The sequence below is a fragment of the Pteropus medius genome, unplaced genomic scaffold (genome assembly GCF_902729225.1).
Source record: "Pteropus medius unplaced genomic scaffold, Ma_sr-lr_union100, whole genome shotgun sequence".
Taxonomy (NCBI): Eukaryota; Metazoa; Chordata; class Mammalia; order Chiroptera; family Pteropodidae; genus Pteropus; species Pteropus medius.
This window is the reverse complement of record NW_024348533.1, coordinates 6177576-6321754: the sequence shown is the minus strand read 5'-3', so window position 1 is coordinate 6321754 and position 144179 is coordinate 6177576. Positions and strand designations below refer to the sequence as shown.

The window sequence follows — 144179 nt, the reverse complement described above, 5'->3', positions numbered from 1 at the left end:
TAGATTAATTTTGAGAGTACAACCATCTGTTATTGGCTGAATTGTGTCCACCTAACAGATATGTTGAAGTCCTAATGCTAGTACCCAGATCTTATTTGGAAATAGTGTCATTGCAGATATAATTAAGGTTAAGATGAGGTCAAACTGGAATAGTGTGGGCCCTTAATACGGTATAACTGGTGTCTTTATAAGAAGAGGATAGAGAGGCATATGGGAAGAAGATGGCCTTGTGATGACAGAAAGGCACACAGAAAAAGCGATGCAAAGATGAAGGTAGAAATTGGAGTGATATATGTTCAAGCAAAGGAATACCAAGGATTGCTGGTTATAACCAGAAACTAAGAAAGAGACATGGAGCAGATATTTCCTCAGAGCCCTCAGAAGGAACCAACCATGCTGACACCTTGATTTCAGACTCTGGCCTCCTAAACTGTGAGAGAATCAATTCCTGTTGTTTCAAGCCACCAAGTGTGTGGTACTTTGTTATGGGAGTCCTAGGAAACTATTACAGATTTTAGTAGCAGGAGTGGGGTCTGGCAAGTCCAAAGTAGCCTGGAAACTCTGACAAGAGTTGAAGTTACAGTCTTGATTCCGAAATCTACAGGGGAGGTTGGCATGCTGGGAGCTCAGACAGTATTGCTATGTTAGTCTTGAGGCTTCTTCTTTCTTCTCCAGGAAATCTTAGTTTTTCCTCTTGAGGCCTTCAACTGACTGGATGAAGCCCACTCACATATCAAGGGTAATCTTTACTTACAGTCAGCTGATTGTAAGTGTTAATCACTTCTACAAAATACCTTCACAACATTTAAACAACATCTGAACAAACAATTGGGCATCATGGCTTAGGCAAGTCAATAGATAAAAATTAACCATGACAGTCCTCCTTTGTCAAGTTGGCACCCACATGCATCTCCTAATACATACTTAATCTCCAAATAAAGACAGTAACAAAGTCATTCTTCTGTCTAACATGATACGGCCATCCTGAACAACCAGAAATACTCTGACCCTTCTCTCGGGAGAAGAAGCAAAGTCCTTGGGTGATGCACACTCTTCTCCTTCACATCCTATAATACACATATGCACATGCACACATATATATTCATAATAAAATGAGGGGAAAATATAACAATTACAGTCCTAGTTTCTTCAAATGGTCACATGGTCCTACCTGGGATTTAAAACTTCCCTCTTCCACTACTCATTCCATATTCCCTTTGTCCTCAGCAAGCACCTCAGCTGGTTGTGGTTTTTTCTCTGTGGGGTGATTCAAACCTTCATTCCTGAAGGATCTGGGCCATTAGCAGTCCTGCCTGCATTGGGTTGTTACAGTTTTCCATTGATTTTAGTCACAGGATGTGGCGACACTAAGAGACTGCAAAAGATCTCCTGTGTTTCTGACTGCCATTGTGGAGCAGCACCAATTTCCCCTTGGTAATTAGGATCTGTCACCCAGACCATACAGGTCCTCTCTTTTTCACCTGCTGATTCAGAAACATAAGGAGCCAAAACTAGCTGTGTGGCAGTCTGAACTTCCTGTTTAATGGCATCATTGTTGTGCCTCCTTGTGGAAGCTTCCTCCCTGTGAGCTAAGATCTCTAGACCAGGATTAGGAAACTAATACACAATCTTAACAATATTAAGTCTGATCCATGAAGACAGATGTCTCCCCATTTATATAGATCTTTAATTTATTTCTTATATAGCTCTTTAATTTCTTCCAGATTTCTTACAAATCTTGCATTTCTTTTGTTAAATTAATCCTAAGTATTTTATTCTTTTTATACTATTGTAAATTGTGTAATTTCCTAATTTCATTTTGGATTATTGCTGCTAGTATACAGAAATACAGTTGATTCCTGTATATTGATCTTATGTCCTACAACTATTATTATCCTTTACTGGATTCCTTAGGATTTTTCTATATACAAGATCACCTGCAAGTATAGATCATTTTACTTATACCTTTCTAATTTTGATGAATATTTTAATTTTCTTTCATTTCTTTTTCTCGCTTAACTTGGACAGAAGTGGCAAAAACAGGTATCCTTTTCTTGTTCCTGATCTTCGCAGGGGAGCTTCCATTATTTCATCATTAACTGTGAGGTGAGCTGTGGGTTTTTCCTAGAAGCCCTTTAGCAGGCTGAGGAAGTTTCCTGATATTCATAATTTGTTGAAGTTTTTTTTAATCATGAAAGGGTGTTGGATTTTGTCAAATGCTTTTTCTGCATCTTTGAGATAATCATGTGGCATTTTCTTTGCCTTTATTCTATTACTATAGTTAATTATGTCAGGTAATTTTTAGATGTTAACCCAAACTTGCATTCCTGGGACAAATCCCCACTTGGTCATGGTGTATAATACTTTAATATGTTACTGGATTCAGCTTGCTAGCATTTTGTTGAGGATTTTTGTGTCTGTATTGTAAGAGATAATGGTCTGTAGTTTTCTTGTGATGTCTTTTTCTGGTTTTGGTATCAGGAAAATACTAGCCTTAAAGAATGAGTTGAGAAATAGTCCCTTCTATTCTTTGGAAGAATCTGTGAAGTGTTGGTGTTAATTTTTAATACTTATTTAAATATCTGGTAGAATTTACCATCAAAGGCATCTGGGATTAGGCATTTAATAGTGAGAAGTTTCTAAATTACTAATTCAATCTCTTTACTTGTTGTGGGTCTGTTCATATTTTGTATTTCTTCTTGAGTCAATTTTAAGAATTTNTTACTGCTGAACTATATATTTAAAGTATCAACAAGAGACCATTCTAAATTATTCTTTTCCAGTTCCTTGGGTTATTTTCTCCTGTCTGATGTTGGGCTAATATTTTCAATACTGGGTGATAAAGAGGCTTGGTTGCTTCCTGAGGAACGAATCTGGGACTTTCCCTTAGGAAATGTGATGATTTAGAGGCAGAGCATATATATTCATCATGCATATTATGCATCCATAAATTCCTATTTTAAGTGTTTTAATGAGAAATGCATTGTGCATTTAATGCTGTGTCTTCATTATCCTTATTTCTCTAGTGATGTACTTTTGCTTAGTATTTATTTTTTCACCCTTTTAGTGGGAGAGAAAATACATTCCTGGTTTCTCCTTTTAAGTTGTGAAGGGAGCCAGCACCACCATTATGACACCCTGTGGCATCATTTAGAAGGTTTGTTACACAGAGCCCTCTCTTTACATCACACTGCATTGCTCAGTTCTCACGTGGCTCCTATGGCTCCATTCATGGGTACAGAGCACCATGCAGTCCTATTGGTACAGGTCAAATACAGAGATCCTAAGGTATCTCATTTCATAAACTTTTAAAGACTCTATTAGTGTCTCAGAGGTAATCACCATCCAGTAAGACTGTTCTCTTTTGCACACAATCCCTGAATATTTTGCATCCCACCAGCGGACTTCAGGACCACTGCCTTTCAAGGCTTGTCAGACCCATGTTTTACTTTTAGGGGGTATGAAACCCTGAACTCTCTCCCTGAACCCTCCTCAGACCCCCAAACTGGAGCACACATGCCTGTGGATGGCTCTGACCACCACAGACGGGTCATGTAATTGGAAGAATGCAAAGAGCATTTGGTGAAGAAAGACACCCTATTTGAAAACGCGTGGACATGAGGGGGTGGGGAAGCGGCTTGGGAAGGAGGGTCTTGAGGAAGCTGGGGGAGCATCTCATGTCATGGTAAAGAAATGTGCACAGGCACCAGGGGCTGATCTTGCCCTCTGTGCCGAGGCCTGTGTTCCCTTTGGGTTGGATGCAGGAGGTGGGCAGGGCAACAACGCTTGCAGTCATACTGACCCATCTGTGTGGTTGGCGACATGGATGAAACATACAGATATAGCATGTTTCCATTTATCCCCGTGCAGTTTGGGGCACATCGTTATTCTAATTCGTAGCTGTTATTTTTTCAAGTGCAGCACCCTGGGATGAAGGAAGGAGTTTGCTTTGAGCAGAAGAGAGGAGTTTGCTTTGAGCAGAAGAGTGGGTTTGCTTTGAGCAGAAGAGTGGGTTTGCCTGTTTGCCTGTGGACTGCACCCACAGTCCAGTCCCCAGGATTTCATTGCCAAGTGCCCAGCATGGCTATGCTGGGATCTGGCTAGGCCATGCAGGTGTCACTCTCCGGATGGTTTGCTCCTAGGGACATGCCTCCCACACCTCACATAATGCTCAGAGTCCAGGAGCAATGATGCTCCTCTGCTTGCAGACCTGGGCCCCCAGGACAAAGGGGAGCTGATGAGAAGAGGGCACTTGGAAGCCTTTCTGCCACAGCCCAGCAGACGGGGGTGCCCACGCTGTAGTTCCTTCTTCCTTTAGGCCATCATGATCTAACGAACCTTGTAGCCCTGGGTAGGGCTTCATTAGTGCTGGGGCCTCAGGACTCTGCGAGCCCCTGGCTGGAGTGAGGGGCTTTTATTCTGCCTGCCCTTCTTTGCCCCAAGTGATTCCCTGTGGATGCCTTCTCACATCCAGACCAGAGGGTGGAGTGCTGTTCCGGGAGCCAGTGCCTATTGCTTCACACTTAGACTGAAATGCAAGCTCTTATTTGGCCAGAGCATTCCTTTAAAAGCTAAGGCACTTGAAAATCACTAGCTTTCATCTCTCGTTTCTGCCACAATCGCCCACACTGGTGGCACGCACTTCGCAGGAAAACTTTTTTCTTCCATCTTGGCACGTAACGGGTCATCTTGGACTTTTCCTAGATGGAGACCAAACACTGATAAAAGAGCACCAGGATACGTAAGCATTTCAATCTCCTGGGAAACTCTGAATTTATGCCTGTTGGAGGAAGAGCTAGCAAATTAGAGGAATGCTTCCTATTATTTCTTCAAGCCCCACTGGAAACCGTGATCAGTAATGGACAAAACATAAAAAAGTAGCATTGACAGGGAATGGATGTAAAGCATGCTATGGCCACATTCATTGTGCACCTGTGATTCATGACGAAGACACAGGTGCTGCAATTCCCACTTTTTAAACATGAAAGCATTAGCAAGCATAGGGAAAGGCAAAACCGAGGCAGATCGTTGCCCAGACAGAGCAGGGAAGGAACTGCAAATGATGTCAAATAGATGGTGATTAGCCAGCACCATTCCTAGTCCCAACTTCAAAGTGATGCTCCAGGTTTCTCCCCAGTGTCAAATAGAACAGCGATAACACCCTTTCTGGTTCCCAATTTAGAGTGATGCTCTGAGCTTTTTCTGATGTCAAAGAGAACGTACCCTTTTCTGTTCCTGATTTAGAGTGACGCTCTCAGTTTACCCAACTTGGAATGATTTTGCTGCAGGCTCTGTTGTTTTTGCTTTGGATACTCCCTGTCAAGTTAGGGAATCACCCTTCTTTTTCCAGTTTACTAAGATTTTAAAATCATATACTTATGATCATCATTATTAAATACCTTCCTATTGTAATGAAGTGAGATTGTCTCTCTTATTTTATTAGTGTGAATTATATGTACATATTTTATACTATGATTCCACCGTTATATTTTTGTGATGAAGAAACTAAAAAGAATCAAAAGAAAAGAAGTGGAAGAGAGAAAGTAAGTATGTCTTATGTAGAGGACCTATTTTTTTAAGTTAAAAATCCAGAAGAAGCTAATGACAAATTATACTAGTAGTAGGAGAATTTCGTAAATTGGCTGAATGTGAGATAAGATATAAACATTCATATGTGTATACATAAGCAACAAACATCCAGGACACAAACTTAAAAATATGACAGCATTTATCATACAACAAAAATATTCCTGAATTTGGATTACCTAATGTACAATGAGAAAAATTATGAAACTTTATTGAGATGTTGAAGACAAATGAACGGAGAGATAGTCAATGTTTTGGATATGAAGGCTTAATATCATAAATGTAATTGTGTCCAAATCAATGAATCAATTCTTTGCAATTCCAATAAAAATCCTGACATACTTTTTGTTTAAATCAATCTTTCCCTGAGAATGTTAAGAGCCTCAAAGTCACTCTATATCTCAATTTTCATTGTTTAGAATAGAAACTGAATAAGATGTAAGAGCTAAGCCTGTATACTAAGTCTGGAATACTCCTCTACCACTCATTGGCCCTTAACATGTGCTGCTAAAGTATCTTTGTTTTTTAGCTGTGATCAGAGAGTACTATTTTTATTTTTTATTTTTTAAAAATCTTTACATAGTTTTTAAATGTACACTAAAAAATAAAAAAAAGGAACCACCTCATTTTAAAAGTTATAATTCTTAAGGAAAACTAAGGCCCAAGGAGAATAACAGCAGATAAATTTTCCCTTCAAGATACCAAATCTTGACTTCCAGTCAGTATGATAGAGCAGATAAATGTTGTGCTCACCTCCCATGACCACATCAAAATTACAACTAAACTATAGAACAACCATCATTGAGAATCACCTGAAGTCTAGTTGAACAGAAGTCCTATAACTAAAGACACACAGAAGAAGCCAGTACGAGATTAGGAGGGGCAGAGACACAGAACGGGCTGGCCCCACACCCAAGTGTGGTGATTGAGAATCAGAAGGTATCCCCTGAGGAGCATAGGGTCCCATCCCCACACTGGGCTCCCCAGTCCAGGTCTCCAGTGTCAGGAAGAGAAGTCCCCACAACTTCTGTCTGTGAAAATCAGAGAAGACTGAGGCTGAGAGAACTGTGGGAGTCACAGCTGTTCTTAACAGGCCCATATAGGGATTTACTCACTGTTGGACTCACTCACCCTGAGCTCCAGCGCTGGGGCAGCAGCTCAAGAAGTGCCAGGGACATATGGGGAAGAATTGAATTGTCTGGCGACAGGGCGAGGTTTGGAGAGGCAGCTTTCTCCCAGAAGAGCTGGCAGAACCCATTGTTCCTTTATTGAGCCCTCCCCACACCCAGTGTGCAGCAATTGATGGGTGACATATCTGAGTCTCCATCAACCTGGCTTACACAGGTCACCCCACCCTGGTAGTTCCCTGAGACTCATACCCCACCCAACTTATGGGCCCATCCAAGCCACTTGCAGTGGATTTTCCACACAAATGGCCTGTCTTGGCTCTTGCTACAGACTTTCCTAAAATCTCTCAATGGTTCACAAAACCCTAACAAGCGGCATCTGGCCTCAGCATGCCCTGCACCTCTTGTTGAGCAGCCCACATCCTGGCACTAGTGGCAGCCAGTGCTCTGTTCACCTCCAATCCCAGCACAAGTGGCAACTTTCTGAAGATCATTTTGTAGCTCACACCGGGTGTCCTTGGGCTGGTCACAGGCAGCAGTTGAACTTGGCCTGCACCAGAGCCCCTCCCAAGAGGCCCCAGAAACAACACACCCAGTGGCTAGCTTCAGACCACACCAGAGAACCACCCAAACACCTCCACAAATGACACACCCAACGGGCGGACTCAGCAGGCACCAAAGCCCCACTAAAGTGAATCCTCCTCTGTAAGGTCAGTCCCTGCACAACTGTTTCTCCACTGTTGTCATGGCCAGTCCTCACAACCAGTCAGCCTGAGGGTCAATGCCTTTCTTGATGTGCCAACAGCCAACAAGGCTCAACTACAATAAGAGGGTACACACAACTCACACAAGGGACACACCTGGAGCACCCAGCTCACATGACCAAAGAGACTGTGCCACTGGGCCCCACAGGACACCTACTACATAAGGCCACTCTACCAAGACCAGGAGATATAGCAGCCCTCCCTAATACATAGAAACAAACACAGGTAGACAGCCAAAATTAGGAGACAAAAGAACATGTCCTAAACAAAAGAACAGAACAAAACTCCAGAAAAAGAACTAAACAAAATGGAGGCAAGCAATCTACCAGATGCAGAGTTCAAAACACTGGTTATGAGCATGCTCAACGATCTCAGTGAGAACTTCAACAAAGTGATAGGAAACATAAAAATGGAGATAAGAAATATATATATATATATATATATATATATATATATATATATATATATATATATATATATAACCAGTCAGAAATGAAGAATACAGACCTGAGGTGGAATGAGAGCTCATGAACAGGAGACCCCTATTTTGACAAATAGTCCTTGGAAAAGTGGTTACCCTGGGGAAAATGAAAGAACTCCATGTCACACTTTTATACAAAAATAAAGGTAAATGACGAAGACAACACTTAAAACTTTTAGTTTAAATGATGGACAGGTTTTTAATAATGGTAAACATTGCAATTAGGGCCTTCAATGGAAACGACTGAAAATTCATTAAAACCATTTCCATAGAAGCTGGAAATGTCTAAAACATGGTGATGAATCACAAGACCCAGAGGAGAAAGGATATCCAGAGGCCAGTCAGTCGCCTAAGGCTGTCTCTGACCTTTCAGAAATGGCAGCTAATTGGCTTTGTGTCACTTTTGGCACTCTTTTCAGGTTAGGGAAACAAAGGTAGGAGGCCAGGATCCACCAGGGGTGTGGACCACGGCAAACCACACCTGCTTTAGGCTGAAACAAGAAGGGATGCGCCCAAGGGATGAGTCAGCAGTCAGCCAGCCCTTTTGTGGGCTGCAGCCCAGCCTTGAATCACATGGATGGCTCTAAAAATCTCAACCTGAACTCAGTGTAATGTAACTCTAGATCACTGGTACACCCTGCCTCTTATGATAATGGTAATATCACCCTTAGCATTAAATTATGTCTAAAAATAAAAGGAAGTAGGTAATAAAAATTAAGATAAATCAATTAAATACAAAATAGAAAATAAAAGAGAAAATCAACAAAACCGAAAGTTCTTTGAAACCATCAACATAATTGAGAAGGCTTTAGCTAGACTAACGATGAAAAAGAGAAAGACTCAAATTAATAAAATCAGGACAACTTTTGAAGTTGCTTTCTGGAGAAATGGATTTGAGGGGAGGGATAATTCTAAAAGGACAGCATTAGAGCTCCTTTGTGGTGATGGAACAGTTCTCCACCCTGATGGTGGTGGTTACCTGAACCTATTCTTTGGCTCCAATTGCATAGAACTGCACGCACACACATACATGCACATGCACATACACATATGCACACACGCACATGCACACACACGAATGTAGGCTTTAGAAAAGCGAAAATTGATTAAGGTTGCAGTCTAGTTCTGTGTATTGTACCAATATCAATTTTCTGGTTTTGACATCACACTACACTTATATAAGATGTCACTCTTGGATGAAAGGTACCTGGGATTCTTTATAACTTTGTGCTTTTTAGCTTCCTGCAAATCTATAATCATTTGAAAATTAAAAAATATTTTTAATTCCTTTAAAAAAAAAACACTTTTTAAAATACCCGTCATCAGAAAACAAAGTAAAAAGTAAACAAAAAGAAATTTTTAAAATTTCCAAAATTTTAAATTTCATGAAGTGGCATTGGTTAAAGCTCACAGTATTCATAGGATTACAGTAGAATTTGGTTTGGAGTAAAACCTGATGTGCCATGCCATCATTCAATCCTGCCTGTGACTGCGTGTGTGTGTAAATCCATCAAATGAACAGTTTTGGCTTTGGTTTTTTTTCGTGTGCATCATAAACATATAGGCTAATTGTTATGGGGGAAAATATTAACCTGAATTGTGTAAAAAAGTGTATTTAACTTCAAGAATGAAATTAATTTCATCAAATTAGAAAAAATCTTATTAGGAATGAGGTGTCAATAATAACAAGTCCTGAATGTTGGGATCTAAAAAGCGCACAGCCGTAAACACCATCAGAGCAAGCCACCTTCCGGTTTTCCTTCCTCCTCTTTAATCTCGAGATGCCATTGCATCTGTTTCACAGTTTATTAATAAATGTTTATTTTTTAATATTTCACTACTACAGATAATGTCTTATTGAATTTTATTGTCATATGTCTTATGGTAAAGTATACATTGTGGTAAAATACACATTACATAAAATTTACCATTTTAACCATTTTTTAAGTTACAATTCAGTGGCATTAAGTACATTCACAATACTGTGCAGCCATCATCAACCATCCCTCTCTGGTTTTCCATCATATCAAGTAGAAATTGCATGTCCATTATTAACTTCTGTCACCCCTCCCCCAGCCGCTGGCAACTTCTATTCTATTTTCTGTCTCTGACTTTCCTTATTTTAGAAACCTCATGTAAGTGGGATGATACAATATTTGTCCTTGAGTGTCTGGCTTCTTCTATTTACCATAATATTTTCAAGGTTTGTCTATGCTGCAGCACGTATCAGAATTTCTCTCCTTTTTAAGGCTAAGATTCCATCGTGTGGTGGACCACATTTTGCTTATCCATTCATGTGTCATGGTACTTGGTTTGCTCCCTTGTTTTGTATTATAATAATGCTGCCATGAACATGGGTGTATGAATATCTGTTTGTTTCCCTGCTTTCAATTCTTCTGAATATATACCTCAAAATAGAATCGCTGGATCATATGATAATTCTAAGTTGAACTTTTTGAGGGACTACCAAACTGTTTTCCACAGCAGGGGCACCATTTTACATTCCAAGCAGCAATGTACAAGGGTTCCAATTTTCCACATCCTTACCAGCACTTACTGTTTTCTGGTGGTGGTGGTGGTTGTTGTTGTTGTTGTTATTGTTTTGTTTTAAAAAGCCATCCTAATGGGTACGAGGTGCTATCTCACTTTGGTTTTGATTTGCATTTCCCTAATATGAGTGACACTGAGCATCTTTTCATGCGCTTTCGTCCATTCATATATCTTCTTTGGAGAAATGTCTACTTAAGTGCTTCACCCATTTTTGAAATGGGTTGTTTGTTTGTTTGTTTGTTTTTGCTGTTGTTGAGTTTTAGGAGTTCTCAATATACCCTGGAAATTAATCCCTAATCGGATATGTGATTTATAAATATTTTCTCCCATTTTGCAGGTTGTCTTTTCACTCTTTTGACAGTGTCCTTGATGTACAATCTTTAAAATTTTTGATGAAGTCCAACAAATGATGTTCTGTAAACTTCCAGTTTCATCCTTCAGCCTCATCCCACCCTCTGGAGTCTGGCCTCCATCTGCAATCCACACACGGGCCTGACAATCCTTGTCCCTGCTGTTTCACCTCCCAACTCTTCCATCCTCGCCTGGCCTGATTCACATCTGCTCCAGACAATACCTGTACTACCTCAGCCCCCAGTCTTGCCCCCACCTCTCTGTCCCACCTGGCCTGACTCGTGTTCTCCTCAGCCTCTCTCCCCTGCCCACATCTGGTCTATGCCATATTTGAGGGACTCTGAGCAGACCTCTCAGCTACTGGCCCCCCTGGTCTCACCTCAGCATCTCGGACCCCAGCTCTGCTCCCGGGGGGCACACAGCTTCCCTCTCCCAGCTATGCCCTGGTTCCCCTGGTCCTGGGTCTGAGCTCACACTTTCTCTCCTGCAGCTTCATCAGTCTGCTGGGTACCTCATCACTTGACAGAATGCTTCACTAAGAATAGGTGCTCTGCAGGACCCCACTCTGTGCCCTACTGTGCTCAGAGCACAGCCCCACATAGCACAACCAGCCTTTTTGATGAAATGGGGAGGCAGGCAGCAGCCAGGTACAAAGAGGGCCAACCTATCATGACACCCCATTCTGACCAAGGTCACATCACCTCCAAAGTCTTCTAGAAAGTTAGGTGCTTGCAACCTGCTTTGTCTGTAACTTCTGGAGAATCTGCAGCAGTTTCCCAGTCTGACTTGGGAATATCAGTCAGCTGCACCTGCAGTACCTGCCACAGGCAGTCTGCTCTCACCAGAGAGCCACCCCACATGGATCCCGCGCTAGCCCTGCACAGCATCAGCACAGAGCCTTGAGATCGCAGAGATTGGCGACTCAGTCACAGATTCTGGGGCTCGAGTTCAGCTCTGACTCTTAGAATCTAGGCATCTGAAGAATCACACAGCTTGGGATTCAAAGTGAATCCTCAGCCCCTACCACCAGTAGGAAAGCCAACCAGGTGTCTACTGGGTGGGTCATTAGCAACCCAGAGTATCTTCCAGGGCTCACCACCATCAGAGCAGGACCCTGCTGTCACCTTGTGTCCGCCCCCATGGAGACCAGTGAATTCAGTGGGACCTTGTCCCTCACCACTAACACAGGGCAGAGAACACTACATAGCCAGATGGCCTGGCCCCCATCAGGGGGTTCTAGACAGGTCTGGGAAGGCAGGGTTTCTGGAGTAGGCCTGTGGGGAGGGAGCAAGAGAACCACCGAGGTGGCAGCTGGAGCCTCTGTGTGAATGCCAAGCCCCTCCCCTGCCAGGCCAGCCCATTGGGAGCAGTGGGGGCAGACAGGCCCACACCAGCCAACTTTAGAGTGAAAGGAAGAGGAAAGGGAAATGCAGATCACTCAAGCCCGCAGTCCGCGGGTCCTTGTACACAGTACATGGGCCACTTGATTAAAGACCTGTATGGGGGGCATTGGGTGGACAGGACTGTGAAGCCTGATCTCTGACCCCTAGGTTAGTTAGCACAGACTTTGCGGGAGGAACTGCTGAGAAGCTCTGGGAGCCCCTGGAGACCTCGGGCTGGAGTGTAGGGCCGGAGCCGGGTGTGTATAGAACCCTGTGTCCTGACGGCCAGCTGAGCCGGACCCCTCCCCCAACCCAGCTCAGCTCCTAAGTCGAACGTGCTGCCGTGCCCCCTGAGAGCGACCAGTTCGCAGAGGGTGCCCCAGGGGAGGGCAGAGCAGAACAGTGGACAGCGTAGAGCTGAGCCCCTCGCCTCCCAGGACAGCACAGGGACAAGCGAGGACAAACACACCCACTCCAGACGTCTGCCATTGAACTTGGGAAATCGGGAGGCAGATTCCTGCAGTCGAAAAAGTGTCTGCCGGTGGGATCGCGGGGGCCGGCGGCCGGCCGCGTTGACCTCCCGGTGCCGCGTTCACCCTCCTCGCCCAGGACGCCTGCCTGGCTTCAGGGGCGTCGGAACTACTGTCCCCGGGGGGCACACAGCTTCCCTCCCCCAGTCCCTGAAGGTGGCATGGGCGGTGACTCCCCCTTCCCCGACGACCGGGCGAGTGGTGAGAACGGTCCCGGCCTGGTCTGGCCGGGTGCGCGCTGAGGGGAGCTGCGCGCCGCTCTCCGCCGAGGAGCAAGGTCAGCCCGAGTTCGCGACGCTGCGCCGGCGGACGGTTCCCAGCCTCGCCCAGGAGGGCCTGACGATGGCGTCCGCTGATGCTCTCCTAACGTGACCTCGCCCCAACCAGGGCGGCCCCAGCTCAGCCCCGCGCCCAGCCCCCGGTGGGCCCACTCCCCTCTGCGCCATCCCCACTGCCGGCCGGGCAGCCAAGACCGTCCTGGCTCCTTCTGGACCAGTGGGTGTGTGATCGGCGCGAGGCCCGCCTTACGCCCACCGCTGGGGGGCTTAAGCGTAGACGCAGGTGGAGATGGGTGAGAACCCACTCAACAACACAGAGGGAACACTGCTAATGACGCACACATCCTTTTCACAGACGTCATCTCAACAACCCTAATAAAATCACCACTTTTCCCCTCTTACAAATAACGCCACATTATGCACACCAATACATATTCCTGTGGGACGCAGTTTTTAAATACAGTGGCTGGTGGGAGTGTCAGCATAGTTAAAGGCTGGTGGACAGAGTCCTCTAAAAAGGCTGTACTAGATTAAACTTCCACCAACACAATGCCACCAACATAATTTCTAGCAGAATCTGAACTGCTTTACAGCACTTACTAGCAATGCACAAAGTGTGCCCAGTATTACATATTAGTGTTTTTTACATTATTTTTAAAAGCTTCACCAGTCTAGCTTGAGAGTCCGCTAATTCATATTTACCCCTGTTTTGAAAGTACTGTGAGCTAAGAAAAATTTTTATATTTATAAATGGTTGAAAAAAAATGAATACTTTCTGACATGCAAAATTATATAAAACTCAAATATCAGTGAGACTGAGTCAAGTTTTGCCATGACTCAGTCATGCTCAATTGTTTACAGATCGCCCTGGCTGCTTTTCTGCGATGTCATAGCGGTGATGTGACCATATGGCCTGGGCCCCTTCAGACAAAAACTTCACCGACCCCAGAGCAGGGTTTTTCACTGTGGTTGAGAAGGTGGGTCCGGAGTGAGCCTGCTCCTTCCACCCCCATGTCCTCTTCCTGTACCCCAACTTTCCTAAGACCTGCTTCTTCTACCCCTGTGTCCTCCCGTAAGCCAAATGTCCCCCAAAGACCTGCTCCATCACGTCATGTTCCAGCCTTCAAAATTCCCTACTATCCCCACAAGCCTTTGATTCTTTTCCACCCCAATATCCTTTATGGTCCCCCAACTGTTCCTTTGGGTGACCAGCTTTTTTCCACCCCTAATGTGCCCTCCTGAACCCTTCAACTATCCCTACTGCTTCTTCCACAGCATGTTCCTCCTGTAAATTCTCACTGTCCCCATAGGCCTGCGCTTTCAACCCTCATTTCCCTCCTCTACCCCAAATGTCCCCACAGGCATACTCCTTAACCTCATAACCCTCCTGTACCCCACATGACCACAAATTGCCTACTGCTTCTACCCACATGTCCGTTCCTGTACCCCAACTCTCCCACTCTGGCCTGCCCTTCCACCACCATGTCCCCTGCTGTACCCAACTGTTCCAAACACTTCTCCTTCCCCTTCAATGTTCCCTCCGGTGCCCAACTGTCCCTCACTGGTCTACTCCTTCCGCCTCACCTCCCCTCTGCACGCCCCCTCTCACTCTGCCATGGGGTCCTGCCCGACCACTTTAGCCATTTCCCCATGAGCTCCATGCCGGACAGGGCCAGGCCATACCTGGGAGGCCAGGAGGGAGGAGGCCTGTGCCGTGACAGGCCATGGTTCCTGGGTATAGGCGTCAGCCCCAGGTGTGGTCATCACTGCCCCCAGGCCTAACTATGGGATCCATGCCCCTCCCTCAAAGCCTGGACGCAGAGGCCGAGCAGAGCACATCTAGTGCTGAACTAGTTTGAAGGGTTAGATCAGGCAGCTAAGGTGAGCCTGGATTCTGCCTCATAGGTGGCAGGATGTTGTCACACTCCCCACACAGGCTCCTATAGTTCTTCCCAGATGCACCCCTCAGCTCATCGGCTTGAGAATTACAGACAAGATACAAAGCCCATGTCCCTGGGAACGGCTCCCCTCTCCTGGGTGCCCTGGCCTGAGAGAGTTGTGACTGTACCCAGGCCTCACTGGGCACAGGGAGCAGATGACGGCTTCTGTGCTGGCAAAGCCAGATGAAGGAATAGTTTACCTGGGCCTGAGGACAGGCCTCTGGGCAGTGACCCAGGGATTCCTAGCTACAGTCTAACTGAAGGAGCCCTGGACACAGTTGACTGGAGGCCTCAGTTTCCCCACCTATAAGGCTGCCCATGTCTTCCCTGGTTGTTGTTGTGGGCAGGGAGATGTGGCCCGTTCCCTTCCAGGCCGCCTTCCCTCCCACAACTGGTCCCCTTTAGAGCAGGGCTCAGCCTCTGGTAAGTGAGCTCGTCAGGCGAATGAGGAAATCTGATTATATCTTTCCCCACATTCGGCCCTCTTCTGGGGTGGAGCAGCCCTCTTGCACCCCTCAGCTAGCCCTCTGGGACCCTCACTCTCCTCTGGCTCCAGAGGGCAAGGGCTCCAGGAGGAGGAGCGGGAAGTGGCTCACTCATCAGGAGAGCTGTTTGGAGGCCCCTGAGTAGGTGGGCTGCTGGTCCCCTCCCAGGGCCAGACAGCAGCCTGTGCTCTGATGCTGGCACGGTGGGCAGGGCACTGAGGGCCAGAGGATACGCTCCCATCCCCTTGCCCTTCTAGGCCTCACCAGTGAGAAGTTTGGCAGAAACTGCCCGGGTACCCCAGCAGCCTGTCTTGCCATGCCCGTGAGAGATAACCTGAGCACTGCTGCTGGCCCATGTCTCCAGCTTTCCTGGCCCGCCTCTCTTCCCACTCGCCAGCCTGGCCGTGTCTGCCCTCTGCCTGACAGAGCCCTGTCTGAGGCTGATTCTTCTGTCCCGGAGGCCCCAGCTGGAATGACCAGGACCCAGTGTCCTTGCTTGCTATAGGGCTCCCGGTCTGGGGGTGCCCGCATGCCCCCCACACCACCCTAGGGGCTCCTCGACATTGTACAAAGGTTAAAGGGACAGTGAATGACTGACCCCCAGGTAAGCTGGTCCTTGGGACATGATAGGAGCGTGGTCATCCTGTGCATATGTATGAGCCATGTGTGGGTGCCACATGTGGGTGCCATGCACATGTATGTATGAGCCGTACACATGCGTGGGGGTTGTACCCTGTGTGCTTTCCTTGGAGACACCATGAAGGGGTCAGGACGCCTTTGCCTGGTTGTCAGCCCTGGCCTGGCCCTGGAGAGGACAGGCTAACAGGGGCATGGCCCTCTGGAGAGCAGGGGCCTCAGCTCACCTCCCCAGAGCTGTAAGGGGAGCTGCCCTGACTCTTCACTCTCTAGAACAGGAAGTGGTGTTTGCACCTGGCCTGCGTGCTGCCCCTCCTCAGGACCCAGGCCCGCACCTGACCCTGTGGCCTCGGCAGCGGGGGCGGGGCGGTGCTGCTGTGAGAAGGCTTGTGGGTGCAGGGGCACTGAGCTCCTGCTCCAGGACCCCCTCCTCACTCTCCTCACACCCTGGGGAGCACCCCTGGGCTCCCTCACCTCCCTGCAGGTGGCGCGGGTCTAGCTGAAGAGGAAGCTGGAGAGGGATCCAGGTCTTAGGAAGCCTCCATCTTCAGGTCCTGGGACTCGCTGTTGGAGGAAAGGGCCCAACAGCACAGGTGGGATGGCTAGTGGCCTGGATAGTCCCAGTCATGGGCTGAGGGGCCTGGGGCCAAGTGTCAGCCAGGCTGTGCTAGAGGAGTAGTTTAACCCCAGGGGAGAACAACAGGTACTTGGGAGGTGGCCCTAGCCTCGGCCCCTCTGCTTTACACTCTGGGAGTCAGCTAGGACCCTTCCCCAGTGGGACTCTCAGGATCCAAGTTTTGCCTGGCCCTGGGTTCTGTGACTCCAGAATACCTGGAGCCTGGAAGGACAGGGTCTCTTGCTCCCAAGTCCTGAAACCTCTCAACCCTCAGCTAAGGGTCACCAAAGCCCAGGATTCTGCCCAAACACCCACCTCTCCTCAGGTGCCCACCTCTCTGGTCCATCTCTGCTCTGGGCTTGTCCTCCTTACTGCCTGGACCATGGCCCTCCATCCACCCCTGCTCCCCAGTACCTGGCATCAGGGGCCTGTCTGCAGCGTTCCATCACAGTTATGCTCCATGCCCTGGCAGGTAACACTGCAGCTACAGAGAGGCCACTTTGAGGGTGTTGCCAGACCCCTGCCCTCTGTCGACCACCCAGGGCGTGGGTCCATACCAGACACACAGGCAGGCACGCAGGACCACACACACACACTCATACATATGCACACACATGCACACTTGCACTTGTGCTTATTCACTCACACACACACCCTTGCACACATGTGCAGACACATACTCTCACACGCACATATGTGTGCACGCTTGCATACTTATGCATACATTTGCACATGTACTGGAATACTTACACACATGCTACATAGATGTAGATGTGAACATACTCCATCTCTGTGTCCTAGATTTCATTTCATTTTTTAAGTTTTATGCTGTGACCTTGGACCCACCTCACTGTCCTTAGCACACATATCAAACCCTTCTAGTTGACAATTATGTGTTCCTTAAAATGTAGACATAAATATTTTTTGTTAGCAACAGCCAAACGGCATGATAGCTGAGATAAATATCAAACTGGTCATAGTATTGATTATAAACAATCTATCACAAGGCCACCAGGAGGTATGGCCTCTGGAACTGCTATAGTAATATTCTTTGTCCCTTTGTCTTGACAGTACCCAAGTTATACTGTAAAAAGAGGTACTGTAGCAAGGGTCTGTGAGCAGAGAATAATTGTGCAGAATTGTAGGGTCATCATCATCTGTCGCTCCAACCCAATCTTCGCATAAGTAAATTACCCTACAATAAATTCGGTTATATTCTATGGAGTTGCCTGCTTCATCTGTCGGTCTTAAGATACCTTCTCGTTACAGTGGCCATTACATCTTTGCCCCACCATCAATCACATGAGATCACTCACACAAACATTTGCACACTTGCACTCACACACGTGCCTGCATGTAAACACCTCTGCACATGCGCTAGCACACTTGCACACTTCCAATGACACTCCCAGCACTCATGTGTGCATGTGCTCTGGCCGTATCGGCTGTCCCCATTTTCACCCTCTTTCCTTCTCTGGACTTTTGAGTTTCGGCTGTCCCTAACCCTTCTGTCCCCCAATCTGGTCAGCTCATGGTTGACCTTCAGGGGCCAGCTCACATGAGTTTCTTCTGTGTAGAGCCCAACCCTCCAAGTGAACTCTCCCCTCAGCAGTGGTCATCTGTCCCTGTATGCTTCTTGAAGGCAGGACTCTTCCAGACACATCACACACACCCTGTCCTCAGCAAATGTGTGCCCATTTGAGTGGGCAGTGACATCATGACTGCAGTCATCCCAAGGGCTCCAGGGGCCCAGACCCAGGTGGGAGCAGTAAAGATGGGCTTGGCCTCTCAAGGTACTAAGTCACCCTCCACTACAAGGACAGGTGGCCAGCTTAGGGTCAGGCCACAGAAGCAATCAAGCTGGGATCTGAGCCCAGGGTGTGGGCGTGGGAGCTGGGCCTTCACATCTGCACACATGGGCTCAGCACCAAGTGCCACATGTGGGGAACTGGGGCTGTCCCACGGCCCCAGGGCTTTGATGGGGCCACACTCCTGGCCAGAACACTCCTGGATGAGGGATGCTGGACCAACACTTTGGATTGTGAGCATGGGACAGGGGCCCATGCCCAGCGCTCTCAGGAAAGGGCCATCTGGGTTTTGCATGGAGGCAGAAGGAGGTCAGCTCCAGGATGGACACAAGTGACACTGTGGCCGAGAGGAACCAGTGTGGACACCTGCAACTCAGGAAAGCCCATACAGCAAGCCAAAGCCAGACTGCCCTGGACAGTCTTTGGCCATACCACCCTGAACATGCCTGATCTCGTCAGACTGCCCTGGACAGACCGCATCCCGGGGCCCAGGACACCCAGCAACCCAAGGCAGGGCTGCTTGCTGGCCCTTGGCCCTCCTGTGAGTGACCCCTGGTGGCCCCCATGGTCCTACCCCCACTCCAACGGGCGGGGACAAGACCGTGGCTCCGCCCTTCCTGGGAGCAGCAGGCTCCTCTAGCTCTGGTGAGGCCATAAAGTTTCTAAGTTATGTTTTGGGGTTCATCAATGAGTCAGAGCAGGCAAGGAAGGACAGGCTGGGAGCTGCCTCTGTCCCTCCTGCCTGGAGCCCCCGGCCTGACATCCTACCCTGGCAGCCCAGCCCCACAGGGCCCACAGCGCCCCTCAGTGGCTGGGACCCTCAGCCTAGATTTCACTGAGAGAACCAGAGTTCAGAGCAGCCTTCTGGACCCCGGGACTGGCCTCCCTGCCACTTCTGCCCAGGGAGGCTCCATCGTGTTCTCTGGAACCAAGGCCCCTCCGGCATCCCCTGCAACTCCTTCGTGTCCCAGCCCCATGCTCCATGGGCATTGGGCGTGGCTCCCTCTCAGATGGTTGCCCCCTCTCATGCAGCTGCTCCCTCTCACCAGGCTGCCAAATGAGGCCCTCTGTGCACCTGCGGTGGATCCTTCAGCTCACTCACGATACTTTTGGGTAAAGTCCCGAAGCTAATGGGTTTTACATTCCATTTGCTGGGTGGGGACAGACAAGGATTTACACAAGCAGACGGGAACCTTGGGCGATGTCCGTTCTGTGATTGAAGGATCCCAATCACACACCTGCCCCCTGTCCTGGACACTGGGTGAGATTCCACCTCAGTGTTTGCTTCTCTTGCACTCTAGCTTTTCCAGGGATCCCAATCACACACCTGCCCCCTGTCCTGGACACTGGGTGAGATTCCACCTCAGTGTTTGCTTCTCTTGCACTCTAGCTTTTCCAGGCTGCTCAGTGGCAACTGTCAGTGGAGCATTTGCACTGCAGAGCGCAGTGCAGTGGCCTCAAGAGGGACACCTGTTGTCACCCAGAGGCACCAATGTGTGCTGTGCATGCCCAGTACTGGTCATCAACATGGCTCAGAGCGGTTCTCGCTGGAAGGTTCCAGTCTGAGGTCCCAGCTGTGGGTCCCCTGCCCGCTGTGTGAGTGCAGAGGCTGCCTGACCAGAATGCCCCCTTACAAGGGCCCAGGAAGCAGCAGGCTTCCCTCATGGACCAGACAGCCAAGCTGGAGAGGTCCTGAGGAGGGACGGAAATGTCTGGGACTACATGGCTGCATAATTGGAACCATCTCTTGGCTTCCTACCTTCCTCTATCCCAACAAAGGGCAGAGATGGTGACACCAGGGGGTGTCTAAACATGAGCCCCCTGCCCCTCCTCAAAGTACCCTCTCTGAGTCCCAATTTTTGGCCCTGAGAAGACAGTCCCCAATGGCCCAGTGATGGTCCTTGTCACTGCCAAAGCCGCAGCACTCGTCAGGGCATGAGGGACGCTGACACAGCTGTGGGAGCAGAAAGCAGTGCAGTGGCCTCAAGAGGGACACCTGTTGTCACCCAGAGGCACCAACGTGTGCTGTGCATGCCCAGTACTGGTCATCAACATGGCTCAGAGTGGTTCTCGCTGGAAGGTGCTGTGCTTCACGTGGTGACACCATCAAAAGATGCAGAACCAGCTCCCACGCCTGTGGCTCCTCACCTGTGCCATGTGGAATAATCTGGTCCAGCAGCCCAGGCACACGGAGATAGACGCAGGAGCTCTGGCTATCACCACATTGTCATCATCATCTTTCATTTGTTTATATTCCCGCTCCATCGGATGTCACTGTCCTTTCTCTCATTTTCTTTCTTGTAACTAGCCTATTTTCAGAGAAATTTTAAGCGTCCTTAATAAGCTGTTCTAAAATCTTTTGGAACAAGATGCTTTGAGTATACGCTGCTTGTGTGTGTCTGACTGCACATCTGCTAGTTTCCATGTGTCTGCAGGTCCCCTCATGTTTGTGTGTCTCATGTGTTGCATGTGCCTGAGACCATCCGTCTGAATGTATGTGTCTATGGGTGTGCATGCCTCTGTGGGCACACACATGCCCACGTGCTCGAATAAACAACTGCATCATTATGTCTGAGTTGGTGGGGGATGGGAAGTCCCAGGCGACTCTACGTCATTGGTTTGAGTTGGTCAATGCACACCCCAGGAGCCATGTGATGGCAGGTTTGCATCCACGAAGTGGCCACCAAAGATGATTGTGACACGGCTTCCTCCGCTTGGGCTCAGTTCCACGGGAAAGAAGTTTGTGTGGTAAACACTGAGTATATGGAAATGTTGCACAATATGATAAATGAACCCGCCATCACAAGAGGGCGTGAAACTGACCAGCAGTCCAGGCAAGTTTTGCTCCCAGGCCAGCATGGCCTGAAACCTCTTCCAGTGGCTTTCGGAGTGTGGCCTTCCGGCCTCACATACTCTCTCCCTGTCTACAAGTCATGGTGTTTCTGAAAACGACCTGCCTTTCCTTCTGTAGATTTAAAATAACTAGAAAAGTACTTTCCAGCTTTAATTAGAAAGTGCTTTCCAGCAATAACTAGAAAGAAAAGTACTTTCCAGCATTAATTGTCCTTTCTTTTCTCCCATAGAGTGTCTACTAACATAGTTTTGGGATTGTCTGTCACCCCAGACGTCCGCTCTGGAGGGGCCCCTGTGAGGACATATCTGCACAGTTACTACTGAAAATGGTTCTTCAGGACCAGCTGTTCCTGATAGAAATCTACGGCATTTGTCAACCCATCCACAAGATAAAGATTGCAGGTAAAGAATAGCCCCAGGACAGAGCTCTGGATTTCAAACCAAGTTTCAAACCAGTCTGTTGATACACTCACTCCTGTGTGTTCACACTTTCCTGCTTCAGAATCGGTCTCAGCGGTAGTGCATCTTGTCGGTCATACATCGAGTTCACCAGTATGTTTTTAAGGTTGCCTTGCAATATCAAGACACGTTTTAATGAAGCTGACCCAGAAGCTCAGAAGGAAAAGTAAAACTTGTGTCACAAAGCTTAACTCAAAGCTGCTTGCATTTTTATCTATGCATAATCTAAGTCAGCAAGAAGCACTTAATCTAAATCAGCAAGAAGCACTCTGTGCTTGCAAGGACTCTGGAGCCCTCTCTAATCTATGCAGATACTTAGTTCCAACCTTTGTGGGTCATAGAAGCACCAGGCTGGTCCCAGGACAGCAGCCCGCGGGACACCTGCCCTGTGCCCACCTCAAAGATTGGCCCAGGCAGCTCGTGGAGCAGAGGTGCCTGGAAAGAGCCTGTTTCTTGGAGCACTGGACACTTGCTATATCCCTCTAGGGACATCGCATGCCTGCTGTGTGGCCCTGACCTGGGGACTTGGTTGAGAGCCTCCCGCGGTATCTCTGCCCACTTTCTTGGTCTGTCTCCTCCACAAGATGGTGAGAGCTCCCAAACCAGTTTTAAGTGTTCTGCGGAAATGTTTAATTTTTAAGCCAGCTGATCCTGTTTGAGAGAAAGGGAACATAAACCATTAGTTGATGGTATATTCATTAATTATGATGGATCCTCATTATTCACAGATTCTGTATTTGTGACTCTGCCTCCCCGAAATTTTGATTTTCTGAAACTTTTTGAAACTTGCTTAGCCTCTTTCAGTGAAGACCTGGAAACATAGGACTGGAGCTGGGGAAAAAGGACCTCTCTCCTGAGCATGGGTGGAGTGGAGCGCAGTGGTCTGGGCTAGGGGCTGGGTCTCAGTTTCCCTCTTGTCCATACCCGATGGATTAAACCAGAGGTTCTCCTCATCCTAAACCCTCCTGGCAGGGCAGACTGCAGCCTCCCTGTCCTGAGTGGAAGCTGGCCCAGAGCCTTCCCATAGCATGACAGAGCTATGTGCCCTGGTGTGGGGAGTGGGGTGCATAGCACCCAGGAAGGAGTGCTGTTGCCCATTGTGGCTGGGGTGGTGCAGGCCACTTATGGAAGTGCAGGCCACCATCCAGTCTGGAGCCTAGGCCTGAGTGAGCTGGTGTGCTCACCCCATCCACCTCCTTCCTCCCCATCTCCACACTGGGCCAGCTCCAGCGGCACCCCTACTTCATGGGTTCTCAGAGAGAAAGCCCTGGGGGTGATGAAGCACATGAGTTCACATTCCTTTCCTTCCAAGAGAAACTCTTTGGAGGGTACAGGAAGGGGTCTGGGTCACTGGGCAAGTTAGAGTTTGAGTTTCAGGTCTGACTCTGCCTCCCTGGCTCCCTCATCCAGATCTCCCCCGAGTTACCCTGGGTGTCCTCAAAGCCACCATTCTTGGAGAGAGAGCACGTGCTGGGACGGGGCTGGGACAGCATAGGAACTGGTACCAGAACATCTCCCCCGCCGAGGTCACGGGTGCCTTCATTTATCTGGGAAGCAGAGGTGGCAGGTCTGGGCCTCCATGGAAGCTGCATCTTCTCTGGTGGGGCCATGTGGACTCGCACTCACCAGGGTTCCTCAGGTCCAAGATCTGAAGTGCCATCCAGGTTTTCCTGCTGGAGTCTGGCAACCTGGGACGCTCCTCTGGGCGTAGGAGGCCAGGTGCCCAGTAACATATGCTGGAGACAAGGAGAAAAGTGAAAGTCTGTGTGGTGACCCCAAACTGTGGGCACCGCATTCCAGTGTCCAGTGCACACAGCACCAATTGCTGGCCTCCCACCGTTACTGCCCACCCAGCCTGGCCTCAAGCTGGCAGCCACTCCGATGGCGTGACAATGCACTGTAGATTCACTGTCGCGCTCTGTGCAGTGGTCACTCAGAGGATGAAACAGCTTGATGACATCAGTGCCCCTGGGCATCATCAATGTGAAGGCTTCAACTCAAGGAAAAGGCTGCACTTGGATGGGGACCCAAGGCCCAGACAAAGCGCTGGCATCACGTGCTGGACCTGCAGTGGGTGGGGAGAAGGCTGGCCTCACACACGCACATCCCGCTCAAGTCCCACTGAGACGCACACTTCTGCCCTCACAGGTCCCCACTCCCTAAGAGATGCCAGTGTGCTGGGAGAACAGTACGCTAATGGCTCAGGCACAATGTCACCAGACCAGCACCCTTCCCTGACTGTCCCCACTAAGAACTCTCACATTTCCTGATTCAGATCTTACAGCTAATGTTCTGTGGGCAGTGAGAGGGCCATTTAGAGCAGATGGCCTCAGAGCTGCCCATTGAGGGCCTTCTGGGGAGATGCTGCCAGACAACACAGCAGGACACACCAGCCTCGGCCACCAGAGCACACCTAGGCACCCCACCCACCTTCCCATATGCCCCCTGCCACTCACACACTGGGGTCGGCTGATGCCCGCCCGCCCAGGCTGTGGGAGGCCTGTGTGCAGACATGCCTGTACCACTGTGTCTCCTCAGTTGCTGTTTCCAGATCATTCATCAGGGTTCTGCCCTGTGTCTGCTGAGGCCTGGTCCCTGGAGTTTGTGCATCCTTTGCCCTCCCCACCCTGATGCTTGCCAAAATCCCCTGGTAAAGAAAGATGGCTCAGCCCCCACCCCTCCCGCCTTCCGCACACCTGGTTCTGTTCCGGCTGCAGTGACAAGCCACCCAAGCTCTGTACTGGCCCCACATTGCCCCTCCGTTCTCTGTCCCCTGCTCCTGGATGCCCTCCTTCGGCCCAGGTCCATGCCGCCCCATCCCTCTGCCCCATAGTGGCCATCAGCTGGCTCTCACCTCCCGGGGGTCAGGAGGGCAGGGCCAGGCGAGTGCGCTCAGCAAAATAGTGAGTAAAATACTTCCTCCTGCACAGAATTTATCTCGATCCTTTTCAGTGCCATGTGGGTACAAGGCCTCGGTCTGTACCTCATTTCTATCAGACCCTGAACATAAGGAAAGAATTAAGCTTGAAGGACGTATCATTTCCAATCTAAGCAGATTTTTGTTTGGGAACCTTCTCCTTTGAAAATCACAGAAAGCCAATACTGACAGGAATGCTTTCTTCTGCAATTGCAGTGTAATTTATTTATTTATTCAGGCCATGCGCTGGCCGGGGTGGCATCTGGAAAGAAATATCTGCTTTTGATGAGAGTCTGCCAGTTAGTCATGCCCGGCACACTGCATCTTTAGCCACACGAATGTTGAGTGCCCAGCCCCGTTTCTAAATTAAGACTGGTCAGAGGTGGAATGGCAGACTACGTGATGAGGAATGTCCCTTCCTCTCCCCAGGACCCTGCTCCAGGCCCTCTGCTTTCTGCCTCTGCCTCCCCTCCCACCCCTGAGACACACCCAGGCATAGGCTCCAAGGTTTAAGGCAATAAAACAACTCCCTTCTCCACCCCTTCCCAGGGCCCTCCTCTGTGCCACCATCAGCTGGGCCTCAAGCAGTCGCATCCCTAATGGGGTTAAGTGCCAGCTGGGTGCCTAACATCATGCCTTACAAGTACGAATGGTGCCCACTTGATGCCCTGTAGGCTCAACTGGAAGGGTAGAGGAGCCTGGTCACATGTGGGTCTCACCAATGCATCCAGACCCTAATGGTGCTCCAGTGTCACCTCTGGGCCTGCTTGGGGCTCACCCTGGACGAGGAGCACTGCAGCCATCTGTCCATCCCTGCCCCCCACATACACTCTTTCCCTTGCCCAGCCAAGAGCTGGGGGCACACACTGAGCCGCGTCTGTGCCCCTCCACCAGGTGCCCTCCTGCGTGGGGGTCCTTTCCCACGCAGTTCTCGTAGCCTTGATACAAGGAGGAGAGAGAAGACCAGAGACCTGGGGGCCCGACACCTTGAGCACCTCCATCTGTGTCTCCCAGAGACTCAGTGGCCATTTCCAGAAGGACACCCAGGCACTGGACAGGTTGGCTTCGCTCCATGCAAACCCTCCCTCGATCCATCATGGTATCTGTCAGTAGCACTTCCTCCTTGTCACACTGCAGAACTTCAGACGCTCTGGCTTGTTCTCTCTGCTGCTTCCGTGCCCTGGGTGCCTTCTAAGGAGCCCTGCCCCGCTCTGAGTCTCGCCCTTCTCTCTATGGACATTGAGCCCCTCCAGGGCTGAAGTGTGTTTGTTGAACAAAACGATAGCCTCAGGGCCAGCCGGAAGGGCCAGACTTATCCAGGGCCTAAACTTGAGCAATTTGTCAGGGGCCCTCCTATCACAAGCATTTAGGAAGACGGACTTCGAACAATAGCATCGCAAGGACCTAAGAGGTCCCATTGGCCATCTCTCTGCAAATGCCAGGCCATCTCTCGCACAGTCAATGTTTGCAAGCACCCTGATTTCTGGAACACCTCCAGTGATGGGGAGCTCACCACCGGTGCTGGATGGCTGTCAGAAATGCTTGCTGTGCACCGCGCTGAAATGCTGTGGGAAAGAACCAAACACGGGGAACCGGCTTCCAAACACAAGACACAGACCCAGGAGGCCAGTATGCTGGATTTGCTCTCCACGCAGGCAGCCTAGCTCCCCATCAGAACACATGCCTGCCTGTCTCGCCCGCACGTGTGCAGTGAGTAGAGGGCCGAGGGTGCCCATGTGGAGCAGAGTGAGCCCCGTAGAGGCCCAGTCCCCCGAGCCATCTTTTCCCACTGTCTCCAGTCTCTGCACTGCTGCATCTGGGAACAGTGGCAAACTGTGATATCCTCTCTTGGACCGCCCCCTCATCCCCCACCCACTGACGGGCAGCATCTATATGCTGCTTGGGAATCTCAATCTCACATTACCTGGTCTGTCCTGACTTCACTGCTGTAAACGCCATGCACCATGATAGAAACCATTAAACAAAAACATGCAAAGCATATGGGACCAATTGGGACATTTCCTGGCTGGGGCTGGTGTCCACCCGGCCATACCTCCCTAGCCCACTGCAGATTCTGGCCCGGCTGCAATCGGCTTGCCCGGAATGATAACAACAGGTTCCTGCTGAGACGACAGAGGTACCCAGTCACCTTGTGTGCCAGACCAAGAGGCCTGGGTAGTCTCGTCCCCATGGCCGCGGCCCTCACGGTGGACTTCATCCACTTCCATCTCTTCAAACACACGAAGCAGAGGAAGGGGCCTCTTGCAGGGCCACAGAACTATGGGGCTCCCAGAACAGGGGCAGCTTCAATGTCTCCCGGCTCCCAAGGCCACCGTAGAATGCGGATGACAAGTAAAGAGGCAGTAGCAGCCTAGGCCGGGGGCTCTGAGTGGTTGTGACATCGACGCTTCAGGGTCCCCATGTTATAGATCAGAGAGGGATGTTCAGAGGTGGGAAGTGACTTTCTGAGGCTGCACAGACCGTGAGGAGAGCCAGCACCAAGGGCCGATGCATCCATGCTCTGTGTCCCTGTGGGTAAGTGGGGAATGAGGGCCGGATTGGCTTCCCCAGCTAGCGGATTGGCTTCCCCAGCTAGCGGAACAGATAGGGACAGAACCTAAGGTGCCCCCAACACTCCTGCCCGGTGCAACGTAGCTTTTCCCAGTCATTCAATCACATCCTTTCAGGTGCTGCTACCAACAGGTTCTACAGGTGCCGCAGGGCCCAGATCAGCGGCGCTGAATATGGTGCCTGGTGGGCCTCACTTGATTGTATGAGGCCCTTTAAAAACAAAGTCTTCTCCAGCTGGTCGTGGAATGGGAGTCTGAGAGTCATGGCATGAGAAGGATTTGACTGCTGCTGCTGGTGTGAAGTTGGAGGAGCCACGTGGCATGGAATGCGAGTGACCTCTGGGAGCTCAGAACAGTCCAATTGACAGCCAGGGAGGAAGCGTGGCTCTCCAACCTATTGCCATTGGAGCCAAATTCTGCTAGCACCTTGGATGAGTTTGGGAGAGCCCCAGATGAAGCCAGATGAGGATGCAGCCCAGCCAACATCTTGATTTCAGAATTCTAACCTCTAAAACTGTGAGAGAATACATTTCTGTTGTGTCAAGCCACCCAGCTTGTCGAACTTTGTTACGGCCACCCAGTGAAACAAATACAGGTCCTGTTACCTGGACACAGGTACCACTGCAACAAGTACCCGAAACTTTGGTGGTGGCTTTAGATTAAATAATGGCTTGAAATTTTGAGACGCAGTATAAGAAAAGCCTTGAATAGACTGTTGGTAGAAATACAGATGTTAAAGGCTCTGCCAGGGAGTGCTCAGAAGGGAGTGAGTGACATGTTACCGGAAACTGGAGGAAACTTGTCATAAAGCAGCAGAGAACTCGGCTGAATTGGTTGAGAAGCAGAACCTGTCAATGATGAAGCCGAGAGGATTTCTAAGCAAACTGTGGTTTCTCCTTGCTGTGTATAGTAAAATGTGAGAGGAAGGAGGTAAATTGAGGAAGGAACTGTTGAGCGAAAATGAACCAGAACCTGATGATTTGGGAAATTCTCAGCCTAGCCAGATTGCAAAAGATGCTAAAATTAGGAGATTTGTGTACGGGAAAGTGTGCACTGGAGAGGAAGCCAGTGATGTGGCAGAAGAGATAAAGTGTGTGACTCGAGGTCACACTCAACCGTCTCAGCCGGAAGTAGGCAGGTGGAGCAACTGAGCTGCAGGAATGTTCTAGCCCTCAAGAAAAAGGATGAGCCCAAGAGCGCAGTCTTGGGTGCAGAGGGCAAAGCCTGGAATCGCCGGGGATTCTCCTCAGGCCTTGAAACCTAATGGAATTCGCCATGCCGCGTTTTGATATGGCTTGGGTCCTGAGACTTCTTTCTTTCCTTCCTTTACCTCCTCTTCTCGCTCCCCGCCACCGTTTGTTGTTGTTGTTGTTGTTGTTGTTGTTTAGAGCAGTTTTAGGTTCACAGCAAAATTGAGTGGAAGGTACAGAGCTCTCCCGTATGCTCCCTGTCCCCACATGACACAGCGTCTACCACTACTGACATCCCACACTACACGGGTTCATTTGTTACCAAAATGAGCCCACGCTGATGCAACATTATCACCCAAAGTCCGGTGTTCACGTCAGGTTCACTCTTGGTGTTGCACCTCCTGCGACTTTTGACAAATGGATCACCTTTATAGTAATATCACACAGGGAAGTCTCAGCGCCCTAAACACCCTCTATGCTCCGCCAACCCATTCCTCTCTTCCCCCAACCCCTGGCAATCACTGATTCTTTTACTATCCCCATAGTTTTGCCTTTTCCAGAATGTCATATTGAAATCATACAGTATGTGGCTTTTTTAGATTGGCTCCTTTCACTTAGTAAAATGCATTTAAGGTTCCTCTGTGTCTTTTCATGGTTCAAAAGCTTATTTTTAGAGCAGAATAATCTTCCACTGTCTATATGAACCACAGTTTATTTATTCATTCAGTCCTTTGGGTAATAGTCCTTTAGCTGATGTCTTTTGCAAATATTTTCTCCCAGACTATGGCTTATCTTCTCATTCTCTCTACAGTGTCTTTCACAGAGCAGAAATTTTAAATTTAATGAAGTCTAGCTTATCAATTCTTTCTTTCATGGCTTGTACCTTTAGTGTTGTATCTAAAATGTCATCATACCCAAGGTCCTCTAGGTTTTCTCCTATGTTATCTTCTGAGAGTTTTATGGTTTTGTGTTTTACATTTAGGCCTATATTCCATTTATATATTTGTGAAGGACGTAAGGTCTGTGTCTGGTTCTTTTTTTTTTTTTTTTTGCACATGGATGTCCAGTTATTCCAGCACCATTTGTTGAAAAGACTATCTTCACTCCATTGTATTGCTTTTGCTCCTTTGTCGAAGATCAGTTGACTATATTTATGTGGGTTTATTTCTGGGCTCTCTGTTCTATTTTGTTAATCTATTTGTTCTTTCACTAACCCCACGCTGTCTTGATTACTACAGGTTTACGGTAGTCTTGAGGTAAGGCAGCGCTTCAACTGTCCTTCTCATTCAATATTGAGTTGTCTGTTCTAGGTCTTTTGCCTCTTCACATAAATTTTAGAATCAGTTTGTTAATATTGACAGGCTAATTTGCTGGGGTTTTGATCGGGATGGGATTGACTATAGATCAAGTTGGGAAGAACCGATATCTGGCAATATGAGTCTTCCCACCCATGAATATAGAATATTTATTTCTTTCATCAGAGTTTTGTAGTTTTTCTCATATAGCTCTTGTACATGTTTTGTTAGATTTCTGCCTAAGTATTTCATTTTGGGGGTGCTAATGTAAATGATATTGTGTTTTTAATTTCAAATTCCACATTTTCACCGACTGTATAGGAAAGTTGTTGACTTTTGTTTATTAACATTGCACCCTACAAACCTGCTATAATCATTTGTTAGTTCTAGTATCTTTTTATTGATTTTTTTAAATTTTATACATAGACAATCATGTCATCTACAAGCAAAGACAGTTTTATTGTTTCCTTCCCAATCGGGGTACTCTTTTTTTTCTTTTCTTATTTCTTTGCATTAGCTAGGACTTCCGGTATGATTTTGAAAGAAATGGTGAGAGGGAACACACATTTCTTATTCCCGATCTTGGTGGAAAAGCTTCCAGTTTCTCTCCATTAAGTATGATGTTTTATGTAGATGTTTTATAGATGTTCTTTACAAAGGAAGTTCTTCTCTGTTCCTAGTTTGCTGGGAGTTTTTATCATGAAGAGATGTTGAATTTTGTCAAATGCCTGTTTTGCATCTATTGATGTGATCATGTTATTTTTATTCTTTAGTCTGCTGATGTGAAGGGTTATGTTGATTGATTTTTGAATGTTGAACTAGCCTTGCATAACTGGGATAAATTCCACTTGGTCCTGTATGTAATTATTTTATGCATTGTTGGATTTGATTTGCTAATATTTTGTTGAGGATTTTTGCATCTATGGTCATGAGAGATACTGGTCTGTAGTTTTCCTTTCTTTTAATGACTTTGTCTGGTTTGGTATTAGGTTAATGTCGGCCTCATAGAACAAGTTGAAAAGCGTTCCCTCTGCTTCTATCTTCTGTAAGAGACTGGAGAGAACTGATGTGAGTTCTTCCTCATATGTTTGGTAAAATTCACCAGTGAACCCACCTAGGCCTGGTGCTTTCTATCTGGGGAAATTATTAATTATTAATTCAATTTTTAAATAGCCATAGGCCTATTCAGATTGCCTGTTTCTTCTAATGTGAATTTTGGCAGATTGCGTATTTCAAGGAGTTGGACAATTTCTTCTAGGTTATCAAATTTGTGATAGATAGAGTTGTTCATAATATTCCTTTATTATCATTTTAATGTTTATGGGATCTGCTTGTCTATAGGTAAAGTGATTTTTTTTCCTTTGATTTCTTACAAGATTTTTCTTTATCTTTGATTTTCTGAGGTTTGAATATAATATGCCTAGGTATAATTTTTTGGTTTTGGTTTTGTTTTGGCATTTATCCTGTTTGGTGTACTCTGAGGTTCCTGGATCTATGACTTGGCATCTGACATTAATTTGGGGGAAATTCTCAGTCATTATTGCTTCAGAGTCCTTCTGGTCCTTTCTGTCTCGCCTACTCTGGTCTTCCCATTACACGTATGTGTCACCTTTTGTAGTCGTCCACAGTGCTTGGATATTGTTCTGTTTTTTTATTTTTATTTTCAGGCTTGTTTCTCTTTGCTTTTCCATTTTGGAAGTTTCTGTTGACATAGCTTCAGACTCACTGATTGTCCCCTCAGGCGTTCCAGCCTACTAATGAGCCCATCAAAAGCATTCTTCATTTTTGTTACAATGGTTTGGAACTCTGATGTTTCTTTTTGATTCTTAGAATTTCTGTCTCTCCCTGCGGACGTTGTGCATCTGTTCTTGCATGCCATCTACTTTATCCATCAGAGCCCTTAGCATATTAATCACAGTTGTTTTAAGTTCTGGCCTGATAATTCCAGCATCCCTGCATGTCTGGTTCTGATGCTTGCCCTGTCTCTCCAAACTCTGTTTTTTGTCTTTTTGTACATCTTGTAATTTTTTCTTGATAGTCAGATGTGTGTTGGGTAAAAGGAACTGCAGTAAATAGACCTTTAGTGATGTGCTGGTGAAGTGTGGGGTTGGGAAGCATTTTATAGTCCCATGACTAGGATTCAGTATTTGTGGGCACATGCCCTGGGTTGTAACCTTCACACATGCTCTTCAGCCCCCTTGTGTGGGACAAGAAAGGTAAAGGGGCTGGATGGATATTCTCCCTCCCCGGGTTGGTCAGGCTCTGGTGGAATCATTTCTCTGTTAAGGAGAACAGATGCTCTGGGGCAGCAGTTCCCAGGCTTTCTGGGACCAGGGACCGGTGCTCCTATGAGAATCTAACGCCTGAGGATCTGAGGTGGAGTTGAGGTGGTGATGCTAGCACTGGGGAGAGGCTGCAAATACAGATGAAGCTTTGTTCACCTGCCTGCCACTCACCTCCTGCGATGCGACCTGGTTCCTAACCGGTACCGGTCTGTGGCCCGGGAGTTGGGGCCCCCTGCTCTGGGGTACTCACAATGGCTACTTCCGCCCACAGCCCACCCGAAGCAAAAGGAGATTTTTCTCCCATCTTCAGTGTGAGAACCTAGTGTGGTTCCTGGATGTAAAACTCACAAAAGTGTGCCCTCCACCCCGGAGTTTTTAACTCTCAGTCTTGTCCATGCTGAGCCTCCAGCATTTGTCAGTCACAGTTCAGGTCTTCCTGCCCCAGCAAGGTTTCCCAAGGATGTTTCTGCTCATGGGTTTCTGCTCTAGTACGTTGTGATTCTCTAGGTTCATCTCTGTCTCTCCAATTTGGAGGGTCTGCCCTGTGAAGGACCCCACTTCTCTGAAGGACCAAAAAAGAGTTTTTGATTTTCAGTTTGTTCAGCTTGTAACTTATTAGGATGGAGTGCCACTTCCCAGATCCTCACATGGCAGAAGACAGCGAGAGCCCTGTGCCCTTTCTAACTTCCATATTTCTCTTTGAAGTAGGAACAGGCTGTCGCTGTCATCGGATGCCTGTACCAATGCTGTATTTTGAGAGCAGCTAATTTGTTTCCTGGTTTCACAGCTGGAGGCAGAGAGGAACCTACCCCGAGAGGGACTATACATGCACCCATTCGGGATTTAGAGATTGGAGCTGATGACACCGAGATGAGACTTTTGGACAAAGCTCTCATGTGTAATGGTTGAGACTTTTGGAGGTGTTGGGATGGAGAAATATATTTAAAATGAGGGATGGATGTGAATTTGGCAGGAATAGAGGGCAGACAATCATAGGTGGAATTGTTGCCCCCCTCAAAAGATATGTCCAAGTCCCTAATTCCAGAAACCAGAAATTGTGACCTTGCTTGGAAAAACTGTCTCTTTTCTGCAGATGCAATAAGGTTCTTGAGAAGAACAGACCATGAAGGATTAGCAGTGGGCAGGAAGCATCTGAGGACACTGTAGAATGAAGGTGGTGGTGACAGAGACCCCCCCTATGCCAGGAGGTCTGTGCACAGTGAGGGGCTGTATGACAGGAAGACCACATCCATGGTGATGTTTGTGCTAGGCAGTGTGACAAGGCAGAGTGAGCAAGGAGGAGTGGGTGGGGCTATAGGCAGCCTCAGGCTGGCCTGAGATGCCAGGAGGCATTCTACCGCGCAGGATCCGGAGGCCAGAGCTTGCAACGGTGTCCTTCCTCATCACCCGTACTCTCCGCCAATGCACAGGTGCTGATGCTTCTCTGGTTTGTTTTGTGCTGGAGAGATCAGGCCACCGTGTGCTGCACAGGGCATCTCCATCCGCACCTAATTTGTGCTCCACCCCTCATCAGGGCGATAGCCCCAGTCAACAAGCCCACTGGGGAAAAAAGGTGTTTTGAGTTTGGTAGGAAGCTCTTGCCTCCAAGAGGAAACCCATTATTGTGAGATGGCCCGTGAATGACTGGCTTCACTTCTGTAGACTCAGGCTCTGAAATCTGCACCCTGAGCACTGTGGCCTGTCCTGGCCACACCCCACGAACTGGGACGCTTCTTCCCCTTCTCCCCACACTGCCCTCCCTGCAGGCTGGCATTCCCGGACAGTCAGGAGCTTGTGCGTGGACCCTGGGCGGGTGCAAGTGCCTGTCCCCTTACCCGTAGGAGGGGCGAATAAGCTTTTTGGGAGGCCCCTGGGAGCAGTGGAGCGGACGGGAGCGTCTGATTCTTCGATGAAGTGCTTACTGGGCGTTAGGAGTGCACGCTGGCCTTGCCCTCTTACCAGCCCCCAACGTTGTCTTCACTCCCATGAGGAGCATCTCAACGCTGCCACTGTTCCACAGTTAGAACCAAACAGCCCTCCAGAGCGTCACTTCCATTGGAAAACACAGGCCAAAGCCCAGGCTGCTGTGGCCCAGGGACCACGAGAAACTGGTTTCTCTGCTTGTCCCGCCCCCTCACAGTGTAGAAACCCTGCTGATGGCTACTCCCCCTTTCCAGGGCATCTGCCCCAGTGCCTCTGAACAAGGGTCAGGCTCCCTAACCTGTCACCAGTTGCAAGTGCCCAGTCTGGGAACAGAACAGCTGTTCTGAGGAGGGGACCCAGGGGCCGCAGCCTTGGGCCGTCTGTGCATCCTGGGACCCCTGCCAGGCCCTGACCCTCCTTTATATCCAGCTGGTTGTCTGCATCCATGAGATGGACACCAGCCCATCACTCACCTGGGAAACACGGCCTTCTCTAATGCACAGGCCTGCTTGAACAAAAGTGACAGTTGGGGAAAGTGAGTCACCCGTCCCTCCCCAGGATGAGAAGGGGACAAAAGGTGGTGAATAAAACCCAAAGGGCCCTGAGGAGCAGGTGCTGCTTCAGACCTGGTAGGAAAAGGTGCTGGAGGGTCGTGTGGTGCGGGTAACAGGGGACAACAGCTGTGAGTGATGGGATGGCCACCACGGCTTCCTGATGTTTATCCATAGCTGCGGGAGCCCTGGACACATGGTCAGGCCCACAGAACACAGCCTCAACCTGGTCCTGCTTGGAGATCCCTGCCCTGCAGCTCAAGTCTCTCTGCCCTGCCACAACGGCCTTCACGCCGGACACTGCACATAGCCCTGCATGGCTCTCCAGGTGGTAGGTGGAGAGCAGCTCCTGGAGTCTGCAAATGGATGGATGCCTTCCCTACGCTGCCCCTGCTGGCCTGCTTTTTGCTAGGGAAGCTGAGGGATGAATGAGACCGAGTGGCTCTTCTGGGGAGCAGGACCACCTTGCCTTCGGAGAGCTGGAGCTGGAGGACCAGCCCTGTGGCTTTTCACTTTCAAAATGAATCAGGGAAAATTGCCTCCTTGACAAGCCCACCGCTGTTCCAAGTTCCCACATGGGCGCCAAATGCCGGAAATACTGTGGATGTGGAAATCAGTTGCAAATGTGAAAACTGACTACAGTTTGCATTGTTTTCCAAGTTTTACTCAAATCCATAGCTAATAATTAAACCGGCAGCAGTGAGAGGGGAGGGGGCTCCTCAAAGGTGAGGCAGAGGTGCCCCCTTGGTCTCATGGTCTCATGCCAGGGTTGATGCTTCAAGTGATACAGCTGCCTCCAGGAGGGCATTCCATCAAACCCCAAACCCAAGCAAAGCCCCCACCCCAACTGACTGCATATAGTCAAGTTTTTTGTGGTGTTTGAAAATGTCTCCAGGACTGATGGATTTTTGTGTTTTCCTCTCTTAAATCTCTGTGCACGCTGATTTTGGGTGTCCAAGGAAAATCACTTGTGGAAAACAGCACTGGCCTTTCCCCACGTCGCTTCCTGCCTTCCCTACCCTCCTCACTACTCTGCCCCTCCCCCAAGTTCTACCTTTAAGAGGAACAGGACTGCGAAGCTCTAGACAACTGCGCACGTCCAGGAAAAAAGGGGCCGGGGTTTCCTGGCTGAAACCCTGGACTGGCTTTGGCACCAGCCACAGTGTTGTGCTGATGGCTTAGGCCACTCGAGTATGGGGTCAAGGAGGGCAGTGAGTTGCCCTCCAGGACAAACAGTGCTGGACAACTGCGGCTGCAGCCACTGGGTGGGTGGGCGCAGCAGCCACTGCCAAGTCCTGCCACCTGCTCGCTAAGGACCTATTTGAATAAAGAAAATCAAAACAAGAAAATCAAAATCAAAACAAGAAAATCAAAATAAGAAAACAAAATACATGAAATTGATTTCACAGGTAGTTTTATTGAAGCACTAGACACCCATTAGCTCACAAGTCCAGGTTGCCTTCATGCAAACAGCACACCTGAGATGTTGCGACGGACACCACATGGGCTTAAAGATGAAGCAGTTACTACCTGCACTCCCAGAAAGTCTGCTGATGCTTTCTTTAAACAAAAGAATCAGCCCTTTTTGATGAAATGTCAAAGCAGTTTCATTTCAGCTCAATGTGGGCTTCACAGGTACATTAGCTATGGGCCTTGCACTGTGTCCACCTTTGTATGTAGTGTAAACCAAGCTCACAGCATTGTGTCTTAGGACCTATGGGGTGACAAACTGACAAAATCCGTTCCCATGAGTCATACATAAGTTAAAGGGCAGAGAGACTGTGGTACAGGAATAGAGCACATGGACAGCTTGACCCAACGCACAGGTCAAACATCAGCATCAGGACAAACGCCACATCAGGAGAGAAAAATGCAAAACCGGGGACACATTCAAATGCCCAGCTGGTGACAATGACACAGGCTCACTGCGGTCCTCATACCAGTCTCCAGAGGGTCACGCACCTGATGTGATGCATGTGGTGAGAGCCACCACGGCACTTACTATCAGGATGCTGAGGATGGCAAGAGATCAGCAGCCTGCCAGCACTCTCCTGAGGCCCAGCATCTGAGCATCAGAATGTCCATCCCCCTCGCGTCTTCCCCCAGGGTCCGAAATGTAAGGCCAAGAGAGTGCACCCGGAGTGGGGCAGACAGTGAGAGGTGAAGTCAGACAGCCGGGGTGGGGATGCGAGGCGGGTAAAGTTACATCACTGTGGGCAGCTGATCTGAGTTAGAACTTGTGCTCCTGTGTGTGGGAGGGGTGTTGTAGGAGTGGAGTTATTGTACATGCGATGTGGGAGCAGAGGGAGGAATTAGTGTACCTGGGAAGGAGCAATGGGAGGTGGAGGTGAGTATTTGGGTGGGAAGTGGGTAGGCTGGGGAGTTCTCCGTTTCATCAGGGGCTGGGCATTTTCCCCTAGCTGGGGACTACCAACCAGCTGGTTTAAACAGGTAGGTGTCTGTGCTTTGCCTTCCAGTCACCAACTCAGTTTGGCAGGTAGATTTTCTGCTACTGGAAGGCTTTAAAGTATAAAAAGTTAAATGGGGGGCCAAGGTAAAAAATAGCACATGATCCTTAATTACTGGCAGGAGAGAAAAGGTAGGAGAATAAGCCTCTAGTGAATGGTACATATTTTGGGTCCCACACACCTTCATGCCCAGTATCAGGTATATGCATGCCCAGGTGACTGAAGAGGAGAGTGAGCCGGAGAGCTCAGGGCTCGCTCACAGAGCTCAGGGCTCGCTCACAGAGGGATCACTAGCAGAGTCCTGGTCCCCACTTCCAGAGGCCTGTCAGCATCTGAGGTGTGTGCAGTCCGGAGCCCTGTGGGCGCTGGGTGGTGCCTGCCTTCAGTACAAGCAGGTATCAGACAGCTGCTTGCGGCTGAGTGGGGCCAGGCACAGTGCCCTGCTGGGCGGGGCAGGCTGTTTTCAATCCCCTGTTCAGAGCTCTGCAGAGCTGGATGTAGAGGAGCAGGTGCGATAGCGTAAGTCACTTGGCCTATGGCTTCCACCTGCCTGCTCATTAGAAACATGTGGGGACATGTATACCCCAGATTCTGACTGAGGGGCTGGGGGTCAGTGCACATGTGTAAACATGCATGTATCTTCTGAGTCCCTGGTTGAGCCCAGCGTGTGTGTGTGTGTGGTGTGAGTCCCTGCATAAACCCAGTGTGTGTGTATACATATTTTCTGAGTTCTAGGGGAGTCCAGTGTGTGCATGTGCATGTGCACATGTATTTTCCGAGTCCCTGGGGAGCCCAGGCTGAGTATGTAGATGTATTTTCTGAATCCCCGGGAGCCTGGCCTATGTGTGTACATTTTCAGAGTCTCTGGGAGCCAAGTGCAACCGTGGTGAGAACTATGCCCTCATGGGCTGCCGGGAGAAGCTGGAGCGTCGGGCATAGCCTACCCCCGCACTAGGCCTATGCCCAGGGCACGAGCTGCCTTCCCTCCAGTGTCACTCCCAGGTCAGTGAGGGCTTGATCCAGGTGCCACCGCCTCCGGGCAGTGAGAGCTTTCAGTAGCTGCCCCTGTCAACACATCTATGCCTCTGTGTGCCCCCGCCCCCTCCCCAGCATCAAACATGGGGCTCAGAACCCCTCAAGAACCCCACCACGTGGTGTGTGGGAAAGGCCAGGAACAAGTGCTTGTGTGCCTGCGTCAGAGTAAGGACCTTGGAGGCCAGTAAGTACAAACCGAATAAGACACAGAGACTAGGACTTTAATTTACTGGGAAGACCCTCAGGGAAGTTACTTCTGGAAGGGTAACTTCCCATGTCTTCCGGGAATGGTCAGCTTCCACGAGGCTGAGCATCCCTGGGCAACCCAAAACCCACACCCACCGACCGGGAACCTCGGAATGTGGCCTTATGTGGAAGTGAGGTATCTGCAGACATCATCCAGGTAAGGACAGAGATGTGATGACCCTGGATTAGGGGGCCCTGAATCTAACATAGGTGTCCCTATAGAGAAGGGGAGGGGAAATGTGAGACACAGACATGGGAGCCTGGCACATAAGGACAGAAGGAGCAATGGGGTAATGTGGCCACAACCCAGGGGAGCCTGGAGCACCAGCAGCTGTGAGGCAGGAGGGACTTTCCCCTGGAGCCTCCGAGGGAGCGTGGCTCTGTGATACCCTAATCTCAGACTTCTGGCTCCAGACCTGGCTCACACTGCTATTGTTGCCTCCATCTGCGGTACTCCGTTCAGGCAGCCCCAAAATGCAGCACTGCACCTGCACACTCAGCCTTACCCAGAACTCGGGGCACAAGTGGGCAGCGTGGGCCTACAAGAGTGAGGGGGAGGGGAAGACACCTCAAAGTGACACCCCCTTGGGCACAACCCTCCAGGATGCTGTTTCAAAGCAGTCCGGGGCTACCTGTTGTGAGAAGGGAAGGGGGTCCCCCACTTCTCCACTTTCCCCTGAGGGGCCCTCTCAGGGAGCCAAAACCAAACAAAAAAAGCAATGTCAATGTGTATCTTCAAAAAATACTCTAACACTAGCATTTCTCTTGTTTCTCAATAGAAATGTGGCAGTAAAAGCACATCAACACTTTTTTTTTTAACAGGCACAGTCTGTACTATTTTCACATTTGGCTAAAAACTCGCAGTGAAATAATTATTTCCGGTGTTTATATGATGACTTCAAGGTGTGCTAAACTCTCAGCTTCAGTTAGAAAATTACCATAGAACCAAAAGGAAACCGGCCTGTCCCCCAGAGAAAACCAGAACGAGTGCAGGCGGTGGGTGTGCACTGAGCAGCCTGCGTAAGAAGCAGGCTCGGACTGGCAGTGGCCCTAGTGGCCCTGGGGAGGGCCTTCTGCCCACACGGGATGCGCCTGCAGCGTTTAGGTGGGCAGAGTTAGCGGATTCTTTCATAAGGATGCAAGCCTTCCTTTTATGCTTAGCCAGAATGGAGAAAGGATGAAAATACAGCTACTTATGATGCCAGAGACCTGGGGTGGGGACATGCGCGGGGTGCAGCCTACCCTCTGAACGACGAGCTGTCGTGTGCTGTGGGTGGCTGGGTGGGGCTGAGCCCGTGTTCGAGGTGTGGGTGCTCCTGACACCTGGCAGCCCGTGGGGGCCTTGAGGGGATGCTGCTCGCTGTCTACAGCCAGAACTACTTCCCACAGCTGCACCTCAGCTTCCCATGTGCCGCTGCCACTGCCTTTGCAGCAGCCTTTGGTCCCAAGGCAGCCACACCCCCTGGGCCAGGGAGTGATATCCCAGGGTCTTCCCCTAAAGGAAGCATGCAGGGGTTGAGGACGACGTACCACACTGAGAGAAGGGATTCTTGTTAAAAGCAGTCACCTTGGTGCTTTCTTGTCCTTCTAGGTCAGTTTTTTCATTCGGCGATTCTGCTTGTCGATGGTTAAGGTCGTCCGGTCCACAGCGGCAGCGATGCCATCCAGGGCCTCGTCCTGTCTCTCCAGCTCCATCTCTGCATCCAAGGCGAGGCCTTTCAACTTCCTCAGGATCTGTGGGACAAGCACGAAGGAGGACAGGCCACCTTTCTTAAACTCTCAAAAACAGACAACACATCTTCCCATCATTTTTATAATACCAAAGGAATTCTGAGTCAGAGGGGCTATGCTCTGTCCCCACGATGGAGCCCAGAGTCAGAGCCTGGGAGGGCTGTCGGAGACGACGGCTTGGCCCGGCCCTGCTCCAGGCCACAGGCGGCAGGCTGACCACGAGTCCCTGCTGTTCCAACCCACGCTCGCTTGTCACCGATGCCTTACCACATCCATGAGGAATTCCCGCCGCAGCAGCGGGGCGGCTGGCACAAGATAACATGAGATCTGGGGCCAACAACTGGGATCCGGTTCCAGCTCCTGCCCAAACGGTGGTTCATTACCTGCCTGCACCCAACTATCGTACTGCAGGCTGAAGCTCGAAAACAATATTTAAAAACAAAAGCAAAACCTTATTCTTATCTGTATGGTTGAAATATTTCACACACAAATACAAAAGGCAGAACAAAGCCCAGCACAAATAACCCATGTCTCGCCGCATAGCCCCCTGGGACCAGGAAAAGTGGGGGATCTGCGGCTCCAGGAGGCAGGGAAGGGATCGGCTATGGACACACGGAGGGTACAGAAATGCCACAAACTGCAGCAATGCCACAGGGAAGCCGGTGGGCACCCTCGGGGTGGAGGCTGCTCTACAGCTGCCAAGTGGAGGAAGCCACCAGGCCGGACGGCAGCCCCTCCCCCACACTGTGACTCATGCTATCCTTCATATAGTTTTATAAACCAGTAAGAGCAGCCGTTTTATGACAAGTCTACAGAGACTAATTGCATTGTGAAATGTACTTTAACTACATTCTTACCGAGCCTGGGTTGAAAAATTTAATATCCTCAAGCTGACAAAAGGAATGGTTTTAAGAGAAATCTTAATGATCAACTACTTGCAATAAATGTTAATGCCTCTTTTAGGGAAAGTTTCAGACCACTGGTTAGGTCGAAAGGCAGGAACTACAGAATGTGAATCACCATGAGGGTCCCCGGAGCCTCACTACTCACCCCCAGGGGACCAGCCCGCCTGCAGATCTGTGCAAAGTCCCTTGTCACAAGAGGATGAATGTCAGCAGTGAGTGAGCAGCCTGGGCAACTGCCCCAGAGGACCCCAAATCTAATCTATTGATAACCTACCGTGCCCCACAATGATGTCACCCCTAGGTCCCACCAGGTGGCCCAGGACTGTGCTATCACCCGAGAGAGCCAAGTGGACTGTACCTGTGTGGTGTCATAGGCTGGACAGCGCTGGGTGGTCAGGTGGCAACTCTGCACACAGAATCAAGAGGGATGCCTGACCACCTGGCCACCACCCGCTGCGGGAGCTGCCTCGTCTGATTAACAAGAAACAGAATAAAGGTGGGATGATGGCCAGAAGGGTAAGATCGGCCCCTCCCAGGAACGACGAGGCTCACATGAGATCACAAATGTGAACAAGCTGTGAAAACTGTAAAGTGCTATGTGAGGTGCCGGCGCCAAGTCTCAGAGCACTCGGTCTGAGGGGCCCAGCGCCACCCCAATCTGTGGAGGGGACAGAGATGAGAACTGAGGTCAGCCACGCACAGTCACACGCAGGTTAATGGCAGACGCAGAACTTGGCCCACGTCTCTCTCCAAGCAGTGTCATCACTGGATTGTCGTCATGAGACACGAGTAAATTGTGTGGCTCAGACGCCACCTTTCTGCACCCTCTGGGAGCTGGTGGAAACTCCATCGGTTGAGTCACTTGAAAAACTGGACGGCGCTCTGGAAAGTACACCGTGGGGTCAGTCGACTCTGGAGGGGCTGGCTGGATGACCTAACACAGGAGGTCTTTTCCACCTCTCGTTCCTATGATCTCACATGGCTGGGGCCCAAACGGGAGAATAAAAGTCAGCGCTTACAACACATTAGGCAGGTCCATCTGTGCCACTTGCTCCGGTCAGCCAGCCCCTCATAACTTACGTCCACTTTCAGTGTGACAATAAAGCCATTCCACCAGGAACGCACACAAAATGTCCCTCGAAGACTGGCCTTTGCCACACACCTGCACCCCATCTGACACCGACACCCCCAAGGTCTCTCTCCTGCATTGAATGGTCAGGTTGCACAGACCCCTTTGGCTTTCTGCAACCTCTATGTCCTTGTCAGTCACGTCAAAATGTGGTCAAGTTCATTACCAGTTGAACTCTTTCAGGAGCACCAGGCCCTGACTGTAAAGTCAGCCTCATGCTGTGCTGTTGGCAGATTCGGACCCTCAGCAGGCAGCAGCTATCCCTCAGCACAGAGCAGGAAACAGGACTTGGAGAAGTAAAGTCCCCCCAAATCCAAATCCAGACCAGGGCCTGTTGGGTGAGCGCTGTTGGTGGTGTCATGGCGCCTCCCATATACTTCCTTCAATCCCAACATCCACACTCATGCAGAAAAGCAAAACTGGGGTTAAAGTGTGTACACACACTTTATTGTTTCCTTATCCCCTTGTCATCCTAAATGAGGTTGAGTCACAGGCCCCCTATAAGGTGCCCTGATTGCTCTTTCTCTCAATCCTCAAACTCGCTCTGCTTCACACACAGGCCGGAGCGGGGTGGGGTGACTTGCCTGATGCATGCAGGGTGCATCTCCCAGTGTGGCCCTGACACGACCGGCCCGTCACAAAGATAACAGATGTCACAGCACGATGACTCAGAAGTCATGTCACCAGGACCCTGAGATGAATCACAAACATCTCTTAAAAAACAGCAAAAAGGCCACCACCAGGGATTGGCAGGCCATTCACACACCAAGGAAGGCTGGGACCCAGAGCTGTGCTGGCTCATGGAGCCCTCAGCGACTGTGGCAAGACAGCCAGTGTAAGGTGAGCCACACTTGTAATTTAAAATTCTCTAACACTCGCATTTTAAAAATGATAAGTATAATTAATTTTAATATCAATTTTAATATATTTTATTTAACCTAATCAACCCCAGATAGTACCATTTCACCATGAAATCAATATTAACAATTAGATATTTTATGTTATTTTTTTATATAAAGTCCTAGCAAGCTTGTGTGAATACTATACTCACAACACATCTCAACTTGGACCAGCCACGATGGCTAATGGTTACTACGCCACACAGCACAGGACCCCATTGCCACACGACAGCACTCTCACCAAGCACTCCCACTTTCCATGACAGTCTCTGCATGTCCTACACGTCCATCAGCCATCTTCCTCCACATGCCAGAGCTTCTACCAAGAGCCCCTTTCTGTGACAGTCCCTCAGTCTACAGCTGAACAGTGGCAAGAGCAAGAATACCTACATTCCTGAGTCTATGTTTAATAAGCACATACAACTTATTTTGTAAGCAAAAAATAGCTGGCATGCCCACAGAAGCTGAGCATTTTTCTGAGTTGGTAGTCCAAACAAGGGTGGCTCCTACTGAATATTTCGATCTGGGAAAAGTATCTCCGAGAGGACGGCCTGAACGACAGCACTCACTCCACGCAGCCTGCTGAGACCCTTGGCTGGTCTGCCAAAAGTGTACTTGAATTAATTCTGCAAAAATTAAGAGAGATCTTTACACCTACTAAGAGAGATCTTTATAGCTACTAAGTGTGCAAAGACTATTACTGAGTAAACCTACAAACTACTAGGACCTCAGAATACTGGTACCGTGTCTTTTTCCTTTAAGAAAGGGATTGAAGCAATTAAAGGCATCGTGTGCATTCCATAGAACATGGGACGGAAAGAATGGAGAATATGAAGTCTAGCCAAACCTTAAAAACAGTTGTTACTTCTGTGGCCCAGGATGACAAGCTGTCTAGTCATCAACAGATGACGCTGCCAGCCTCTGAAATATCAACCGGCCTCTCAGATGAGCCCTCACTGGGCTCTGCGTCAAAGACCAGGCTCTAAGTGGACTCCTCACCAAGTCCCCGCTACTCTGACGGATAAGCCCAGCAGCCTTTTTTCCAGCCACATTCATACCTACACAGAAACTACCTGATTAAAAGTACATTGAGTTTCATAAGAAACTAACTTTTATGAACTCCAAAGAAATAAAGAAATATACAGTGTACTCGGCACAAGCAAGGCATGGACGCACATGTGCTGGGGCCACTCGGGCAGAGGACCCTGGGAACGCGCAGTGCCTTTCTGCTCAGAGGGTCATAGGCGGCCCCCAAAACCAGCGCAGGAGGCTCGGTCCCACAAGCAGATGCTGGGCCCCCTCACCAGCATCAGTGACTGGGAAGGGGGCAGCCAAGATAACACAGGTGGGAAGTGGGAGGCACCACATGGTCCCCAGGACAGAGCAGATGCTACTGGAAGCAGAAGAACCTCTACCTTGGCCACACACTCTGGCACCTGCACCCCCCACACCACAGATCTCAGGACAGTGGCACTAGCACCACCCGAGTCACCACAGGAGTGCATATGGAGACATTTTAGCCTTCCGACCACTTCCATTTTGTTTATAAAAACAGGAAATAAATTATGGAAAAATATCTCATCCACTAGAGTGGGTCCACTTACCAAAACAGACGTGTTTAATGTTTCTTGCCTCACTCGAGCCAGGAGGGGACCCCAAGCTCTATGGTGAGCTATGCCGCCAAGGGGGCTTTGAAATGTCTGTGTCACTGCAGCAAGGGAAGAACACAGTACACAGAAAGACAGACCTTGATGCTTCCAAGATGTCTATAAAATTCTAGTTGTTGTCTCAACTTATAGTCAGAAAAAAGAAAATGTTTCGCTCCACCTCATGATAAAACTCAGGATTCAGAGTCTTACTATATTAATATTAAGCACCTCCAGTGAGTTTAGTATTAGCTAGACTGTCTGCCCTCACCTTGTTATTAAGCTGACTCACTGCAAAACTGTGAATTTTCTTGCAGTGAGAAATTAGCAACCATTTAAGAACAGAGCTGGGATAAATCAAGCTGTCTGCAACTCTAAATAGTTCTGCCATTTGAGGCCGTTAACATGCTATAGAGAAGGTAAAGAGAGAAAAATTGGCTTCCAGCACAGCCAAAGCTCTGGAGGCTGTAAAGAACATTCTAGGCTACAATCTGTCACATTCAGCACTCAAAGACCACCCCCACGTCTTACCCATCCCCTCTGCCGCATTCCTGAGGCCCTGGCACAGGTTTCTCTCCTAGGGGCCCCGATGTGCCCCTCCTCACGCTCCCTCTCAGCAAAAGGCACAGGAGCTAAGCACAAACCCATCTGGTGCACCAGGGCTGCGTGCACACAGCAGGGACCTGTCAGTCTGCAATTACAAATGGCCTCTGCAACTCAAGGTTCAGACAGGGAAAGCACAGGCAAGCACCTCCTAGGACCAGAGGGGCTCCTGGGAGCCAACCTGCCCTCAGACCCTAAACAGGGCTTCCCATAACAAGAACCAGGTTTTGAAGAGGGCAAAGAATCCCCATTAAGTGAGACACCCAATTAGTTATAGGGTCTTTTACCCTGGAAGTTGGTGCCTCAGTGGGTAATCCCCAGAGCATGAGACAAACAGAAAATGCACCAAGTATGTGGTGCATTGTGAGCTGGCTTCCAGCACAGCCAAAGCTCTGGAGGCTATTGACAGGGTCACAGCCCGTCGAAGCCCACTGACTGACACGTATGTCTAGAGCTCACTAATGTGCCAGCACCCTGCCCAGCGTGCAGGCCTCCTCCTCGCCTCACTCCCACGTGTGCTTTGAGGGGGGACCCTGTCCTGCAAAACATAACAGAAACACTGGGAAACGGGCAGCTTGCTGAAGCCACGGCTAACATGGCAAAGACACTCACCAGCCACCTGAAGCCAAGCTTCCAACAACCAGTTCACAGATCTCTTGTTAGACGGGATGGACAGACATGTGCTGCCGAGGCCATGTGGCTGAGCAGCCTCCCTGACACCGGCTCATATATTTAGTCCAATTCTACACTTCAAACCATAGAAACTGGCTTCCCAGCCTGAACCAAAAACCACCCAATACCTGCTATTTTAAAAAGTTAATAACGTGATGTCAGTAATAGGTAGGACATCCAGACAGGAGGCTGATAAGGAAACAAAAGACCTGAACAACACCCCCATTACTGGACCTAACATGAATATAGAACACTCTGCCCCAATCAGCAAAGCAAACGTCCCTCTCAGACACACAGAGCACCTCCAGGACAGACCACATGGTAGGCCACAAAACAGACCTCGGACACAGAAAGTTCATAGAAAGTACCTTCTCTGGCCACAGTGGAATAAAACTAGAAATCTGGAAAACTAGAAAATTCAAAATACATATAAATGAACACATTTAACCAATGGGTCAAAGAGGGAAATAAGTAAAATTCTTTGAGACAAATAAATCCAAAACACAACATACTAAAATACTAGCAAACTGAATCCAGGGATTTTTTTTCCAGAATACAAACGGGGTTCAACGTAAAAAAATCAATTGATGTAATAAACCACATTATTAGAACAAGGAAAAACACATAATCATCTCAACTGATACAGAAAAAACACTGACAAATTTCAATACCCAATATCCTTTCGTGACAAAATCTTTCAGAGAACTAGGAATAGAACTCTATGAACCCAGTAAAAACTGGATACCCAATGCTCATTGAAGCCACCTGGTAACAGGCTGATGTGCCAAGAGGGTGATGTGCTAACTTCACTCTGGGGGTGGAGGGGGCACGCTCTGCATGTGAGACCCTCCTAGACCTCGACCCATGTATCTATCTCTTCGTTTGGCTATTCCTTTGTGATCATGACCAGAGTGCCCGCCTGCGCTCTGTGAGTCACCTTCAAGAACTATCGAACCTGAGAAGGGTCAGGGGAACCCCCCAGATTTGTAGCCAGTTGGTCAGAAGTGCATGTGGCCTAGGGACCAGGTGCTTTAACTTGTGGGGTCTATGCTAACAACGAGTGGTTAGTGCCAGAATTGAACTGCAGTAGGCCAGCTGCACTTGGTGTCAGAATTATACCAAAGGACATAATCAAAAAAGTCAAAAGACAACCTACGGAATGGGACATTTATTTTCCAATCAGAAATCTGTTAACAAGTTTAATATCTAGAATACATAAAGAACTCCTACAACTTAAACAAAAAGACAAACAACCAATTAACAAACAGGAAAAGAACCTGAATAGACGTTCCTTCAAAAAAGACATACAAACAGCTGGCCAATAAGCCCGTGAAAAGATGGAAGACATCATTAGTCATCAGGGACATGCAAGCTGAAACCACAATGAGACAGAGCCCTTCACAACTACCAGGATATAGCTATAATCATTTAAAACATTTCAAAAGGGAAAATAAGTGCTGGTGAGGATGTGGAAAAACTGGAATCTTCATATATTGCTGGTGGGAATATAAAATGGTACAGCCTCTATGGAAAACAGGCAGTTCATCAAAAAGCAAATTCCACTCCTAGAAATATGTCCAAGAGCTGAAAGCAGGACACAAACAGACATGGTACGTCCGGTGGCATATTCATGAGCCAGAAGGTAAAAGTAACCTGATGTCCATCAACACATAAATGGATAAACAAAATGTGGTCTGTCCACGTAACAGAATATTATTCATCCCTCAAAAGAAAAGAAGTACCGATTCATACTACAGAATGGATCAGCCTTGAAAACATGCTAAGTGAAGAAAGCCAGACACGAAGGACCAACATATGGTTCCACATAGAGGAGGTCCCTAAAGAGGCAGATTCAGAGACAGAGGAGACCAGAGGTCACCAGGGGCTGGGGGAGGTGGGTGTGTGATTTCTGTCTGGGATGACAGAAGTGCTTTGGAAGCAGATGGTGGTGATCCTTTATACAACATTTGGAATATAATTAATGCCACTGAACGGCACACTTAAAATGGCAACATCAGTATTACATATATTTTACCACAACAAAAAACACAGTTATGGTATATAAGTAATTATATAACCTTCCACAGCGAGGCACAATAAGAAAATAATCAAATGCTTGATTTTACGACTTGAGGTTCACGAAAATGTTGACTAAGAAGACAGGACAATGTTTCCAAGGAGAAAGAGTCATCCTTCCCATCAAAATGCCAGAGCACATTCCCTGTCCCCACTTCCCCACATTCCACCTGCACACTGCCACATGGCTGCTCCAGGAGGTGCTCGCTGCGATGCTGGTAGTTCCTCACCTGGAAGCTCCCTCCCTGCTCACAGTTTCCAGGGCAGTGGAAGGGACAGAACACGTCCCCAGGACTCATGTCCATGGGCATCTGAACCAGAAGGGCAGATGTTCCATCCATGCAGCCCAGGTTTAGCCATGGTGGCTTCTATATGAGGAAAGCCCAGCGCACCTGCACAGCCTTCCCTCTCAGCTATAGGAGACACACAGCCACACGCCTAGACAAGCCCTCCCACCCTGAACCAATGCCACAGACAACATGGGTCTGTGCTAGAGAGGTAACCGGCCAGGGCTGCTTAAGGTCCTCCTGTGCTTGTCCACCCAGAGGGCCCCCAGCCCTCTTCCTAATGCGTCAGCCGTGAAGCGTGGCCTGGCCTGCCACACAACCAGTTTAAGGACACGGCTATCCTGCCTGTCACCACATGACTGTGCACTGACAGTCAACACACTGAACCAGGGATAAGTCATTCACTATTCAGACCTTTATTTGGGGCTGAAGAACACTGGTTACATGTAATTCTCTTACGTAGATCGGATCTATAAGAAATGACTGATTTCTTTTCGTGACTATCAGAGGAGATCGACGTTTAGGATGAGTTTCAATAGCAGGGACCAGAGAATAGGGAAAAAAGACCAGGACAGTAGAGTCACTGAAGATGGAACCTATTCAATGGTTTCTAATACAGAAACAAAAGAAAGGACATGAATTTAAGACAGTTTCACACCACGGAGAGAATCACAGCAGCCTTTCTGCCCTCAAATCATTTCAGGAAAGTTCCTGAGAGTGGCAGGTGCAGGGCCCCCTGAAACAGCGCTCACAAATGGGGTGGCAGCGCATGAAGCCTAGCTGGACTCAGCATGACCCGTGGTCCCAGCAGGCTCCACAGGGCGATGCTCTCCTCTGCCAGCCTACCAGCTGTCCCCATTTCCCAGTGACTGAGCGAATGAAGCACCTCAGTTTTTCCTTTAACTCTTAGTGTTTTGTGTTTATTGTTTAAGAAGATACCAGATACAGCAGGCAGACTAAAGCCTTAATGTAACAAACGAGAAAGTTTAAAACCACGACCTTAAGCTTCGTAGGAATCCACACTGCACCCCCTTTACTGGGAATGACAAGGCGTCAGCTCAGGTCCCCTGCGCCAACTGCAGTTTAGTCATCAAGACAGATGCACCTCCACATAGTGACTTTCACGTATCTGCAACAACAGAAGCCACAGCTCCCCAGACATTTAACTTATTCCCACATGCTTGAGCTTCACTATGCAGTTAGATTTCTTGTCTAAGTAGGACACGTGTGATTAACCTCAGAGAGAGCATTTCTTGTGAAACACGGTTCTCCTTACAGGAGGGCGGCTGAGGCAGCGGCTCTTCTCAGCCCACCACAGGGTCATCACTTCCTCCACCCTGAGGCCACGGTAAATGACTCAGGGCGGCCGCTGTTCCCAGCATGGACACCACAGGCTTGCTAAGACTCACTGATGACAGTCAGGACCAGCCACACAGACGCATGTTCTCCAGAGAAGGATGGCGGCCACAGTCCCAGCTGTAGGTGCATGCACCCTGACCTCTGCCATCCCCTGGAGGCCATTTAGGGGCAGGGCCCCTCTCAAATTGCATGGCCACCTCAAAAACGAGCAGATAAAGTTCCAACATTTCCCACCACAAAGCTGTGTTCCTTCTTCAACCTATATACAGTGTGGGGCCCAGGAGAGCATGTCTCTGTCATGACACCATGTGCGCATGTGCGTGTGTGCATGTATGTGGCCCAGATCCCACCCGTCTCAGGCCTGTGCTCTGTCCCCTGCTCTCAGGAGAATGGCACATCAGCCTTTATGGGATGAGGAGGCTCCAGCCCCAGAGCAGACAAGAGCCACGTGTTCTGGAGGCAGTTAGGAAACTGCAGCATTTGCTAGCTAAAGCTAGAAAGCAGCCATTTCTGTGTCATTACAGAGTGACTAATGTAGACAAGGAGGAAAAAATGACAAATCATGTATATTTAAAATATCGCACAGCAAAGATGAACATTTTTTTCCCCAGAAGGAAAGGGCTGAGCTGAAGGAGTCTCTGCCTAGGCAGACATGTAAAAAACGGGCTCACGGCGACGCAGTCTCCCACGTGTCCTGATGGAGCAGGCACCACACCAAGGAACCAGGCTCTCCAAAGGAGGGCCAGGCCTGCTATCGCCTTCGAGCCACAAATGGACCCACAGAGCCCCGGGGCAGAGCACATGCTGCTCACCCCTGGGGAAACTAAGGCAGGAAGATGCAAACTACAAAAATCTCAATTTCAACTCATCGACTGCAAAGGAGAAAGAGAAGATGACGAAGGCAGCTGTGCGCAGAGGCGCTTCACTGAGCGCAGTGACGGTGTCACGGGTGCCTGCTGCAGACAGACAGCACGCGCCCCTCGATGGGGTGGCAGAGACACTTGAAGAGCAGGGAATGCCTCTGTCCTTTTTTAAAGGGAATATGGTATGATGTTGATTTTTTTAAAACAGTTCTTATCGTTTAAAGATAAATTATGAACTATTTATGAAATACTGTCTAAGTATTTTCTATTTGCTTCAATATCATGTGAAAAGGAAAAGGAAAAAAGCATCATATTGTCCAGCAACAACACAGGAAGACAAGTTAAAAGTATTTCTATCAAATACTGTTTAAATTTAACTTTCTGGACACAAAGTGCAAGGCTCCTCAGAATCCAGCCAAGCACTTGAGCGATGACAGAGCAGCGCCCTCAACTGGACGTGCACATGTGGAGCGCATGCACACTTACACTGCAGGCTCACAGCACACATACGTACACCACAGACAGCACATGTATACACATAGCACACACACGTAAACTGCATTCACAGCACACACGACATATGTGCACACAGACTCAGCAAGGCATAGAACACACATGTACACAAGATTCAGCACACGTATATGCACAGCACACACACGCTACAGACTCAGCACATACATGACACATGTGCACACATATTCAGCAAAGGCAAGAATACACATGTACAGAGACCGTATATGCACAGCTTACATATTTATGCAGACTCATAGCATACATATGTACACCAGACAGCACATGTATAAACATAGCACACACATGTACACAGACATAGCACATTTACACACAGCACACACATGTACACATGGACTCAGCACATGCAGAGCTTACACATGTATAAACATGTACAGACAGCGCACACATATTCATAGCCTGCATGTGTGTACAGTCCACATGTATGCAGAACCCACATGTACACATGTGCATGCATACACACATATGTACAACAGGTGGAAGCACAGGAAGGCGGCGTGTGTCTGCATGCATAGAGCACAAGGACTCGGGATGGGCCCTGCCTTTCTCTCCCTTCTCCAGCTGCAGGGAGCAGAGCAAACAGGGTGGGTGTTCCGGCAGCGCCTGTGGGTGAGAGGCAAGCATAAGCAGAGAGTGTTGTTTTCAGGCAGGAGAGAGAAAGGCATCCTCTGCAGAGGAAGATGAGGTCACTGAACGCATGTTACCTGTCTTAGTTCCTGGGTGTCCCCCTCAGAGATGAGTGGCTCGCTTGTCTGTAGCTGAAGTGGTCTGCCTTCCTGGCCCCCCGAGGGCTCTTGGTGCCTGGAGCAGTCCATCAGCCCGGATGCTGGAATGAAAGCCAACATCAGTGACACCTTCTGGGAGGCGCGCACACACGAGCACTTTACCAAGGCCGACCTAGCTCTCTGGGCTGGAAAAGTGTTCTCACAGGCATCTCAGGGTCCCCGCACTGAGCCTCTGCAGAGCTGGGCGGCTGTGGGGTCTGCTCAAGCCTCGCTGTCTACCCTGGTCCCTGATCCCACACTGAGCGACATGCAACACTGTAACCACGGGGCCTGCTTCGGTAACTGGCTCTCAGTAGAGACAGTGGTCTTTTTCTTTCTGAAGAAAGATTATAGCTTTGGAGTTTCACACACGGTACTTAGTGAACCCTCATGAACCCCACAGGATGCTGTAGATCTGGAGAGTCCAGGGGACAGGCGGTTGGCAGCCAAGCAAAGGTGACTATGGAGCCATGAGGTAGGGCGACTCTGAGAGCGTGGGGCCAGGCGCCACTCAGATCAGGGTTTCTGCTCACACAGGACCTGTGCCCAGACAATCTCCCCGCAGAGCGGCTGGGATGGAGACAGTGCCACTCTGGTGGCTCACGGGCCCTCCCACAGTGTGCTACCTGTCCTTGATTTAAAGAGCTGGCTCTGCTTGCACCCAACACTGCAGGCCCAGATCAGGGCGCTGGGGAGGAACGCAGATGGCAAGAAGCGCATTTGTCTGCAAACCAGCACCAGTTCCTGAGCAAGTCTCTCTGTGTCAGAGGAATGGAGGCACCGCAGCCCCTACATCCTTCCTAGGAGCCACCTGAAGCAACTAATATGTGCCCTGTCAGGTAAGGACAGAAGGCAACCTGTGGGGTAAAACTCGCTGGGCCTGAGGGCCCGAGCCCCTCGGGTCACCTCCGGGACACAGTGACTGTGCAAGGACCTCCTTGGTGGGATAGGCCACCACCTCCAGCATGCATACAACCCCCCACCCCATTATTACGTCTTAAAACCATTCTCACAAATTAATGCCCTCTGGGAGCTCCTGGCCTCATCCAGGATAAATGCAGGCTAGAATGAGGACAGAAAGCAGGTTTCTCAGGGTCTTGAGAGGAAAAGGGCTCGGGCCAGATGGAGTAAGCTCAGGACTAGTCAGTGGAGTAAGGCTGCTAGAGGAGACAACCTGTGACACCCCGAGGCCCATCTCCAACTGTGCACGTGACAGCACATCCTACACAGAGCTGCCACATCCTCACTACACTGTGATGTCTGGAAAGGTCTCACAGGACAAAACATTTCTTGTACCCTATGTATTCAGGTGCCTGCTGTTCTCTTCCGTTTTTTAGGAAAAAGCTGGTTGCAACCCACTAAACTAATTTCATGACTTGTGCTCTAGACTTGCTAAAGCCCACTAATTTCAACATCTTGGGGGCTTGCTAGTAAGCTCAGAACCTTCCACGCACGCAGCTCAGGGCCACTCAGTCCGTGTGGCCTACTGGGATGTCACATAATGAGAATCCCATTTCTAAAGCATCGGTCAGCAGCAGAGCGCCGTCAGAGCTGGGCTGGACAGAAGCGTCCTACTAGTTAATATCAGCCTAAGGGAGAGACCAGTTAACACATGACATTAAAACATTATTGGTTATCTCAATGTTTTGAAATATCTCTGAGAAATATTAATTTGGTTCAGTATGAGGTGGTTTTTGTCTTTGAAGTCATTAATTAGCTCAGTTAATCAAAAGCACACATTGTTCAAGCTACAAGGGAACTGACATGATTACACTTTCTAGAAAGGAGGTAACATAGCAGGGGACCTGGTTAGGCTATAGCGGCACCAGAGGGCAAGCATGAGGCAAGAGTTCCATGGGGTGAGTGAGCCGGCAACAGAGGCCTCAAATTAGGCAGTCAAGAAAGGACTCTCTCAGGAGGGGACAGTCAGCAAACCAACAAAGATAAAAACCAGTGCCAAAACCCTTAACAATGCCAAGCATGGACACTGCTCTGATGAAGAAACGAGCTCTGCGGGCTTCCTCCCACCCCGTCACCCCAGGGACCATGAGACAAACTGCGAACAAGCTATAAAACCTGACCACCACTCCTAAAATGATCAAGGCCGCCAAAACAATGAGAGTCTGAATAACTGTCACAGTCAATAAGGGCCCAAGGAGATATGACACCAAAATGTCACATGGGGTTCTGGAACAGTAAAATGTAAGGAAATCCAGATAAAATATGGACTTATGAAAATAACAACATATCCATATAGGTTCATTAGTTATGACAAGGAACGACTCATGTCAGGTGACAAGAGGAGAAACTGGGTGTGGGAGACATGGGAACGCTGAACTATCCTCACAACTTTTCTACAAGTCTGAAACTTCTAAAATTTGAGTGATTATTTAAAAGATGCTATGCAGAAAAACTGCAATTTGTGAGTGTTCTTCCCTAAGGTGGAAACTGCCCACCTGTGAATCCCAGCCCCCACCCATCCATACTACACATTACCACAGAGGTCTCTGGAAAGTTCTAGATACTCACTCAGGGCAAACAGTGGTCCCCTGTTACTACACTGCCACCTTCTGGCCACACATTTTACCCAAGTCCCTCATCAAGGAGAGGAACCCATCTCTGAGCTGTAGGTCATGGACTCCACCTCAGCTGTTTCTGGAGATTCTGACGTGGAATAGGAAAGTCAGAGGTGCTGGCAGATACGACACAAAGGGGATGGTGAGAAGTAGGCTCTCGTTGCTGGGCTTACACAAGACACTGAGAAGTCTCCAAGAAGTCAGATATCATCTTCCTTACTAAACTCAGCATGCTGGCTTCTTTCAAACATATCACTCCTTGTCACCTGAGCCTCTCCAAACCCACGGCTGTAAGGTGGACCCGCCCCATGAGGCAGGTGGCCTCCCAAACAGAGGAGGGCAAACCTTACTCTGAAACCCTGCTGGGATCTCATCCCAGAGGCTAAAGTTAGCACCAAGATGAAAACCCATCTGTCACCCTGGACATGGCTCAGTTCATTTCACACACATACAATTCATATGTGACAGGCCACAGGTGTTGCCAAGAAGGTATTTGTAGCTGTGGTTGGAGAAGGCCCCAAATCAGTTGACTTTAGGTAACGGAGACTGTCCTAGATAGTGTGGTGGGCCTGGGTCAATCAGTTGAAAGCCTTAAAAGCAATCTGTGGCTTCCCAGAGGAAGAGAACGAAGACATTTGGCCCATGCCCAAGAGGTCCAGCTCACCCTTCCTGACCCTCTGCGGGACTCACACTCACTGAGCTTCCTGCAGCCTGACCACGGCTGCAGAGGCCCTGCACGTGCTTCCTGTTCCTGTCCAGCCCTATATGCCACCTGAATACTCAGGGTCAGAGCTTGCCATTCCACCTTCTAGCAGGCCCAAAAAGCTTGTGCAGTATCACCTCTGTGTCACATGTGGCATGCTCATATCTACCATTTCATTCATTCATTCCACTGTGTGCCGTGTCCTCTCCTCAAAACAACCATGCCTGACACTCCACAGACATGGTAGAGCTCTGTGAGAAGCGCTGTGGGTTTTGTCTGGTTGTTTTCAGGACTGTAGGCGCCTGACACCACTCCTCGCGGCACGGGGTTCTTGATCAGCACAGGTAGAACCAGTGGCTGATGGCACTCTGTCTTGTCCCTCTGGCCAGGGCCTTCTCCTCTGGCTACTGAGGCACCTCCCAGGGGAAAATGCAGTAAAGTGATTTAGTCAAAACCTGGTGTGTCAGAGCAGCTGCCCAGCTGGGCTCGTACACGGCCTTGCCCGAAGGGCCCCTTGGTGATGGTCCACGTTGGCTGGGACAGCCCACCCTTTTCGGCCCTTTTATGGGCCAGCTTTTGAGTCCTGCCTTGAGTGAAGGGTCAAACAAAAACTAGAAGTGCCAAGAAAATAAGTTTTTAAATTAAATTTTTATATTATCATTTCTAACATTCTGGGTCTTATGGGACCAGATCTATCATCAGGTATATTTCTTTTTGCAACTTGAAGCCATCAAGAACAACATCAACACAGACATGGGTGAGGGAGACAAGGTTACATATTGGAACTAAAATCAAACATGAGAAGAAAAAAGGCATTGGAATAGTAATAAACATCTCTCTTTAACAGACATCAAGGAATCAAAGTTAATAAGACTATTACTTGTCAAAAAAATCACATTAAATATAGAAGTAATATCATCTATAATTCTAGTATTAGAAAATATCGGAGTATTTTTTGACTTTGGAATTTCTTAAGCAGGGCTCAAAAACAAACCTCAGGGAGAAAATGGTGGATTTGACCATAGCAAAGTAAAAGATTTGGCAGTAATGGAGGCTGACAGTATAGGAGAACACCAGGAGCCTCTAAAGTCAATAAGGAATGACTGTCTAGAATATATAAGGAGCTTCTACAAATCAGACAAAAACCAAAAAACAAAGACAGCTCAGTGGGGAAACAACAACAACAAAAAAATAGAACGGGCGATCCACAGAGGGGGCCTAGAAGCAAATAAAAAGCATCATATGCTCCGTCTCACAATCCATGAAAGAAATTAAATAAAAATACCATCAAGATGCCACAGGACACCTGGCAGAACAACAAAACTGAAAAGTCAGATAACACCAAGTTACCCCACGCTAGGGAGGAGGCTGGGCCCCGAGAACCTCACTATGTGTGGACATGTGTCATACCCACATGTTCTGCCACCCACACTGGACCTAACCGGCCACACCCAGGCACACCCTCCACATCCTATGGAGACCTTCAGGGGACACTGCGGCTGCACAGCCAGGGAAAGCAAGGGCTTCCCAACACCTTGCGGATGCAACATAAACCACAAAAACTGTGCTGCATAGTTTTCAAGATTCTGATCCCTAAACACACATCTGGAAGGCGGGCTGGGAAAATCTCGATTAAACGTCATGGAAACGGCAGTGAGGCCGAGTCAGGGGCAGAGGGAACAGAGATCCACTAGACCAGGCACTGCTGGAGCCGGTTAAGACCCTGAAGCGCCGGTTCTCAAATCAAATGGAGAAAAATGTGAAAAAAGCCTAACTCAGACCTTCTCTTTGTCCGAAAGGCTACCCAAACCCCTTTTGACCTATTTAGAAACCTACACAGCTCTTGAATGTGTGAGAAACCTAGGTGACTTGAGAGTCACAGATGGCAAGTACTCAGGAAAATGGTCTGAAATTATATTTATTTCTAAATAAGTGGGCAGTCGCTAGTGAGCTAAAACCAGCAGCTCCTCCAAGCAATGTGCCGTGTTGCATGTGTACCATGGGTGTGCCGGGTTTGGCTGGGAGGTCAGGGGCCTGTGCACAGGCTCTTTTGGCAGTCGCTCACCTGTGGGCCAGACAGAGTAGCCTTTCTCTGCTGGGGAAGAGGTTCTAGCACTTCTGAGCATCAAGGCGTCTTCTAAGAACTCGATCTTCTTGCTGAATTGCACTTCCAAAATGGGGATAACCTCTGGCATCTTGGCAGATATCAAGCGAAAAGCTATGTCTGGCTTCCCAATGAACCGCTGGCGGATACTAACTTCATAATGTGTGTGAACCTTAATGTCATCTACATCTTCTTTTTCAAATCTGTGTATGAGCAAAGAATCTGAGCCATGGATTTCCAACCCGGAAACGAGGATGGTGAGCCTTCCTGGTTTAACCTGAGATTCTGTTCTTTGGGAAATGATAGCAGGAATTCTGATCAGTATTCCTTCTTTTCCAAGAGCTTTGGAACCAGACACTGAGAAGCCTCCACTGGGCTTAGTGTCTGCTGGCATCTTCCAAAGCTTGGAGCTAAAGGGCCACCAAGAAGGAGATTCCAGTTCTGTCAGCAACCTAAAAGAGCAAACAAAACACACAAAAAAAGTGGGTCAAATCGATTTTTAATACTTTTTTTTGAAGGCTGTGTTAGCCTTTATAAAGCACTTTACCAGTTTTCTTTTCCACAAACACTCCATGAAGCAGGAAGAGGATTTATTATTCCCATATTTTAGAAAAGAAACCCGCGGCTAAGAGCAGGAGGGCATTTGCCTACAGACACAAAGCTGATCAGCAGTGGACAAACAAAAACACGCATCTTCTAACTAGAATGTTACTCTTGCCACACCTAACCCTGGGTAATTCTGACTCAAATCCTGATCTCAATCTCTCTAGAGCTCATAAAACTTTTGGCAGTAATCTGTACTGTTCAACACAGTAAGAGGCACATGTGGCTACTGAGCACCTGAAATGTAGCTAATGCAATGAAGAACTGAATTTTAAACTTAATTTTAATGTGACTGGTGGCTACTTCATCGGATAGCACAACTCTAAAGTAACCACTAATAACACTAACAGAGAGACCTAAAAAATCAATAAAAGAAGAAAAAAATAGAAGCAGAAAAGGGAAAGCAATGGAATAAAGATCAAATAAAATAAACAGAAAACAAGATGGTGGAATTAAACACAACCATATTAGCAATCATACTAAATGAAAATGGACTAAATGCTCTAATCAAAAGGCATATTGTCAGCATACGTAAAGAAATAAGACCCAGCTATATCTTGTTGGCAAGAGACAGAGATATAAGGACACAGATACAGCAAAAGCAAAAAGACTGGAAAAAAACACAGCATGCCAAGGTAAAGGAGTGTTAGCAGAGATAAAAAGAGACCATGCATAATAAGAGGGTCAAGACAGAAACAATACTAAATATGTACATATGTAATAACAGAAATTCAAAATTCATTAAGCAAAAATTGATAAAACTAAAAAGAGAGATAATCACAGAAATTTCAACAAATTTCTATGATTGATACAAGACAAAAATTAGTAAGAATACAGAAATTTTGAACACTATTTAACCAACTTAACCTGACTGATATTTATAGAAACAGCACCCAACTGCTGAATGCACACTCTTTTCAAGTGTATTCAGAACATTCAAAAAAAAGTTATAACAAGCCTCAATAAATTTCAAGTATTGAGATTATACAGATCATATCCTCTGTCCTCAAAGAATTGAAACGAGAAATCAATAACAAAAAGCTAACTAGAAAATCCTCAAATATTTGGAAATTCAACACAATTCTAAAAAAAGAAATTAGAAAATATATAAAGCGAATGAAACTGAATACACAGTATACAAAAAGTAGTGAAGTTATGAGAAATTCATTGCTCTCAATGCATATATTTGAAAACTTTCTAGAAAGGTTTAAAAATTGGTGATACAAGCTTCTATCTCAAAAAGTTAAAAATTAAAACCAAAGTAAGTAGAAGGAAAAGCAGAAGTCAATAAAAATGAAAACATATGAAAAATATGAAATACTAACAAAGCCAAAAGCTAGCTCTTTGAAATAATTTTAAAAATTAAACCCTTAGAAATGATCAAGAAAAAAAATATAAAGAAAATGTAATTACTAATACCAGGAATATAAAAAGGAGCATCACCATATGCTCAACTTTACACCAATAAATTAGACAACTTATATGAAATAGGCGAAACACCTGAAAAACCCAATGTTCTGAAACTGAGGCAAGAAAAAGTTTAAGAACATGGAGAGCCTTACAAAGAAAGTGAATCTGCAATTAAAGATCTTGCCATAGAAAAAAAAACTGGTCCAGGTGACTTCACTGATAAATTCTGCCAAACATACAAGAAAGAAAGAATAAGAATTGTACACCAACCCTTTCAAATAATAGAGCCAAGAGCGAACGCAGTTCACAAGAACACTCTAAATCCTATTCCAAAGCCCGATAAGGACATTACAAGACAACAAGAACATAGCAATATCCCTCTGTAACACAGATTCAGAATTCCTTATGGAGATATTAGCAAATCAAATCAACAATATACAGAAAATACTATTTCATGATTAAGTGGTATTAATCCCAGGAGACTGAGGTTGGTTTAACACTTGAAAATTAATCACTGTATCTCACTGGCAGACAAACAGAAGGAAAACTGAATGAGCATCACAAAAGATGCAGAAAAAGAATATGACAAAATTCAACATTTACTGTTGTTAAAACTTCCAGTAAGCTAGAAATAGAAGGAAATTTCCTCAATCTGATAAAGGATATCTATAAAACACCTACAAGTAACAGTATACCTAACGTTGAAAAAAATCAATGTCTTCCTTCTAAGACCAGAAACAAAGTTTAAAAAATGGTGGGGGGTATGTTTCTAAACTATCCAAATTTTGAAGGCATTTCCCAAGGTCTGACCCAATGGCAAAGGGCAGAGGCTGATCAGCGCAGGGTGTTTAAGTGCAACCTCTGGCTAACCAATGGCTGATCACTAAGCTATTCTGATGTAGGGACCAACCAACACGAACTCAGCCAAGCTTAAAAATTAAAACATTAAAAACAAAAATAAAAAGGCTGAGCAGATGACAAATGTTGCACACTACAGTAGAAATACACTTGGCCAAATTAGTCTGAGCAATTTATTAAAATGAACAAACAAAAACAATTCACCGACAGCACCACCCTGTGGTGAAGAGTGAGAATCCCAAATTACAACATTATATTTTTTTTAATGCAGTTTTCTAACAACAACAAAAAAATGAGGTATATAAGGAAACCTAAATGTGACCCATACAAAGGGGGAAATAAAACCAATCAATAGAATCCATCTCTGAGAGTGTTCAGATGTTGGATTTAACAGATAAAGATTTTTAAAAAGTTATAAATGTTAAAAGAATTAAAGGAAACCAGGTTAAGAGGATTAAAGAAAAGCGTGGTGATGATTCATTAAATACAGACTATCAAGATAAAGACAGAATATATTAAAAAAAAATCAAATGGAAATCCTTAAGTTAAAAAGTTACAATAACTCAACAGAGTCCAGAACTAGATGGCTTTACTGGTGAATTCCGCCAAATACTTAAAAAAGAATTAATACTAATCTTTATTTAAAAAAAAAAAAAAACAAGACCTAGAAGAGGAGGGAGCACTTCCAAACACATTTTACATGGCCAGCATTACCTTGATTACTAAACCCAGACAAGGATACAAGAAATTTTGTTGTCAGATGAACACAGATGCAAAAACCTCAACAAAAATATTAGCAAACCAAATTCAACAAGTGGGATTTATTCCAGGATGGAAAGATAGTTTGCCACCCCAAAACTAAGCAGTATGATATACCGTACTAACAAAATGAAGGATAAAAATCATATGATCATCTCAACAGATGTAGAAAAGCATTTGGCAAAATTTAACATCCATTCATGACAAACTGAAAGCTTTTCCTCTAAGATCAGGAACAAGACAAGGATGTCCAATATCACCACTTTTAGTCAGCATAGTACTGGAAGTCCTAGCCATACCAATCAGGCAAGAAAAAGAAATAAAAGGTATCCAAATTGGAAAGGAAGAAGGTTTCTATTTGCACATGACATGACACTTATATAGAACTCTAAAGACTTCACCAAAAAACTGTGCAGGATACAAAATTAACAGCAAAAATCAGTTGTTTCTATACATTAAAAATGAACTATTAGAAAGACAAATTAAGAAAACAGTCCCATCGGCAATATCATCAAAAATAATAAAATACCTAGGAATAAATTTAACCAAGGAGGTAAAAGACCTGTACACTGAAAACTGTAAGACAGTGATAAAATAAACTGAAGACACAAATAAATGGAAAGATATTCCATGCTCATGAATTGAAAGAATACAGTAGTCCTCCTTTATCCACAATTTCACTTTCTTCAGTTTGTTACCCATGGTCAACCATGTTCAGAAAATATTAAGTGGAAAATTCCAGAAATAAATAATTCATAAGTGTTAAATCGTTTGCCATTCTGAGTAGTGTCATGAAATCTCAAGCCATCCTGCTCTGTCCCACCTGGGACATGAATCATTCCTTTACCCAGGGTACCCGCACCGTGTATGCTACCTTCCTGCCAGTCACTTAGTAGCCACCTAGGTGATGAGACTGACTGTCATGGTTTGCAGTACTTGAGTTCAATGAACTCTTATTTTGCTTAAAAATGGCCCCAAAGCACAAGAGGAATGATGCTGGCAATTCAGATATGCTATAAAGTACTTCCTTTAAGTGAAAAGGTAAAAATTTCAACCTAATAAGAAAAACAATCATATGCTGAGGTTACTAAGAACAGCGGTTAAAACGAATCTTCTATCGGTAAAATTGTAAAGAAGTAAAAAGACCGTGCTAGGTTTACTGTCCCACTTCAAACTGTAGAAGTCATGAACACTTTGTGTGTTATAAGTGCTTAGCTAAGGTGGAAAATTTGTGGGTGGAAGATGTGAGCAGAAAACATGTTCTGACTGAAGGCAATGTGTTGCCCCGGAAAGCACTGATCCTATACAAGGACTTAAGAAAGGGATCCCTCAAAATGGTGACACCAATCCATTTACTGCAAGTTAGAGATGGTTACACAGATTCGGGAATAGGTTTGGACTGAAAATGTAAAAATTACTGAAGAAGCTGCTGCCACATTTCCAGCAGAGGTGAAGAAACTGATTGAGGAATGATCCCACCCACAGCAAGTCTTCAAACGGCAATGAAACCGGGCTCTTCTGGAAGAAGATGCCCAACAGAACCTACATTCATAAAAATGCAAAAAAGGAGGGATCAGCATGAGGACAGATTAACTCTGGTACTATGTAGCAGCACTGCAAGACATATGAAAAAGCCAGGCATAGTGTACAGTGCAAAGAACTCGTGGGCTCTAAAAAACAAAAGCAAAAATTATATGCCTGTGTTCTGGCGACGTAATTAGAAAACATGGTGACAGCTATCTTATTTATGGAATGGTTCCACCAATGCATAACGAGAGTATAGTACAATAAGATATTTTGAGAGAGAAAGAGAGACCATATTCACATTTATTAAATATTAATATTTAATAAAATTTTATTAAATAAAAATTTAATATCAATATTAAAACATATTCACCTTTTATGACAGTATATTGTTATAACTGCTCTATTTTATTACTAGTTATTGTTGTTAATCTCCTACTGTCTCTTACTGTGTCTAATTTAGAAATTGAACTTTATCATATATATGTATGCATGGAAAAAAACACATATATATAGGGTTCAGTACTACTTGTGGTTTCAGGCATCCACTGGGGGTCTTGAAAAATAACCCTTACAGATGTGTGTTGCAGGGTGGGGGTGGGGGGACTATTGTACCATTAAAATGTCCATACTACCCAAAGCAATCTACGGATTCAATTCAATTCCTATCAAATTCTAACAGTATTTTTTCAGTAACAGAATAAACAATTCTGAAGTTTGTATAGAAACACAAAAGACCCCAAATAGCCAAAGCCATCTTAAAAAAAAAAAAAAGATTGAGGCATCACACTTCCTGAGTTCAAACCACATGACAAAGCTATAGTAATCAAAAGTGCATGGTACTGGCATAAAAACAGACACATTGATCAATGGAACAGAATAGAGAGCCCAGAAATAAACCAATACATATAGTAAATTAATCTATTACAAAGGAGCTACAACAGAGAAAGGGTAGTCTCTACAATAAATGATGGTAAAAAAACTGGACAGATACATGCAAAAAAAAAAAAGAAAGAAACTAGACCACTTTCTTATCCCATTCATAAAAATTAACTCAAAATGGATTAAAGATCTGAATGTAAAACCTGAAACCATAAAACTCCTAGGAAAAAAACCATAGGAAGTAAGCTCCTAGACATTGGTCTTGGAAATGATTTTTTGGATTTGACAAGAGCAAAGGCAACAAAAGCAAAAATAAATAAGTAGGATTACATCAAGCTAAAAGGCTTTTCTGTACAGCAAAAGCAACTATCAACAAAATGCAAAGGCAACCTATAGAATGGGAGAAAATATCTGCAAATCATATATCTGATAAGGAGTTAAAATCCAAAACATATAAAGAACTCAAACATCTCAGTATAGAAAAAACTGATCAATTAAAAAATGAGAAGAGGATCTGAGTAGGCAATTTTCAAAGGAAACATACAAATGGCCAACAGGCACATGAAAAGGTGCTCAATATCACTAATCATCAAGGAAATGCAAATTATAACCACAATGAGATATTACCTGACACCTGTTAGAATAGCTATTATCAGAAAGACCAGAAATAACAAGTATTAGCGAGGATGTGGAGAAAAGGGAACATTGTTCACTGTTAGTGGGAATGTAAATTGGTGCAGCCACTATGGAAAACAATTTGGAGGTTCTTCCAAACATTAAAAATTGAACTATCATATAATCCAGCAATTCTACTTTTGGGTATGTAACTGAAAAAAAAACAAAATAACTATCTCAAAAAGATATCTGCACTCTCATGTTCACAGCAGCATAATTTACAATAGCTAAGACATGGAAACAAGCTAAATGTCATTTGATGAAATAATGAATAAAGTAAATCTGATATATGTAGATATTATTCAGCCATAAAAAACGGAAATACTGTCATTGCGACAACATAGATGGACCTTGAGGGCATTATCCTAAATGAAACAAGTCAAACACTGTATGATCTCACTTATGCGGAATCTTAAAAAAAAAAAGCTGAACTTTGTACATCATACATCTAAAATGAATATAGTATTATAGGTCAATTAAGTCTCATTTTTAAAGAAAAATAACAAATGAAAACTTCACTAGGGAGGTTCAACAGCAAATTTGAAATGAGAGAAGAAAGAATCGGTGTTTGAAGATAGAACAATTGAAACCATACAATCTGAAGATCAGGAAAGAAAGAAAAGAAAAATGAAAAGTTCCTCAGGGACCTGGTAGATACCATGAACATACTACCAACATACACATAACCATTGCTGAGAGGGATAGCAGACACAGAAAGGGACAGAAAAATTATTTGAAATAATAAAGTCCCCCAACCCAAATTTGATGGAAAAAACAATAACCTATGCATGCGAGAAGCTAAACAAACATCAAACAGGTGAAATACAAAGAGATACACATCTAGGTGCATGTTGGCTAAACTTCGAAAGCCAAAGAGAGAAAATTTTGAAGGCAGCAACAGAAAAATAATTTATCATGATCAAGGGAACCACAATAACGTTAATAGTTGACCTCTGTCAGAAATAATGGAGACCAGAAGTCAGTGAGATGACACATGCAGAGTTCTGAAACAAAACTGTCAGTGGAGAATTCTATACCCTGTCCTTCAAAAAATAAGGCAAAATAAAGACATTCCCAAACAAACACTGAAAGAATTCACTACTACCAGACCTGACTCTTGTGACAACACACACACACACACACACACACACGCACACACGCATGCACGTATGCATACCCAACCAAATTTTAAAAAACAGTAAAGGAAATGACAGCCCCAGAAGGAACTCAAATCCACACAAGGAAACAAAGAGCACTGGTAAAGGAAATTAGATAATATAAATATTTTTGTTTATTTTTTCTAACTGATTTAAAAGACAATTGTATAAAACATTACTTTTAAAAGTATACAGTAAGGTTAATAACATATAACCTTATATAGTAGCACAAAAGGAGGTTAGAAAAATAACAATAACTCAAATCCATAGGCAGAAATCCATAGGCAGTAACTCAAATCCACAGGCAGAAATGACATATACTGAAAACAGTAAATGCAGCTTAGGATAAAATACTTTCTCTTTTTGTTTCTCTCTTTTTAAAAGGTACAAGGTTATACAAAGTGATAATGACAGTACTGTACTATTGGGTTTAAAAAATGTTCATTCATAATATAAATGACAACGGCACAAAGGTGGGGGAAGGAATAAAGCTATAAAGGAATATATTAAAGTATTACTAATTGGCAGTAGATCATAATAAGTTAAGACATACTGTAATATCTAGCATAACAAGAAAATTAAAATATTAATAAAGGAATTTAAATGATACACTAGAAAAAAAATCTAATGTACACACAAAAGGTGGTAAAGGAGAAAAAGAGGAACAAAAAAATATACAGACATATAGAAAACAAATAGCAAAGTCACAGAAGTATATCCAACCATACCAATGATAAAATTAACAAAAATGGATAAAGAACTGTAATCAAAAGGCAAAAACTATCACTCCAAATTTTAAAAAAATGAGATCAAACTATATACTGCTTCCAAGAAACATATTTTTGATTCAAAGATATAAACAGATTGAAAGTAAAAAGATGGAAAAGAGACTACACAAACAGTGACCCTAAGGAACATAAAGGAGTTATATTACTATTAGAATACAGTTTTAAAACGTTAATACAGATGAAGAGTTATTTTATAATGATAAAAGGGTCAATTCATTATGAAGAAACAATAATCATGAACATATATACATACACACCAAATAACCAAGACCCCAAATTCATGATGGAAAAACTGACAGAACTGATGTAGAAATAGGTAATTCCAAAATATCAGTTGGAGACTTCAATGCCTTACTCTCAATAATGGACCAAAAAAACATATAGAAAAACCAGCAAAGATTCAGAACACTTGAACAACTCTATTAAGCAAGTCCATCTAACTGGCATCTAAATAAAACAGCAGGATGCACATTCTTAAGGGCAAATGGAACATTCTTTAGCACATATGATATGCCAGACCAGAGGTCAGTAAAGTTTTTCTGTAAAAAGCCAAACAATAAATATCTTAGACTCTGAGGGCCGACTGTCTCTGTTGCAATTACCCAACTCTGCCATCATAATGTGAAAACGACCATAAATCAATGGGCTGTGTCCCAGTAAAACTTCATTTGTAATAATGGGGAATGGGGTAAATTTAGCACACAAGTGGCAATTTGAAAACCCCTTTTAAGGCATAAAACAAGTTTCAACTTATTTAAAAACATTTAAATAACATAAAATATCTTTGTTGCCTGCCCATCAACAGAAATCAACAGGAAGAAATAAGATTACAGCTATTTGGAAATTAATCCAATGGATTAAAGAAGGAATCATGTGGTCAATCAGAAAATGGTCTGAGTTACATAAAAATAAAAACACTACATACCAAAATTTATGGGATGTAGCTAAAGCAGTAATTAGAGGGAAATTTATAGCTATAAGTACCTGCAAAAGATCTCGAATCTACAACATAAGCTTCCACATAAAGAAATAAGTAAAAAGAAGAACAGTTAAAGATTGAAGGAAATTAATGACATAGAAAAGAGAAATACAAAAGAGCCTTTGAAAATATCAACAAAACTGACGAACTTTTAAGTTAGACTACCCGAGGGAAAAAATACACAAATTGGCGGTGTTGGCAAGAAACATGGTGGAGTGAGATACGTCCCCAGATCTCTCCCCTTGAAACAACAATAAGCTGAACATTTAAAACTCAACAAAAAACACCCAAACTGTACACTAGCACGTCTGAGCATGGGATCTGCGCATAAGAGCTACCACGGGTCAGAACCCTGGGAGTCGGGAGGTAGACAGGGAAAAAAAAGAAACTGCCTCTCCCAGCCAGAGCTCCCTGTAGAAGGGAGGAAGGAAGAAGGTGAGGCAAGTTTCCTGAACAGCGGGGACAGCAGAGAAGCAGGGATGGCAGAGAAACAACAGTTGATTTTTACCAGACGCAGATGCAAAACTGAGACTGAACAGCACCCCCCAGCCCCCAACCCAGAGGACCCCTCCAACCATACCCTCTGAGATGGAACACCATGAAGCAAATACAACCAAAACCATCGCTAACGTTGATAGGAACTGAGACTAAAGGTAGCAAGTGTGATTAAACATCTATAAGAAGAAAACAAAAGGCATTAATAAGGCTTTATATAAAGCAGGGATCCAAGAGGCTGAGATGCCACCTACTGGAAACCAAAAGTAAAATGCCTTATTGCAACAGGCTAAAGAGCGACCTTTATATAATAAATTTTCTTTCTGGAAGAAAAAAAAAAAAAAAAAGCAGAATACACTTCCATTAATGCCCAGGCAGAGAAATAGTCCATTAAACACCATGAACAACCAAGGTGACAAGGCAGCTCAGAAAGAAAGAGAAAAATCTCCAGAAAATAAGCTGAAAGACATAGAAATATGCAGCTTAAATGACAAAGAATTCAGGATGGTACTTCTGAAAAAATTCAGTGAGATCCAAAATGTTTCATATCAACAATTTCAGGAATTGAAAAGACAACTAGATGAGCAGAATGAATTCTTTAGCAAAGAGAATGAAACCCTCAAAAGGAATGGAATACAACTGGAGATAAAGAACACACCAAAAGAGATGAAAAATGAAATAGCAAGCTTGGGAAATAGAGTCGACCAAATGGAGGAAAGGATCAGTGATATCGAAGACAAATCTAGAAAAAATCAGAAAGAAGAAGAGAGAAACCAAAGAATGAAGAATAATGAAAGAGAAATACAAGAACTAGCTGATACTATCAGGAGAGGAAACATAATAATGGGCATTCTCGAAGGGAAGAAAAAGGAGCAGGGATTAGAAAGCATTTTCAGACAAATGGTTGACAAGAATTTGCCAAATCTAAAGAATGAGCTGGAGGTTGGAATTCAAGAAGTCAACAGAACACCTAATTATCTTAACCCAAAAGGGCCTTCTCTAAGACACATTGTATTAAAATTATCAAAAATCAACGACAAAGACAGACTTCTCAAGGCAGCTAGGGAAAAGAAGATGGTAACCTATAAAGGAAAACCCATTAGATTATCATTGGACTTCTCGGCACAAACTTTACAAGCCAGAAGGGAATGGAATCAAATATTCAAACTATAAAGTGAAAGGAACTACCAGGCAAGAATGTATCCAGCTAGCTCTCCTTTAGATGAAGGAAAAAAAAAAAGACCTCTCCAAACATACAAAAATTGAGGGAATTCTCCACTACGAGGCCTGCATTACAGAAAATACTGAAAGGGGTTGGCTCGCCCAAAACAAAATGACAAAAAAAAACAAAAACAAAAACAAAAACAAAAACATAATTAGTAGTAAGGTGACTATCAGGCTAATAGAAGTAGAGGAGTACAACCCTTACTAAGAACAGGCCATTATAAGCTTAAACAATAAGAAGAGAATTGCTATAGCAAGATAGTAATGAACATTCAGCATACATAGGGACAAATTGAGACAACAATGACTGAAAAGAGGAGGATTCAAAAATCCAAACTCGCATAGGGCAATGGAGATAAGGCATACACAGAAGAAAATGGACAAGTGTATATATATAACTATCCTCTACATATTCGTCATGGTAACTACATGCCAAAGATTCAGAACTGAAGTATATAACATAAAACAAGAAGGACCAGAGAGAAAATCCCACTAAAGCCAACTAAAATAAAGAAAATAGAAACACAAGGACAAGGAAGCATGGAAACACTGAGCTATCAGAAAGCAAAAGATAAAATGGCTATAAGAAGACCTCATATTTCAATGATCACCCTAAATGTAAATGGACTGAACTCACCAATAAAAAGGCACAGAGTTGCAGAATGGATCAAAAAACAAAATCCAACCATATGCTGCCTCCAGGAGACACATCTCAGCTCCAAAGACAAATATAGACTCAAAGTGGAAGAGTAGAAAATGATATTTCAAGCAAATGGCATTCAGAGAAAAGCGGGAGTAGAGGTACTAATATCAAACTAAATAGACTTCAAAATAAAAAAGGTAAAGAAAGATACTGAGGGACACTTCATAATGATAAAGGGAATCATGCACCAAGAAGACATAACACTTATTAATATCTATGCTCCCAATCAGGGAGCCCTGAAATATGTAAAGCAATTACTAACAGAACTAAAGGGAGAAACAGACCAAAACACTATCGTAGTAGGGCCTAAATACCCCACTGTCATATATGGACAGATCATCCAAACAGAAAATAAAGAAATAACTTTCTTAAATGACACATTAGACCAACTGGACATAACTGACATTTACAGAGCCTTCCATCCCAAAACAGCTGCTTATACATTCTTCTCTAGTACACATGGAACATTCTCAAGAATCGATTACATACTGGGACACAGAGATAGCCTCAACAAATATAGGAGGGTTGAAATCATACCGACATATTCTCTGATCATAATGCTTTGAAACTAGAGATCAACTGCAAAAAGAAATCAGGAAGAACCACAAATACACGGAGATTAAACAACATACTACTGAAGAATAACTGGGTCAGAGAAGAAATAAAAAGAGTGATACATAGAAACGAATGATAATGATAATACAACATATCAAAACATTTGGGAAACGGCAAAAGTGGTCATAAGAGGAAAGTTCATATCATTACAGGCCTATCTCCAAAAACAAGAACGAGCCCAAAGAAACAACCTAACGCTTCATCTTAAAAAACTAGAAAAGGAAGAACAAATGAAGCCTAAAGTCAGCAGAAGGAAAGAAATAATCAAAATTAGAGCAGAAATAAATGAAACTGAAAACAAAACAACAACAACAACAAAAAAGAAAAAATAAATAAATGCAACAATGAGCTGGTTCTTTGAGAAGGTTAATAAAATTGACAAACCCCTGGCTGGACTCACTAAAGAAAAAAGAGAAAGGACACAAATAAACAAAATCAGGGGTGCAAGAGGGGAAATTATGACTGACATTGCAGAAATACAAAGGATCATACAAGAATACTATGAAAAAGTACATAACACCAAATTTAATAACCTAGAAGAAATGGACCAGTACTTAGAAAAATACAACCTTCTTAGACTGAATCAAGAAGAACTGGAAAATCTAAATAGACCCATCAGCAGTATGGAAATTGAAACAATCATCAAAAACCTACCAAAAAGTAAAAGTCCAGGACCAGATAGACGGCTTCACTAGTGAATTCTACCAAGCATTCAAAGAAGATTTAATACCTATTCTCCTCAAACTCTTCCAAAAAATCCAAGAGGAAGCAATACTTCCCAACTCATTTTATGAGGCCAACATTACCCTGATACCAAACCTGGTAAAGATAACACAAAAAAAGAAAACTATAGACCGATATCTCTCATGGCCACAGATGCAAAAGTCCTAAATAAGATACTAGCAAACCAAATACAGCAACATATTGAAAAGATTATACACCATGATCAAGTGGGCTTTATCCCAGAGGCACAGGGATGGTTCAACATACGCAAATTGATTAATGTGATACACCACATAAACAAATTAAAAAATAAGAATCATATGATATCGATAGATGCAGAAAAAGCCTTCGACAAGATAACAACATCCATTTATGATCAAAACACTTAAGAAAATCGGTATAGAGGGAAAGTACCTTAACATAATAAAGGCCATATATGACAAACCCTCAGCCAACATTATACTTAATGGTAAAAACTAAAAACCTTCCCTCTAAGATCAGGAACAAGACAAGGCTGTCCACTATCGCCACCGTCATTCAATAACATTGGAAGTCCTAGCGACTGCAATCAGTCAAGAGAAAGATATAAAAGGCATCCAAATAGGAAACGAAGAAGTCAAACTGTCACTATTTGTGGATTACGTGATTCTCTATATAGAAAACCCTAAAGACTCCACAAGAACAATACTAGAAACAATAAGCAAATACAGTAAAGCTTCTGGATACAAAATCAACGTTCAAAATTCCATAGCGTTCCTATACTCTAATAATGAAGTGTCAGAAAAGGAAGTAGAAAAAATAATTCCTTTAGCAATTGCAACAAAAAGAATAAAATACCTAGGAATAAATCTAACAAAACATGAGAAGGACCTATGTAATAGAAACTATAAGACCCTAATAAAAGAAATCGAAGAAGATACAAAGAAATGGAAAGATATTCTGTGTTCTTGGATTGGAAGAATCAACATAGTTAAAATGACCCTCGTACCTAAAGCATTATACACATTTAATGCAATCTCCATTAAAATCCCATTGGTATTTTTTAAAGAAATAGAACAAAAAATCATCAGATTTGTATGGAAGCACAAAAGACCCCGAATTGCCAAAGCCATCCTGAGAAAAAAGAACGAGGCTGGAGGCATCACTCTGCCCGACTTCAAACTATACTACAAAGCGACAGTAATCAAAACGGCATGGTATTGGCAGAAAAACAGACACATGGACCAGTGGAACAGAATCAAGTGTCCAGAAGTAAACCCATATTTACATGGGCAAATAATTTTTGACAAAAAAAGCCAAAATCATATAGTGGAGAAAGGAAAGCCTCTTCAATAAATGGTGCTGGAAAAACTGGAAAAGAATGCAACTAGACTGCTGTCTATCACCACACACCAAAATTAACTCAAAATGGATTAAGGATCTGAATATAAGACCTGAAACAATAAAATGCATAGAAGAAAATATGGGAACTAAACTCAAAGACCTTGGGCTTAAAGAGGATTTTATGAATTTGACCTCAAAAGCAAGGGAAGTAAAAGCTAAAATAAATGAATGGGACTACATCAAACTAAAAAGCTTCTGCTCAGCAAAAGAAACTGTGAACAAGGTAAAGAGACAACCATCTGAATGGGAAAATATATTTGCAAGCAACACCTCCAATAAAGGCATAATATCCAAAATATACAAAGAACTCATACAACTCAATAACAACAAAAAAACAAATGATCCAATCAAAAAGTGGGCAGAGGACCTGAAAGACACTTCTCCCTAGAGGATATACAAACGGCCAATATATGAAAAGATGCTCAACATCACTAGCTATTAGGGAAATGCAAATCAAAACCACAATGAGATACCATCTCACACCCGTTAGAATAGCTATAACCAACAGGACAAGTAATAACAAATGTTGGAGAGGATGTGGAGAAAAGGGAACCCTCATACACTGCTGGTAGGTCTGCAAATTGGTACAGCCACTATGGAAAACAGTATGGAGTCTCCTCAAAAAACTAAGAATTGATCTACCGTATGATCCAGCAATCCCTCTACTGGGTATTTACCCCAAAGACTTGGAAACTCATATTCGAAAAGATATTTGCACACCGATGTTCATAGCAGCATTATTCACAGTGGCCAAGACATGGAAGCAACTGAAGTGTCCTATGATAGATGATTGGCTAAAGACGCTGTGGTAAATATATACAATAGAATATTACTCAGCCGTAAGAAGAGATGAAATACTGCCATTTGTGACAACATGCATGGACCATGAGATAAGTGAAATAAGCCAGACAGAAAAAGTTGAAAATCACATGATATCACTTATATGTCAGATATAAACCTAAAAGCAACAAATGAACAGGACAAACAAACATAGACTCATGGACATGGACAACAGACTAGGGGGTACCAGAGAGAGGAGGTAGACGGGGTAAAGGGGGTCAATATGTGGTGACAGAAAGAAATCTATTATGGGAGGTAAACACACAGCACACAGTGTAAATATATATATATGCCTTACTGTTAAAGTGTACGGCTGAAACACTGGATTTCGTTAACCAATGTCACCATAAAAAAATAAGTAAAATAAACTCCAGAGGAGTTAGGAGCAGCTGGCTAATCTCGTTATACTCGTTAGTTTGACAAAAAACAATATTCGGTATTGAATACATCGTCACTCAGAATCTTGCCTTTAAAGTATCTGATTAGGAGTACTGCATGGTGATCTTTGTGTATCTCCACTGCCACATCATGCTGCATACTGTCAGTGCCACTATACTGCTAAGAAGAAGCGTCATCTGGCTTTACATCTGATCAGAGATTCCAGAAACTGTAGAACCAATTCCGAAAAGTCACCCTTCGCCCTCAGTATCAGAATGTGTCCGTCAGGGTTCTCCACAGCAGAACCAGTAGAACACACACATACACATACACACACACACACACAGAAATGGTGGGGGGAGGAAGGGAGGGAGCAGGAGAGAGATTGGTTTAAGGAATCGGCCCATGTGACTATGACATTGGTTTTGACTCTGTAGACAAATGAGCCTTCTGTGGGCTCTCTGCCTAACATTTATTTTTAAGTGATTGTAAAGAGTAAGTGTAAACATATGAAATACTAAGACAATGCTGCATATGTTGACTGAGCTTGAAGATGACACCATTTTTTACAAGCGGCTCTAGTGCTCCAAGTCTACTTGAGCCGATCCCAAAGGCCTGGGGACACAGGGGCAGAGACCACCAGCCAGCCTCAGTGCCCCACAGCAGGGGCGCAGAGGCCCTGCGTGCACAGCCAGACCACCAGGACCTGTAACAGTCTGTGTGCTCCCATGGCCTCTGAGAAAGCAAGCAGGAACTTGCCTTAATGATGACCAAGCTGCAAATTAGATCTTAAAGGAAACTGCTGGTGAAATTTAAAAAAAAAAAAGAGGGAGGAAAGAACACACTCACATCTGAGACTCTCAGCACTGGGTGGGGACTAAAGGTACCCAAGGCCCGGATTCATCAGACAAGGCCACTCGTCGTGCTGACACTCAAGAGGTGAAAGCGCACTACGCACATGCACACAGGGTTTTGACCATTGTCCTGATTCAGGGCAGCCCCTTTTATTAAGCCACATTTTTTTTCCCCTCGCAACTAAAGGACCGTGTTTAACTTCTCAGATAAAAAGTCTCAGCATTTCATGGGACGGCCATTTGGTTATGTCCCGGCAGTTCTTACCAACTCCCGCCTCTGCTTGGCGTGGGTGAACACCTTTCATTCTTTCAAGGGGGCAGCTTCCAGCTGCCTCAATTTCCCATTCATTCTTCACTTCTTCAGTGTTCCTCTTAAAATGGGCATGCAATACTCCAGTTCTCCCCAGCAAGAGCAGGATGGGGCCACCGACACCCTGATTAAGATTACGGGAGGTTGTTTTGTCAACTGTGCAATGCAGCTGGCATTTAAAGGCAAGGTATGAAGTCTGTATGGAATGGTGGTTTGTTTCCTTAACAATTTGTTTTTCTGACTTGCTTTTCCAACTCCTGAATCAGATTCTGTCTTTTTCTTATATATATTCTAAGATTCTTGTACATTCTGGAGGCTGGAAACCACATGCTGTGAAGACTATTGAAGGCACAGTGACTGCTCAAACCTAGACAGGCTATCATGAGCAAAGGGGCAGATGTTCCGCGACGACATGGCAGTCTCAGCACTGGGACCCCGGCCCTTTCAGCGGATCCAGACTTCCAGTAGGAAAGATGAATTATAAAGAAATATATTAATAAAAACGCAAGCAGCGGGACAGACGGGAGCACTAACAGGGAAGCGTTTGTTCTCATTCTTCCAAGTCTGAAGGTGCCGATTCTGACATGTTGAGCTGAGTCCAGCAGCCCCAGGGAGGACTGTTCTTGGAGACAGTCTAGACCAAGACAGACTGAGAAGTGAGGGTGGACACACAGGCACACAGAGGGATCGGTACAGCAGTGGCCTTTCTACAGAAATAGCAGGCTTTTCTGGGACACAGGGCTGCCAGGTCCCACACAGAAGTAGGAGGACAATCTCCATGGAGCCGCTGAAGAGACCTCAGCAAGGGGACGGCTGGGCCAACAGGCTTGGGGCAGACCGTTTCTCTTTGATTTAGCACTTCTCTGGGTCATCAATACATTTTCAGGAAAAGGAACAAATACATCAAGTGGACCAACAGCTCTGCTATCTCAAGATAGTCAATTTTTAACATCCTTTCCTAGCAGGAACTGAAAGCACACAATGGGAACTGTGGATTAACACAACAGAGGACAAAGCATGCCTTATGTCTCTCTTGCCAATTTCTCTTTAAAGTGTCTATCCAGATACAGACAAAGGCAGAAACTGGCAACTATATGGCAAATCAAAAGAGAAGACCAAATGCCAAAGCTTGACTTACTGTATGGATGAAGAAGCCCCTTCCCCAGTTATGTCTGTATTTCACCCAGTGAACAGAAACAGGACAATGCTCCAAGTTGGCTTCCATGCCCTCACTGGACTGTCCTCGGACAGCTGCAGGAAAAGCTGGACTGTCCTCGGACAGCTTCTGCTCCAACATGTAGCTGCAGCTGTGAGCAGAGATCAGTTGTCCTCACTGAGGGCCAGAGTCCTCTTTGCACCAGCCCCTTCCATTCCCTCCTCTGCAGAAGCCTTCCATCCCCACACCTTGCAGGGAGCTGGGGGACCCACGAGCCCAGGGAGGAGCACTGTGAGAGAGGAATGTCAGTGGCTCTGGAACTCCAATGGCTAGAGGGCGGCGAGCAGACCCCAAGTTCATTAGCGTATATGCTTCCTGAGGGTGGGTATGATGGTGCATCTCGAATGTGGGCCACAGGACCCAGATATTTGCTCAAACAGTATTCTGGATGTTTCTGCAAAAATTGTGGAATGAGATTACTTACAATCAGTGAACTCTGAGTAAAGCAGATGTCTCTCATCTAAGCAGTTGAAGGCCTCAGCAGATAAAGACGAGCCTCCCCAAGCAAGAAGAGATTCTGCAGCAAACGCCTTCAGACTGGACCTGCGACACTGGCTTGTTCCTGAGCCTCCAGCCTGATGGCCTGTCTTGCAGAATCTGGACTTGCCAGTCCCACAATTCCATCAGCCAATTCCTTAAAATGAGTCTCCCTCCACAAATGTGATATACACATCTCGTTGGCTGTTTCTCTGGAGAACTCTGATGAATACAGCAAGGAACCTGTTGTCAGACGAGGGCTCTGTTGGCTCCCAGCACAGTGCCTGGCAGGTGCCAGGACCCCGGTGATATTGTTTGACTGACAGAACCTCCTCTAGTTTAGTAAGCAGAAGACCTGAACTTAGCCCAGCAAAACCACATGAGTGCAGACGTGTGCACCAACCTGACTGCAGGTTTAGAGCTGTGTGCCAGGGGCTGCCAACAGCAGAGTGCAGGCAGAGATGGAGCATTCTACCCACTGCATCAGCTTGGGCTGTCCTCCCAATGATGACAAAGGTTAGAAAGAACATATCTCAAAACTATTTTTCAAAAAATAATGAGAGAAATTTAAAACAGAAAGCACTTCAGATAAAAATTTTAGCTTGGTGTGCTAAAAAAGGATACTGTGCGATATGTCTTTATGAAAAACAGCCAGAGGGCTGGTTAAAGATGTCTGATTTTGACACCAGTTCTAAGGTGTGGTTTCTTGCCACCTCCAAACAGTAAATACTGCCTACCTAAAGATGGCATCAGACCCCACAGGTTAGGGATTCAGCCCCACAAGACCTCGTGCCAATTCCAAGTCCCATTTGTCACCTGTGCTTCTGAATAGCTGGCTATAAATGAGAGGTTCCTACACACTCCTCGTTGGGTTTGATTAATTTGCTAGAGCTGGTACAGGACAGGGCAAATTTCCCTGAGTCAGGGGGAGCTCAAGCCCTGCACTGACAGAGAGGGTTCTTGGCTGAACGCAAGAAAGAATTCAAATGCATGCCAGAGTTAGAGTCAAAAAGAAAAGTTTATTAGAGAAGGGGTAATGCTCCATAGACAGAGTGTGGTCTCCTCTCAGAGGCAGAGGGTGAGAGATCCTGAGAGAGACTCAGAGGGACAGAAAAAGAGCCAGGTGACAGTGAGAGGGATCGAGACAAAAGATACTGAGGGACTGACACAAAAACACTACGAGGAACCCTGAGTGTTTGGGGAATTCAGATTACATATAACTATTAAGTTTCTATAAATTTACCCATTTGCCTTTGATGGTATGGGCACACAGTGTGAAAGGATAAGAGTATATGCAAGAAAGGGTAAGAATATGTAGACTGAAAGGCCTGCTGGCTGTTCCCAGCCTTTTATCCTTAGGTTCCCCCAAAGTTTTAGCCATAAGGAATGAATGATTTTATTTTGTGTAGGGCATGACTTAAAGACTCTGCTTTCCTGTTTCCCTTCAAGGTGTGGGGAAATGGGTTGTTAGCAATCCCAGCAGAAATCTTCCTTTGTTCTGCGGGTTTCCTCATGGTCTGGCTGTAGGGCTGACCAGTATATTGCAGTCTCTAAATACAGCTTGATTTAACTTTTAGTTCTCTTGCCTCCTCCCTACAGTAGAACTGCTCACAAAACTCAGAGATCTCTAACATTTACTTACTAGGTCTCTGGTTTATTATAAAAGGATATGATTCAGAACAGCCAGACAGCAGAGACACACAGGGCGAGGAATACAGGAAGGGCAAGGTATACAGGAAGGGCAAGGTGCTTCCATGCCCTCACTGAGCCCACCACTCCCTGCATCCCCACGTGTTCAACCCAGAAGCTCTCTGAAACCCTGTCCCTTTGGGTGTTATGGTGGCTTCATTACACAAATGTGACTGATTAAACCTCTGGCCATTGGTGATCGATTCAACTTCCGGGCCTTCCTCCTTTCCTGAGGGACTGAAAGTCTCTACCCTCTAATCACATGGTAGGTTCCCCTGGAACCAGCTGCCATCATCATTAGGGGCTTTCCAAAATCACTTCATCAACATAACACAAGACACCTTTATGTTTCTCATCATGGGAAATTCCAAGGGTTTTAGGAGCTCTGGGCCAGGAACCATGGAAGAAGATGAAATATATTTCTTACTATAAATCACAATATTACAGATGGCAAAGTGAACACATTTCCCCCTCAAGGGCAAAGAGAAGAGACAGCAGCGCCAAAATTGTGGTAACTCAAAAACAGACTTAGCAAAACCAAGAAAGTAAACCATAAGGCAGCAGTAGGAGAAGCTGAAAAACAGCCAGGTTGCACTGCAGAACCCGAACAGGAAAACAGGTGACCCCAGGAGTTTCTGAAAACAGGTGAAGTCAAAGCCGACCCAGGATAGCAGGAGAGACCCCAACCTGCCTGCTGGGCCCCACGTCTCCTAGAAGTGGGTCCTGAGGGAGCCGCTGGAGGGGCTTTGCATGGTTGGACTGTGTGCTGAGAGGGAGGGACATCGGCACACTGAACAGGAGACAGCACTCCACCTCGCCTCACATACAACTGCCCAGTCTCCTGAGAGTACAGGGTGACCACGAAGCAGCCACAAGGACAAAAAATAATTCTCAGAAATTAAGCATATGATAATGAAAATAGAAGGTGATAAAATACAAGAAACATGAAGTAAAACAAAAGGACAAAGAGACAGAAAAATAAGAATGCTGTTAGATCAGTCCAGTAAGTCAGATAACCAAAAAGAACAAATTTTAAAAACAAAGGTGAAGAAATTACCAAAGAACTAATACGAGAACTTTCCCCAGATGTGGACAAATGAGGACATTCGCTGAGGCCCTGGACACCCAGGTGCCTAGCAGCCACTTTCTGCAAAACCTGCTGGCCCTGCACATACCCTTCCTGTTTTTCCTATTTTCACTTTCCAGAGTTTTCCTATAGTGCTATTTTGTACATTTAAAACACCTTATAAATGGTACTGCACAATCTATTTGCAATTTGCTTTTGCTTTTCTGCACTGCTTTGGGACTTCTCCAAGTGCATCTGCAGATCCACTCTACAGCAGTTAACATGAAAGAATTAGTTTGCTTTATAACTGGAATGGAGCTCAAGTGCCCTTGGCCTTGAGAAGCAACTGACCGCACCTGCTCACTTCTGTCCACAACACTCCCCCGAAGCTCATGTCCACACGATGTCTGTGCCTGTGCCTGAGTTTCCCCAGGACACACAGCTGAATGAGGAGGGGCTCAGCCATGGGGATCTCATCACCCCACATCTTAAGAGTGTGGGTGTCGCTCAGCTCCTATGTGTTGTTTAATGTGCCGTCCCTAGCTACCAGGGTGCCAGATCCCCTCTTGTCGGCCATGAGTCTTTGGCATTCCTCACTTGTGAGACACAGACTGCTGCTGACCCCTGTCACTCTTCCTTTTCTAATGCAACACAGGGTCATCTCCCAGGACCGCTCACCCTCTTGGTTCCTGAGTGTGGCGCTGTGACTAAGTCTTGCCAGCAGGGTGTGAACAGAAGCCTATGTACAACTTCGGGTCCATATTCTTAAAGACACAGCCACGGGCCCCGGCCTCCCTGGAAGAGAGTGGCACCAGCAGTTCCTGATGCAGCCACAGTGCCATGTGGTGAGACAGGGCCCAGGTGATAACCTAAAGCCGAGTTTTCTACTGCCTGGAGGGAAATGGGGGAGGGGGACGCACAGTATTTTTGGATTTGTTTATAGCAGCTTAGCCTAAATTCCACAATCAATAGCCTTTGCCATTTTTCTATTGAATTGTCTTTTTGTCATTTTGTCACAGAACTTCTTTAACTAGCTGGATGTTAATCCTTTATTGGGAATATGGGTGGGTATTACAAATATTTTCTCCCAGCCTCAGGTTCATCTTTTCATTTAGTCATCTATCAAAAGATTTACAAACTGCCAGGCTGCTCTCCAAAAGGATTATACCAACTGACACTCCTAATAAGCAGTGTATGAAAATGCTTATTCGCCATCCCCCAGCTGGTGCTGTGGATGCCTAGATTAAATTCATTCAATCAGTAAAACCTAGATTCTCATTCTTTTAGCAAGCACTGCCTTCACTTCTGGCACAGCGAACTGTCTCCCGAGGCTGAGCTCTCCATCAGGCAGCACCACACTTACCAGAGGTGCCTTCCCCTCCACAGGGTGCTGTGCCAGCCTGCTAGGGCTGACTGCCACTGCAGACAACCCCAAATCTCAGCGGCCAGCCCAGGAAAAATTTCTTTCTTGTTCGTGTCACAGTTCACTTGAGGGCTAGGGCCAAGGCTTGGCTCTGTGATGCTGCTTGGGGACCCAACTCCATCCCTCTCCTGTATGTGCTTTGCCCTCTGGCCTCAGAGCCCTTGTGAGGCTTCTCTGCACACAGCCAGCAGTTGACAGGGAGGGACGCAGACCCGAAGTGACCTATATCTCTCTGCCCACAACTCAGTCACAAGAGCCCCCAACTGCAAGGAAGGTAGAAAATGGTCTGTGTTCCCAAGAGAAAAACTGATGAAGGTCTGGTGACCTCCATCTCCTCTACCACAAGACCCTTGTGAGGGAAAGATCAGGGATTTTGTGCCCAGCAGCCCCAGCAGGACGCCCTTCACACGCGGGCACTTGGAAAGCAGCAGCAAGTGGTGAGTACACACAGGGTCTCTTGGAGCCAAGTGTTCCCATCAATGCCACCAACACCACCCACATTGCCCTGGTCCAAGAGACATAAGCTACATTCAGGGCCGGTCACCAAGAGGCTGCCTCCTCATCCTGAGACTCCAGCAGCTTTTCCAGATGAGAGGAGATGCTGTTCCTTCCAGACCCCGAGACCCCTGACAGATCTGGCATGTCGCAGCACCAGGGCAGCACTTCTCAAAGCATGGAGGTCGAAATTACTTAAGATAGTAGCACCGTGACACTGTCTAGGTTTGCTACTCTCATTTTTCTTTTTAAATGATCACATTTTATTAAGTTCAGATACAAATTTATTTTTTATTTATTTATTTTTCTCTTAACACCTACAGCACCTGGTCTTCCTAGATGGTCTCCCATCCAAGTACTAACCAGGCCTGACCCTGCTTACCTTCTGAGATCAGACGGGATTGGGCATGTTCAGAGTGGCATGGCCATAGACCTTTGCCACTCTCATTCTATCATGACTGTGCAGTAGGGTTTCCAGAAGCCACACGATACAGAACGGCCCAGGAGACTCGCTGAAGCAGGTACGAGAATCCACTTTCTACTAGCTTTACTGTAAAAAGGTGTGCAAAATCTCAAATCTTGTCACTAAATGTGTTTTGCTTTATAGAAGTTATCTTTCATAAAACAAAATGTTATTTATGTTACTATGTCATGGGTTTACTATTGTACTTTTTAAATGAATAAATAACTTTTTAATTTCTCAGTTAAAAAAACACATGGTAAACGTTGGCACATGTAACACATAAACGAAAGCTCTTTGGGGTCCTCAATTTGTAAGAGTGGAGGAGCCCCGAGACCAAAGGTTTGAGAGTAGATAGTACAGCAGCTCAGATGGCGGCTTCTAGAACCAAAATGCTTTTGCTCAAACCGGCTGCCCTACAACTATGCAAAAAAAATAAACTGTGTTGACAAACCTAGTGTGTGTAACCTTGAACAAATTCTCTGGCCTCGTAGCCTCGGTTTCCCCATAAGTAACATAAGTCAAGAATAAATGTTATTCTTGGCTTGTCTGGTGATTAAATGGCATGATCCTCACTGACACTTAAATGGAACCTGACAATAGTGTGCCATCAATAAACGCCAGCCCTTACCATTTATATGCCCAGAGCAGCCAGCCCAGCCTAACACTCCACAACAAGCCCGAACCATGTTTTCAGAATGCGTTAAATACGGGATGACAGGAGACACCCCAGCCACGCAAAGTCAGCTTAGGGCTGCAGCAGTTTTCTCTACCTGTCAGCCACATCCAGGTCAGACTCCATCTTGTCCAGGCCACTCGCAATGCTGTCCAGCTGCTCGCCCTGGTGGTGCAGGACTCTGGCCGCATCTTCTAGACGCTTCTGGGAACTGGCCATCAGGCCAGTCAGCTCCTTCCCCTTGGTCATGGGGGAGGAGGACGCCTCAGCTCCTGGCTGAGACAGCAGCAACTCTCTCCAGAAGTGCTCAATGATGTGGAAAACAACATTGCGACTCGGCTGCAAGGAACTAAACCAGTGCTTGACATGATCCTTTTCCAGGATGGTGAGAGAACTGAAGATGAAGTGGGAAGCCTCTTTCTTGATCTCAATTACACTAGAAAGGGGAAAGTTGACGAGAATGTCTCCAGTTTTATCAGTCACAAATTTTAGTGCGAGAGCAGTTAATGAAAGTTTTCCAGGAACCCATCGCTTCTCAAGTTCTAAATAGTAGGAGCACGGCCAGGTGTGGACGCAGATGTCCCTGCTCATCTGGTTCCTGGGTCAGTGTGCTCCAAGGCCACTCTGCCTCTGCAGGAGAGGGGACAAGTTAGTGGCTATGTGAGACCAAAATGTGTCATCACACTTGGACTAGAGACACTAGGATAGCGACAGTGAGTGAACGGTCAGGATTCAGAGGATACTGGAGACACCAGCACACAGCCGCGTCCTCGCCTAGCAAGGGCTCCCAGCCCACATGTGACACAGGTAGGACAAAGTCCTCAACCTACTTACCAAAGCGAGGAGGGCCACATCCCAGACCTGCGCTCTTCCCAAAGCCCCAGGGACTCCTGGGGCTCTGTGCCCACCACAGCGCCACCCCCTCTCAGACCAGGGCCCACAGTAGGATGTGACTGAAGGAAGGAAACTGCTGGAAACCATCACCCCGGGACCCTTCAAACAAACACTGTTTTGGCCAACACTCTTTGAAGAGTACTAGCATCACTGAGTGTTTTGCACAAATGTCAATTCTGAGAAAGTAGCAGCAGCCTTAGGCTCTGGTATCTAAGGAGATACAATACAGTTCAGACACCAGAGGAGTACATGGGAGAGAGAACGGAACACTGAGAAATAAGCCACAATAAGACTGCACATACTTGCACAGAAGACCAAAGACTGTATATGGTAAAGAACATTCTAGAACAGACTTGCAGATTAAGACTACAGAGAAGGTGAGTCTTCTTGAAGAATGTGGTGAGTTGGGAGCAGGAAGCAGCAGGCCCTGTGCTACCTTCTCGTGCCCTGACGGGCATGACCACCATGGGCCACAGAGGACCTGAGGCTGGCAGGGCCAGAAGTCCACCCAAGGAGACAGGAACCCAAGAATCAACAACAAATGCCAGACCAAGGGGAAGCTCAACACTAGAAATGCAGCCAGAAATCTCACGCTCTCCCCAGGAGGCTCTGTGAACAAGCCAGGAAGTTCCGCCCGCGCCACCCCACTCTTGTGTCCACCCCTCTCTCGTGTCACTGGAAGCTAGCCAGGAGTTCCTCAGCTGGCTCACCCCCAACTGTGTGAGCAGAAGACAGTGCATCCATACACGAGGACTTGCAGAAGCTCACCAGGGGCATGGTGGGGGTGGAGGGGCTGCCCTTCCTCTGTGACAATGGCTCATGCAGGACAGAGGGAACCGTAGGACACATGTGTCTCCATCAGACCTCCCTCCTTGGTGAGAGGTGCTCACCTGAGCATGCTGAGACACGATGTAGAGTTAGGCTGGACAGGGCTGGCCTCTCACAGGACAGGGACAGGTGCCGCAGACCCCAGCTTGCCGTGACCAACAGCTACTGTGCACACGACCTCCTAGACTCAGCAGTCACTCAGACTGGGAGAAATGCAAGCAGTCTTCACTTTCAGAATTAGGGAATAACCAGTGACATCTGTATCACCATGGTTTTCAGGGTTTCCAGGTCTAAGACAAACTGCGGGGCCCGAGTGCCTCCGGCCTTGGTCACAGCGGTGTGCTTGCAGCCCTATCAGCCCTGAACCTGGAGAGACCCTGGTCCTGGGGCTGAAAAGAGTCCCCACCCCCGGCTCTCGCTCACCTCCACCCAGCACTTTGAGACAGGCAAGCATGGAACTGAATCTATGTTCACAGTCACCTGAGCGGAGCCACCTGCCAAGCACTGGGGGAGACTGTGCACAAATGCCCTGCAGCACCCGAGGGCGTCTACGAGCATCCCGCCAACTCCGCCCGCCACAAGCTTTACGACTATGGAAAATTTACTTCACCTTTGTAGCCTGTTTATCCACCATTAAAGTAACTAAAGGACCTAAGGACAACATCAGCTCTGAAACATTCTAAAATTCAAAACAGGAGAAAAGTAAAAGTAAAAAAGAATCAGGAGTAGAACCAAATACCTCTCACTGTTGTACTATTTATTTGAAAGCGAAATGAGAAAGCTCTCGGGTTAGATCAGCACCAGGGAAAAAGCTGCAGGAGACTCCGGGACCAAAGCCTATCCTAGCAGCTTCCAGAACAGCTTTCCCAACAGGCCACAGTAAAAGGACCAAGTGGGACTCCCCCGACATGTCCCCATCTGTCTTGGTGCCTTGCCTTCCCCTGGTCCCCTTGTACAGCCCGCAGGAAGCAGTGTCCTCCTCCCTCAAAGGCCAGGCTCTTGTGTCCTTGGCCAACCCTCTGACCCCAGCAATCTCGACTTCTCCTTGCCTCCAGCCCCAGGGGCTCATGTCTCCTGCTAAGGGCCGGAGAGTAAATATTTTAGGCTCTCAGGCATGTGGTCTCTGTCACCATGCTCATCACTGCTACTGTCAAGTAGAAGCAGCAGAGGCCACCCAGAACAAAGAGTGTGACAGCTGCGGTAAACCTTTGCTAAAAAAGGAGCAGCAAACGTGGCCATAGGCACAGTCACCAACCTGTCTTTGACCTTCTCCTCAGTTAACACATCTCCCTAGAAGCCACCTTCAGACACACACATCATCCCCATCTTCCCACAGCCCATCCTGTCCTCCGTACAGGCTCCTGTCCCCATGACTCATGGTGCAGCTCGCACAGGCCTCTAGGTAGCCAAGCCCCATGCCCACATCTGTTCTGACCTCTCTGTTCAATGCAGTTGCGCCTCCCGAGGGACACCTGGCTCCCTGGGCTCTTGCCTCCACTTCTCCAGATGCTCGGTCTGGTCTCCTTGGCTGGCTGCTCCTCTCCCACACAATGGCCGGACGCTAGAATAACCAGGTCGCAGCCCAGCCTCATAATCAACACTCTCTCCTAGCCAGGTGAACACAGTTCCAGGGCATGAAATATCACCTCCAAGTTGCTGTCCCCCAAACTTTACCTCTAGCCCAGGCTGTCTGAGCCACAGACAGGGGACTAGCTGGGGCATGGACACTTGGCCAGTAACAGGTGTTTCCAACTCAGCCAGCTATGCAGCTGTCCTCCGCCTCAGCTGGCACCGCATGGGATGCATTCTCCTGGATGCCCCTCCCAACAACACACAACCAAGTACCTGCAGTCGTGCTGCACATGCAGTCTGCCCCCAGCCCAATGGTGCATCACTAGGCAAGGCTGTCACTACTCCCTGGACAACTTCCCAACTCCCTTCTTCACTTTGCTCTGTGCCTACCACCCATTTTCCATTCAACAGCCAATGTGAATGGAAACCCTGAAAACCATGGTGATACAGATGTCACTGGTTATTCCCTAATTCTGAAAGTGAAGACTGCTTGCATTTCTCCCAGTCTGAGTGACTGCTGAGTCTAGGAGGTCGTGTGCACAGTAGCTGTTGGTCACAGCAAGCTGGGGTCTGCGGCACCTGTCCCTGTCCTGTGAGAGGCCAGCCCTGTCCAGCCTAACTCTACATCGTGTCTCAGCATGCTCAGGCGAGCACCTCTCACAGTCATAACACAAGATTAGAAAACATCATGTATAATCCCAGCTACCTTACTTCTGGAAATATATTCAGAATACTAATTCAGCCATTAAAAAAAAAAGAAGAAAATCCTGCCATTTGCAACAAAATAGATGGACTGTGAGGCCATTATGTTAAGTGAAATAAATCAGATAAAGTCAAATAGAAAAAGAAAAAGTTAAAGAAAATGTAATTCTTCTGCCAAAACCTCCCCCATTCTCCTCTCCCTGCCCCTCCCCACCCCACCCCCACTCCAGCAGGCTGCCATTCAGGCCTCAGTGCCCCACCTGCTATTCTGAGTCTCTGAATGGCCTCAGGCCTGGTGACATCTTGTCTCCCCTAAAACGGACCCCCCACCAATCACAAAACCAAGGAAAAGCAACCGGAGAAATCTGTGGCCACATGTCTGAGGAGCCTATGAATGTGCTCACATGTGGACCAACTCTGTCTACACGCTGGGGAAGCAAACGGCACATGGAAGGTGCCTGGTGCGCAGTGCCGGCACAGTCCAGGCACACGTTACATGAACCCCGAGTCACAATACGTGGAAACATTGACTATCCGTCGTGGACCATTTTCTCCGTTTTGTACGCTGACCTAGGTTTCTGATTCACGCTAAGTTCTGGAGTCCAATGAAAGCTTACAGACCTGCGTGGGCCCTGCGAACAGCTGAAATGGGGAGAGAAGGTCATGCAAGGCATCCCCTGGGCGTCTGGGACTCATCCCCGGAGTGATGCTCCCGGTCACCGGACCACACTTAGGATGCACAGCAACTGGTACAATGAGTCTCTTTCAGCTCTCGCATCAGACCTGTGCCTACAGTGAGACTCAGTATCAAGTAAACACCTATTTTTAGTTAATTTCCAGAGTAACAGAACCAGCAACATTTTACACACCTTCCAACAACTCCTGACCACAAGAAGGCTCAGAGTCAGAACACTGGAACCAGTGTCTCCAGGTGCCGAGCCAGCCTTTTCCATTACCTTCACCTCCTGCTCTGCACAGGCGACCGCTTTCAACCTGGGAGGTTCAAATGTACTGTTGGGGGTGTTTCATTGCAACAACATGGCTTATTCACAGGGTGTGCACCTTCTTTCTAACTTCTCAGAGCAGACATCTAGGATTTTACGTAATCCCCACTGTATTTCCAACCAAGTGCTGACTTTTAAACTCCTCTCCTGCTGTTTTCTCTCTGGCCCTCTGAGGGTTGTGTCACTGGGAAGTGACCAGGCTTAGAGCAGTGCCCATCCCCAGGTTGTGACTCAGTAGGTCTGGGTGAGGCCCAGGAATGTAAATTTCTCACCACTTCTAGGCTGCCAAGGCTGCCGTCTAGTGGCCTTCAAGAGACACAGCCCTGCTCTTACTCTTGTCAGAGCCTCGTGTGCACAGCAGTGGTGATGCCAGAGGGCCAGCGTGTAGACTAGGGGAAACAGCACAATTGCCTGGACCCGCCAGTGCTCAAGAAAGGAGACTTGATCTCCTACGCTGGGTGACAATCTCAGGGAGTGTGTGGACCGGCTGGCACAAAGCTTCCTCCTTTCTCAGGAAATTTACTCTCAACCACACAGCTTTCAGGAGCTGGAGCCCTCCCAGGCAATACCCATTGGGCAAACTGACCCACATCTTCCCAATCTTCAGATAATTATGAACACTTGCTTCCCACACTTTTCCCCTCTACCCCAGGTGTCGTGGTGATCTGCACTCACCACAACTTTGTATGTGTACAGGGAGGGAGGGAAGGAAAAGATACAAATGAATAAATAAATGAATGAATGCAAGCCTGGAAGGATAGGTCTACACCGAAAAGTAAGATATGCTTATCTCTGGATGAAATTATGGGTGACTATGTTTCTTCATTCTGTTTCCACGTGTTCTCACTTTCCACTCTATGCTGACCCAGTGAAGAACGCCACGCCTTGACCACAGAGGCAACGGATGGAACACAAATCACACAATACCTCCCCGCCGCTCCACTTGCCACAAATAACTCCCATCCCCCAGTTCCACCCTGGCCAATCTCACTGGTGTTCGCCACTCCCACCTTAGATCTCCCTCCACCTGGACCTCACTCTCCCAAACTCACTTTCCTCCTAGTCCTCCCCTCCCCCACCTCTCACTACTTCTGGTCCTCCCCACATTTCTCCTGAATAAGCTCCATTCGACTGAGCTATAAACTCAGACCTCCAGGACTGGGTCAGGAGTCTCTCTCAAGGTACAAGCTACACAGCAACATCTATCCTTCCCTCCAGAAGATATGAGAGGTCTTACTTGCCCTTTCTCTGCTTTACTGTGTGGGATATGTGTGAAGGTCTGCCCAATTCCATATTCTTGCCAACATCCTACATACATGTATGTGATCTAGCAAGTTCACAAAAAAAACAAGTCTGGTTTCCTTTCATGCTGATATTGGTAGGTTTGTGAAGGGAGGGGATTGTCTTCCCCAATACGCTGAAACCATGACATGTCACCCTACCACGTTCCCATTCGGATATCCCCTGTGTACACAAGCTCAAATCACCACACCTTCATTTCGGGCCTTCCTATTCCTCCACCACCCCCCTCCAGGTCCCCAGTATCTCCCAAGGCCCCCACCATTTCCTCCAGGTCCTCACTATCCCCCCAGACTCCCTATTATCCATTTCAGGTTTCCGCCATAGTCCCTAGGCCCCGCATCCTTTGCCATCCAGGTCCCTGCCACCCTAGACTCCCCGCCTCCTGGGTCCCTACCCTTCCGCAAGGCCCCAGCTTCCCCTCCGTCCTCCTTGTAGCATCCCCTTAGGCCCCCCACATCCTCTCAGGTCCCCGCCCCCATCATCCCTCCGTCCCCCCACCATCCCCGGTAACCCACCCTTGGCCCTTCGGCCCCTTTCTCAGTCCTGCCCACAACCCATCACCTATCTCAGTCCCTGGGGCACTAGAAAGAGGAAGGGTCCTCACCGTGGCACAGGCCCAACCGCAGACTAGAGACGACGCTTTCCTGAGTCTTGAAGCGTAAAGATGGCCAGACTCCGGGCGGACGCTCTTTGACAGTCTCAGACGCTGTGCTGACCCACAACTAGGTAGGATGTTCTGAGGCCCGCACCGACGCCTGCGCCTGCGCCTGCGCCTGGCGAGGGCCGCCGCGTGTTGCGCGCATGCGCCTAGGGCCCAGTGATCTTTGGTTCGGACTCCGGCAGGAATTCTGCCCGCGGCTTCTTCGTTCCGCCTCGCTGCATCTGTGCAACCAGGCTTGAATGCCTGTGCGTCGCGGTTTCGTTCCCGCCGGCCCAGAGGCTGTGAGCCGCGGGTGCCCACAGCGTCTGCGGCGGAAGTAGTTTAGGAAGTATTTCCTTTTCACCTCCTAGGTTAAACGCTAAGCGGTGAGGTCCTGAGGTCAGGTTCCGGTTCCTACCCTTCGCTGGGCCCTGGGTCTGGTTCTCCGACCCTGCAGTCCCTCCGCCCTCGGCAGCCCCTTCAATCCCCGGGCAAAACCCTTCCCGACTACCTTGCCTCCCCTCCACCCTCAGCAGCCACCCCGCCCGCGGCAGCCCCTCGGTCCCTAGCAGCCCCGCACCCCATGGATGCGGAACCTGGCCCGGGATGGACAGGGAGACGCGAGTGTTCGCAGAGAACCACTTTCGAGGCCTCCGGGGGCGTCTCCCCAGCAGGGTCTACCCACCCCTGGACCGTGTGGACTTTATCGAGAAGCCAGACTCCTTTACCTACGCTGACTTCTTCAAGGGTTACCTGCTCCCCAACGTGCCCTGTGTTTTCTCCAGCGCCTTCACCGAGGGCTGGGGCTGCAGGAAGCACTGGGTGACACCCAGTGGGAAGCCCGACTTCGATTATCTGCTTCAGAATTACGGTAAGGACTGGGCGCGATGGCCCGGGCCGGACACCAGGGAACACGAGCACGGGGCTAGGGCAGGATCCTCTGACTCTTGCCCTGCCGAATTCCCTTGGGTCAGACTACAAGAGGACGCGAACAAGGGGAGCCACTGAGGGTGTGGGGGGAGGCCGAGCATGAGTGAATTCTTAGAATAATTCATGCGAAACGTGTAGCAATGAGCTGGAGGGTGGACAGGATCAGAGAAAATGGGCAAGCTGGAGGACGCTCAGGACAGCCTGTGCCTGACCTTTCCCTTTCAGGAGATGTGATTGTACCTGTTGCCAACTGTGGGATCCAGGAATACAACTCGAACCCCAAAGAACACATGCCCCTCAGAGACTACATCAGCTACTGGAAAGAGTTCATCCAGGGAGACTACTCCTCTCCCCGGGGCTGTCTCTACCTCAAAGACTGGCACCTGTGCAGGTAAAGGCAGCCCAGTTTCAGAAAGCGTGATTCAGGTGGTGCATTTAGAACCCAACCCAGCCAGAGTCTGAAATCTGGGAGCTGGGGCGGGAGGGGCCCAGAGCGCCTGAGTTGCTGCCTACATGGGTCATCTAGGTCCTGTCACAGCACCCTACAGCCATGTCATCTGCTTACGACTCTAGTTCAGTCACTTGAGCGAGCTCAGCTGGGGTCACTGGGGGCTGTTGTCATCCGGTGGCCGGACTAAGTTGGGTGGTCTGAGGTGGCTTCACTCAGCCCGGTGGTTGGTGCTGGCTCTGAAAGACAGCTCAGGGTCCCTCACGTTGATGACCACATTGGGCACAGAGGTGGTAGCATCCTCCTGCTGCTTGATCTCTCAAGGGACTTCTCTGCTGATGGCGTGTTCACCCTGCCCGTGTACTTCTCATCCGACTGGCTCAACGAGTACTGGGACTTCCTGGACGTGGACGACTACCGCTTCATCTACATGGGGCCCACCGGCACCTGGTAACTGCGTGTCTGCTCCCACCCGCTGTCTCGCATCTTGTTCCCCATCACTCTCCTGAACCATGTCGGCGCTCTCACAGAGTCTCCGGGATATCCCCTTAGCCAGGCCATGGCATAGGCTGCCAGGTCTGGCATTTCCAAGCCCACTTCCACTCTCTCCATTGCTCAGCTCAGGGCCAGTGCACCCCCTGCTGGCCGTCCTGGGGCCAGGAGGCCTGGCTTACCCCCTTGGCTAAAAGGCAGGTGTGGGACCTCAGGCCAGCTTGTTTGGAAAAAGCAAAGCCATAAGGCACCAACAGAGGCTCTTGCACAGGTCGCCGTTCCATGCCGACATCTTCCGCTCCTTCAGCTGGTCTGTCAACATCTGTGGGAGGAAAAAGTGGTTATTCTTCCCACCGGGACAAGAAGAAGCCCTGCGGGACTGCCACGGTAGCCTGCCCTATGACGTGACCACCCCTGCACTGCTGGACAGCCACCTGCACCCCATGCACCAGCACTGCAGCCCACCGCTGGAGGTCACACAGGAGGCAGGCGAGATGGTGTTCGTGCCCAGCGGGTGGCACCACCAAGTCCACAACCTGGTAGAGTGAGCACTCCCTCTCCCACGTGCCTGGCACACAGGCCAGGCAGGCAGGGAGACAAGCCGTGGGGTGCCACTGGGCTGGCCCTGACTCCCTTCCAGCTGTGCCCCTTGGCATGCCCCAGTACCTTCCCAGATGCTTCCCACAGAGGGAGGGCTGTCCCACTCCTCCAATGCCACAGTGGACAGGTCATCCCTTTGGGAGAGCCCAGGCATTGTACGTGGCAAGGCTGATCTCAGGTGTGGGCATGTTCGCACCCGCACACAGCACTGCTCGGGACCCCCAGCCCACACTCCTTCCCACGTTGCCCTCCTGGTTCTCACAGAGTGGAGTCATCCCAGGCCCTCAGGGTCCCACTCTGGGTTAGCTATGGATGCAGAGGATATCAGTGCCGGTTCCCTCTCCCTGCTGATCCCTGCGGGGAGGCGAGAATGGCCCTTCCCAACAGGAGGGCTGGGAGGACCTCAGGACGTGGGAGAGGACAGTGCCCACTGTGGGGTCATGAGGACAGCCTGCAATTTGCTCCTTTTAGGACGACACTATCTCCATCAACCACAACTGGGTCAATGGCTGTAACGTGGCCAACATGTGGCATTTCCTGCAACAGGAGCTCTGTGCCGTACAGGAGGAAGTCAGCGAGTGGAGGGACTCCATGCCTGACTGGCACAACCACTGCCAGGTGGGGTGTCTGGCCTGGTCAGGATGGGGACAGGGCTGCAGTTCGGGGAGGTTATGGGGCGGCTGCCAGCCCTGTCCATGTGAAGGCCAGTCTGGGGCTGGAACAGATCAGAGGGCTTCCAGGTCTCAGGGCTCAGACCTGTCTGTCTATCACTTGCTGGCCCCTAAGTGTCTGTCTCCATCCTCAAGACCAGGCCACAGCTAGGGGGTCCTTTGCAGCTGGGACTGCCCACAATCAGCAGATGCTTGCCTGGTAGCTCACCAGCCGCTCCTCTCTGGCCCAGGTCATCATGAGATCCTGCTCCGGAATCAACTTTGAAGAATTTTACCATTTCCTCAAGGTCATCGCCAAAAGGAGGCTCCTGGTCCTAGCGAAAGAGGCAAGCCCTGGCAAGGCAGAGAGCGGCGAAGATGCTGGCCTGGGCCCCCAGCAGGCTACCTTTGACGTCGGCCGGATTGCTGAGGTGCTGGCGTCTGTGGTGGTCCACCCTGACTTCCAGAGACTGGACACCAGTGAGTTCTCACCACAGCCAGAGGATCTCCTACAGCAGCTGGAGGAGGTTGTGGCTGCCACCACATCCCTTTAGTGCATGCTATGAGGGTCATGTGACATGTCCTGGCGTGGAAGGCATTCTCCCTGCTCTAGGGTCACTTCCAGAAATAAAGCTCCATCCTCCTGGGTGGCCTGGGACATATGATCTCCCCGCTGAGCCTTATTACCTTGGCCTTCCAGGTCCAGTTTCTGCTCTTAAAGGTCTGGTACTGTCCTGGCTATCTGTTGGCATCCTAAGACCTCAGTGCCGGTTCAGAGGGTTCAGGTTCTCTGTCCTCATGAGGCCCAGCAGGACCGGGCACTCGGATCCAGTGAGGGACTGAGTGGGGAGTTGTTGGTACCTCAGACTTGCGGCCAGAAGGCTGATAGTTTGCTGGAGCAAGCCCCTCTGTAGGATGGGGACACATGCACAGGGCTTGTCTCTTTTTCATGCTAGAAGCACTGTTTCAGTAGAGCCCTCCTTTCTGCCACTGCCCTATGGGCCCCCGGCAAGGTCCTGGGCCAGAGAGGTGAGTACTCCAGGCCAGGCACCGTAATCAGGACACTCAGGGCCCTGCTGGCAGTAAGTGGCAAGGCAGAGCCCTGGTGCATTCGTCTCCCTCCTGCTTGCTGCAGCCCTGCCTTCTTCAGAGACTCCAGGGCCACCCCTGCACCTCTCAGCCTGCAGTGAGAGGGCCCCGCCCAGGGTCCACCCGCAGGTCATCTGGTACCTGGGCCTCTTCCACACCTCACACACCTGTTTTACACCATCCACTTTCTACTTGGTGCACACCTTCTCTTTGCCACCCAGAGTCACTTTGCAAACAGTAATTCAGCAGCCCTTCTGCACACTCCACCTTTCCTTCCGACTCCCAAACCTTGCATAACTCTTGTGCCAAGCAAATCAAATGTTACACACTTTGGTATTTTATTCTCCACACGTGTCTGCGCCATCCAGGTTCCACTGCACACCTATGCGCCACTTACTCAGTAGTCACTGTTAGGGTTCTCCAGGGAAATGGAGCCACCCAGATTATAAGAGATGATGGAGCATTGAGCATGGAGTCTGCAGGGCAGGCTGGAGACCCAGGGAAGAATGGATGCAGTCTTGGGTCCAACGGTTGGACTCAGGTGAGATTTCTTTGTTGCATTCTGGAGGCGGAGTTGCTTCTTTGTAAACCTTGTAAACCTTTGTAAATCCTTGCTTGTAAGGCTTCAGCTGATTGGACGAGGACCCCCCACATTATGGAAGGTCATCTGCGTCACTCAGAGTCTACTGGTTTAAATGCTAATCTCATCTAAGAAACACCTTCACTGCAACATCCACACTGATGTTTGACCAAATAACACCACGGCCTGGCCACATTGGCACATAAACTTGACCAACATAATCACTCTACGCTTTTCCACTGGGATTCAGCAACCACTTCCTCCAGGCCCACTCCAACACTCAGTAGTATCCCCTTGCACAGTCAGTTGCCATGGCAATCCAGTGACACCCATGAGGTACCCACCAGCCCCACCCATTGTCCACACCTGTTCCCCTCACTGCCATTTCTCTGCACACTTCCCTGAGTCTTTTTCGACCACTATGTTTTCACACACTATGGCTATACTCTGCACACTCCCTGGGTTATTCAGTGACCTCCCTTTGCACACTCATTCTGTACCAATTGATTTCTATTTGCATACCCAGTCTGCCGTTTAATAACTCCTTGCACATTTGCTGTGTGTAATTCAAAAGGCAATGTCTTGTTCTCCACTCAGTGTCACACTGCACTCCCATTGTTTGCCATCCAGTCACCTTTTACACACCATATGCAACAACAACCAGTCTGTGGGCAGTTTGCTCCATCCAGATTGCATCCAGCAATGCTTTTCTGCAGCATTTAAGATGCTCCTCCCACGCCCACTGCCAGCTTTTGCTTCTCATACCCATGCATGCAGTTCAATAGTTGCCTGCACACACCCTGTGCAGGAGCCACTGAACACTTCCGGGGCAGGTTACCAGACACTCTTCAGCTTCCATCTCCCCCATCCTGCACAGCCACTATGTGCCATTTGACAGTGCTTGCACACTTACTGTGCAAATCAACAACCACTCTGCACACGTGTCAGTTCAGTCTTGCACATTACCTCTGCACCATCTGAGTCCCCCTAAGTTGTGAATTATCAACTCCACAATCACTGGTTCAACAACTGCTTGCTTCATTATGTTCTCTCCCATATCTGCTTCTTGCACACCTACTCCCATCCAACAGTGTCTCCTGGCACAGTCGCTCTGGGCTCAGCAGAGGTGACACTTGTAGCCATCAGGAGGAGGAGATAACTCAAGAGCTGTCCCACATGTCACCAGGCTCCCGCGTTTATAGGCTGTATATTCTGGAGCTGTTGGAATAAGTGACAGGGTACTGGCTGGAGGCTGTGTGGGTCCCAGAGGCTCCTCGCTGAGCCTGCTGTTAGCCCTTGAATCCTGATCCTGGGGGAAGCCCCAGAGGATGCTCCGGTGAGCTCAGGACTTAATTGGTACTGCTGTGTCCCTGCTGCCCTTGGGTGTCAGTCCTGCTGGCACCTTCCTCCCCTGGAGTTGCCTCTACCTCTGGAGCTGATGCAGAAGCTGGTACAGGTGCAGAATCTAGCTCTGCATCTAGTATTAGAGTTGGTGCTGAAGCTGGCTGTAGCTCAGAACTCGGTGCTGGTACTAGTTCTGGAATTAGTTTTGGAGGTGATTCTAGATCTAGAGCTGATGCTAGAACTATTGCGAGAGCTGGCATAGGAGTTGCTGATACAGCAGTGTCTATCTCTGGAGCTGGTGCCAGGGCTTACTCTAACTCGGGAGCTGATGCAAGATCTGATGCTCAGGTTGGCCCTAGCTCTGTAGCTGGTGCTTGCTTTAGCTCTGGCAAAGGTGGTGGAGCTGGCTGTAGCTCCAGAGATCATGATAGAGCTGATTCTGGAGCTGGCTTCAAATCAGGTGTTGAGGTTGGTGCTGGAATTGGCTTTAGCTTTAGAATTTGTGCTGAAGCTGGGGCTAGAGCTTAAGCTCCTACTAGCACAGAACTGATGCTAGAGCTGCGGAATTATTAGCAGAGTTGGTGCTGGAGCTAGTTCTCCATGTGGAGCTGGTGCTGGCACGGGTGTTAGAGCTGGCGCTGGCGTGGATGTTAGAGCTGGCAATGCAACTAGCACTGGCTCTGGATCTGCAGGCAGAGGGATGTTCACCAACATGACAACCTTTCCATGCAACTTTCTAAGATATAAAACACCCCATTGCCTTGAAGAGAAGCCCTGGTGCCACATCCCAGAAGTATTCCCAGACTGAAGTCCAGCACTGAGTGGGCTGAGGCTACTCTGCCCCATTCCGTATGGCCCAGCCTAGCCCCTCCTCGCAGCCACCCTCAGTCCCTAGCGCCTCCTTGCAGCCGCCCTCAGTCCTCCTTAGACTCTGGCTTGACCTTGGTGGGCTCCAGGGCTCCAGCCAGAGCCAGTTGGTGTGGTTCACTGGCATCTTGGAACATAAAGTGTGAACACTGATGGAAACCCTCTGAGACTGATCCAGCCAGGCACCCAGGATGTAGGAGGAGACAGGGAAGCATCACAGGCAGAGGAACCCTCAGGCAGAGGCCACCAGGACAGCACCCATACCCCTCCCCCACAGCCCACACCCACACTGGGAGGCCTAGCCCCTCCTTCAAGGAGGGCAAGTCCTCCTGAAGCAGGAAATAAGTAGGCAGTCATTCTTCAAGGAGAAGCCAAGGTGAGGCTGGGAGGGCTGCTGTTCACCCACTGGGCCAGCACCCGCCAGCATCTCCCCAGGAAGTGGAGCACCTGTCCTCTCTGGAGCCCACTCCCTGCTTCCGGTTCTAGTCAGGGCTTAGGGGTTCTGGGGTCCCGCTCAGATCCTGTCAGCTTCCAGCAGTGGCAGCAGGAAGCTTGGCCTTTAAGAGGAGAATCACTCAGCTATCCCTTCTAGGTAGTTGGGACAGAAGCATGGGCCAGGCCCCCAGCTCTGCTGCCCCAGCCCATCCTAGTGAAGGTGGGGCCTGGGTGAGCCCTCGGCAGGTGCACTGGCCCTCACCATTGGTACTATCTAGTACCTACAGGCCCAGCTCAGGTCACATGACTCCTTTAGGGGGAAGCCGTCTCTGAGTCTGGACTGTGGTCACAGAAACTGTGAAGTATTTAATGCTATAAGCCACTAAGTGTGGGGTAAGATTGTCACACAGTAATATATTACTGTCATTGCAACCAGGCAGGAAACCATAAAACAAAACACATCTTTAAATGTCATCAGGTGGTGGCTCCCTGGGCCCTGGGGTACAGAGCACCAAGCCCGTGGTCTCCAGGGAAAATAAGAGAGACATTGATCCTGCCTTCCTCCCTTTTCCTTCTTTTGCCTCCTTCCTCCTTCCCTCCCTCCTTCCTTTCCCTCCATCTGTCCTTCTTCCTCCCTCCCTTTCTCCTAATTCCCCTCCCTTTCTCCTCCCCCCTCGCTCCCTCCCACTTTATTTTCATTACAGCGCGTGTTCTTTTCCTTCACATGCATTCGTTTTCTTGCTTTTGTCCATCCACCCCCAAGACTGTTAGCTCCTGGAGGACAAGGACCACCCATGAGGCCCGTACTCAGGGCCTTCCCTGGCCCCTGCACAGGATGAATGCCCAGGGCACAGTAGCTGAATGAGTAAATGAGAGGATTCAAAGCCCCTCCCCACCTCTGAGCATTCCAAGATGAATGCTAATGAGAAGAAGTGCTATCTGGTTGGATGCAGGGGTATGCACAGAATAACCCCTGGTGTCCCTGCCTGCTCTCCTTACTCCCTTGAGCAGAGTGGGCACAGCCCGCCCCCTGGTGGTCAGTGATGCCTCTGCAGCACAGGCAGAAAACATTAGGTAGCAGCTCTCTGGGCGCTGCAGGCAGAAGAGGGAACATGTAGGTTCCAGGGACAATGAGAGGGACCGCAATCTTCCCTTGTCTTCAGTTACCCTCTGCTGGCCTCAGGTGTCCAGTTTACTCACCAAGCCGGCACAATGACCCTGGCCCCACTTCCAAATAAGGACCTCAAGGCTCCAACCAGGATGGTCATGTCCCAGGCTCCGTCTAGACTCTTGGTCATTGCTCAGCCTCGTTCTACTCTACACTCTACTCTACAGCCCCAGCTAGTCTCTGCTTGGAGGTCAACCAAGGACCTCAGGCACAGTGGGCCGTCTCTGACCATATGGAACCCTGGGGTCACCACTCCATGCACCCAACTCGTAGAGGACAGAGGCCTCCTCTCCTGTAGCCTCTCACATTTGGGGGGTTGCCCATGCTCATTCCAGGTTCCACAGAGCTGGACATAAGACCCGGGATTCTGTCTTCTCCAGGCTGCTCTATAGATGGCCACAGCCAGGCAGGCCCCTGGGAGACTTAGGGAACCCCTGCCCATCAGACTAGCATCTCTCCCTCTCCCCAGCTATGGGACCGTGAGCATGCAGCTGGGAGAGCAGATACCCTGCCCCGTGACAAAGCTACCTCCAACCTCTTAATTTTCTTTTCAACTCCAGCTGTCTGTTCCTTCTCAGGCCACCAACTCATGGTCCCCAACAAGAAGTCTTTCTATGTATGTTGGGGGAAAGGATGTAGGGAAGTAGAAATAGGGATTAGGGTTAGGAGTTAGGGGTTTGGGCCCAGGCTTAAGGATTAGGGTTAAGGTTAAATATCAGGGTCAGGGGGTTAGGGTCAAGGTCAGAGTTAAAGGGTTAGAGTTGGGGGTTAGGTTTAGGGTTAAGGATAATGGTAGGGGTTAGGATTAGAGCATTAGGGATTAGTTTTAGTGTAAGTTTAGGGTTAGGTTAAATTTAGGCTTAGAGTTAGGTTTAGGGTTACCAATAGGGTTAGGTTTCGGACTAGATTTAAGGTTAGGGTTAGTTTTAGGGTGAGGGGTTAGGGTGATGGTGAAGATAAGGGGTTAATATTAGGGCTAGAGTTAGAACTAAGGATAGAGTTAAGGATTAGGGGTTAGGCCGTTAAGGTTATGGAGAGGAGTTAGGGATAAGACTGTGAGTAAGGGGTTAATATGAGGGGTAGGGTAGGGTGACTTTAGGGAATTTGTAGGGACAGGTGTAGTTAGGGGTAGTGGTTGGGGTTGGGTTAGGGTAAGGGTTGTTTTAACTTCACTGACACAGGAGTCACACTTCTGGTATCTGAACATATTTCTGCAAAGTCCTCAGACCCAATAAGAGTTCCCTTCTTCTCATGTCAGTAAGCCAATAAAAGAGCAACCTGTTTCCTGTGGGCACCATCACTCTTTTCTACACAATGCCACGTTGAGTAATGTAAAAAGTAAGCATTTATTTTTCACAATTCTAGAGGATGCAAGTTTGAGATGCGGTTGTTAATCAAGGTTGGTTCCTCCTGAGGGATTTCCCTTCTGCTTGTAGCTGGCTGTCTTCTAGCTCTACATCACATGGACTTCCCCCTGCGCTTCCATATGTCTTTCCCTCTTCTAAGAACACCGGTCATATTGGATTAGGACCCATCCCAATGAGCTCATTTAACTTTAATTTCTTCCTCAAAGACCATAAATCCAAATATAGGCACATTATGAAGTTTTAGGTGTTACAAAGTAAAATTCAGAATTTGGGTGACACAATATATACTAATCGCTTGCTGGAGATAGACACCCAGGAATGGGACTCCTGGTGGAAAGAAATGCATATGGAAATGCGAATAAGCTACAGCCAGATCACAAATAGAAGAGGCTGCATGAATGATGTTGCCAATAGCAGTTCCTGGTAATGGCTGCCTCTTTCCCTCTAGCCCTGCACAAAGATTTCTCATTCTTTTACATTTTTACCAATCTGGTGTCAGATTATCCAATGCAATCACACTGATCCTTGATTTGTAATTGCCTCGGTGATTCTTTGAGTCACCTGTCAGCTGTTTATCAGCTCCACGAGATTTTTCCCTTCCTGCATTACCATCTCAGGTTCTTCCCTAGTGACCAAATTTCTCCACTCTGGAATTTCCAGGCATTTGCCCCTTTGCTGAATCTGGGATCTTTATAATGAGTATCTCCAAATGTAATAGAAAAGGAAGAAAAAATAAGTGTCCCTTTTGAAGTCAGTGGTTTTCTTAGGCTCTGTTTATCCTGTACGCTGTCTCCAAACTGGGGAGGGACAAGATCTCCTGACCCTCTCCCTAAATGTCAGGAATGAGTCAAGTCTCAGTAGCTTAGAGGGACTGCCATGCATGCAGCCCAAGCTTTGGCCAGTCCTCAGTTCTGAGCTGCATGACCTTGAGCTATTCGACATCCTTAAGCCTCTGCGTTCATCTCTGTAACGGGGATGTTTGTCAAGGACTTACTGGGTCAAGATTATTTAAACAGACTATTAATACAGGGAGGTCTGACATTCCTTAGCTAGAAAAAAATGCCTAGAAGGTAACAATTGTCCCTCCACTGTCTCCCACCCACCAAACTTAACTTTTAAAGGCTAGACTCTTGTGGACACTCCAGTCCTTCTTGTACATGTCCCTTAAGGGCTGCGAGTTCCTGCTTGGGCTCCAGACCTGGATCCTGGTGATTCATGATACCACTAACCAGATGTCCCTCCTTGTCCCACGCAGTGTGAAACTGAGTTAACTTTTAACCTATGTAAGGCCTGCAGGATGCAGGCCCTCCAGGAGGGCACACTGGAGAAGGTGGCAGAGTCCATGACACCAGATTTCCCAGGTAGAAACATCTCCTAGGCCACTACCTTCATATTCATCCACTGGCCTTCACCCCAGCCCAGCAGGTCTGAGACCAGCTGTTGACTAAATGCGCACTTGCCCCGTGTTGGGCACAGTGGTGACTCTGCCCACTGCCAGTCATGTATCTTGAAAATGTCATCACATCTCTCTGAGCCTGTTTGCTCCTCTGAAAAGTAAGGTGGAAGAGGATAAACCTCATAAGGTTCTTGTAGGGACAACTGAGACAAGCCATGGCAGCTGCTTACCTGGTCCCTGGCTCTGCAGAAAGGGCTGCCAGGAGTGCTGTGCTATTCATGGTAATTATTTCTCCCTCCCCCCGTGAAAAGTCAGACATCTGCCTCAGTCATCAGCAGCCTATGGCATTTCTGAATTTGGAAAAGCACATAGAAAACAACCTGTCAGGGAGTTTGAGATTCCATCTAGTGGTCCTCATCCTTCCCCTCAATATAGCCAGGTGAGAGATCTCTGGGAATAGCAGGGGGCCCCAGGCCCATTCAGATATCTGGGATAGTTCTGGTGGGAGTTCATTTATTCAATAGTGTATATTACGTACCTACTATAAGCAGGCATTTTGGAGACACTTAGCATAACTCAGTGAATGAAGCAGACACAATCTCTGAGCCCCAGTCTAGTCAGTGAGTGGGACAGTCACACTAGACATCATTTGCAGGTTCTATCCACCATCCATCAGATCTGATGCCCTCATGGCATCCTCTATATCTGGAAGCATCTTCTCATGTTCTGACCAGGGTGACAGACCACAGGACAGCCTCTAAAAGTGAGTTGTTGTGGTCCAGAAGAGGGCTTTATAGGGGTAGAGTCTGTGGGTTTTAAGTGGGGAGGGCATGGCAGAACCCTGATCTTAACACATCTTCTGATTCCCATGGGAGGGCTGAGGTCTGGTGGTTTCAACTACTGCATAGGAGTCACAGAGAACTGTGGATGGGGTCCCAGGCCCCCTGAAACTCAGGAAGAGGCTTGGCTGATTTGTCCCCTAGAGTTTCATCTCCACCACGATCCCATCTCTCTCTGCCTGCCTCTCTCCACATCCACCCCTCCAGGCCCACATCTACCACCATCACCAAGCCCAGACAGGGAGGGGGTGCCCATCACAGCCTGGGCTCAATCTGGTCCCAAAGGGAAAAGCCTAGCATGAGCACCTGGCACCCACCATCTGTGCCTCCATCACTCAGTTCGACAGTATGGTCAACTCTGTCATCACCACCTGCCTCGGAGACCTGAGCATGACGGCCACAATGCTGGAGCACTGGACCAAGGAGGCCACAACGTGGCCTGTCAAGAGTCCCTGTCTGGAGCCTTGAAAATGCCTCTCCTCCTTTCTCAGCTCTCAGGATTGAAGTCTGTAGCCCGAGGCCCTGCATAGTGCCAGGGCCACAATGACCTTGACCTTTAGGTCCCAGTGCTGGAAGGCTTACTTCCTACCTGGCTTCTTCTTTGTGTTGAGCTAAAATAGTCCTCCCTGTGAGTGTTACTCTTTTGATCCCAAATGTGACCTTCCTCTGCTCCCTGGGCATCTGTCCCACCCAGGTGGGGAGATGTGAATTGAGGGGGACTGAAGCTAAAGCAACAGAGCCCCTGCTCCCCCTGCAGCTCATCCCTTCCTTCTCCAGGAGGTCACTCCCTCAAGCATTCTCCTCTGGGCACCTGGATTCACCAACAGAAGCAGACGTGAGGAGAGTCTCCAGGTGGGTAGGCTTCTCCCATAAGAGCGCTACTGTGGTGAGGGATCTCCCACATGTCTGCCATGGACCCCTTAGCTACTGGGACCTCCTGGGAGGCAGCCAGCCCTGTAGACAGGGTCTGAAGTAGTGGGTAGGGTCGATAAGCCTCCATGGGGCCTCAGGTCCCTAGTTCTGCTTCAGGAATCAATTTGCAGTGTCTGATCCTGGGTGGAGCCAAACTTGAGATTTTCAAGTATTTATATCAATAGAACCCTATGTCCAGTTGAAAGCAAAACTTATCAAAAAAAAAAAAAAAAAAAAAAGAACTCAGTGAAAATGGGAATGGAGGCCCAGGTGACCAGTGAGAGCTCCTGCCCCAGTCCCACGGGACCTTCTGCCAGAGGAACCCAGCAAACACCCTCTTGCAGACAGTTTGGATCTCAGTTTCTCTAATAAAAGAGATTACACTTCCTCCCCCACCAAGACACACACTTTTCCTAAACACCTTCCCTTCTTTCTCCTCACTCAGAGAGAGTCTCTAACATTTAAAAAACTGTAGCTAGTGGAGACAGCAGGTCTGGGAAGAGGAGCAGAGGGGTAGGGGCAGGGAGGGGGAGACCAGGCGGATGTGGCTTTGATAGTTCATCACTTAAAGTTGCTCTAAAAAATTCCAGTCACTCTTGTCTGATTAAGAGGAATAGGCATTTGTTTTGACCGTGCACAGGTTGGGGTCAGTCTGTGGGACCAGAGGCCCTGATAGTGGGTAAGGAGGACATGCTATTGCAGGAGGGGATGCTGAGCTGGCAGATGTAGCGGGTCTCTGGCTTCTATGCAGGTCCATCCTGCTGGCTGGCAGACTGTTGGGTGAAGGGGGCGGCAGGGTACCTTTCTTCCCTAAACCAGCCCAGCCTGTGCTCAGGAAGCCAGGCTCCTGCTGTTCCTTCTGTCTTCAGCACATCTCCATGGCGAGAGTACCCTGCCTGCCCCAGGGGTGGGCACTGCAGGGATTCCCATGGGCCAGGTGAACAAAAAGGCTGCCTGACCTCAGGTCCAAACTGCCGGACCACACAGATATCTGTGACTTCCCAATGTACCCGTCTACCAGTCACTGCCAGTCACAGGATCCTCAGCCAGTGCCCGTCTCTGAGTGGATGAAGACAGACTGCTGTGTGGGGGACATCCCGAGAGTTCCTTGGGGAGCTGAAGGCTTGGTGTGGCCTAGGTTCCAGCCTGGTGGGCAGAGACCCCACTGTGGATGGGACAGGCTGGAGCAGCTTGACCCAGAGTCTCCTGATCTGGGAAACGGAGGTCAGTGACCCTGAGCTCTGGCCATACAGCGGGTGATGAGGGGAAGGTGCACAGCTTTGTCCCAGCTCCTCCTGGAGGGGTTGATGAAGAACAGGGCAAATTTCCCCAAGTGGGGGGAGACCAAGCCCTGCACCAAGAGAAGAGAGTCCTTTGATGGAAGTGTGGAAAGAATTTAACGCACACACCAAAGTTAGAGTCAAAAGGAAAGTTTATTAGAAAAGGGATAACATTCCACAGACAGAGGCAGAGAGTGAGAGAGACAGAGTAAAGGAACTAGGAATGACCTTGAGTGTTCAGGGAATTCAGCTTCTATGCCATTCTTTAGTTCTCATTTCCTTTGATATAGACATACAGTGAGGAAGGGGAATGGTATGTAGTGTGAAAAGGTAAGAATATGTAGAGTGAAAGACCTGCTGGCAGTTCGCAGCCTGTGATCCATAGATCCCCACAGGTATAGGGAATGGGTTGTTAGCAATCCCAGCAGAAATCTTCTTTTGTTCTGCAGGTGTCCTCCTGGCCTGGCTGCAGGGCTGATCAGCATATTGCAGTCTCTGATTATGGCTTGATTAACATTTTTAATTCTGTTGCCTCCTCCCTATGTTAGAGTGAGGGGAGAGCAGTGATGACAGACATGACACTGAGTCCTCAGGAGACCCTGGAGGGCAGGGGGAATTCTCACACTTTCCCTATAAGAAAACAGGTTCAGCAAGGTCAGGTCACAGACCCAAGGCCACACACCAAGTAAATGTTATAGCTGGGACTATTCTAGGATCAGAGCTGCTGGAGGACAAGGCAGCACTGGTACAGGAAGACTTGGGTCAGATGTCCTCGGGTCAGAGGCCGGCGGTAGTGGGGAGAAATGAGAGGAGGGGATTCTGGCCTCACTGACCCTGTCCTCGAAGCTGGCAGGAGTGGCCCTCCAGGTTTGCCACCTTGGAGAGGAACCTCCAGAAAGACCAGAGAGGCTGCAGAAGGTGAGTGTATCTGTGGGGGAGGGACTCCAGGGACAGAGGAGTGGGGCTCCCTCTCTTTCCTGTTAGCTGGAGGTCTCCAAATCCACCCCTGCCTCTGTTGCCACAAAGCCTGAAATCCTGCATTGAGGGTGACCAGGAGGAGGCCTGGAAGAGGTTTGGGGGTAGAGAGGGGCCCAGGACCACAGACCCTGGGATTGACCAAAAGCGGGCCCTATAGGTGATGAGGAAGAGTGGAGTTCTTGGAAGATGAGGGGAGAAGGATGGGAGGTCAGGCTCTAAGGGTCCTGGGCTGCTCTGGGTGGGAACCCTGGGGTGGCCAAGGAAGCTGAAGGCGAAGAGTTTTCAGAGGAGGGTCCATGGGGGCACCCAAGAGCAGGGCCTCACTCCATGCTGATGGAGGAGGAAAGAGAATTAAAATGTTAATCAAGCCACATTCAGAGGTAGCAATGTGCTGATCAGCCCTACAGCCAGGACACCTTTAGAACCAAGGAAGATTTCTACTGGGACTGCTAACAACACATTCCCCACACCTGTAAAGGGGAAACAGGAACCAAGAGTGATTCTCTATGGCTAAAACAATGGGGAACCTAAGGATTAAAGGCTTTTGGTGCTACATACTCTTCCCCTTCCCCTTCCTCATTGCGTGTCCATATTAAAGGAAATGGGAACTGAATATAAACTGAATTCCCTAAACACAGCCCCCTACTCACTGCCTTTCCACTTCTCCCTTGGTTCCTCTTACTGTCCCTCTCACTGTCTGCCTCTGAGAGGAGACCATACTCTCTGGAGTGTTTTCCCTTTTCTAATAAACTTTTCTTTTGACTCTAACTTTGGTGTGAGTGTTGAATTCTTTCTGCACTCTCCGCCAAAGGACCCTCTTCTCTTGGTACAGGGCTTGGTCTTCCCCCCCACTTGGGAAAATTCACCCTGTCCTGCATCAACCCCATGCCAATGACACAGGGTATTGTCCCCTTCCTTGTTGGCCCAATGCTCACTGAACTAGTGAGCTAGCTAGACACTAAGTTGGAGGATTATCTGGAGATGGGTGAGGCTGGGGCTGGGTAGGGGTTGACAGAGATGGAGGCTTGGGAAAAGAAAGCCCTGTACTCTCAGCACATGGCCAGCCTTCTCACATGAGAGCCTCACGGCTGCCCCTGTGAGCTGGGGTGTCACAGCTACCTTAGCGATAAGTGAACAGAGGCTCTGCATAAGACACACATACAATTCCCCCAGGCTGGTGGAGCCTGGACCAGCCTCTCCCTCACTTAGTGCACATGGTGAGAGGGACAGTGAGGTCTGGCCCTCCCAATCAGGAAACACATAAGTGGCATAGCAGTTCCTGCTGTCTGAAGCCTCAGTGTGCACTTCTGTCGTTAGAGAGGGTTGGCTTACAAGGGTTGAGTCCCTAAGACTCAGTCCCTATGTCCTCTCTTCTCTGGAGCCCAGAGCCTGGCCCAGGTCCGGGTCCTGTTCTCTGTATGTATTGGGCGCCCTCCTGGGGCCTGGCAGTAGTGCAACATGAGGACAGTGGGCACAGTGGCTGGTCATGGCCAGGGAGCGCTGTCTGATGAATATTGGCTGTCTGCCTTCCAAGCCACCAGAAAAAGAACAAGGTGAAGAGCTGTAGCACTTTCTGTGGGGGAGGGGAGGAGAGTGGGAATCAAAGACACCCCACCCCCCAAGCAGAACATTCCGGGGCTCCATCTCCTTCATCTTATATTTAGTGGCAGAGTTAGATAACAGAGAAGTGGGAGACCCAGCCAGTGTGTTCCTGGGGGTGTAGGAATGGCATCATGGATAACTGCCTGGAGGAGGCCATCTGGGAGCACAGATGGGGTCTGGAGGGAAGGAGGGTTCCTGTACGAGCAAAGACCGGCCCCCTGCCCCCGCTCCTTGCCGCTCCTCCCCCAAGGTCCTTACAGCACCCCCACTCAGGCTGGATCTGCATCCTCTCTTTCCCTCTGCTCCCAGGAATACGAAGTAATGACCAAGATGCTGTAATAATCGTGTTGCTCCAGGCAGCTGCAGAAAATTACAAACTAGAGCCTTGGGAGCAATTTGGGGCTGGTTCCAGGATGTGGAGTGGCTCAGAGAGAGTGAGAAGTGAGGTGGCAGCAGATGGGCTGGGGGGCTGGGGTGGTACTCCCTGCTGGCTAGTCCACAGAAACTGTGTCCCTGGCTCCCTGGTCATCCCTAGATTTTGTTGCAGGGTGACTGCTGGGGCACCCGGACTCCAGTTGCTGGGCAGACACTGGGAGGGATACCTGAGGTGTGACTCCTGAGAGTTCACAGATGCCACTCTATCCTGCAGCTACATCCTGTTCTGCCAGCTGGAGCCCAGTCCTAGTTGGCCAGCAGATCATTCAAGGCCAAGAAGAACTGGGTGTCTTTATGCTCAGGGTTGAGTGAATGTCCAGGCTGGCAGTGTAGTCTCTTCCTCAGCAGCGGGAACACAGGTGGGCCCTTGGTTGCACTGGGTCAGCTCCTCCTGCTGTGAGGACAAGGAGGACATTGGGAAGCTTTTCCTGGTGTCCCCTGAAGGCCAGGAGAAGAGAGAATGGCCCCACCCCATCCCAGTTCCTTTTCCTTCAGGTTCCTTCTCCAGGGGAAAGATTCATGATGCAACCTTAGGGCTCCATCCCTTCACCATCGCTGCTCCACTGCTCCGCTGCTCCATGTGAACTTGGGTCCCCAGCCTCCCTGCCCTTCCTTATGCAATTCTGTTTGAGGCAGGAAGAAAGCCCCTGGGGGCCTCCAGCCTGTCAGCTGCGTCATGGCCACTCCTCTCTGGCTGGGACCTGATGGATCAGGGATGGGTTCTCATTTGCCAAGATAGGGGCCTATAAACTTGGTCAGGGGAAATCCCACATGCCCTCTTGCTGGCCGAAGTAATTCCTGGGGCTAGTGGTTTTGAATTCCATGTTCTCAAATAATGACCAGTTTACACACCCAGAAGTGCTGTAACTGACTCATTCCAAGTTGGTGGCTGGGCCCAGCCCATAGAGCTTGTAGCCGCCTGTGTTCTTTTCCACCATCGTGTAATGCGGTCACGTAATGGGGGGTGTGAATTTTTCTTGTTGGGAGCTTTGACAGATGACATATGAAAGGGCGGGGAAGATGAGTTCCACTAGGGCGAGGCCACCAAACTGACGATCTGTGGACATGCATGGACACAGCCTTAGCTATCATAATACTTCCCATACAGTAATGGCTCTGAGCTTACCCCGAGTGCCCACTCCATGGTCAGGAGCCAAGGGTGACCACCTGGCCTTTTGAACATCGTGCCTGTAACACCCTGAAACATCCTGTAAGAGCAAGGACCAGATGAATTGCTAGGCAGCTCTGAGTTATTCCCCTCCATCCGAAGGCCGCAGGTGTCACTCAACACACTGCAGGGCTGGCCTCTGCCAGGAAGGCCTTTTCTGTGCAGCCGAGAGCAGAGTGTATAAATCCTGATTCCTGACAGCCTGGGCCCTTCCTGACATAGCACAGCCCTCCAGGGCTATGATTTGCTAAAGGAAAGACGGGTGAGACTAAACCTCCAAAATAGAGACATGCCAGTTTCCAAGGGTGACTGGGCCAGGGGAAAGGCAAGGGTGCCCAAAGGGTTTCTGCTGAGGGACCGTGACACCCCCAACAGCCAGTCCTGCATGTGGCAATATTCGTAACTCTTGTGCCTAATGATGTAGCAAAGAAGGGACAACCTAATGAATCTTAGGACATCCATTTGTCAAAAGCACCTCTAGAGGCATCCAGAAGAGAACCACACTTGCAGCAATGGTCAATGTCACTTAATCTTTTTTTTAACGTTCATGTAAATTTAACATAAAAAATATACACAAACACTCAAACTTATTTATAACTGAATAAGAAAGAAGTGTAACAACAAAATCCATGCTTTTGCAGTTGGCCACCCTTTCAGAGCTGGCAATTATAACTGCCTTCTTCCATTGCCCACTGCCATGTTTCCTGTGTCCTCAGCAAGCACTTCAGTTGATAGTCACAGGACTTGGTGATGCTAGGAGCCCTACAGAGTCTCCTGTGTTCCTGACCGCCACATAGAGCAGCAGTCCTATTCCTTTTCAGTCAAGACCGGTCACCCAGACAGTATAGAAACCCCCTTCTTTGTCTGTCGCTTCAGAGGCATAAGGTACTGTAAGTTGGTGGGGGGCCGTCTTAATTTCCAGTCCATTGAAATCAATGTGTTTCCTGGGAGAAACTTCCTTCCTCTTGCAATGAAGACTTCTAGACTAGCCGGCTATGAGGACCCACGGACATGAAGCATAGATTATGCCAGGGTTGCTATGGCAATAGTAGGGGGTGCCACATGCATGTCTACCCTTGATTGCTGGACTTACGAATTCTGGCTATGGGGAAATCAGTGCTATATAAGGGACATTGATTTAGGGCCTAAGCATCCTCATGGGAGATATTGCCCCAGCCTAGTAAGGTATTGCCACCTAGTTGGTGCTTCAACTCAATCTTCACAAGCCCATTCTCTGTCAAGTCAGCTGCTTCGGGATGATGGAGACAGGGAAAGGCCAGTGAATTCGTGAGGACAGGCCCACTGCCACACCTCGTTCCTGTGCAGTGAGCCCCTTGATCAGAAGCCATGCTAAGTGGGACACTGTGATGGTGGGTAAAGGACTCTGTGAGTCTACAGATGGGAGTTAACAGAGACACTGTATGAAGAGAAGGCTATCCTGTATCTAGCATAGGTGTCTCTAAACCAATTAGAAAAAAATACTGCCCTTCCCAGGGCAGAAGGTGTTTGAAATAATCACCTACCACAGGGTAGATGTCTGATCGCCCTGGGGAGTAGTGCCATGTCCCTGTTTTGGTTGAGGCTCCTGACAGATTTGGCACAGCAGTGTCTGTGGGAGGCCAGGCTTGATGAGCGGAAGTCCGTGATGCTGAGCCCAACCAGAACTCCACACTTGACATGCTGACCACTGTGTGCATGACCCAGTGGGCCTGACGGGAGTGGCTAGGGAGAGAGGCTGAACAGTATCCAGGATCATTCTATCCACTGGATTATTAATCTTCTCTGCTGACGTCACCCATTGGTGAGCATTCTCACAGGTCCCAAATAGATTCGCTTTTTTATTTTTATTTTTTTGCCCATTCAGGACCTGTGAATAATAAATCTTGGTCTTCCAAGTTTAGCGATGATTTTTACTAAGGTGCATCTTGCAATTCTAATAGGAACTGCAAGGGCCGGTCTGGCTATGGCACTGACTCTGGACAAGGAATGTCTGTGAGCGCTGCCAAAACAGCACGGGCCCAAGCCAACTACTCAGGCTCTCTTACCTGATAGCATCATCACCAGCAGGTGAAGCCTGGCAGAACACACAGCTACTTTCAAATATAAAATGCAGTGTTGATAACTCTAGTCACTGTGCTGTACACTGCATCCCCAGAACTTCACAGCTCAAAGTCCGTAGCCTATGACCAGCCTCTCCCCATTTGCCCATCCCCTCAACCCTGGCAACCACCATTATACTCTCTGTTTTTATAAATTCAGTGGTTTTATTTCTTATTTATTTTAAAAATATTTATTTATTTTAAATTTGTTTTTGAGTTCAATATTACTTAGCTTTTATGTATAAGTAAAATCATACAGTATCGTATTTCTTTATCTGACCTATTTCACTTAGCATAATGCCCTCAAGGTCCATTTATGTTGTTGCAAATGGTAAGGTGTCCTTTTTTATGGCTGAATTGTATATACATACATTTATATATCACATTTTATTTTTTAAATTAAATTTATTGAGGTAACACTGATTAATAATAATATATGAATTTTAAGTGTACAATTCTATCCTACATCATCTGTATATTGTATTGTGTGCTCACTACCCAAAATCTAGTCTACTTCTGTTCACTTTTGTGAATGTTGTAAGACTGAGATCCAATTTCATTCTTTTGCAAGTGAAAATACACTTTTCCCAACACCATTTATTAACAAGACTATCCTTTTCTAGTTGATTATAATGGCTTTCTTGTGAAATATTAGTTGACCATAAAGGTATGGGTTTATTTTGGGGCATATGATTCTGTCCCATTTCCCTATGTGTCAGGTTTTATGCCTGTACCATGCTACTTTTAGTTTATAGCTTTGCAATGTGGTTTGAAATCAGGAAATGTGATGCCTCCAGCTTTGTTCTTTTTAAGAATGCGTTCAAAGTCTCTTGTGGTAACAGAAGATTTTTAGAATTTTTGTTTTTGTTTATGTGGAAAATGCCATTGGAATTTTCATAGAGATTGCACTTAACTGTAGACAGCTTTGGATAGTATAGGCATTTTAATGGTATTAATTCTTTCAAGCCGTGAACACAGTTTATCTTTCCATTTTATTTGTGCCTTTTTCAGTTTTTCCAAGTCATGTTTCCTGGGTAGCTGATTTCTAAAGACTAAGAAAATGAGGAGAAATATTGTATTTAAATAAAACAATATAACAATTCAAACATTTGAGCCTTCATTCTACACAGGACTTGAAAAGACACTCATTTCCTAGAAAGACAAACAGAAAGAATTTTTTGCCTTGAGGGAAGTTATTTTCTGGAAGGAGAGAAAAGAAAAAGACAAAAGTTGAAAAGAGAAGTAAACTTTTCAAGTGCAGAGATTAGTTTGGTACTCACTAAACTGAGAAGTCTTTGAGTTTGTTCAAATGAATCGCATAAACGACGACACTAATAGTCAAACACAGACACATGAAAAAGCTATTGGGACACAGCTTTCTGTAAAATGAGTTTTTATTATCTGACCATAACCACACAAACCTAGTGCCAACTAATAAAGCAACAACCTGGGGGCTGGGACCGCAGGAGGACACTGAATAGGGTGAGGGATGAACATGATCAGCGCAGCAACGAGATTAAACCTTGTGCGATCTCCTGGCCTGAGCCCAGCCCGCGCACCCCTGACCATGGCCGACGGGGCAGGAAAAGGGGCTGCTCAGCCAGAAGGCTGGAGCAGCACAAAGGCTGGGAGGAAGGTCGACCAGAAGTGATTGGACACCAGGGACCACCAGGGACACCAGGTTGTAAGGGACACTGGGACCACCAGGGACACTGGATTCCTACAGGGATATCTATATCCTCAAAGAGCACTAGGGCTCATCATGTACTCTTGGATCTACCAGAGACAATTGGAAACAACAGGAACACTAGAGTTTAGCAGGAACAATGGGTTCTTCTAGGGACCCTAGATCCACCAGGGACACTGATGTCTTCCAGAGGCACACAGATGCACTAGACACCAGGGTCCAACAAGACGCTGAGGTCCTCCAGGGAATCTGAGGTCCAGAAAATACACCAGGGACACTGTGGTCCTCTGGGGACACATGGATCCACCAAAGAAACCAGTACCCAACAGGGACAGCAGGGTCTACCAGAGATACATGGATTCACTAGGGATATGAACATCAGCCAGGAACACTAGAATCCCCCAATGTAGGAACATTGGAGTCCTACATGGTCACCTGGATCCTCCAAGGTCATCGTGGTCCACCCTGGACACTTATATCCTCTAGGGACACTAGGATCCACCAGGAACGCCAAAATGAACCAGGGACACTGGGAAACTTAAGTACAGTGGGATTCTCCATGAACCCTTGGATCCTCCAGGGACCCTGGGGTTTCCCTTGGTTGTGAGGGAAACTGGGAATCACTTGGGACTCTGGGATCTGTCAGGGACACCGGGGTCTTCCAGGGATGTTGGAATACACCAGAAATCTTGGATCCACCAGGCACACTGACAACCACCAGGGACATGGGGATCTGCCAAAACACCAGGGTCTACCAGGGACACTGAGATCCATCAAGGACTCAAATATCCACCATGAATACCAGCGTCTGCCAATGACACTGGGTTACCCAGGGACACATGAATACACTACAGATTCCCAGGGTCCTCCAGGAACACTGGGTTCTACCAGAGAAACCAAAATCCACCAGGTCTAATGAGGGTCTTCTGAAAATGCATGATCTCCAGAGACACCAGTTTCCTCCAGGAACACTTAGATCTACTAGGGTCACTGGAACATACCAGAGACACCAGGATCCACCAGAGAAACCAAGGTCCTCTATGGACACTTGGATCCACTGGGGTCCTTGAGAGAAACAGGGGTCCACCAGGGACACTGGGATCCCCTGGTGGAATTTTTCTGTCTACCAAAGACAGAAAAATTCACCAAAGACAATGGGTTCCACTGGGGATACATGAATCCACAAGGGACATCATGGTCCACGAGGCATACTGGGGTCCACCAAGGACACACAAATCCACCAGAGACACCACAATAAACCAGGGACACCAGAGAATGTTAGGGAACAGTGGAAACTTTCATGGACACTCAAATCCTCCAGGTGCTCAAAAGCCAATAAGTTATGAAAGACTCCTAGAAGCACATGGGACAATGAGATATGGCAGGGATACTGTTCCTTCCAGGGATACCAGGATCTACAGAAATCTTGGATATATCAGGGACACTGACATCCACAAAGGACAGTAGTGTCCACCAGAGACACCAGGGTCCTCCAGGGACACTGGGATCCAACAGGGACACTGGAAACCACCAGGGACACCAGAGCCTTCCAAGGACACTTTGATCTACCGAGATGCTATAATCCATTGGACACTGGGTTCCCCCAAGGACTCCAAAGTCCTCAAGAAACACTATGTTCCAACAGAAACACTGGAATCCACTAAAAACACTGGAGTCCACCAGGGACACCAGGATCCCTCAAGGACACAAATGTCCAGCAGGGATATCAGAGTCAACCAATGACACTGGGATCTTCCAGGGACACTTGAATTTACCATGGAATCCCAGGGTCCTTCAGGAAAACCGGGGTCTACCAGAGACAACTAAATCCACCATGGACAATGCAGTCCTGTGAAGACATGTGGGTCTAACAGAGACATCAGAGTTCACCAGGGACACTGGGGTCCACCAAGGACACTGAAATACACCAGGGACAATGGGATCCACCAGGGACACCTGGGTTCTCCAGGGCCACCAAATTGTGAGGAACACCTGGATCCACTGGGGACACATCAGTCCACCATGTACATTTTCCTCCAGGGACACCAGTGTCCTCCAGGGACTTTGGATCCAGTAAGGATACCAGGGTCCTCCAAGGACACTTTTTCTCACCAGGGACACCAGGATCTACCAGAGACACCAAAGTCCTCCAGAGAAATATGGATCCACCAGGGACACTAGAGTTTACCAGGGATAGCAAATTCCAAAGGGACACTTAGATCCACCAAGGACATGGGATCCACCATGGACACTAGGATTCAAAAGAGACACTGGGACCCCCCAGAAACACCTGTATTTGACAGGACAGCAAGTCAACTGGGGACACACGGATCCACCAAGGACATTGGGATCCACCTCAGATGCCAGTATCCACCAGGGACACTGTGGTCCTTCAAAAACACTGTGGTCCTCCAGAAACATTTGTCTTCTCCATGGACACCAGTGTACTCCAGGATGATCAGGAAGCTGGGAACACAAAGGTCCTGCAGAGTCACCAAGTTCCACTAGGTACATTGAGTTATTCCCAGAAGGCCTGTATTTACCAGAGAAACAAAAATCCACCAGGGACACTTGGATCAACCAGGGAAACCAGAGTCCACCAGGGACAATGGGGTCCTTCATGGACACAAGTGTCTTCCAGGAACCCTAGATCTAATGAGGACCCTAAGGTTTTCTAAGGAACACCTGGAACCTCCAGGGAAACCAACATCTACCAAGGACAATTGGATCCACCAAGAACACCAAAAAACTATCTGAGGCAGCAAGTCTCACCCAGATCCATGGCCTGGGGCAAGAAGGAGTCTTTGGGGGCATCTGATAAAAGGATGAATACTGGACTTTGTCACTCAGAATGGAATAAAAAGGCCATAAATTATCGGAATGGGAAAGGGACAAAAGCCATTTTGGATTTTAATAAGCAGAAATTAATTGTAATTAAAGAATTATTGCAATGAAATTAAAATAGCCCTTATTGACCCTCCCTATGAAAAGATTAAAAAATGCTTAAATTCATTTTCAGTTAGGTATTACAAGATTCAAAAGAGGAGAGCAACATAGTCAACCTCATGGCAGAATACTCACCCTTCCCATTTTCTTGAAAGTCAAATGCTGAGGTACAGAATTTTCTAGCATTCCAACTATCTCTTCCATAACATGTGCCAAGGGAGATGGTGACTTCTATATCACCTGTGGGAACCTGTAGAGCTCAAGAAATGCTCCAATCTGGAAAGACAGAGGAGAGGTGACCCCTCCAATGACAGCCACTGACTTAGTCTGCCTCCGGCAACTGAAATTGGGGGCGGTGGGATCCCCTCCAGACAGCTAACTCAGGGAGCTCTCCATGGTCCTGCCATCACTGTGTTAGGTGTTGTAGACACGGTATCCCAGAGAAATGCTGGGCAGAAGACCCAGGTCCCTGTTGATCTCCTCCACGGTAAATTTCAGAGCCTAGGCCTGCTCAAAGTGTTGGTGGAGCTACCTGCAGGGAAAGGAGAGAGTCACCAATCCACTCTGGACTTTCAAGAGACTGTAATTTCTGGTTGAGCCAAATTATAGAACCATATAGTTCAGGGAGTCACTAACCATTGACAACAATGGCCATCCCAGGACCTTTGGGCATATATGGGTCCTATTATGAATAGTGAAATACGCATCTCTAGATAAATGTAATCACATAATTGAAAGTCACAATCTTTTGTTTTCCAGTACATATACACATCTCTTCCATCTTGAAAAGAACAGATTCTATTTGTTATCAATTTTCTCTCATCCTCTTGATAACCAAGCTTTTAGAAATAATTATTTCCATGATCCTTTTTTACATTCTTACCTCTTATTTTCTCAACCTACTGAAGTATGGCTTTTAATACAACTCAACCCAACTGAAAATACCCCTCCTTTTTTTTTTCTACTTAGGAATCTGGGAGCATATAATTAGATTAACCACAATCTATGGATCATAACACTGAGAAAAAATTGAAATCCTATTTCGAGTGCCCTGAATAATTCTTAGCACTTGGTAGCCGATCGGCACATTTTTGTTGAATGACTGAGTCTTTATTGAAATAGGGGTTCCAGGAATCTAACAGTAGAACATGGAGGATGGGAATGGAAAAACATGGTGTTGACAGAGAAGAATGGGATAAGAGGACAAGTAAGTGAAGGTCGCGGTAGGGATGGAGGGAACACAGGTTTGTAGACTCCTGTTTGCTGTGGTTTTCTATCAGTGCCTTCAGATCAAGGTCAATTGTGAAACCTCCCTCTGCCTTTTCTATACTTAACACATGGTACCTGGACCAGAAAATGAGTAAATCGATCTACCAGAAGTCTTGAACTGTCTTACACAAAGAGCTGATCAAATGCCCTAATTATGTTCCAAAATTCTTACCATGATTTGACTTGTAAGTCTCTCTCAGTGCCAGATTCCAGATTTTTTTCCCCTTCTTTCTCCTCTACCTTCCTGTTCTAGGAGACTAGGAGCATGCACTAACATGATTCCCCTTTTCTTTTGTTACTCTGCAACCAGAACTGCCATCCTGGGGCATATCACTTTTATTACAATGAAGAAAATAGTAAAAATAATAAAAACTAGAGCAACATAGATGGTAACTGGAGATGTTATACTGTACATGCAAACATTAAAACATTTAATCATGCAACTACTACTAGTGGGAAGTATTACTATCTCCATGTTGCAGAGGAGTAAACTGAGGCACAGAGAAATTCAGTAATTAAGAAGTGCCCAATGTAATATGCAATAATTGAAGAAAACAGAGTTGAACCCAGGCATTATGGGTTCAGAATGCACAGCTTTCACCATTCTGCTATGCCACTTCTCAATAAACATTAGGAGGTGTTGACTGTAAACAAAAAGTCAGCTAAATATTCCTCCAATAAAAATAGTTATTCTGGAAAGAGAGAGAATTGCAATCTGATACATGTAGCCATGATGAGTCATGTGCAAATCCACCAGCACAAAGAAGAGAGGTTATTCTGTAGAAGAGAAGAGGAAATTGGGGAGCTGTTATAACCAGAGTTCTTCCTGTTAGGCTTTGGGATTGATGTAAGCATGAGAGCTCCCCCTACAGGCCCTCCCGATTCCAATCCTGGTTGAGGTCTTCATTAATTTTTTACAGGGGAAAATATAAACAGGCAGACCTTGAGATATTGTGGGTTCCATCCCAGACCACTGCAATAAAGCAAATATCACAGTACAGGGAACCAAAAGCAATTTTTTCTTTCCCAGTACATATAAAAGTTATGTTTACACTATACTGTAGTCTATTAAGTATGAGAAAGCATTATATCTTTAAAAAGTACATACCTCAATTAAATCTTAACAAAAATGCTAACTAATCATCTTCTGAGCCTCTCCTGAGTTATAATCTTTTTTCTGGAAGAAGGTCTTGCCTTGCTGTTGATGGCTGCTGACTGACTGAAAGTCAGGGTGGTGGTGGCTGAAAGTTAAAGTGGCTGTGTCAAGTTCTTAAAATAAGACAACAATGAAGTTTGCTGCATTGATTGCCTCTTCCTTTCATGAGTGATTTCTCTGTAGCTATTTGATAGCATTTGACTCACAGTAAAAATTTCTTCCAAAGTAGAGTCAATCCTCTCAAATCATGCCACTATTTTACTAACCAAGTTTATGTAATATTTTAAATCTTTTGTTATCACTTCAACATTCTTCATAGCATCTTCACCAGGAGTAGATTCTATCTCAAGAAACTACTTTCCTTGCTCATCTGTAAGAGACAACTCATTCGTTAAAATTTTATCATGAGATTGCAGCAATTCAGTTACATCTTCAGGCTCCACTTCTAATTCTAGTTGTCTTACTATTTCCACCACATCTGCAATTACTTCCTCCATTAAAGTCTTGAACCCCTCAAAGCCATCCATGAGGGTTGGAATCAACTTCTTCCAAACTCTGGTTAATTTTGACATTTTGACTTTTTCCTATGAATCACAAATGTTCTTGATAGCATCTAGAATAGTGACTCCTTTTCAGAAGGCTTTCAATTTACTTTGTCCAGCCTTACAAAACACATTTCTTTAATAATAAGACTTGAAAGTTGAAACTACTCCTTGATCTGTGAGCTGTACTAACAGGCATAATAATAACTTCAACAATAGACCTAAAATATTCAGTAAACTTTATGTTATAAATGGATAGGCTGTCACCTAGGCTTTGTTGTTCCATTTATAGAGCACAATAGAGTATATTTAGCATAATTCTTAAGGGCCCTAGGAATTTTGGAATGGTAAATGAGCACTGGCTTCAAAATAAAGTCATCAGCTGCATGAGCCCCTAACAAGAGGGTCAACATGTCCTTTGCAGCTTTGAAGCTAGGCACTGACCTCCTTTCTAGCTATGAAAGTTCTAGATGATATCTTCTTCCAATATAATTGTTTCATCTACATTGAAAAATCTGTTCTTTAGTGTAGCCAACTCTTAATTATCTTAGCTAGACTCTGGATGACTTGTTGCAACTTCTCCATCAGCACTTGCCGCATCACCTTGCACTTTTATGTTACAGAATGGCTTCTCTCCTTAAACCTCATGACCAACTTCTGTCAGCTTCAAACTTCTCTTCTGCAGCTTCCTCATCTCTCAGCCTTCACAGCATTGAAGAGAAAGAATATGGCCTTGCTCTGGATTAGGCTTTGGTTTAAGAGAATGTTGTAGTTGGTTTGATCTTCTTTCCAGACCACTAAAACTTCCTCCATATTCGCTGAAGAAGGTAGCACTTTTAATTTCCTTCAAGTACTTTTCCTTTGCATTCACAACTTGGCTAACTGTTTGGCACAAGAGGCCTAGAGTTTGGCCTATGTCAACTTTTGACATGCCTTCCTCACTAAGGTTAGTCATTTCTAGCTTTTGATTTGAAGCGAAAGATGTGTGACTCTTCCTTTCATTTGAACACTTAGAGGCCATTTTAGGGTTAGTAACTGGCCTAATTTTAATATTGTTGTGTCTCGTCAGGGAACTTATAAGTTCTTCAGGGAGGCCGAGGAGAAGGAGAGAGATAGGGGATGACTGTTTAATGGCAGCAGTCAGAACACAAACATTTATCAATTAAGTTTGCAGTCTCATACAGGCGCAGTCCATGGCACCCCAAAACAATTATAATAGTAGCATCAAAAATCACCGATCACAGATCACCATAACAAATGTAATAATGATAAAGTTTAAAATATTGTGAGAATTACCAAAATGTGACACAGAGACATGAAGTGTGCAAATGCTATTGGACAAATGGCACTTACGGACTTACTCAATGCAGGGTTGACACAAACCTTCAATTTGTAAAACAAACAAACAAAAAAAAAGCAATATCTGCAAAGCGCAATAAAATGAACCACAATAAAATGAGGTACTCATGTGTGGGAAAGCCCTGTATCCTCCTCTTGATTTTACTGTAAGCCTAGAACTGCTATAAGAAAATAAAGTCTTTTTTAGAAACAAAATATAAAACTAGTCACCTATCCCAGTCTTTGTAGACTGGTTCTGTGCTACAGCAGTGCTTTACTCATTACCTGGCTTGCTCTCAGCCTAGGGATCAAATGAAGCTAAAACCCTAAGATCTTAGATCTTTTCTGAACATACATCTTGGTCAAGACCTTATGTTGCTTTTTCAGCTGCTTTTAAATGTCTTGGTTTCCCAAAGAATCTCACTCTAGCCCTTCCTCAAGGCCTTAGATAGTCTATCTCATGTTTCGTACCTTAATTTCTTGCCCCAGGTACCTGTGGGACTGTAATCTACCTACCACTTTCATCAGCAGTTCTTCTCCCTACCTGAGATCCCAGTTAGGCAATGAGGTGGGACCGGTAGCCTAGGGATGTGTCCTCCCCTTCCAAAATGTGGCTCCAGGCCTTTTTTAGTCCCTGAAAGGCGAGACAAACCAAAACCAGTTCTTTCCAGTCCTGCTGCCATCTTTGACCAAGACCTGACCTTTGGCTAATTATAGTATCATTATATTCTCATTAGAATTGCAGTTACCATGGCTCCCATCATGCACCTGATGCCATGACAGTTCCGGAAACACCATATATGGAAGAAACTGCAGGAAATTGAGGTCCCTGCCTGCTGGGAGGGGACAGGTACCATGTCTGTGGGCTCAGCCTCTCCCCCTACTCAGAAGAACGAAAGCCCGTCATCCAGACAGCCTCTGCACTACTAGATCTTTGAGTATGCCCACACTTCCCTCTTAGGTGTGTACTCTCATCTCCATAAAACTTGTGCTTTCTTTCCTGCTTGATGTTTGTCTTGTCTGTGAATTCTTTCTTCTGATATAAGGCCAAAACCTGGTCACCAGAGCTCCAGGTTGAGTTCTCTTTTGGACATCTATCCTGGTTGAGGTCTCCAGCATCAGTAAGACAAAGTCCGATATTTCTGGCAGGCCCAGACAAGCTAGAATTTTACATATTAAGGCTGCTTTGTTCCTTCCCTGTTGGAGAGAGAAAATTGGGAATTCACCTGCCTCCTCCCCAGACCAAGACCTGCTGTGGAGAAGGAGCGAGGCTAGGGCAAGTGAAAAATGCCTCAAATTTTCCCACAATTTCAAACGTGGTTTTTACTTTGAGTGGTTGCTATAAGTCTTCTAGTGTTTTCCAGAACTTTTCCATGGTTATTTTAGCTATTTTCCAGTTGTCTTTTGATGTTGCCAAGGGGATTGAGGGCTTGCAACTTTTTACTTTGTCATTTTGCTGACATCTACTTTGACTAGAAATCACAGACCACTCAGTATGGCAATTACGGGAAAGAAAATATATATATAAAAAAGAAGTAAAACTGTCATTCACACATTATGTGGCATTACATAAAAACCCAAAACAACAAATTCATGATTGGAATTTACAAGAAATTTTAGGCAATAAGCTGTATACAGAACCAGTACTTTATAAACGAAATTTAAAAAGAGATATTATTTACAATAGCTTAAAAAATACGCAACATTTACAAATAAAACACAAAAAATATGCAATACTGCTGTGGAAAAAATATATAAAGACTTATGAGACCTAAATAAATGGTGAGATATACGATGGTAATGGAGTGTTAGGATCAATATTGTGAAGATGTTAATCTTCCCCAATTGATTTATAGATTCAATGAATCTGATCGGTCTCTACATATTTACTTATAAGTTGGCCTGATGACTATTCATGTGAGTTGATTATAGCCAGGATATCTGAACAGAACTGATAGAAGGATACTGATTCTATCTTATTAAGATTTACTTTCCAGCTATAATAACACAGGGTGGTATCCATGACCCTATGCTGTGCTGCAACCTAACTGCACATTGACCCTAGATACTTATGACCCTGCTCTCCTTTCGCTTTTTCCAATAACACTTATCTTCTAAAATGCTGTATAACTATGTCTATGACTTATTGTCTGCTCTCTACCCCATTCTCCAAAAAGAAAAGTTCCGATCTTTGTCTTGTTCACGGACATATTTCCAACCTTTTACAACAGCGCTTGGCACATAGCGGGCACTAGATACTTCTGACGATTAGGTTCATTCTTGGCAGGTGTCTACCTGCCTTATCATTTATACAGATGCAGAGCTATAAGATAACGCCCTCAACGAAACTCCCTTTACTTCCTGAGGAACCAGGAAACCAGGGCCCTGTAGCTCACACAGTGGGACGCCGAGCCCAGACTTGGGTTCTCGGCACGTGACAGGCTCGCTAGTGCCCCGCGGCTCGTTGACAAGAGCGGAGAACTACACTTCCCAGAATCCTTGGGTCCTCGCGTGGACTACATTTCGCAAAGGTATTAGCGGCCGCCCCTGCCCCGCCCCCTGTCCCGCCCTATGGGACCTACAGGGAGCGCTGGACGTTTGTCGCCAGATTGAGTGGCTCCCAGGCCTGACCCAGGAGGAACCCCGACCCGAGGCTGCTGCCCGGCTCAGGCAGTTCCGGAGCCTCCGCCTGCGGAGTGTAGCTGACGGAGGCACGGCCCCCAGAAGGCCCGAGGCTTGGGCGAGGTGAGTGTCGGATGTTCTGCGGAATACGGCAGGGAGGACCTGGGTCTCGGGAGGATTGCGGGGCACCGGCACGCGAGCCGAGCTTTCGTGGGCGCGGGCGGGCCGAGAGCCCAGCCCCCTGGCTCTGTCCGCCTGCCTCCCGCGATCCGTCCCGCAGACGTGCGGCTGAATAAGGCAGGTCAGGCATTTAGTTCTCGGTGGCCCCAGGCCCCAGCCACTCTCCTGCTTCCTCCGACCGTTCTCAGCGCGTAACCTGCCCGGCCCCTGCCGGCTGTCAGTGAAGGTGAGGAAATATAATTCCTCCCCTTACCGTCGCCACTGTCTTCCGAGGTGGCAGGCGTAACGATCTGTTTTCCTCGAGAAAAGACTTGCTAGCTTCTCCAATGACAGAGCCAGGATGGGCACCCTGGTCTTTGGTGTCTGTGCCCATTCCTCAGACAGCAGCCCCTTCCTGCCATGGAAGAGCTGATGTTTCCCCTTTCCGAAATAGTTTTCTCTAAAACTGGAAATGATTCCTTGACAGGATAGGGAGGAAGCGAGTGGGAAAAATTTGCGGTGAAGAGTTGTCACGTGCACTCAGTGAGGTTACAGTGGATGACCCGGGCGCGCCGTGCAGGAACCTGGTGTACCCTCATTGGCTGTGGAAGCAAGTTGCTTCCACTCTGCCCTCAGTTTCCTGATCTATAAACTGGGGGTACTGACGATGCCAGCAGTGCTGTGGGACTAAACGGTGTGAGCGGTGCCTGGCTCAGTGAGTCGCTGCTGCTGCTGCTGCTGCTGCTGCTGCTGCTGCTGCTGCTGGAGGCCTAAGTCCTTTTTCTCTGCGCCAGGGGAAGAGTTGGGGCCTGGACCTAGGTGGACCAGCCCTTCTCTCTGGTCCTGCCTGCTCCTTGCTCCTCCTGACGTCCCTCTCTGAGAGCACAGGGCGTCATTCTCAGCTGGTGGAAGGATCTGAGAGCTGGTGATTATAAAGGGTGGAAGGAAGAAAGGTCCTCCCTCAGGGCTCCTTTTTCTTTCAGATCTGCCTTCTGTAACTGTGCCCATCCTTAGGGGAACTAGCCCAGAAAGAGGACATGGCTACTGAAACAAGGTCTCAGGTGAGTTCATTGTGTCTCAGACCTTAGGGACAGATGGTTTGTTTGTTTGTTTGTTGTTTTTCCTCTAGCTGAAGTTCTGTTTCCAAGACAGTCTTCTCCAGGATTTGGAGCCAAGTTCCTTTCCCTTTGAAGAGTCAGTCTCCCAGGGTGGGTGGTGGACTCTGTCCTGCATGCCTGCCTCTTCCACTGCAGCCGGCGTCCAATGTTTCCCTTCGTTTTCCTAACACTCTTTTATTCATTAATCTCAACTCACTGTTTGATTGCTAATTTGACAGGTGAGATGCCATGCATCTCCTATCACTTGTGGACGAAACAGACAAACATCACTGTTGGCAGAGTTCCTTTCTGGCCCTGCCTCCTTTGCTCAGCCCATCTCCCTCACTAACCTCGGCCAGATCGCTTTTCTTTTTCTTTCCACCCCTGAGAATCCTCATGATACCTTCCCCAGGCTTCTCTCACCCACAGTTTTTATTTTCTTCTCCTTCTTAATCCTGCGGATCACATCACCTGCTTCTACCACTCTCTTGAAAACTGATCTTGACCTGCCATGTTTATCTTTATGTGTGGGAATGAGCAAGGAACCTTATCCAGTGAGTTGATGCATGAACGAAGGGCAGCTATGTTGGAGGGGGCACAGCTGGAGCGGTCTCTTAACTCCCGGGACAGAGACAAAACTCCTCAGGAAACGGCAGGGTGGGTTCAGTGGGCCATCGGTACCGGAGAGGCAGTGTATACAGTGCTTAGGAAACGGGGGCTTTGGAGCCAGACGGCAGGTTTGAACCCATATCCTCCATTGCCATTTATGGGCCTTGGGCAAATCCCTCCGCCTCTCTGGGCACCGAGTTGCTCTCTTGCCCAGAACATTCTCTGTCCTCATGTGTGAGTGGATCCCATAGGCATTCTTGCCCACCTCGCCTGCTGCCCATCCATCAGTGTTCTGGAGGCCCGAGTATAAAACTCAACAACAGGACCTTTGCGACCAGAGAGAGAATATACCAAGGACTGAGTCAAAAGAAAACTCTAATTACTGTCCTGCTTCTGCCACTAATACATTATGTGACCTGGGGTCTCGAGTGCCCTGGACCTTGTGTTCTTCATCTCTAAAATAAGGGTCGACCTAGGAGGCAGTGCACCATCCTGTCCAGCTACACGTTTTCTTTCATTGTTCCAATTATTTCATGTGTTTTCCTTGTCTGCCTGTTGAATTGTAAATTCTTTGAGAGCAAATATGATTTCTTATATTCTTCCTCTATATGCAAATAATTTAATGCCTTTTTTATGAAGTATAGCACGATCATGGTAAAAATTTTAAAGAATAAAATATGTACACATATATGTATGTGAATGTATATATATGTGTGTACATGTATATATATGTGTGTTCATGGGTATATACATGTGTATTTATATGTACATTTTTTATATATATAAAAAAAGTAAAATTACCCGTAACTCCCCTATCTGGAGATAATCGCTGTCAGTCATTTCTTATGCATCTCTCAGTATCAATTTCTATGTACATATATATATTTTTTTCAAAAATGGAACAAACTACACAATGATATATAACCCATTTTCTGTACTTCACTATAGAGGATGTCTTTTTAAGTCAACAAATATTATCAAATCACCATCAGAAATATTATTCTAATTAACACTCCCGCTAATGGCCTTGAATATCTCCACACATCTCTTAAAATGTTTAACAGAGGGGCTGGTTTATACTTCATGCTGCTCATATATATTTTGTGAATGATTGATTGTTCATTAAACAAATGACCTGGAACCTTCAGAACCCAGAAAAATATCAGAAGCATTTCATGGTGCCCGTCTGCCTCCCCAGTGCCACCTTCTTCACTCTGTGATGGGTGGTACTGGGTGAGCTGGGATGGCTTGTCTTTGCAGGTGTCAGTGACATTCGAGGATGTGGCTGTGCTCTTTACGCGGGACGAGTGGAGAAAGCTGCGTCCTTCTCAGAGGAGCTTGTACCAGGATGTGATGCTGGAGAACTACGGTCACCTGGTCTCACTGGGTAAGGAAGCTTTCCTGTAGGTACAGAATTCAGAAGTGGGGATAACTCAGTACCTGCTTCCCCAGCGAAAAGCCCTGGGTCCTCAAAAACTTTAGCTGAGTTTTGCCTGATGATTGTGCAAGTTGGATCTGCATAAATAAACATGAAAACTCTTCCCCTTTATAGGTGTGGAATTGCCCGTGACTGAGACAGTCTGCACTGTTGCACGCTAGAAGCTCCCCCTTAGTTCAGGCGTCATTTCCCACTGTGACTGTTCTGTACTTGCTTGCTCACCACTCAGGGGCTCTTAGTGTTACCCCGAGTGTTCCCCTCAGATCTGGGGTAGCTCATTGTGTCCAAACAAAACCAAGACTTGTTTTTTCTTTTCTTTCCTCTGTGGGCAGGATTCCCACTTTTCAAACCCAAACTGATCTCCCTGCTGCAGCAAGGCGAAGAGCCCTGGAAGGTCGAGGAAGGAAGTCGCAGAGGCTCCTGGCTGGGTGAGTGGGGGCCTGAGGTGCGGGAATCGCCGCAGGCACAGGTCTGATCAATGAGTGCACGATGTATCGTGGCAGGAGGCAGGGTGTTGGTCCAGAAAGTTTCTCCCAAGTTCTTGGTCCTCTGGAAGTGATGGAAGGGGAGACACTAAGGCCACAGACATGAGCTTCCTCTTTTTCTCTGGTAATCACTTCGCAAATGAATCTCTCAGGATCTCTTGTTCTTTCCTCTTGTTTCAGAAAAGGGCTACATTTTCATGTAGTCATTCAGCAAATGTGTATTTAATGAACTGCAGATAATTCATTCTTATTGGGGCTTGGGGTATGTACATGGGGTAAGAAGAAGGGAGAAAGGAAAGGATTTTAGAAAACTAGGTAGAGGCCACATTATAAAGTGCTTTGATGCAGTTCTTAGAGATGGGAACTGCAAATAGTTAAAGGATTTTAAAACGAAGAATTATCTCATCCTTGCAATTTTAGAAAAATTGGCCTGAATCAGAAAGTGTAAACGTCCTTCAGTAAAGCCACAGCTGAAGAAGCTGTAGTATGTCCCCACTCTGGCATATGGCACCATGGTCAGAAAGAGGACACTAACGGACAAAGCTCCCTCCGAAGCCCATTAAGGACTAAAGCAAGTTCTAGAGTGTTATTTTGATGTGGCACCGTTTATGTTTAAAGAAAATTACATGGGCGTTTGTCTACAGGTATAATATGCATGGCAAGTACAGAGAGAAAGGGACACAGCTTAGCTGGTAACGGTAGTTACATTTAGAGTGAGATCGAGAATGAGCAGGATGAAAGGGAACTTTATTTACACATAATCTTTTAATTTTTCACAAAGAATAGTTCTTGAAGTCCTTAGTTGAACTTAACAAGAATGATCACGTTGGAAGTATTGCGGGATAGATTTAAAGTGAGGCAAAACTAGATGTGGGAAGTTTCTGGAGATTATTCTATAATGTAGACAAGACGTGACTAGGGCCTGGACAAAGGCACATGCGGTGGCATTCAGGAGGGATGAGGAGAGGCCCTTGTTAAGGGTGAGTTCAGTGTGGGATGGGCGTCACTTGAGATGTGAGTGAAATACGTGGGATGAGGTTGCTGGGGGACAGTTGTATAAGGTATATGGGGTGGGAACGCAAAGGAGGTTAGGGAGCCGTCAGTACAAAGATGGCATTTGAAGCCTTGAGCTGACCAGGTGGGAACGGCAAAGGACAGAATCCCTGAAAACCTCAACATGCACCAGGTGGGTTAGGAAGAATCAGGGGAGAGAAATGGGAGAGGCGGCTTTGGTGGAAGTCGGGGACAGAAAGACACAGGTCCTGCCCTGGTGGAGCTCACAGTCAGATGGGAGGGCACAAGTGGTCTGAACTGTGCAACACCAGGTGGGGAATGGCTGGTGCAGTCAGGACCTCCGAGGTCAGATACACGGTGCTGCTGTGAGAAGGTCGACTGGCACGGGGTGGTGATGGCAAAGGTCCGCTGAAGAAGGGTGGACCAGGACAGAGGAGCACTCCGAGGAGGAGCACTCCGGACTCAGGAAGGGCATGTGTGAAAACCCAAGCAGCCAGTATGTGCGGACGGGGTGAGGAGATGAGCAGGGACCATCCTGCTTTGCTGGGGGCCCTGTCACAGGCGTGGTCTGTGCCTGAGAGGCCGGCGTGGCCCCTGAGGACTTGGGAGTTGCCTGGCCACAGGCCCAGGTGTATATTCTGCGGAGATGAGCCAGCATCCTGTGTGGAGACTGTTAGGTGGAAGTAGGAGGACTTGTCCAAGGCTGTCATCAGGTCTAGACGACCAGTGATGGCCTCTCAGGAAGTGGGATGGGCTGTCTCAATTCCCAAAGCCCTTGTGCCTTGGGGAGCTTTCCTTCCACTGAAAGTTGAGATTTTTGATGTAGGAATCACAGTTGTGTGTCTTTCTATCTTTGTAACTGTCATTTGAGAGACATACATTCATTTTGTGGAAACTGGTGGAGTCTACCACACAGTTACCAAATACAGCATCTGGGACCCAGTTGAGAGTGCAGGGTGTCCGTCCCGCGGTGGGTGTGGGCTGAGCCCGGATGAAAGACCAGAGAGAGGAAGGAAGAGCCTTTTCCTGCAACTGGAGCCTCTGCTCGAGAGTGAGTGTCCCCTCCTGAGTGACCGAGCATTGGCAGGATCAAACAGAAGAGAAGGTATGACAAGTCGAAAGCTGTCCAGAGAGATGCCACAGCCACCTGGCAATGGGGTCTGGGTTCCCAGTGAGCCCATCTGGAGTTTGAGGTCCTCCATGCAGGAACACAGAGCAGGTGTCTGAAGGAAGTGAGGCTGAGCAAGATGTACGCTTCTCTGGATGCATGAATGTCCTCTCTTTCCTCAAAGATGACAGTCAGATGGGATGACCTGGGAGTGCTGATGTGTGTTGGTGTCCCTCCTGCACCCTAGCAAGGCCCCCATCTCAGGATGAAAGTGGCCCCGGAACAGGTCCCTTCCCCATGAGCTCGGGCCAAGGGCTTGGGAGTTCAGGGCGAACCTCAGACACTACCCCTACACCAGAACCTGAGCCTCCCTTGACCACGGTAACAGACAAGCTTATGCCCCGGGGTAGGACCCCTGCGGCCTCTAGTTGCCTCAAAACATACTTCAAAAAATTATTTTCACTGCAAAGCAATTCACAAATAGGAAAGCTAAAACAAGAAAGAAAAACAGCGTCATCCCTGGGTATGTGTTTTAAATTGAGACATGAGAGGGCATAGCTCAAAGGGTGTGTATCGCATCAGAGTCCCTTGCTTAATAAATGTGCCCAAAGTCTAATCACTGACGTTGTGCTTTTCTGGAAGGGTTGTAACAGGAATAATGTGGTTAAACCAACTTGTGCACCTCAGGAGTTTTGTTTACACCCAAATGTGGACATATTCTTGAAATCTAAAATTTAAAATCCAGGTTGATCTAAGTAAACCATTGCCTCCAATAAAAAAGTATTTTTCTTTCCTTATCGTTTCTCTTTCTGTGTTACCTCCATTCAAGAAGCCATGTGCATGCTAGTCAGCTTGCAGGGATCATGGAGGACCACATTTCCACTCACCCAGATTTGCTATGCAGAGGGTGGGCATCCTTTTCCAATTTACACAAAGGTGCCATCAAGGTTAGCAGGCTAGCGAAATCACATGCAGTGGTTTTAACAAGTGAATTCTTTCGAAGGTGCAAGTGGAGTCCAAATGTTTTGTACTTGTGATAATATGTTTGAATGAGTCTTGCTCTTGTCCCCTGCACCCCACAGCAAAGACTCCTGTGTCAGCCCTGCACCTCCCTTCCTGCCACCTGAATCCACTCTACTCGTAGCTGCCAGAATGATCTATTTAAAAGGTGAATCAGGTTATCTCACTCCCAGGCTAAAAACCTCTAGTAGCTTCCATCACATAGAGCACAATCCAGTCTCCAGAAAGACTTTCAGAGGTTACACGGTCCGGCCCTGGTACCTCTTCACTGTCACTTCCTTCTGCTCTGCTCTTTATTTGAGCACTCCACAGTTACTCTGGCCACCTTGCAGTTCGTTGGGCAGGCCACATGGGCCTCCACCTCAGGGTCTCTGCACTTGCTTTTTCCTCTCTTGGACTGTTCTTCCTGGAAGCCATGAGCGCACATGACTCACTTCCTTGTGTTGCACAGATTTCTGCTCAGATGGTACTTCATTGAAGGCACAGCTCACTCATGTAAAACTACCTTCCATTCTCCACATTCATCCCCTCACCTTGTTTTATCTTCCATAATAATATGTATTTATTTATTATCTGTCTCTTCCCCTGAGTTGTAAACTCCCTTATGCTGGATTGTCTGTGTCATTTGTTCCCATCCCCCAGTACTAACAACAGTGCTTGGTCAGAGCAGGCCTCCAGGTAATGAATGCGAGAATGATGCGGCTGGGTCAGTGATGATGAAGACAGAGAGAAGGGAGCCAGTGTCTGAGATATTTGGGAGATAAAAGCAGCAGTACTTGGAGATGGATTATATGTGGAAGCTTAAGGGGGTAGCATTGCCAGGGATGCAGGGATGCGTGCTTAGTTTGTGGCGTGTTCTGGGATGGACAGTGATAGCATTCACTGAGAGAGCAACACTGCAAGATCAGATTTGGGGGATGGTATAAATTTGATTTCTTATTTCTAGAGGGAATTCTACTTTTTGTAAAAAAAGTTTTTGAGATAATCATAGATTCACTTGCAAATATAAGAAATCATACAGAGATCCCATTAATCTTTTACACAGTTCCAAAACTATAATGCAATGTTACAAACAAGATATTGATATTGATACAGTAAAGATACAAAAGAATTTCTTATGTCACCATAAGGATTTTTCCTGTTAACCATTTTTAGACACACCCACTTCTCTCTTGTTCTCTGTCTGTTCCCCACATCCCCTTGTCCTTAACCCTTTGTAACCACTAACCTATTTCCATAATTTTGTCATTTCAAGAATATTATGTAAATGGAATTATACAGTGTATAACCTTTTAGATTGTTATTTTTTTTTTCACTCAATACAATTCTCTGGAAGTTTATCCAAGTGTTTGCCTGTATCAGTACTTAATTCCTTAATTCCTGATCACTGAATGACATGGATATACCACAGTTTATATAACCATTCACTAGTTGAAGGACATCTGGATTGTTTCCAGTTTTTGACAATTACAAATAAAGTTGCTATAAACATTCTTGTACAGGTTTTTTTGCAAAAATGAGTTTTCTTTTGTCTGTGATAAATGCCCAAGAGTGTAATTGCTGGGTGTTATGGTAGTTGCATGTTTAGTTTTTTTTTCATAGTTCATGAGATTTAGACCTATTTATTAAGAAAATATTTAATTTAGTAAACAAATTGATGCAAAAAAAAAAAACCCATACAATATCATGAGACAGTTTAAATATTCATGGTGATTATAGATTTGAATTGCAGTTCCCCTTTCAAAGATCAGGGCATCTAGACTGTTTAACCCACTACATTATTATGTTTGAATATCATGAAACTCCCCCCCAAAAGATGACATTTTAAAAAGGAAAATGATGGTTTTAAAGTAAAAGTGACTCTTCCCCTCATTTCAAAAACACAGGATTTTTCTAAAATGTCAAGTAGAAAGGGTAAGTACATAGAAAAAACACTTCACATCTTAGCAGACTTGAAAGAAATCTTTAATTATATACAGAACTAAAATAAATCCATGCAGATTTTTAAAAGTGACAACTACTTTACCTTTTTGTCTTTTTTATTAATATAAATTTCCTAATATATATAATGCTTTCAAGATACGTAACATGTAAAGCAAGATCGTTTTTATCAGTAATTTCTCTTAAAGGAGTGTGGGGGGAAACTTAAGGTATAACCCTACAGAAAAGCAAAGCAAACTGTGAAGTGAGGAATAATCTTGATGTTCTCAAAGTAAAAATGTATGTCTTTAAAATAGTAAGCTGCCTAATTAATCCAGACAGCGGAGAAAGCAGGAAAGGATGAGACAGGAAATAATATCTGGGGCTAAACAGACTAACTGCTAAGATCATTTACCTTTTCTTCAGCTTCTCTTTTGACTTCTCATGAAGTATAAAGGTAATGGAAGACAACTCATTCCCAGTGCAGAGTCAATAAATAATAAAATAGAAAAACTTATCCCTCGCTATGTTTCATTAACATTTTACCTATAAAAATGAAAATAAATGTAAGAAACAATGCTCTTCCACCTCAAATGATTTAAAGACAGTCATGGTTTAAACCAATCTCTTAACTATAAAAGTAACATTCCATTCTAAAAGAATGGTCTGAGAAGGGAGAAAGTAGATAGCTATTTTAAGCTCCACATAAATCTTTTACTCATGTAATAACCTTCAGTTACTTTTTGAGTACAGAAACATTTCCTCTTTAATCATCTAAAATCACATGCAAAAAGATGAATGAAGTATCCCCATAGCACAAATGTAGAAAAAAAGGCAGGAAAAGGACTAAATGACTTATAAGATAGGTTATGCCACTACAAACTGGAAACAAAGACTAACCTGCTCCTCTAGAAATGTGTTATAAACACATTAATAAATATCAGTGAGGTGATTAAATACTAAACGTGGTCTTATTGGCCACATAAATTAAGGTGGAAGGGGAGGCACTTGACCAAAAGTACTTAAAATAAAACTTGAATCTTTTTTCTAGAAGATTCCTTAAATCCTACTTTCAACTTTTTGCACTAATTTACACAGACCACATTACCATTTACTATGTAACGTTAAAGTTTCCAGTTAAGAAACTCAATTAAGAAACTGGTCACCAGTGAGATAAGGAGCACCGGGGCAGGGTTGGGGGGTGAGGGGTTGGGGGAGGCAGCCTGCTAGGGAGAAAACAGAGGGCAAAGACAGAAGGAGGCTGGGTCCTTTATGATGTAATTTAGCCTCTACATTGATTGTGGAACCATCTACATCCAGACTTTTTGTTGTAAAATAATTAAAAGTCTTTGTTTAGACGTAAAAAAGAAAAAAAAAGAAAAAAGAAAGAAAGAAAGAAATGAAAAAACTGGTTACAAATTTTTGTATAGGATTCATCAGAAAAAACATTTTTTTTTCTTGGAACAAAAATAGTTAAAAACGTGGGTTTTATAAAGAGATTTGAATTAATATGGAGCTACATAGATACACAAAGCTCAAGTATCTGAAATTATTTCACTGCCTGTGATCTTCATCAAGATCTCAGAGTACTCAAAAGTTCTTTGACCCTTTCAACCAGACTGTCCTGTTTGTCTTCAAAGTCTTCGTTAACGTCCAGTGTTAAGATTGGCACCTCTTATAGATAATCAAAGTTAGTTTTCAGTGTTCTATGCAAGAGCCAGCTTTCAAAGTAGTTATTCATCCAGTCATTCATGTCTTGATAAATTGTCCACTCTGTTTCATTCATACAGTCAGATTCATACAAATTAGATGCAAAAAATACCTGTCACTGTACACAGATTGTTCAAAAAATAATACAGCTTTCTTCACCTCTTTGAATTTGCCATTGAGAGAGGCAAGCTGAGCTCATGTTGGACTGAGGCGGGCATATAATGGAAGGTGTAAGACCATCCTTCAGGTTTCTCATACATCACCTGAAGAAGATTCTCACCACTTTTCTGAGATGTTGTCAGTTCTTGAAATTCATCTTAAACACTTTGAACATTGCACTGTCTGGCAACAAATTCAGGAACCATTTACCAATCCTCATGGACTTGTTTAAGAATATTCACTTTAAGGATATTCACAAATGTTGACTTCCCTGCAGTGATGTACCCTTCAATGGACATTTTCTTGATGCAAGTCCCCTCGAAGCTGGTCACAGGAAATGGGCAGCTCCTCTTCGGTGGGGTGGCCATTCCCTCAATTTCATGGTGGCCCCGACACGTCGGGCAGGGATGGCTGGGAAGTGGCCACAGGTGCCTGGGCTGCTGTCATCCCCAAATGTGGCCTTACCTGCAGGCTGGACTCCAGTAGGTTGTAGGCTCTCTACCAAGTCTCCTAATTTGATTTTCACCCACGGAGTCAGAGGCTGAGGGCGGAGGCGGGGGCGGGGGGAGGTGGCTAGGCAGGCCTATGGCAGGCGAACCGCCCAGCCTGGAAGCTACATGCCTTAGTTTTTGAAGACACAGCCAAATTGTCTTCCAGAGGGGCTGTATCATTTTACATTCCACCAGCAATGTAGCAACATCTCAGTGATCCAATTCTTGCCAACATTTTGTGTTGTCATTATTTTTTTATTTTAGCCATTCTGATAGATATATGGTCATACATGTTGTGATTTTAATTTGCATGTTCCTAAGGGCTAATGATATTGAGCATATTTCTGTGTGGCTGTTTTGCCGTCTGTATATCTTCTTGGGTGAAATGTTTGTGCACATCTTTTGTCCATTTTCTAATTGTATTGTTTGGTTTTCTATTATTGAGTTTGGGGAGTTTTTTATACGTTATTCTAGATAGTAGTCATTTGACTGATATGGGGTTTGCAAATATTTTCTCCTAGTCTTTAGTTTCTGTTCATCCTCTTAACCATGTCTTGGGGAATAAAAGTTTTAATTTTGATAAGGTCCAGTTTAAAAATGCCTCCTTTTACAGATTATACTTTTGGTGTCAAATTTGAGAACTCTCTGCCTACCCTTTGGTCTTAAAGATTTTCTTCTCTGTTTTGTCTAAAAGTGCTACAGTCTTACATTGTACTTTTATGTCCATGACCCTTTTTGAGTTAATTTTTGTATTAAATGTAGGGTTAGGTTGAGATTCTTACTGTCTATCTGTTTCTGTCTGTCTTCTTCTTCCTTCTCCTCCCCTCCCATCCCCTCCTCTTCCCTCCCTTCCCCTCTACTCTCCTATCCTCTTTGCCTGTGGACAGTTGTCCTAGCATTATTTGTGGAAGAAGCTATCTTTCCTCCACTCAATTTCTTTGCACTTTTGTCAAAAATTAATTACATGCATTTGTGAGTCTGTTTCTGGATGTTTTATTCTGTTTCACTGACCTACGTGTCTGCCTCTCCACCCTCATCATAGTGTTGATTACTGTAACTATATATAGGTCTTAATATTGGGTAGATTGATTATTCTCACTTTATTCTTTTTTAAAGTTCTCTTAGCTATTCTAGTTTCTTTGCTTTTCCATATAAATTTTAGAATAATCTTGTCGATAGCTACAAAAAACCTTGCTGAGATATTGATAGGACTTGCAGTAAACTTGTTTATTGATTTGGGGATAATTGATATCTTTACTATGCTGAATCTTCCAATCCATGAACATAGTATAACTTTTTATTTATTTCGTTCTTTAAATTCTTTCATCAGTGTTTCATAGTTTTCACCATATAAGTCCTGTATGTATTTTGTTAAATTTATAAGTAAATATTTTGAGGAATTATAAATGGTATTGTAATTATAAGTTCAATGTCCACATGTTCATTGCTAGTGTATGGAAATATTGGGTTTTGTATATTTATCTTATATGCTGTGACTTTTCTTAACTCTCTTATTGGTTCTAGGAAATGTTTGGTAGATTCCTTAGGATTCTCTATGTACTGTCACCTACAAATAGGGATAGTTTTATTTCTTCTTTTCTGATCTGTATACCTTTTATTTCTTATCTTGCCATATTGTACTAACTAGACATGCAATACTTGCAATACTGTACGGAATAAGAGTGGTAAGAACAGACATTCTTGCTGTGTTCCTTATCTTAAGTGAACAGCATTATCTTTCACTATTAAGTATAATGTTAGCTATAGGTTTTTGTCGGTACTCTTTATTAAGTTGATTACATGTATAACCTATTGGTTAAAAGAGATTTAAGAGATATACCAACCAAATGCAGTGGTGAACCTTGATTGTTTTCTAATTGAAAACATTTACGAGGCAATTAGAAAAATTTAAACACTGCCTGTATATAAGATGTTATCAGAGAATAGTGTTAATTTCATTGTCTGTGATATATTTTATTTTTTTGTTTTGTTTTTAAAAAGATTTATTTTTGAGAAATGCAATTGGAAATATTTATGGATGAAATGAAACGATTTTGGGATTTGCTTTAGCAGTCGATAGAGGAGGAGTGGAACTTATACGTGAAAGTGTTGGTGGTTGTTGAAGCTGGCTTTAGAGGTTCATAGTACAATTCTTTCTGCTCTCATATATGTTGAAAATTTACATGGTAGTTTTAAAAAATTAGAGTTATCAAAAACAAAATTTCTAGACCAGCATTTCATTTTTTCTACTAAGGCAAAGGATGTTCGCAAACGTGCAACACCCCCGTCATAGTGTTAGGTATAACTCCTAGCATACTAATTGTAATTCTCTCATTTCTCTGGTTCTCAAAAAAACCTTGTGAGACTGCAAATGAAAGTCTCGTTTTTATCAAGGTATAACTTTGACTCTGACTGATTATTGGATAAATTGAAGAAATATTTTAGGAAATAAGGCCTGAAAGGTTTTGGGGGTCAAAAAATACTGATTCCGCCTTCAACTCTCACCCTGTTCCTTCATCTAGTGTTGGGGAAAGTTTTTAAAAAATCTCCTGCCAACCCAGAAAATCCTTTCCAAAGGGCAGAAAGCATTGTTACTATTGAATAAGCATTAAACCAGATTGCCACCTGCATGTCAGGTAATTGCTAATGAGATTACAAGAACAGAAAAAAACATACTCTTTTTAATGTAGTTCAAGAGATACATTTATATACATGTTCTCAAGATTAATAGTAATTTATCCTCACTTAAGAGGTATGTAACACAGTTAGCTGTACATTCTTTCATATTCATCCCAGATTCACCTGGCAGTTGGGCTAACTATCTGTGCTAGTTAATTGTCTTTATCCTAAGAAGTATGTGTATGTGGGGACTTCTAGTATCATATGATAAGCAGGTAGTCACAGTTCAGAGCTAGGCACATAGGCTAAATGTCCCATGTGACAGGGAGATAGGAGCACTGTCAGTCTTGATGTTTACTTTTCAAAGGCACAGCTCTCAAGCTTTTAAGAAAAAACATTCCTGGGTGGTGATGTTCACAGAGGCTTTAAAAGATTTATATAATATCAAAGGCATAGAGGAAGGATTTACAAATACAATTTTCTCAAAGAAAAATTTCTCTAGTGTTTCTCCATTAAATAAGATACTGGCTTTAGAACTATAAAGGATATGTATTTTATCATGTTGAGGAAGTATCCCTCAATTCCTGTTTTTTTAAAACGTTTTTATTGTCACTGGTGTTGATTTTTTAAAGTCTTTCTCATTATCTCTAAATATGTTCATAATTTTCCCCCTTAGATACATACATTATAATGTACTATAGTAAGTGGCATAATAAGGAGAATGAATTTTTGGAGCTCTGTTAAGAAATAGTGTGCAGAAGAGTTAACACTGGAACTGAAACTGAGAAGTCTGCCATGTAGGAAAAGGAAGGAAAGACATTCAAGATTAGAAATAATCGCAGAAGTGAAACCCATGTTATGGAGATGATTTACAAGCCTGTGTTAGGCTTTGGATACCAGACTATATTTCCCAATTCATGCTTTTCCTCTAATCCCTTCTCTCCATTCATTCCTATAATCTCACCTTCTTTGAATGAGCTTACTCTAGTTTTGTATTCACCCAAGTCTTTAAAGCCCTCGTCTATTATTTTTATATAGTATTACTTTCTATTTTTTCCTTTTGCAAGTATATTTTAGCCAGAAAGCAAGCCCCTATTTAGATACCGATATTTATTCTTTGTACATATTTAGTCTCATCCAATTGTGTGAATCATTGGCAGTTTCTTTCCTTTTTTTCCCAGGAAGTAAGAGCAGTCCTAAAACCACAAAGTCAACTCAAACACAAGACTCATCATTTTGGGGGCTGATAAAGAAAAGACTCAAAAGAGATGAACCCTGGAACTTCTTATCAGAAAAACCCTGCACATACGAAGACAAATTAAAGAAACAGAAGGACAAAAGTTTACAAATAATTTCAATCACCCATACGAAAATCCTCCCTGTAGAAAAAAGCCATAAAAATAGTGACTTTGGCCAAAATTTCAGCCTGAAGTCAGTCTTTGTTAAACAACAGAGAGTTGCTAGAGAAAAAATACCCTCAAAATATGAAATACAAAGAAATAGCTTAGAGCAGAATTCAAATTTACTTAACCAAACAAAAATCAAGACAGCAGAGAAATGCTATAAATGTAATATATGTGAAAAAGCCTTTAATCACAGTTCATCCCTTCGTAAACATCAGAAAAACCATACTGGAGAGAGATTATTTAAATGTAAAGAATGTTTGAAAGCCTTCAGCCAAAGTTCAGCTCTTATTCAACATCAAAGAACTCATACTGGAGAGAAACCCTATATGTGTAAAGAATGTGGAAAAGCCTTCAGCCATAGTGCATCCCTTTGTAAACACCTAAGAACCCATACTGTGGAAAAATCCTATAGATGTAAAGAATGTAGTAAATCCTTCAGCAGAAGGTCTGGACTTTTTATACATCAAAAAATCCATTCTCAAGAAAATCCCCATAGATACAATCCAGGTAGGAAGGCATCCAGTTGTAGCACACCCCTTCCTGGATGTCAGAAAATGCATCTCAGAAAGAAGTCCTATTTATGCAATGAATGTGGCAACACTTTTAAGTCTAGCTCATCCCTTTGTTATCATCAGAGAATTCATACAGGGGAAAAACCTTTTAAATGTGGGGAATGTGGGAGAGCCTTCAGTCAGAGTGCCTCTCTTATTCAACATGAAAGAATTCACACTGGAGAAAAGCCCTATAGATGTAATGAATGTGGAAAAGGCTTCACATCTGTTTCACGACTTCATAGACACCAAATAATTCATACTGGAGAGAAATTGTATAATTGTAACGAATGTGGTAAAGCCTTAAGTTCCCACTCGACACTTATTATTCATGAGAGAATTCACACTGGGGAGAAACCATGCAAGTGTAAAGTGTGTGGGAAAGCCTTTCGACAGAGTTCAGCTCTCATCCAGCACCAGAGGATGCACACTGGAGAGAGACCCTATAAATGCAGTGAATGTGAGAAAACCTTCAGGTGTAACTCATCCCTTAGTAATCACCAGAGGATTCATACAGGAGAGAAACCTTATCTATGTCTGGAATGTGGGATATCTTTTGGCCAAAGTGCAGCTCTTATTCAACATCAAAGGATTCATACAGGAGAGAAACCCTTTAAATGTAATACATGTGGGAAAAGGTTTAGACAAAGCTCATCACTTATTGCACATCAACGAATTCATACTGGAGAGAAACCCTATGAATGTAATGCATGTGGGAAACTCTTCAGCCAGAGGTCATCCCTTACTAATCATTATAAAATTCACCTTGAAGAGAATCCCTTGAAAGTAAATTTGCATGTGTGAAAGCCTTAAACCAAAGCTCATCAGAGTATACATACTTGAGATTGATTTAATAAATGTAATGACTATGAGAAAACTTTCTATTTTAATTCCTTATCAGATATCAAATTCTAAGGATAACTTTGACTATGTAATAAATATTGGGAAAACTTTTATACCTGTCAGTCACTTTTAAATGTCCTGAGACAAATAAATCAGAACTGCAGATATTGATTGTGGCCATTTATAAGCTGAAAGGTAGGGTTTTTCTGTCTTTATACAGCATTATATGCTATATGTGATATGTAAATGTGAGAAATATCTGAGTGTAGGGATACTGGATTTCTCAACAGAAAGACAACAACTGTATAAGCTAATAGCATATTTATTACAACTAACATTTTAACAGCAAACAGAATTGATCTTAAAAATATGCATTTTTACAGCAAAGGACCAAATAATAGATTAAAAACAAACAAAAAAAAAACCAAAAACAAAAACAAAAAAACTGTAAACTACCTCAGTCTCTGGAGTTTGCCTTTTCCTAAACTGTTGTCAAACTTTGTGCATGGTTTTCATTAAAGAAAGAAAAAAAATTCTGTTCTCTTCCTCCTTTATTTTTCTAGTTACTTCCAAACTATACCTAGCAGTCTCTTAAAATTTTTACAATTTCTAATTTTGTTCTCAGAATTATTTTTCTTCATTGCCTCTAAGTCATATCTATTGTGGCTTTTATGTTTTTAACAACATGTTAGATAATTTAAGTAGAAAAAAGTATAGTTTGATTAGGCCATCCATTCAAGGTTAAAACTATTAATATTTTTTTATTTGGCTGCAAAAAAAATCCTAAGCCTAAGAAATAGTTTAAAGATCCTATCACCTGTGGCAAAGTTTTGAAAAGGAATCATTTTCATGAAATAAAAGCATGTTTTCCTAATTTGAGTTTGTATAGTTTTCAGATTGCAAAGGAAAATGAAAGAAGGGGAATAATTCTAAAATGTGGAACTGGTTTACTCAGTAAATGTTTAACCCCAGGTTTGAACGAGGTACTCTCCCAGGCACCGTAAATTGTACATAAGAAACTGGGCCCTGTCTTCAGGAAGTCATGAATTAGGGGGTCAAGAGGATAAGGTTGAAGGGAATAACATCTGTGTAAGCAGAGTACAGTGTGTTAAAGCATTTCTCAAGGAAATAGATATTCTGATGATACTATGTTACAGAACATGCATGTTGTGGAGATTTACACAGGATGCGGACAGAAGGAAAGGGGCATAACCAAAGGAACTTGGAGAGACCAGAGTTAGTGCCCCAGAAACAGTGATGTCTGGCCCATTTTTGGAAGGATAATACAAATTCTCCAGAGTGAGACGATTACTTCAAAGAGAGGGAACCACATATACAGAGGTACAGATGGGTGACAGCATGGCATGTTTGTAGAACATCTATTAAGTAATGATAATAATTTGTCAAAGCTTGAGAAGGCAGAGGCCAAAAAAGTCAAAGGTTTCATTTGTCATTCTAAATAGTTTGACTTTGATTCTGAAATTTATGGAACCATTGAAAGATTTCATATGAGCGACATCGTTCTGACAATAATGTGTAAAGAATGAATTTAGGAGGTTGAAGACAGCTGAACAGACCACGTGGGCTGTTATAGTAATTTGAATGATGAGTGAACAAGGCTCTAAACTCAAGCGGGGCAGTGGAGTGAAGAATATGTGATAAATATTAATGTGGTAAATTAGATAGGGCGTGGCAATCAAATAATTGGGAGAGGTGAGTTGAGAAGAATGGTAGGCTTCTGCCTGGTTAACTGGATGTGTGGCACTGCTGTGCACTAAATAAACAATATAGAGGATGAACGAGTTTGGTTTTATACATGTTAAATGGCTCATACAGATTTAGAAATTAAATGTGAGCCAGAAGACTAGAATTAGGGGTAATTAAAATATAGTTGGTAGTCAAAACCATGGTACATGAAATTGGCCAGCAGAGTGTACAGATTAGAATGAGAAATAAAGGCATCATGGATAAAACCCAGGAAAACATCAACATGTAAGGAGTTGGTGGAAGAAAAGGATTTAAACTAACATGAAAAGGAATGGGCCCTACAGCTGGGCCCATTGATATCAGTAAGCCCCAAAGAGAAATTAGTCTGATTCTGAAATTTATGGAATAAATTTAAAGATTTTATGTGAGTGAAAATTCACCTATCAAACGGTCAGTAGTGTCAGGTGCCAGTAATACAGAGAGTAAGTTGGAATTAGTAACTAGGAAAATATGGTAAGAAATTGGTAAAAACAATTTCAGTTCAATTTCAGTGAACAGAATCCAGATTATTCTAGATTAGATTATTAATAGGAAGGTGAAAACTAGTAGTCTGTTTTAGATTATGTTTTGAGAAGTTTAAATGAAGGGAAGGAAAGAGATCTGATTTAGAAGAAAATAATTTAAGGAGTATTTCTATATTAATGATTGGATCAATATATATATATGCATGTTGAGGGTGAATTAAGAAGGGATCATTGAGTGGAACAATTTTTGTGAGATGTTTTGAGGGAATAGAGCTGGGGGGTAGGGGGCGGGGGTTCACCTTAGGCTGGAGGGAAAAGCCTATAAAAAGATGGGACTGCAAGTAAGTTTCTGTTTGATTTGGAGGTGAAGGAATTTCTGCCTACTTATTGTCTGTAAAGCAGGAAAAAAATCTCATTTTTAAAAGATGTTGATTTTAGTAGCAATTTCTGTATCTTTAAGTGTTTCAAAATGTTAAATTAATGAGTTTCAACCTGAGCTTTGGAGATCTTTAGGAAATCATGGCTCTGAGTTCACTCCATATTCTTGTTTCAGTAATAAAGCTCCATGTTTATCAGTTTTATATGTTTGATATCTACTTTACTTTTTGTTTTTAAGGAAATAATTTTCTGGTGAATTGAAGTTTAAAAATTACTTAGGAAGAAAGAATGCTTTAAAAGAATGATAAGCCTGAACAGAGACTGGAAATAAATGTAGGACTTCAGCAAATGTTCACATAAGAGGAGGCACGAGAGGACATGGTGTACTCACTGTACTATTGTTAATAGTATGTTTAAACTTTATTTTCCAATTATTTGTTACTAGTACATAGAAGCACAATTAATTTTTATATATTGACCTCACATCCACTACCCTTGCTAAATTCATTGTTTTCTAATGGCTTGTGTGTAGATTCTTTTGGATGTTCTGCATAAACAATCATCTGTAAACAATGGCTATTTTAATTTTTGTCTTTTCTATTTGTAATACCTTTAAATTTTTTTCATACATTATAATACTATATAGCACAGGCCAGTACAATGTTGAATACAAACGGTAGCATTCAGTTTTTCACCATTTAGTATGTTAGCTTTAATTTGTTTGCGGATATCTGTTATCAATAAAGGGACTATTTTTTTGTATTCCTAGTGTGCTGTGATTTGTTATCATAAATGGGAGTAGTATTTTGTCATTCATTTTCTTCACTGACTGAAAGATATTATTGTTTTTCTCTTCATGCTTTTAATGGAATTACATTGAATTTTTAACCAATGTTGTGTTCCTGAAATGAATCCTACTTCATTATGATGTATCATCATATATGTGTGTATAAGATCAGATTTCTTTCTTAATGAATAGAAGCCTGATGAAGTGCCCAAGGTTGTGTTCTAAGACCTGAGAGAATTGTTTATCATCCAAATCTGAAGAATGGATGGAATCATGATACCTAGAGAGGAAGAAGAAGGCAAGGACCACAGGAGCAAAAGGCTCAGAGGGAGAGCGAATACAGCATCTGTAGGGACCAGTAGGAAAACCAACTTTGCTGATGTAGAGGGCTCCTGAAAGGGCAAAATAAAAAATAATAGTGGAAATGTTAGCTAGAACTAGGTTATTAGTCCTTGAATGCTGTCTGAGACTACAGAACATTCATCTGAATATTGTCCATCTGTGTCTGAACAACCATCTGTTGGAATATCTATTTGTTGAGATATCTGGTCTGAACATAGGTCTTGCTTGAGTGCTTATGTATCCAGATATCTATGTGTCAAAGTATCCACATATCAGGGTGCCTATCTGCACCCTGATATGTGGATATTTTGTCCATCTGTCTGAATATCTGTTGATCTAAACACACATCCTTCTTTCCGACTGTCTGGCTGAATGTCTGTGTGTTGGAACACCCATGTGTTGGAATGCCCAACTTCTGAAATGTCTCTGTCTGTCTGTAACTCCATCCATTTGTCTGAATACCTGTCTGTCCGAACATCTATCTTAACATCAATGTACCTGATGGTTTAAGAGTCTTACATCATCTGTCTGAAGGTCTGTCCAAATGTCTATGTTAACCTGTCTATCTGTTTGAATATTAGTCTGTCTGACCATCTGTTCATATGTCTAAACATCCATCTGTTGAATCATCCACCTGTGCTAACACCCGTCTGTGGGAATGTCCACTTGGCTTTATACTCATGTGTTGGAAGGCGTATCAGTCCAAATGCCCACCTGTTTGAATGTCTGTCCATCTGTCCACAGGTCTGTTTGTTTGAAAGTTCATCTTTGTCTTTCCAAATGTCCATATGTCCATCTGTTTGTGTGTCCAAATGACAATCCTCCTGAACATGTCTGTCTTTATGTTTGTTCTGCTGTGAACTATGTGTCATAACATACATTTGTTAGAATGCTCATTTTTTGGAGTGTTCATCTGTCCAGATGTCCATCACACTAATGTCTCTATCCCGACATCCATCTTTCTGGACACCTGTCTTTCAGACCATCCATCTGTTGGAACATGTCTGTCTGAACACCTGTTTATCTGTCAATGTCCAACTTTGTGAATGTCTATTCATCTGCCTGAATGCCTGTCTGAACATATGTCTGTCTGAATGGTTCCCATTTGAAAAGTCCATCTGTATAAACATCTGCCCATCTGTCTGAATACCCATGGATCTAAGAGTTCATGTGTTAGAAAGTGTCTGGCACACTCCTGTCTATCAGAACATGTCTGTCTGAATGTCTTCTGAATGTCTAACCATCTGCTTAAAGGTCTGTTTATGTGAATGTCTGAACAACCATCTATCTCCATGAACTTCTGTCCATCTGTCCAGACATCCATCTGAACATGTCTGTCTGTATTAACATCTGTCCATTTGTCTGCACATCTATCTGTCAGAACAACTATTTGCCTGACCATATGTCCATCTGTCTAATCAAGAATTCCTTACCACAAATTATGCAAAAAAGCAACAGCCCAAATTACAACTCTATTGCTAGCAGTCTCTTTTTGGGTTGGTAAACGTGCAGTGTGTTCATTTTCATGATAAATATATGAACTTGGTTTAAAATATCAGAAAATAATGAAAGGTGAACATGACATGGGTTGCTACAAGAATTCCTGCAGCGTGATGTGTTCCCATCTACTCAAAAGTAGTCAGGTAAGAATCATCAAAATTATGTTGCTGAAGAACGAAGCTGGAAGACTTATACTACCAGATAATATTACACACATACAGTCACCTGAGTTATAACAATGGCTACACTGATATGGTGTTATTTACTTTTTTTTTTCAATAAACAACGTTGGGTAACTTGGATTTGGGGGGAAGTTAATCTTGTTTCTGCCTCACACTATATACACAAAAACCAGCTCTGATGTATTGTAGATGTAAATGTGTATGATGAAACAAAGTTTGGCATGGAATACCTTCATGATCACGTGCAAAGATGTCTTAAACAGGACATACAATGTGCAACATAAAAGGTTAAATTGGTACCTGTATTACGTTAAAGTTTAAAACTTCCATGCATCAAAAGACATCATTAATGGAGTAAAAGGGCAAGCTACAAAATGGAAATGTTTGCAGTACATATATTCAACCAAGGACTTATATTCACCATATCATATATAGCTCTCCAACTAATCAGTAAAAAAAAGTCTCATTAGGCTCAATTAGAAAAAGGCTAAAAGACTTGGACACTTTACAGAAGAGGATATTCAAATAGCCATTAAGTTTTTAAATGAGCTTAACTTTATCAGGGAAATGCAAATTAAAATCGCATTTTGTGGGGGTGGGGCAGCTGGCGGCGGCAGAGCTGGGGGCGGGGGAGGTGGGAGGGAGAACCCGCGGCACCTGCGGAAGGAGAGAGCGGGTCGCGCTGGTGGTTCCAACAGTGCCACAGGGCCACCGCCACGGTAGCGGGGCCGGGCAGGCAGAGCCCTCGCCGGGCTCCCATCTCGAATGCGGAGCTCACCGTGCCTGTGGATCCCTCCACTCCCGCCTGCTCGGAGCCCGGCCACCAGGGCATAGGTTACAGGGACCCGGTCGCCTACAGCTACCTGGACTTGGTCAGCTCCAGCCACGTATCCAGGCGGGCCCTCCGCTGGAGAAACGCTCTGCCTGGACAGAGCAAAGCTGAAGGCTTCCAGCCGCACCTCTGCCTTCCTCTCAGGTTTCGCGTGGTGGCCGTGGAGGAGGCGCAGCTGGAGACGCAGTACCCACCGCCGGTGCTCGTCGCCTTCAGCGCCTGCACCACAGTACAGGCGGCCGGGCACCTCTTCACCTAGCTCATCGGCGCGTGCTTCCTGC

The 144179-nt window shown here is 46.1% G+C and overlaps 3 protein-coding genes and 3 pseudogenes across 9 annotated transcripts; 3 read left to right on the top strand and 3 right to left on the bottom strand.

Moving 5' to 3' along the window:
- Nucleotides 1-35974: 35974 nt before the first annotated feature.
- SNAP47 (synaptosome associated protein 47) lies at nucleotides 35975-88900 on the bottom strand. Of its 3 annotated transcripts, none has more exons than XM_039880296.1 (6): nucleotides 88743-88899; nucleotides 81934-82466; nucleotides 57136-57626; nucleotides 51732-51853; nucleotides 42676-42782; nucleotides 39920-40060 (listed from the first exon to the last, which is right to left on the bottom strand). In XM_039880296.1, the coding sequence occupies exons 2-6, from the start codon at nucleotides 82425-82427 to the stop codon at nucleotides 40054-40056; spliced, it is 1221 nt and encodes a 406-aa protein (XP_039736230.1). In that variant the 5' UTR covers nucleotides 82428-82466; nucleotides 88743-88899; the 3' UTR covers nucleotides 39920-40053. The 3 variants fall into 3 exon arrangements, with proteins under 3 accessions (XP_039736229.1, XP_039736230.1, XP_039736228.1); XM_039880294.1 differs by lacking the exon at nucleotides 39920-40060 and adding an exon at nucleotides 40094-41433 and having other exon boundaries at nucleotides 88743-88900; XM_039880295.1 differs by lacking the exon at nucleotides 42676-42782 and having other exon boundaries at nucleotides 35975-40060; nucleotides 88743-88898.
- On the bottom strand, nucleotides 81015-81133 carry LOC120616728 (uncharacterized; annotated as a pseudogene).
- A 244-nt stretch (nucleotides 88901-89144) lies between the features above and the next one.
- JMJD4 (jumonji domain containing 4) lies at nucleotides 89145-92563 on the top strand. 2 transcript variants are annotated; one of them, XM_039880298.1, is made up of 6 exons: nucleotides 89145-89649; nucleotides 89934-90099; nucleotides 90481-90606; nucleotides 90920-91133; nucleotides 91720-91866; nucleotides 92150-92563. In XM_039880298.1, exons 1-6 carry the CDS (start codon nucleotides 89385-89387, stop codon nucleotides 92450-92452), a joined length of 1221 nt encoding a protein of 406 aa, XP_039736232.1. In that variant the 5' UTR covers nucleotides 89145-89384; the 3' UTR covers nucleotides 92453-92563. The 2 variants fall into 2 exon arrangements, with proteins under 2 accessions (XP_039736232.1, XP_039736231.1); XM_039880297.1 differs by having other exon boundaries at nucleotides 90920-91187.
- Nucleotides 92564-120940: 28377 nt separating this feature from the next.
- Nucleotides 120941-138179, top strand: LOC120616635 (zinc finger protein 354B-like). Of its 4 annotated transcripts, none has more exons than XM_039880288.1 (5): nucleotides 120941-121140; nucleotides 122160-122237; nucleotides 124143-124269; nucleotides 124653-124748; nucleotides 136032-136170. In XM_039880288.1, exons 2-5 carry the CDS (start codon nucleotides 122214-122216, stop codon nucleotides 136091-136093), a joined length of 309 nt encoding a protein of 102 aa, XP_039736222.1. In that variant the 5' UTR covers nucleotides 120941-121140; nucleotides 122160-122213; the 3' UTR covers nucleotides 136094-136170. The 4 variants fall into 4 exon arrangements, with proteins under 4 accessions (XP_039736222.1, XP_039736218.1, XP_039736221.1 ...); XM_039880284.1 differs by having other exon boundaries at nucleotides 120942-121140; nucleotides 136028-138179; XM_039880287.1 differs by lacking the exon at nucleotides 122160-122237 and having other exon boundaries at nucleotides 120942-121140; nucleotides 136028-138179.
- Nucleotides 131282-132132, bottom strand: LOC120616639 (deoxycytidine kinase-like; annotated as a pseudogene).
- Nucleotides 138180-139609: 1430 nt separating the features above from the next.
- The window catches only part of LOC120616673 (protein orai-2-like), a 4967-nt pseudogene continuing 397 nt past the window's right edge, over nucleotides 139610-144179 (top strand).

Bases quoted from the DNA above. Each gene is read 5' to 3' on its own strand.
- SNAP47 (XM_039880294.1), bottom strand. From the start codon at position 82,427: ATGAGCAGGGACATCTGCGTCCACACCTGGCCGTGCTCCTACTATTTA. The intron at 51,854-57,135 runs GTGAGCGACTGC...CTTTCATTCCAG, and splicing joins CTACTCTGTCTGGCCCACAG to CATCCGGGCTGATGGACTGC. The intron at 41,434-42,675 runs GCAAGTCACCCC...CTTGTTAATCAG, and splicing joins ATGCACCCTGCATGCATCAG to ACGAGGCAGCTCCCGCAGCG.
- JMJD4 (XM_039880297.1), top strand. From the start codon at position 89,385: ATGGACAGGGAGACGCGAGTGTTCGCAGAGAACCACTTTCGAGGCCTC. The intron at 89,650-89,933 runs GTAAGGACTGGG...TTTCCCTTTCAG, and splicing joins TTATCTGCTTCAGAATTACG to GAGATGTGATTGTACCTGTT. The intron at 90,100-90,480 runs GTAAAGGCAGCC...TGATCTCTCAAG, and splicing joins AAAGACTGGCACCTGTGCAG to GGACTTCTCTGCTGATGGCG.
- LOC120616635 (XM_039880284.1), top strand. From the start codon at position 122,214: ATGGCTACTGAAACAAGGTCTCAG. The intron at 122,238-124,142 runs GTGAGTTCATTG...TTGTCTTTGCAG, and splicing joins CTACTGAAACAAGGTCTCAG to GTGTCAGTGACATTCGAGGA. The intron at 124,749-136,027 runs GTGAGTGGGGGC...TTTTTTTCCCAG, and splicing joins TCGCAGAGGCTCCTGGCTGG to GAAGTAAGAGCAGTCCTAAA.